Source organism: Lagopus muta, chromosome 2 (assembly GCF_023343835.1).
Source record: "Lagopus muta isolate bLagMut1 chromosome 2, bLagMut1 primary, whole genome shotgun sequence".
NCBI classification, from domain to species: Eukaryota; Metazoa; Chordata; class Aves; order Galliformes; family Phasianidae; genus Lagopus; species Lagopus muta.
In genome coordinates this window covers 37,972,826-38,110,814 of record NC_064434.1, presented here as the reverse complement: position 1 = coordinate 38,110,814, position 137,989 = coordinate 37,972,826, and the positions used below count along the sequence as shown (strand labels likewise).

General features: G+C 38.5%; 3 protein-coding genes across 10 annotated transcripts; all 3 read right to left on the bottom strand.

Moving 5' to 3' along the window:
- Positions 1 to 43,899: 43,899 nt before the first annotated feature.
- On the bottom strand, positions 43,900 to 45,368 carry LOC125688689 (uncharacterized). Its single transcript, XM_048934998.1, has 3 exons — positions 45,282 to 45,368; positions 45,108 to 45,168; positions 43,900 to 44,938 (listed from the first exon to the last, which is right to left on the bottom strand). Exons 1-3 carry the CDS (start codon positions 45,366 to 45,368, stop codon positions 44,319 to 44,321), a joined length of 768 nt encoding a protein of 255 aa, XP_048790955.1. The 3' UTR covers positions 43,900 to 44,318.
- Positions 45,369 to 48,246: 2,878 nt separating this feature from the next.
- On the bottom strand, positions 48,247 to 76,644 carry FHL5 (four and a half LIM domains 5). 8 transcript variants are annotated; one of them, XM_048935143.1, is made up of 8 exons: positions 75,978 to 76,644; positions 75,708 to 75,739; positions 60,237 to 60,299; positions 59,064 to 59,234; positions 56,640 to 56,814; positions 54,380 to 54,549; positions 50,998 to 51,184; positions 48,247 to 49,823 (listed from the first exon to the last, which is right to left on the bottom strand). In XM_048935143.1, exons 4-8 carry the CDS (start codon positions 59,220 to 59,222, stop codon positions 49,675 to 49,677), a joined length of 840 nt encoding a protein of 279 aa, XP_048791100.1. In that variant the 5' UTR covers positions 59,223 to 59,234; positions 60,237 to 60,299; positions 75,708 to 75,739; positions 75,978 to 76,644; the 3' UTR covers positions 48,247 to 49,674. The 8 variants fall into 8 exon arrangements, with proteins under 8 accessions (XP_048791100.1, XP_048791099.1, XP_048791102.1 ...); XM_048935142.1 differs by lacking the exon at positions 60,237 to 60,299 and adding an exon at positions 59,321 to 59,432; XM_048935145.1 differs by lacking the exon at positions 60,237 to 60,299 and having other exon boundaries at positions 59,064 to 59,223.
- Positions 76,645 to 77,639: 995 nt separating this feature from the next.
- UFL1 (UFM1 specific ligase 1) lies at positions 77,640 to 101,415 on the bottom strand. Its single transcript, XM_048935129.1, has 19 exons — positions 101,301 to 101,415; positions 100,469 to 100,614; positions 98,991 to 99,019; positions 98,252 to 98,349; positions 97,320 to 97,434; positions 96,441 to 96,571; positions 95,776 to 95,834; positions 93,502 to 93,648; positions 92,185 to 92,360; positions 91,372 to 91,551; positions 90,892 to 91,012; positions 88,500 to 88,622; positions 85,880 to 86,000; positions 84,764 to 84,927; positions 83,540 to 83,670; positions 83,328 to 83,408; positions 82,443 to 82,528; positions 81,806 to 81,986; positions 77,640 to 81,130 (listed from the first exon to the last, which is right to left on the bottom strand). The coding sequence occupies exons 1-19, from the start codon at positions 101,375 to 101,377 to the stop codon at positions 80,930 to 80,932; spliced, it is 2,367 nt and encodes a 788-aa protein (XP_048791086.1). The 5' UTR covers positions 101,378 to 101,415; the 3' UTR covers positions 77,640 to 80,929.
- Positions 101,416 to 137,989: the final 36,574 nt, after the last annotated feature.

Here is a 137,989-nt window from a genome sequence, read left to right as displayed (position 1 = left end):
CAGATGAGGTCTATTTACAGACATGCCCATCAGTGGCTGTATCCTCACATTAGTGAAAAAAATGCCCTGGAATCTGATTCCCTTTCTCTCCTCCTCACCATTTCTCCTCCCCAGGGCTATATGGAAACTTTCTAGCTCTGTTTGAAGTTCACAGTTGGCTTTTGTGTATCTGCTTACATTACATCTATCAAGTAATGGGATGGCTTTTAAAAATTAATGTGCTGTTTAGAATTAGATTCTGTTCTTAAACTACATGGTTGCAAGCTCATTCTAAGCAGGGGTTTGGAATAAGTTGCAAGAAGTCTAGTTAATTGGTTACCGAAAGCATTACTTTCAGTCTTGGGCCAATTAATATTTTACTACGTCGCCATAGGTCAGTTACATTACAGTTACTGTGGGAAATGCCAGCATTTTGAGAATGTTTTGATTCAGAAGACAAGTTAGTGCTTTCAGAAATTCTCTCAGCAGGCAAAGAATCACTTCCCTCAGAAAAACAGACTTCAGTTTTGGTATTTTTTCAACAAAATTCTGTTGTCTCTGTTCCAGAGACCTCAGACAACCTCCAGAGAATCAGTCTGGAGTGTGGAGATGTCTCATTATGAAAAGAGGTGTCAGAAAGCTTAAAATCTTACATTTCCAGCTCTTAATGCTTTTAGGGACTCAGCTGCAAAGATCAAGACAAGCATTCAAAGTGCAAGTTAAACCTGGGCTCCGGAAGCATGAAGTCTTTTATCTTGGTATCAAGGAACCTGAAGGACCGAATGTCTTTAGTCTCACAGAGCCTTGCACTGGGACCTAAAACTGCGCAACCTCAACCACCTTAGGTCAGCCAGTTCTGGTCATGGTGAGGGGACTGCAGGTTTCAAGCTTGCATCTACACTGCTAAGTAGGCCAAGGGTGTAGTTATAGCAGGGCTGAATGAAGGAACGGGAACACCTTTCCTGTAAGGAAAGGCTGAGAGAGCTGGCACTGGAGAAGAGAATGCTTAGAGGGGAGAGTCTAATTGTAGAAATACTTTAAGGGAAGATGGAAAGAGGACAGAAACAAGCTCTTTTCAGTGGTGCCAAGTGCCAGGACAAGAGGCTGTGGGCACAAACCAGAAGAGGACGTTCTGTCTGAACATCAGGAAGCACTTCATAGTGAAAGTGGCAGAGCTGAGACATTGCCTTGAGAAGCTGTAGTGTCTCCCTCCTTGGAGACCCTAGATTCATAGAATGACTTGGGTTGGGAGGGACCATGAAGGTCCAATCCCCCCGTGACTGTCAGGGACACCTCGCCCAGGGATCCACCCAACTTGGCCATGGGTCAGGGGCATCCACAGCTTTTCTGGGCAGCCTATTCCAGTGCCTTATTACCCTCTGACTAAAAGATCCCTGTTGTCTAATCTAAATCTGTCCTCTTTAGTTTAAATCTTCTGCGTCTTGTCCTATCAATAGACTGCCTGATAGAGTTCTTTCCCAGCTTTCTTATAAGCCCCTTTCATGTCTTTTCTTCAAAAGCCACCTGGATGTGATCCTGGTCAAGCAGCTCTAGGTGGCCATGTGTGAGCAGGGTTGGACCAGTTGGTCCCTTCCCACCTCAGCTGTTTTGTGATTGTGCACTGCTGCACAGTCCTTGCTGTTAAATATTTAACAAGCTTTGTATTTATTTATTGACTTTCTTCACTGGCCCTTTTTTCTGTAAGTCTTTTCCAGGCCATGTCTCAGATACTAGAACAGTACAAGGGTCCATGTCATTTAGCTATTTGGATATAAAGATCATATTTTAAAGGCAGAACTTAATTGGATGAATGTGTACTGAGCTGTACTGCTTGGTTTGAGAAATATATCCTTGCTTTATTTCATTTGCTCATTTAACTCAATCAGTATAATTCTGAATTGGTTTTCAAAGATAGGTACAGCCACAGCATAAAGGAAAGGCTCGGTTTCTACACGTTTTTTTTTAACTCTATTTTAAATATGTATCATGATGACAATGGGATGATTATGGCCCTTTGTACTGGCTTTCCTCCCTGTTGAAGTTGCAGAGGACCACTTTGTCATTTGTAATGCTGACAAATACATATCTTGGCCCAAATATGGTGGTACCTTATCCGATGGTGTAGTTTGCAATATTCAAGTTGTTTTGGAGGGGGGGGTAAAGCTGTCTTTGAGTGCTTAGGCACAAAGACTTTTGATTCTTCAGTGACCTGGGAAATTGTCAGTCTGGATGGGGACAAGAAGCATGCTTGCAACATAAATCCTGGTAAATATTTTAGACAAGCAAGTTTAATGGCTCTTGTAGAGTATCAAATCCTTTTATCTGTTATGCATTTATGATCCGTATGTCATTTGTCCTATCCAGAGCTCATTAGTATTACTTAGTAAGCAATTCTTTGAGAAAACAAATTTTGACTTCTCTTTTTCCAATGAATTTATCCAAGAGAGGTATTTTAATTTAATCTGTTTCCAGGAAAGGGTATTTTATCACAATGTCCATGTGAGATGTGCCACAAGGTACCCTAGTTTGCTCATAGCACTTTAGAAAACTTTGGTTTACTTGCTTTAAAACAAGTATGTGTATCTGTGAGTACATATAGTAAAATCTCACTTCATATGACTTTTCTGACCCTTTCATTAAATTCCACTTATGAAATTTCTACAAATGCAGAACAAGTACAATTATGGCTGAGAGAGGAATATATTTAAAACTTTGAAAGAATAACTATTATCTAAATATTTTTGGCAGAATATGCGATTGCCCAGACTGTCATGCTAGTCCCTAATATTCTCCAGTGTCTGAGGACTTAGTTCAAATGGCTTTGCCAGGATTTGGGATTATTCTTTTTCAGAGGAAGGCTGAAAATAACAAATGTGTGAGTTCTTTACCTGGCTGATCTTTTCTTACCACTGGGACCAGTATTGAACAAGGAATGTGGTAGGTTCTTGCTAGCTGTCCATTCACATCTGACCCACTGAAAGAGTTGCATGGCTGTACAGACTGAAACCTCCTCCAGCTGAAGATATAGAGACATACATTGCTATGAAATAGCCTCATATGAAGTTCATACAGAAGATGTTTTATTTTGGGAATGATGTCTAATTATTTCAGTATCCATATGTTACACTCTCAGATTCTTTAGGAAACAAGGCATTCTATCTCCAGGATGGATTATGAGCTGAGAAACTTCCACAGTTGTGCAGCCTGCAGGAGGTATATATCCAGTTCTACCATGCCAAAACTTTCGTTCAGCAAAGCAGTGAACTGAGCTTACTTTCTTTTTTTTTTTTTTCTTCTAGTAGATACAGGCTGGCAGGTTTTGAAGGAAACAGGCTGGATGTTTCTTAATGTTCTTGATGTCACTGTCATGGATCAATGTGATTTTGTGTGGGTTTTTATGTCTTATAGTGAATTGCACATTGCTTTAACAGGTTTGTGTTTCAAATGTAATAGAGGGACCATTATGATTTCCTGAAAATAACTATGCTACAAAATCACTTTGTGTCTCCTTTCTGTAATTTTAATGTGAGAAACAAAAGGAACAGAAAAATGATGCCTATTACTCTGCTTAACCACTTGGTACATGTCTTTTCACGGCATTTGCTTTGAATTCTGTCAGGAGTAAGTTGTAACTATTGTCAGTTTTTGAAAAGCAATGTAAGACTATTGGAGTGATATCATGCATCTGATGTTGAATTTTTCCTCTAAATTCTGAGAACTATTAGGTAGTTACTGTGTTAGAGATTCATTTTACTAAACTTTCAGCACCAAGAAGATGGGCATCCAATCTGAGCTATTCCCATATGCTCTCTAGGTGTCTTTAGGCGGTGAATCATCCCTTCCACACAAGAAACATATCTGGGTAGAATGAATCATTCTCCAGAAATCTCTGCTTGCTTCCAGTGACTCTAGAGGAGGGTAAAGTTAGGGTGTGGGCCAGTTGCTTCTCTAAAGAGTGGTCAGATGAAGCTCATTTTTTCTCTGCTTGTGTGATGTGACTTTTTTATTGCCATGGCCATGGCTGTTTTAAAAAGGGAGAAGCACAGAATTACATCATGATTATTCCGTGATACTTACTATACGATTTTTCTGAATCAAATCCTGTATGGGCAGACAATTTAGGTGTTGCCCATTGCGTACTGAATATGTCAGTAAGATATACTCAGAAGTATATGGAGATTAATTTAGTTCAAATGTTGGCTGGCAAAGTTTTTGTTGTCTCCTCTTTCTTCTATCCTGCTTCTTCTGGTTAAGAGTATAAGCAATAGAATGAATGAGTTCTTTGCTCCTATCCTGTAGGGCGTTACTTAAGGCTCACAGATGACTCTTAAGTTAGTCTATTGCTAATTTACAGCATATTTGCATCATTACCATAAGATACTGACTTTCAAATAAAATTTAAAAAAAAGCCCTTGCCCCCTTCCCCCCTTCCCTCTTCCCTCCTTCGCTCCTTCCCTCCTTCCCTCCTTCCCTCCTTCCCTCCTTCCCTCCTTCCCTCCTTCCCTCCTTCCCTCCTTCCCTCCTTCCCTCCTTTCTTTCAGGCAGATATTGCCACATGATTATTATTAGTATTGCTGTTATCAAATTCTGAATCTAGTACTTGTACAATTACTGCTATTTAGATACTATTAGTCTGTTATATACAACTCCCTGGCATGATACTGGTACGGAGTATTATTCTGAGTGATCCTTTAAATAATTAGTATTATAAAATATTGCATGGCAAAAAGTTATTCTGAAGGCTTCTTTCTTTAGCTGCAAGCTGTATCTAACAGCATTTCTTGCCTTTACCTATCCTCTCCAAGGATATTTTTAATATTTTCAGAAAATCAGACTTCTAGTTCCTTCTACAGAGAATCGTCCTCACAGTCCACTCAAAAGAGACTGTGACATCTGCAGTTGGACACCGTCTGGGCCAGGTACAACATTGCTTGTAATGCACTGTGGCACATGATAATACTTACCATGACGTGCTGAGGGACTGTGGTGATCCCTCCAAGTTTCTGGTGCTATGCTAAATAGGCAGACATTTTGTCAAATGTGATAGCATGCGGTGTTCCCAACACGCCTCTGGGCTAGGCAAGAGGAATTTCTAATGGCTCTTCCCAATCTCTAATCTCTAATTCTCTTCCCATTCTCTAATCTCTAAGCTGCCACCAACACTGGTGCTTTTTGGTGTCCTACTCCTCTGCAAGGGCATGGAACTGCTGCAGCTTTCTTTGTTGCTTACTGGCCAAAATGGGACAGACTGATTTGTTCAACATCTATTTCATTATCCTGGTCAACCTAAGTGGTACAGGGAACCTAACAGTAGACAGGAAATATTTTACCTTTCCTTCATTTTACTTCTAAGTATGAAGAATAAAAGCACCTCGTTAGCTAATTCCAGGTCCATTTAACCTCACTGAATACACTGGGTAATGGCATATACTTCCCTTGATTATTGTTTTCTCATTAAAATGGAAGCTTAAAAGAGTTTGGTAATTTTTAAATGTATTGGCACGGATATGTTTGAATATGTTTTCAAAGTGGATTTCTGAGGTTTTCAGATGAAAGGTGATTCTTCAAAACTTAACATCAATCCATTTTTGAAATTCATGTCATGTTTTGCTTCTACTATGCTAAGTAGAAAGTACAGCAGTAAATTTCAGATGCACTCATTTTCTGCAAATGCAGTAGATCCATTTTTAGCATTCAGAAATGTCATTGCCTTTGAAAAATCCTGAAAGTTGGAGAACAGAATTAAAACTATGGTTAGTATTATTGGTTTAAATCCAAAGGGATCATTCAGATTAGAGATGTTGCAGCCCAAGACTTGGAGAACCTTCAGCAACCACTAATGTTCTCAGAAATTGTTAATAAAATCCCACTACTCTTACTTACTTATTTACTTATCCTGAACTCCATCAGAAGAGGGGTGGCCATCAGGGAAAGGGAGGTGATTGTCCCTCTTAACTCTGCTCTTGTGAGGCTCCATATGGAGTACTGTGTCCGGGTCTGGAGCCCCCAGTACAAGAAAGACAAAGAGCTGTTGGAGAGGGTCCAGAGAGCCACAAAGATGATCAGGGGGCTGGAGCACCTCTCCTATGAAGACAGGCTGAGGGAGCTGGGCTTGTTCAGCCTGGAGAAAAGAAGACTGTGGGGTGACCTCATTGCAGCCTTTCAGTACTTAAAGGTACAAATAGGAGGGGAATAAACTCTTTGAAAGGGAGATAACAGCAGGACAAGGGGAATGGTTTGAAGTTGAGGGAGAGAAGATTTAGGTTGGATGTCAGGGGGAAGTTCATTACAGAGAGAGTGGTGAGGTGGTGGAACAGGCTGCCCAGAGAGGTTGTGGATGCCCCATCCCTAGAGGTGTTCAAGGCCAGGTTGGATGGGGTCCCGGGTAGCCTAGTCTAGTATTAAATGTGGAGGCTGGTGGCCCTGCATGTGGCAGGGAGGTTGGAGATTCATGATCCCTGAGGTCCCTTCCTATCCAGGCCATTCTGTGATTCTGTGATATTTAGAAAACTCCAGAAGGAGGAGTTTCCTTATGGTTTTTCTTAGAACATGGTGTGGTTAACAGAATCAACTCAAGTTGTCAGCACACTGTAGTGTGTTTCTCCTAAATAACATAGTTATCACAGACCTTTCCTAGTGAATGCAAGGGACCACAGATCCTCTACCATACTCTAAGCTCTCTCTTATGTTGCTGTGCTTGCTGCCTCCTTTGCAGGTTAGAGGTGCAGAGCTTTCTGAGCACTTCTCCTTAAGCAGTACATCATCATTTTACAGCTTACCTTTTGAATCCTTGTGGAAAAGTACGAACGACGATGGGAAGGCTGTACTAAAATGTTTAGATGTGTTGTAATATGACTCCTTGCCTTTAGTTAGCATCATCTGTTCAAGCTGAGGACAGAACTGAGCCGTATTGTACCAGGACTTTGCTAGGCCATGCTTGAGATGCAAATAAAGGAACTTTATAGAATTTTGAGAAGAGAGTGGAGACGGCCATGCAGAGTTTAGTCCTTAGGCTTCGTACAGGAAAAGGCTTCCGTTCTTTCAAAATGTCCCAGGGGGCCTCTAACACACAGCCAAATTTATCCTACTGTGAACACTCACTGGCAGCTTAATGAATCAAAGCACAAGCTGCGATTATAGAGGAATGTAGGACAACGATTCAGATATCTTCAGAAGATGGGTGAAAACAAGTTTGCTTAAGCATTTTTTCTTCATAAAATCTGATATGCAGGGCCATTCTGATGTGGGATTTCATGTGCTTATGAAGCCAGTTGAAAAACAAGGTGTAATATTTTGAGGTGAAGCAGGGGTTTTAGAATATCAATCAATGTTTTAAATACATTTTAGAAAATATTCAGTCAGTTATGCATGAGGATACTGGAATGTGCTGCAACCTTTACTCTAGACAGCCTTTCTTCATATAGAGTGAAAATGAGTGTTTGAAGAAAAAATGTTCAAAACTGCCTGTAATATGCCACATATGTTATCTAATTAGAGAACCAGATATTAAGGAAAGTCCCTAGTTACTTCTTCTGCGTGTTCAGTAGACTATAGCACTGTATGATGCTCTTCTCAGTGATACCTTAAGTTATTTTGCTCAGCAGTTAAACAGTGGACTTAGAGTTTATACTTCACTGACAAACAGTGACTTAACACCACTGCAGATAACAGGCACTGTTTTTTCAGAAGAGGTATTATGTAGGGCTCTGGGGAGATTTTCTTATCTCTCTGAGTACTGTTACATGGGAAACAAATTTGATTCTATATTAAACCTGAAGTGAATACATTACTGTCAAAGTAGTTATTACTGGTTAACCTTGGTGCATTTCTGAGCAGAAATTGGGCCTATAGATTCTATCTGGGTGGGTGCTAAAAATGAACAGATGGATGTTTTTTGCCATACTTTATCTAAAGCATTGAATGAGATGGTAATTACATATTTGACTGTGACAATTTCTGTAACTGGAAGTCTCTGAAACTGAACATGTTGTATCAGTGAATTCCTCTTCCTAACTTCTAAGCTATTCTGATTTGTCTCTTAATGACTGAAATTTTCTGCTTTACATGCAATTCTAAATGTACTTGTTATTAATGCCACTGCCTCAGCTATATTTGGAAAGGTTTAGTTTTTCCTCACATTGAAAGCACAGGCAGAGTTGGGCATTGTGCTAGAGTAATGTATCTCTTTCAGATTAAGCTTTGGGTGAAGACTGGACTGTTTTCTGCATCCTAATTGAATCAAAAGTGGCTGCAAGGTCCTGGAAATCAGATGTGGTTATTTATTTATTTATTTATTTGTTGTTGTTTTTTTTAATAGAACTTGTGAATGCAGCACTTTCCAATGCAGGAATAAGAAAAGCAAATTCTTCATTGATACAGAAACATTAAGCAATTTTTAAAGTGGATGGAACTATCTTCTGCTAAGATTTTATGCATAAAAGATTTCCCAGGGCCTCATTTACTTACGTTGTTATGGAGTTGTCTTTTAATAGAAGAAATCAGCGAACAGATTAAAATATATGAATTCTCAGTCTGCTGTAGTTTTCCTTAAAATTGAGTTAATCATTAAGTCTGGATGACATCTATTTTTAAATAAATGCTATTTATGTAATCTTTTCTGATTATGTTCATGAGATAACCTTCAACGGTTGCTTTCCTGTATTGGCAGTGCTGTCTTTGTGTATGGTGTGTGTCAAAGTGTCAGACAGATGATATGGATGATGCAAGCTGGTCAAAAACCTTGAAGCTGCAAAATTAGCTGACCTCTTGATATTTTTGTCTTCCATGTATCGCATTTTTAAAGAGGTTACTGGTCTTTTAGAATTGGCAATGACAGAGGGTGACACTATCACCAAAATAGAGGCGGTGAAACATATCTGCTTATTTTAGCTATCTGATGGTGTGTTTTTTCACTTGAGGTCCATCTGCTGCCACTGGCTCAGAAATCTGATTTAGATTCATCACAATGCCCTTCCCTCCCAGAAACTGCATGCATGCAGTACTGAATCACAATCTTAAATCTAAGTGGGTGGAAAGCGCATTTCATTACACCAGAGCTTAAATTCTTCAATTTCCTTTGTCTTCTGGAAAGCTTGAATGCCTTGCTATTCTAGCAGTGGTATTCGATATAAACCTTTAAAAAGCCATTCTTTCCTCGAAGAGGACACTACAGGTTGCCTGGCTCTCACTCTGGTCAGATCTTGCCTTAGACTTGTTCATTTATCTTGCTTCAGTATGGTGCAGAACTTGGCAGAAGAAAATTCTATCTTTCTGTTTCAGTTGCTTTTCATGTCTCACCAACGTATGTTGTTCTACCCGCACATCTCTCACAGCTTGTCTGTATCACCTCTCTAACACTTCTTGATTTAACTCTGCCTACTATTGCAAGCATAGGTTGCAAAATCTTTGATGCACTGTTCAGGGGGATGATATTCATGCTACAAGGCAAAATGGCTCTGTCCCACCTTGGAGCTTTCATTAAACCTTTCAGGAACTCAACATAATCATCTTGAGTTTGGCATTGATCACCTCAGGGTAAACAAAAGTGTAATGGTTGAACAAAGTTCCTGTAGTTGAGCAGGGGCCACAAGTACAATTCACATATCAGTCTGCCATAGCCTTACCAGATAGGTGCCTCATCATGCAAACAAGGCCTTGGGATTTGGAGGACAGGGAACTCAGAACTGCCCTGGACCATGAAAACACCATGGAACAAGCATTCTGGCATAGGACACTATGTAGAGCCAGTATTTTGTCAGTGACCTTTATGTCTTTATCATAGAGGGGCTAGGCAGATCTCCTGTCCTGTCTCCTGTCTCCTGTCTATCTGTTATCACAAATAGACATACCTCTAGGCAGAACTTTTTCGCTCCCTGTCTTCCACATGTGGGAACAAAAATGCCCCTTCAGGATCTACAGTTTGGGCCTCAGCAGAAGTCTGTGTGAGATGGCAAGTGAAAGCAAGCTTCTGTATGCCATCTCCTTGCTGAGCAACTTTTACAAATTTCAAGTCTGGATGAGAAGAAGGAGGTGTCCATAGATGCTGCAAGTGACTGAAACCTGTCTCTCTAGTAAGAGTTTCAAAGGGATCTTGTAGCTGAGAGAAGTAGATTTTCTGCCAGAGACTTCTTGTAGGAATTTTGTTGAAAGAGTAGGTGCATCCTCAAAGTGGTAAATGTAATCATAGCCCTTGAGATAGGAGGTATTGATTTTTTTACAATTTACATCTATTTTGTTGCTCTGTCCTGGTGTGTTCTACCTGGATATATCCTAGACATGACCTCATGCTGTCCAGACATTTTATGAGCAGAAAAATCATGTTCCTGATGGGTTTCCTGTAGGTAACTGGTATAGTAATGGAAAATAAATGTGCGTTATTCTGTAGCTCTCCTCAAATAGCATGGGGCTGGGACCAAGTCCATGTGAAAATGTGTAATTCATTGGAGCCATTTGGGTGCTGAAGCCCTCATTTTGTTTGAAGTGTTGAGTCTAAATGCCAACCAGAACATATTCCAGCTGATCCAGAGCTGCACATGGTCTGGTTGGTAGCTGCCTCCTGCCAGCCCAACTGAGTTTTCCCTGCCCTCTTTTCAGCGGGGTCCTTTCTTCTGATTTTCCCTCTAATAATTCATAATGCTTTATAACATTTATGAGTCTAATTTGAGTGCTGCTTCCTAAAAAGCTTTCAAATAGTGAATATAACCTGACAAAATGCGTAACACAAATTTTCTGAAAGAAACTGCTGACGCTGACTAAAGCCAGCCTAATCCTTCCTGTGTTGGTATTATTAACAATGTTTACTGCAGGCAAATGGTGCTTGCCCAATTACTTTCAGGTAAAACAGCAATGTAGAAACCAAGACAGTAACAAAAGATTGACAATTTAAAGACAGTTTCCTGACACAAACTTTAAAAACAGTAGGAAGATACCTGTGTGATTGGAAATAAAAATAAAAATGGTTTCTTCACAGAAGTCCACCATAGAGACGAACCATCTTGAGTCTTAGTCAGTAAGAGTTTGAAAGTAATTTTGAAAAACTTCTGAACATATATTTCTGTTTTTCTGGTTGTTCTGAAAAGTAAGAAATTCTGACTGTGGCAAAAGGACACAGATGTAGTTATTCATGCTCCCCCTGTTCTCTCCTGAAAGTCATGTGCTTCTACGTCTTACAATGTACCTCTAACACAACCTTTCACACTGTTTTCTGCTCCTCCCCTTTCTTCAAAATGAGAGCGGGTGAAATAAGAGATGCTGAATGGGAAATTGAAGGATAAAATGTGGATCACTTTCTGTTGTAAGCCTAGTTCTGGCTGCTTCACCCCTGTCCAATCAACAAATGATTGCTTTTTAAGTATGATTATTATTTTAAAGCCTTTTCCATCTAAAATTGGCAGGAGTGGAGCTGTAGCTAGAGGAACACATTTCTGGAAAATTTTCAATATAATTAGGCAATGTCTATTTGCAGACAAGGGGCTGTAAAGACCTAGGTCTTCCATTTATTTTTATGCTCTGTGATGTCTTCTGTAAAAATCTTATCTCAGAATCAGCTTAACCTAGATATGTCAGTTCACTGGAGATGCTTGCTAGTGTGGATTTTGGCAGTCCAGAATGTCTCAGCAGGTTCTAACAACTTTGCCAAAAAGTTGTGTGGAGAAAATTAATCTCTAGCAGAGTGAAGTTGCTTCAGAAAGTAAACCAGTGGCTTAGATGTTTTACCATAGTGAAGCATCTTCAGCAATTACAAATAGCCTGCCTTGCTCCCTATCTCATGCCTCTCTGACTGTGCACTTGACCCAAAATTATTTCCAATGCCTGGAAAGCCTTTCCACTGTAGAATCATAGAATTTCAGAATGTCCCATGTTGAAAGGTACCCACATGGGTTGTGTAGTCCAACTCCAGGCTCCATCATGCCTCTTGCATGGTGTGTGTGGGTGGCAGAAGGTAAAAACTATGAAGATTTTTCTTTGTTAGCTCTGCTTCAATGCTTCATCATACCTTTAATGACTAAGCCAGGACAGCCTCTTGTTTCCTAATATCTAGTCAACCTGAGTGCTTCTTCCTTCTCCTTGGGAAAATGGCACCATCAAGAACACTATGCTGAATCAAGGTGTGTGGGGTAAGTTGAGAGATACACAAAAGGAAGGAAGACAGAAGCAATACACCGAATGGACTGAGCTAGAAAACTCTGGCTGCAGGGGTCTGATGTAAACACACAGGCAGAAGTGTGTAGCAAAGCTGACCACATGCCAGCTGCTGGGGTATGACTGCAATTTTGTTGGTGCCACATGCAGCTTGGCAAGGTTTGGCAAGCTCTTACCAAGCAGAGCAAGCAGACTTGTGTTGCGGTGCAAACTGTCATGGATAGGGAGCTATCAGCCTCTTATGAATAATGGGAGGATAAGTAAAGCTGATCCATAAAGCCTGGTTCCCTGTTTTGCTTCTTTGCATCCATGCCACCTATGTACTGCCTTCTCAGAATTACTTAAGCAGTGGATTTATGTTGTGAATTAATTTTGCCTCGGCTGTAGGCTTCACCTGGGTGTCAGGGGAGAGAATGTTCAGCATGGGAGAGGTTGGGACTAAAGATTTGACTTGGGGTTTCTCCACATTCTTTTCTCCTCCGAGCGATGAATGACACGACTTGTGAAGATGGTTAAGGTAGGGTTTGCAGAAAGATTGTGAAATAGGATAGCCAGCTTTTACCATGCTGTTAACCTGCTACAGTAAAAACAGCAAGAGGAAATCTAGCTCCCATTTGGCTTCACTGGGCTTAGGGAGAAAGGTTGAGTGAGTCAGTAGTAAATAAACAGGGTATGTGGCAAGACAACAGGTGGCTGTATCAGCCAGAAAATACATGACCTTCTGTTATTCCTCTGAGCTCCTGCTTGATAGAAAGCTCTAATCATTTTTGGGTAAACAGAGCTATAAGCTACAGATAGACAAAAAGGCATAAGAAGGAAATTATTCAGTGGGCAGAGAAAGCAAACCTGCTCTCTTCAGCTTTTTTCCATCTGTTAGTCCCCATTGAGGAATTGAAAAGGCAGTCACTGGGGAGTCCTGATCCAATGGCAATCCAAAGTGATTATTTGATTTGCTTTCTCACAGTTGCAGTGCTGAATCTCTGTGTTCCGGCAGAAACCAGCCTTATTATTTCAGAGTATTTTAGCTTTCACAGCTATCGGCTTTCTCCTAAGGCTTTAGTTTTCAAAATATATTAAAATATCTATCTGTAATCTAGCATGGTGCAAATCTAAAGATTATCCAAGTGTTAAGGTAATGTTAAGCTGTGCTACTAAAGGGGAAGGGTCTGGCAGTTTTCAGTTTGTGCTACGTTTTTGGAACATGGATTTGCAGAAATAATAACAGTGTTTAAAGGAGCCAACAAGGGGCTACAATGAGAAGAATGCCTCTCATGGCTGTGAACATGCTGTCCATGTAATGTGTGTGATTAATTCAGAACCATGTGAGGCATTTTTTTTCCCCTTATTGTATTTGCTACTGTTTGCAAATGCTCTTTGTGTCAGAGAAATCCACATGTTTACTTTTTCTGAGGCCCTCGTTTCTGTGGACCTCTAATAATGAATTGAAGCAGACCAGCTTTGTCTAACAGATGTTAATTTGGGCTAAATCTGATCATTTCTTACTCTTCAATTTCAGCATAAACTCTTTCAAGTTTAGCATAAGCACACCGCATATATCATGACAGAAACAAATATTGACTTCCAAAGAATTCATGCTGAAGGTCCTGGATGTCTTAGGGAACCACCACATACAGATTGATGCAAAAATTTTAAGCCTCACTGTTTTCTGAAGGCTTTTCAACGTATGTGTAGGAGCCACAGCACCTACATGATCCTGCCTCTCCCTGTCCTCCCATAACCTGAACCTGAAGTCAATCTGCGGATTCTGCAGTGTATGGGATTGCTTTGAACAGATGATCATGTTGTTAAGACAATGTCTCACCAGGACAATTCTGGACGACAAAAGGCAGTTGTTACAATATAGATCTTTTGAAGATGAGTAAAGAGGAGAATAGAAATTTGATAAATAGATTTAACAACAAACAAATAAATAAATAAATACATACATGAGGGGAGAAAGCTGAGGAAATGAATTTTGCAAATATCTGCAGTGGAAGATTTTCAGGCCAGCAGATCCTTCCTCTTGGAATCCAGAGACTCTGCCAAACAAGCTGTAAAAAGAAAGGGGGAATAGTTGCCCTGAAAGATGTTTAGCTATTACAACAGCATGCACAGTGTAAATATTTGATTTGCACAAAATACAACTTATGGACCAAAGTTTCTTATACTTCTGTGTTTTCCTCATGGTTAAAGTATTAAAATGAGTGCTTTGGATGACTATATTATTTTCGTGATACGAGGAGAAAGCTGTTTGAAAAAAATATAAATATTTCAGGCATTTCTTCTGAAAGTGACAACTTGTCTGTTTTTTGAATATACAATAGTATATTGTGAAAGAAGTCGGTGGATTAGAAGCAAGGGGTCAGAAATGTTTTTCTTTTCACTTTTGCAACAGAAAAATATTAAGAATTCACCAAACATATCTGAATTCTAAAGCTCTGCAATGTATAACAATCATCTAAGTAAGACACGGTGAAAATCCATGACTAATATCATAGTTCTAAGGAATAGACCAAGAAAAATGATGTATTGCACTTCTATTAAGATTTGGGATAAAAGAAATGGAGCAAACAGAATGCCTCCTGACTATGCTAGCCATCACGCCTTCTTTAATCCTGATGTCTGAAGGGAACCTTATGCTGTTTGGTGGTCTTTATACGCATAAACACTTCCCATATGCCAAGTTTTATTGGCCAAACTCTTGGGCGGAGGTGGTGATCTGAAAGCTGCAATATGACAGGCAGCTGATTTGAGATGTCTCCTCGAAGTGACAAATATCACCTCATGAAGGACAGGCAGCACTGAGTTTTGCTGTTCCCTGACCAAGGACAAAATAACCTGTCACTTTTGGACTTTGCTGTAGAAGTGAAGATTTTTGGTAGTGATGGAACTGCTTTTCTTACCAATGCCAGATGCGAGGTGATGTGGCCAGTGCTACAAAGAACTGCCAGCTCTGCCTGTGCCTAAAACGAAACTGAGATGCCAAAATTAGAAGCTTAGTCACACAGCCTGCCAATTTAATTGGTGAAGAAAGGCGGACGCCTCCAGAGAATGAATGGCATAAATCTTAGTGCAAACACAGCCTAAAATTAGTTATGAGGAATCCACACCTGAGACTGCAGTGTGAGAACAGCTTTTCTTAAGTAGACAAAGGAAATTTAGTGAAGAATTTCAAATACATGACAAGGAAGTTCTTTATGTTCTTGTGACAAGACAATGGCATGGTTAACAAAAAATAACAATTTTCTTCCTTGGGTAAAAAAGTAGGTAAAAAAACAGTTAAATACTTTTTATAAAACAGCAAATAATAATATAGAATGATACACTCACATAAAGTAAATGCAAATAAATAAACACACAAACCAGATGAAAGAAACAATAATTTATCTTGTATTCAAGAAGGAGTGAAGTATGAAATGAGTGTTCACTGGAGAACAAGGATATACATACACCTGTCATCAGTGTGTGGGGTGAATGTATGTATTTGAATTTACAAGCAGTTCTCACTACTCCCTCACAGGATTATGAAGCTCTGAGATAAATTTAAATAGGGAAACATAGCCAAAGGAAGGCAGAATATAATTGAACGTGTGTACTGAAGAACATCATATTTCAGGTACCATTTTCCTGAAGAGTGGCTTTTTGTGGTCATAGTCCTTTGAGCTTCAGGGTAAGGTTTAAATGTATTTTTTTAAGTAAAGTACTCAGACTGAGCATAATTACTGAATATACTCGAGTGTCTCTATGAGCTGCTAACGGCAATTGCAAACAGGCCATGCACATAAAAGAACATAGCAATGATTGCAAGGAGCCTCAAGAAACAGTAGAATTCTGTGGTTTGAAGTATGACATTTCTGTGTTCTTTCAACATTTCTATCTGATTTCCACTGCTGCCAGCCTTGGATTTATTTTGTACTGTGCCTATTAAAAAGCTGATGTCAATCTATTACCTCTATGCAGCTTTCAAAAGTAACATCTTAAATTAGGATAGGAAGTAGGGTAGGCGCAAATTACAATTACAGTGCCCCACTGATACAGAGAATCCTTTTTTCTATTTTTGCCTGACAGAAGTGCACCACTTCAGTGTTTTTATTTTCAGTGGGATTGTCAAGTCTGTGTCTAACAATACTATTGCAATCTTCTTAAATCTTGGGTCGATTTCATAGCATCCAGGAAGTTAACAGAGAAGATGAAACATTTAACATGCTCTTAATGACACATTTGACATTGATTATGCATTCTTATGTCCAAATCCATGTCTTCAGTATTTAAAGAAGCTATTTTAGTGATATATATGTGCACATCATACACTTTTATTTTACTTATTGAAATACTGTAAATGTCTCTTACATGTTTTAAAATAATTTACCATTATAATACCTGAATGAATTGAACATGCCTAGATGGAGCTGTTCTGTTTGTGTGTTTTCCTCCTGAGCTGCAATGGGGTTGCAAGAGGTCTTTAAATTCCAGGACAACTGGGAGTATCTTAGAGAGTTGGGAAGAGAAATGTCAACTTTCTTTTCTCCAAAACTCAGCTTTTACAGCATTTTCCTGCCATATTGGTCATGAAAATGGAAACAGATACTAACTAGGAGCTAAGGAACTGCAATTGGACTTTATTTCCACATGAGAAAGAAGAGGGTAAGACAGAATGAATACCATTCCTCTGAAAAACCACTTCCAGAAAAAGCACTTTCAGAAGTTATAAAATGAGTCCACCTTAAAGCCAAGAGGAATTCTGCTGAGGGTGCAGTGGGGGAAGTCCAGCTATGTGTATCTAAAGGAGGTGGCAATGTTGGTCAACCCTCTCTAAAGCCCTGCTGAAAGACTCACAGTACAGAGCCAGTCCAATGCCCAAATGGCATTTTGAAACTCTGTTGGGCTTTCGCCTGCCTCCACTGTTCCAGACCTAAATCTAATAGTGTTGACCTCAAAAGCTTTCTTGGAGCTTTCTTGTGCTCACACAGAAACCAGCTTGTGCAATCCTTGCCTGCTGACCACCATGGGGAACGACTTCCCTCATCTCAAGCTGAGGAGATTGCTAGTTGTTAATACAGCACCTCTCTCTTTAAGAATAAAGATACATTGACCACAAATTTCATCCATTTTTACTTTGAATGATGCATTCTAAAGAGTACTTCTACTCCTCAAGTGTCGAAAATGAAGGGGAGAAGAGCTGCCATCTTGCCATCACTGTAAAGATCAAATGTCAAGTTCAGAAAGCCATCACAGATGCTAGAAGGAACATAAAGGATGGAGGGTATGGTGTGAGTATAATGGCTTTTAGGCTGAATTGTTTCATGCTGGCTAGAACAGAAATTAGTAACAGTACAGGAAAACATCTCCTATTCCAGGTATTTTTCTGCTATCCCTGGTAACCATGCTACACATTTTCCTTCAGAAATACAAGACAATAAGCTGATTTGTCTTAAGGCTTTTGAGATGGGAGATACACTGGAAAATGGTAAGGCCCATGTTCTCACAGAGAAATGTCATAATGAGGCCTGGATACTAATCTGAAAATGAAAAACATTGGGATTGCCAAATCCAGAGGAAAACAAGCTATGCCACGTGGTAAATGAGAGATGAAGCAGAATGCTTTGATTGATGTTATACAACTCCGGCAATTTCATTCAGTGTATTATTTTTAGTCATAGCAGTATAAAATGTGTGCGTATGATCTGCAGGGAGATGTATTTTAAATTACTGTAGGTGGAAGAACCTGGAGCATAGTTCCCAGAGCTATCTCAGTTCACCTTTGGATTACATCTCTGAAACTGCAAAGAACTAAATACAACCCTGCAAACTTGCAGAAACAACAATTAAAGTTGTGACTGCTTCCATACAGAGCAGACAACAATAGGACGAGCTGGATAGCTCTGAATTGACAAAAGGGACAAGACAGACATCTGCCCTGGTGCCTAGGAGGAGTCAGGCATTTAACAACAGAAAAGCTCCATAGGTGTCTATCTCTATGGTACTGGAAGTCTCTAAACCAGATCTTTATACATGTGTTTCTTTGATATGAGGTGTGATGGGGATAATAACACCTCCCCACCTCAGAGGAGAGCCCATAGACCCACCTTTTTAAGACTGAGCTGGGTAAAAAGCAGAGCGTGATGCTGCAATACAGTGTCAGCTGTTACTTATGTCTGACTGCAGGACTGTCTCAAGGTGTTTTCTTTAATAAGATCTGTGAACAATCACTAGCATTTAATTGGAACTGAAATAAAGTTTTTCACAATAAAAAAACTGGCACTGTCCTATGTACTTTACATAAAGATATCCACATCTCCTGGCAAACACAATTACCTTATGAAAGGTATGAATTACCTTACACACAATTTACCCTTATGAAAGCATTTTTTAACATGGAAACAAGTGCTGTGCAGTTTTGTGCCCCAGAAGGATGCACTATTCTTCTTCTCACTAGATGGAGGTCCAGTGCCATGAAAACTGTAGCATTCTGGATTCTTCACATCAGTGATGAGGTTGGGATCATTGCCATGACAATGGCTGCAAAGCCTTGAGTAAATCTATGTCCTGAGTAGAGGACACAGATAAAGGAATGCATATTTATAAATCAGTTAAAGCCCATAATACCCTCTAGTAATAAAACATCTAGAAAAGGGAATGGAAAAAATGTCATAAAATTAAAGATATTTATATTAAATATAGACACAGATGTTTAGATGCAATCTAAAATCCAGTTGTGCTGAATGAATTTCTTTTGGCAAAAACAGAGCTGTTTAATAGATCACATCTGCCTGGTTGATGCTGCATTAATCCTGACAATAAATTGCTGTAACTATCTTTTCTAATTACAGAGAGGAAGAACTGCCACTCATTTTGCTTTTCAAATTTTTTTGGTAATTATCCTGCAGTGCCAGTGCATTTAATATTCAACCCAGTACCAGAACTAAAGGAAGTAAGGCCTGTCTTTAGGGGTGCCATCTAATTGCATAAAAGAGTCCTCCAGTCCATTCATCCTACAATCTTCCAGTGGCTTCACCTTCCACTTCCCAGAAAGTCTGTAGCCTGTTTGTCCTCCTTAAAACATTCCCCATTATTTTTGTGCTGGACTTCTCTGAGAGTCCTTTCTCAGACAGGAAATATGAAAGAGAAAGATGAACCTGTAAGAAAATAAATACATAAATAAACAAAGAATCAGAGAAACTGGAACTGAGTTACAGTTGTTATATTTTAGGTTTGCAGGCCAATTTGCTCTAGAAGTCTGCATTCAGAAGTCTTACTGATCGGTTATTTTTTAGCAATTTAACATTTTCTACCTGTTTTAGAACTACAAAGCTTTTGAAATTATTTCTAATTTTTAAATACACACATTATTTCTAGCTTATGTATATATATATACATATATATATATTTACTTTTATCTGATTTTGATTTTATTGTAAAACACTAAGACCTTCTTATGTTACTTTCACATGAAGAACAGTGGCCACTAAATACACAATTCAGTGAGTTTACAAGTCTGAAATAAAGTGAATAAGTATAGGTATAAATTGCATCCTCTGTAAACACCCTGTTAGCGTGCTTGAATTAGAAAACCAACAGGTATCTATATAGACAATTATTACCTGTATATTGCCCCTGCATGCTCAGAATAGGAGAAACATTAATCAAACACATAACACAAAACTAATTAAAAACATATAAAATATGTATTTCACAATAAAAGCACCTAAAGAAGATTTGAAGCCTGGAATCTGAAAATTTACTGCAGAAATTGCTAAATGCATTTTTAGTCATCTCTCTTGCTGAAGGGGAGTTACCACCTACATAAACTAGGGTTCTCCATAGTTCACAAAGGTAAGAATGCACAACTGGCATATCCTGAGGTGCTGAGCTACTGAGGCAATATTGGTTGAGTGGCTACTGGCACTAAAACAAGGTGGACAGGCAGCCCCTCATCTCTGTCCAGGAAGGTTCAGCCCCAATGAGTCTTGTTGGGCTTGCAGTGGGCTCAGCACTCACTGTACAATCAGGGCCTGTGTTGTGAGCTGTGAAAAACTGGAAATTTGTGAACGTATCACATTGATGATTTTGGGAGCAGTTAGTGCATTTAGTAATAAAAAAATGAGCATAGATGTTTTTAACCTGAATTTGTTTAGGCCTGCATTCCTAAAACAAGAAAAGAGAAGGCACTGTGAAGACCTCATTGTGGCTTTCCAATACTTGAAGGGAGCATATAAACAGGAGGGGGAACAGCTGTTTACAAGGATGGATAGTGATAGGACAAGGGGGAATGGTTTTAAGCTGAGACAGGGGGGATTTAGGTTAGATATTAGGAGGAAGTTTTTCACCCAGAGGGTGCTGATGCACTGGAACAGGTTGCCCAAGGAGGTTGTGGATGCCCCATCCCTGGAGGCATTCAAGGCCAGGCTGGATGTGGCTCTGGGCAGCCTGGTCTGGTGGTTGGCAACCCTGCAAGTGGTAGGGGGGTTGAAACTGGATGATCATTGTCCTTTTCAACCCAGGCCATTCTGTGATTCTATGATTCTACGAAGATTGTTACATAATTTTTCCTGTTGATCCTTTCGCTAATTCTTTTCTCCCAGTTATTTTTGATGCTGACTAAATTTAACCAGATTTGAAAAAAGGTCAGAGTACTCAAGGATATTTATGTTCCTACCAGTCTAACAGAAATAAATATCAGGATAAAGGAGAAATTTATGACCCTTTTGAGGTAGGCACAACTCAGTCATTATAATTCTCTTTCATAGCAACCTCCTTGTTAATAAGGCACAAAACAGGTTGGCCTGTCTGCACAGACCCAGCTTCAGATGAGTCATAGTCACTGATTTCTCTCTCCCAGTGGGTGTATTGTAAGTACATGTGGACTAGCTAGGTTGAGAAGCAGGACAGAGAGAAGAGCCACAGTATAAATTCATGTTTCCAGATCTCTCCTATTTCTCTGCTCATAAAGCATTTTGTTATTGTTTCAGCCAATTACTCCCATGGTTACTTATAAATTTGCTCTCCTGCTCGTTACTTAATAGATATTTTCCAAGCTTTATAAGCTGGTGAGGGGTCTGGAGCACAAGTCTTATGAGGAGCTGCTGAAGGAACTGGGAACTGAGAAGAGGAGGTTCAGAGTAGGCTTCTGTCACTCTCTACAACTCCATGCCAGGAAGCTGTGGCGAGGTGGGGGTTGGCCTTTTCTCCTACAGCACTAGAGGGAATGGCCTCATATTACACAAGGGGAGGTTTAGGTTAGGTATTAGGAAAAAATTGTTCTCTGAAAGAGCGGTCAGGTGCTAGAACAGGCTGCCTGGGGGGTGGTAGAGTCACCATCTGTGAAGGTGTTCAATAAACATTCAGATGTGGTACTTACGGAAATGGTTTAGTAAGGAAATATTGGAGGTAGGTGCACTGTTGGATTAGATGATCTTGGAGGTATTTTCCAACCTTGGTGATTCTATAATTCCGTGATTCTATAATGTAAGCTTAGTCACAGAAATGCAGATCACTCAGGAGCTGTTTGACTTTGAAAGCAGGCTTAGTTTCTTTTGGGCAATAATGCAGTTATTATTCTTAGTGCTATATGCTTTATCTTTGTCATAATATATACTGCACAAATGCATTTAAATGAGAAAACTTCCTCGGTTTTTCTGAGACAGTCAAGGTATCTCCATTCTTATGACCCGTTTACAGCTGCCAAATTTTCTTGAAACTAGTCGGAATATTCCAGATTTGTACTTCAGCCAATTAATACTAATTATAAAAGTATCTATGTTTAATAAATATTAATCCTAACTTGCCATTTTTTTCTTATTAGAGAATGAAGAATGAACAACTAGGAACAGCAAAGTCTTTATTGTTTTTTACTGCCTAACAAACCTCTTGAGAAGAAAATCTGAGACCTATTAGGTAGGGTACAACACTATTAAGATTGATATTGAAAGACTCACCTTAAACACAAAGAAACCTTTTCTGCACAGTAGATGAAGTGCTGATAGCTCCAAAAAAAAGATTACAGGATTATTCATTCTAAGTTTTAGAAATCCATTTAAAATACATATATGGGCTGAACTGCCTGAAAATTGTTAAAACTCAGATAAAGCATATGATTAAAAAATGGCAATTATTTCATCAAAGCCAATTTGAGATAAATATATCTACCTCCACAATAATGTTCTCTATAAAAAAGCGTAAAAAGCCTCAGAAGGTTTTGTATACAAGAAGGAGCCATGGTAAAGTACCCATGTGGATCTTAAAACAGTATTTTCTGAGCTCCAAAGTCCATCAGAACAAAGAAAAAACAATCTCATATTACTGGAAAGTTGCTGGGCTTAATTTCTGGTTTATGTGGCTCAGTTCAGCAGAGTATTACCAATCTAGGGGGAATCTCCAGAACACTGAGTAGAATCTAGTGCTAACATGTATACGGGAGAAAACTGTCACACAGAGAGGAAATTCTGGGGGGTCTGTCCCTAGACCTGTGCAGTTTTGGAGTTTGGGGTACTGGAGTATTCCTTGGCTAAATTATCTTAATCAAACATAATACAGAAAAAAAAAAAAAAAAAAGAGAGAAAGAAAAATATCATTGGGAATTTATTATATGGAAACTGTTATGCACTTAGAATCATAGAATCATAGAATGGTTTGGGTTGGAAGGGACCTTTAAGATCACCTAGTTCCAACTCCTTGCTATAGGCAAGGACATCTCCCTCTAGACCAGGATGCTCAAAGTCCCATCCAGCCTGGCCTTGAATGCTTCTAGGGAGGAGGCATCCACAGCCTCACTGGGCAACCTGTTCCAGTGTCTCACCATCCTTACAGTAAAAACTTTCTTCCTAATATCCAGTCTAAATCTTCTGTCTTCCAATTTAAAACCATTTTAACCACTTGAAGCAGTAGTCTGTATCCTATGCTCTTTGAAACATCTTCCAAGGAAGTAGGTGTCTAAGCTGGAAAACAAGAAAATTCAGAGCTTATGTCTCCCTTATGCCCCTTACAATGCAGTGAAAGTTACAGTTAGAAAAAAAAAAAAGAAAAAAGAAACACTTCACAAAAAAAGGAAGAAGTGCCATGATTTTCATTCAAAGAATGTCTTCATTATACATTCTGTCATGCTGCTTCCTACTCTTCTTCAGTTCATTTTAGGCCAGAAAGCTTTAATTTTCTGTGTTGACACAGAAAGGGAGCTAGCCTGTCAGTGAATGTGCAGTGGGAATCTCCAGGGAATGAAATGCAATTATGTTGAGTAATATTGTTTTACTTTATTTGTAATAAATATAAAGGCTTATAATGCCACAGGACTGCAGTATAGTTGCACAAAGATTGAGTACAAACGATAAAAGAAACAGAAAATATAGCTTGGATATGTAGTGTTCTTCTCCTTTTCCCCAGTTGCTATAGTAATGTTTGGCACCTTTGTTAGGTATTCCAGCAAGCTTTCCTACTATGTCCCTGGGAGATTTGTCAGTTCAGGAAGACTGAGAACAATAAGCCTGCCTGGATCTGGAGACAGACCTCTTTAGCTGTGAGGATTAGATGCAATGCCTAGCACACACGTGGGTAACCGCACTACAGGGGTACAGAGCCTTTTGAGCAGGGGGCTCCCAGAATACATTCAGTGAGGCCACTCAACCTGGGAATTGAGCTGCTCTTCAGCACTACAAAACTGGCTGACCCTACAGAAAGTGCCATCCTGATAAGTGTTGTTCATCTTTAAGTATAGACTAAACCAGCTCAAAGAATTGTACAGTTTTAGAGGAGTTGTTCTGATACTCAGAGAACCACAAAAAAATATGTAAGTACCAAATGGCTGCCTTTTGCTAAACTACCACTACTCTTCATTTTTCTGCCTGGCTTGTGAAGCCTATATTTTCTTAATAACAAGGTCTTTGGATGGCTCAGTGGAAATTTATTTACATATAAGATAAGGCATCTCCCAGTTTTTTCTCTGCTGTAGAATAGCATCCTCCAGCCTAAACCAAATATCAGGAAACTTTGAAAGATGAGTACTAACAAGAGCTACAGTAGCAACAAAAGGATGCTAAGGCATTTTTCTTGACATTATTGTTTTAATCTTATGACAGGTGTTAACAATTTTGGACTCTGGCATTGTCTGTACTTCCTAAATATATATATACATATATTTAATATACCTTAGAAAAGAGGATCAGAAAAGGGATATCGAAACTCCCCTGTCAGAGTCAACTGCAGTTTGCCTTTTCCCTCCAGAAATTTCATTCTCTTTTGGTATTTTTTGTGGATGTAGACAGACCTGCTCAAAGTCCAATGAATCTCCTGGGCATTCTGCACTTGTAATAATTACTCTTCAACACTGCACATGCAAATTTGTGAATTCACAAATAATATGTTGCAAATAAGTAGATATTTTTTGTTCTTGAGAGTAGGAAAGTAACAAGTTTGGTAAAACTTGGATTGCTTTGGTTTTCTCCATGAAGGGCCTAACCAAAGGTTTAGGGAGCAATCAACTGAGATCAGAGATATTTCCTTACCTTCCTTCCCATGTGCAATCAACAGTAGCTCTGTGCAGAGGGAACTATTTTTAAGAATGTAAGTTAAAAACGAGCTGATTATAAACTTTGTCAGGAACCATGGCAACACCTAGGATAATAGGAATACAGAAGTAACTCTAACATTGATCTGTCCACTTGGATCTTTCTGTCCTGGATCTGTTTTATGTTGTGCTAGCTTTTTTTCCTCAAAGGACTAATGCAAGTGAGAGGTAATGAAATTTACTGTAAATGGTCTTTTTATTTTATTTCTTTTTCTTGCAGTGATTTCAGGTTGTTATGTTCTGTGATATAGCTGGTGTAGGGCTGAGATAAACATCCAGTATCTAAAGCTGAGACACATTTGTGGGGTTTTCAGTTAATTACAAACATGTAAAATGTTGTATATTCCCTACCTGCACTTCTTCCCTCCCCTGGACAGACAGAAAGATATCTGCTTTTCATGGTTTCACCTGAACAAGCAACTGTTTAAAACTGGCACTACTTACAATCTTGAGCTTCATTTTATCTTTAATCTGACCATTTTTTGAAGCTTTTCTTTGTGATTTGCTCTTTGAAATAACACAGGTAACTTCTTTCTTTCATAAGAACTTTCTTTTTTTAAAAACAATTGTGAATTACCTGCACACCTGCAGTCCACATTGCCTGTTACCCAAACCTGCTCTCATCCCAGCAGTCAGCAGAGTGAGATGTAACCCAAGATAGAACACTTGCCTGTTGAATTAGTCTCCAGAAAATATGCCATACATGCTAAGACAGTAAATAAAATGCACTGCTTTAGAAACAATTTTATTAATTTTTTTTTAAATTTTATTAAAACAGATTTCCTACTTGACTGCTTCCCTCGTGCTGCTATATGATAGATGGAGGCAAGTTATTTTGATGATCTGGCTGTAAATAAGCCTTTCTGAAAACTCAATCAGGATGTGGCTCACTGCAGAGCCAGCAGTAGGGAGGCAGTAAGAACAAAAGGCTCAAGCAGGAAGGAGAAAGTCGACATAAACTGCTCAGCATATCTTTCATGCTCTTTAAACATAGGCTCTGATGCTCTCTGTATGTAGCAACTGATCTGTAACATAAACTACTTATTTTAATATTCACAACTTGTTTGACATCTTTAGCTATAGGTAGATCTCTTAATCTGAAAAGGAGGAAAAAAGAAGAATGCTTGGTATACTCTTAAGAAGTGAAAGATCTGCTACAGAAGAGCTCTGTGGTTAGAGTGATTTGAAGTGACATTCACAGAATCACAGAATTGTAGGGGTTGGAAGGGACCTCCAGAGATCATCGAGTCCAACCCCCCTGCCAAAGCAGGTTCCCTACAGCAGGTTGCACAGGTAGGCATCCAGGCAGGTCTTGAACATCTCCAGAGAAGGAGACTCCACCACCTCCCTGGGCAGCCTGTTCCAGTGCTCCGTCACCTCACTGTAAAGAAGTTCTTGCGCATGTTTGTGCGGAACTTCCTATGCTCCAGTTTCTGGCCATTTCCCCTTGTCCTGTCTCCACTCACCACTGAAAAGAGTCCGGCCTTGCCATTCTGCCCCCCACACCTTAGATATTTATAGACCTGGATCAGGTCCCCTCTCAGTCTCCTTTTCTCAAGGCTGAACAGACCCAGTTCACTCAGCCTTTCCTCATAGGGGAGATGCTCCAGGCCCTTCACCATCTTCGTGGCCCTCCGCTGGACTCTTTCCAAGAGATCCCTGTCTTTTTTGTACTGGGGAGCCCAGAACTGGACGCAGTACTCCAGATGAGGTCTTACCAGGGCAGAGTAGAGGGGGAGGATCACCTCCTTTGACCTGCTGGCCACGCTCTTTTTAATGCACCCCAGTAAGCCATTGGCCTTTTTGGTCACAAGGGCACACTGCTGGCTCATGGCCAACCTGTCATCCACCAGGACACCCAGGTCCCTTTCCTCAGAGCTCCCCTCCAGCAGGTCATCCCCCAACCTGTACTGGTGCATGGAATTATTCCTCCCCAGATGCAAGACTCTACACTTGCTTTTGTTAAACCTCATCCGGTTTTTTTCTGCCCAGCTCTCCAGCCTATCCAGGTCTTGCTGAATGGCAGCACAGCCCTCAGGCGTGTCAGCCAATCCTCCCAACTTCGTATCATCGGCAAACTTGCTGAGGGTGGCCATTATCCCCTCATCAAGGTCATTGATGAAGATGTTGAACAAGACCGGACCCAGCACAGACCCCTGAGGAACACCGCTAGTTACAGGCCTCCAACCGGACTTTGCACCACCAACAGCGATCCTCTGTGCTCTGCCAGTCAGCCAGTTCTCAACCCACCTCACTGTCCACTCATCTATCCCACACTTCCTCAGCTTTGTTATAAGGACGTCATGGGGGAGAGTATATTCCAATTCCAAGTCTTTGCTATTCCAAGTCTTTGCTATGATCCATCTGTGTACCAGTGGAAAGGTAACTGGAAATCATGATAGAATTAGATGTTTGAATCCTATCTTCCACAAAGCAGTAACTTGTAAATAATACGACAACAGAAAAACACACCTGGCAGAGGTCATGCACTTATCACTTGTCTTCACTTCCCAAGGAAAGAAAAAGCCAAAGTGTGGGGAGGTGGAATTCCAAAATTAGACTGAGCTGCTAAACATCCAGTCACAGCATTGAACTCTCAAACCAAGGGACCAGAAAACAGCTTTTGCAAGCTATCATATGGATAAGATTTCTGCTGGCTGCACATTCAGTTTGGTGAAGGACTGAATGTTTCATGTGAGTTGAAATATGCTAGCTCTCAAGTTTGTTAACACTTGCTTAGAAATTGGGTGGTGTATGGCTTTGAGAGCACTGCAAAAAGCTGCAGGAGAAATGAGAGATGGTCAATTGTGGGAGGTTATAGGAAGCTTACGAACAACTGGTAGCAATTAAGTAGAGAGTGAGAAAAGATGTAGGGGCAGGGATAAAGATCTGTTATGGAAGATCTGTTGTCCTGGATTGAGGTTGAACATATTTAGTTGAACGCATTTAGTCTAGTCTACTGCATTTGGTATAACTGAACCGAACTATCCTTTGATTTATCTGAACTTTTGAGGAAGCTGATAAGATCTGAAAGAGTGTTCATTTGTTCAGCGGAGCCAAATTAGTTACAAAATGAGTTGTTTGACAGAAATGAGATTTTATATTCTACTGAGGCTTTTTTGTAGGAAGGCTGTGACAGCAAAAGCCTCATTTCATTGCCCAAGATAAAAGCATGTGGATAGTTTGGAAACAAAAGTACAGAAATTATATTATCCAACTTTACAGTTTCAGTCCAGTTAAGAAACCAGGAAAACACTTACTGGCAGGAACAAATGTTCTCATACGCAAACAGACATGAAGAATTATTTTTCATTTTAGTTCAGTTGTGTTTAAAATACATTTTTTTCTATTGCACTTTGTTGCTTCTTTATTTAGAATCCTTTTTATAAAACTTCTGTGCTTAAATTAGGAGAAATGTAATTGTAGGTTAAAAGGTACAGCTCCCTGAGTAAGTGGCTACAAAATGGTTTTCATTAGTTCAAATATAAAATAAACATCAGTTGGCTCTGTAGCTCTTAAACTCGGTCATGCCAGTCTTGCACGCTTTCTCATTGGGTATTTTAAGCTTTTTAAAAATTTTCAGGCATCATTTTCAACTGTTGCTATTTTCCTAGTGTTACCATTACCTGCTTTTTTATTTTGCTTTATGTTGTTTCACCGCATTCCAGAATAGCCTGTGTTATATCAGACTTCGAATGGGAAAGAGACCATGGGTTTTATGATAAACACACCACTGCATTTCCAGAATGTTTTGTTTTTTCTCCACTTAATTTTTCTTCTTCCTGAGGAGAATGCTAGATCTCTAAATGAGTTGGTTCCATTGGTTCTAAACCGAGTTTTTTCTCTACATTAGCAAGAAACAGGTAGATTCCAGTAAAAAACATCTTCCATTGTCTGCTTTGAAGCTTTTCTTCTTTTATTCCCAGACATCTGGGCTGCTGGCTCAATGAGAGAGACACTGTCTTACTGTCCCGGTAATCTCAAGAGATTTTAAAAGTTTTTTGTTGATGTCCAGCCTTTTCTTTAGCGAATGCTCAGAAAACCCATATTTCCAATAAATTCCTTTATCTTGGCTAAGTTTATACACTTGTTAGTGTATCATCCATCAGGCCTTGGGTGTTTATTTCTGTGCAATTTTATATGGGATGCAGTGAAGGCTCCAAGCTGTGATTTGAGCACTATGATCCAACCAAACAAGGGGATTTTTCGTTCACTTTAGTAAATGCATGGAGTTGTTTACTCAATACCACATAAACTGCATCCAAGCAAACCTTAATTAGGTGCTCTGCCAGGAAAAACCTATGAGAAGAGAGGAATAGAGAACAGCTGGTTCTGTCAGCTGTTACAGCTTGCAAACCTACAAAGATAAGAGAAGTGTGACTAGCTTATTTCCACCAAGAGAACAAATATGTGAGCAAGTGTGGATCTTTCACTCAGGTTATTTTGTCTAGTAAGGGAAGATAAGCTTATTCCGTAGTAAATCAACCTTAAACACATGTGCTGGGTCAAAATCACTTGCAATTTCAATATGTCAACAAACTTCTGACTGCAGAATTTCTCTTATGTTAAGGACATCTATGCTTTCAAAAATCTTCTTAATACAAATATACTTACAAAATTGTTTTGTGCCATTGTTGTTGTTCATACAGTCATAAAGTACGTTGTATTCTGGGGGTGGTCAATCCTCAATCCTTCTACTTTACATGTTTCTACTGCATTTTTTGTCTTGGTATCTTTGAAAGAGCTTTGTATGTTGCAGAACTTCTTTTCCTGTCCTCAATAGCAGCTGCTGCTTTAGCTGTTTTTCTCCTATGGGTAAGCATTGTTGCTGCTCTCCGCTGTCACCTGGTGCTTGATATGAGATACTCTATCAGTTTTGTGATGTTTTGGAACTTGTCATAAGCCAAAGTATCACTGGGTGACAGCCAGCTGGGCTCTGTCACAAAGGAAATGTGTTGCTTGGGAAATACTCCAGCTTCCTGTTGTATCTCAATTTACCATTCTCTCGTACATGAATATTCTTTATTCAGTTGCTGAATGGAAGATACTGTGTGCTGAGCTTGCGTAAGCTGATTCTTACAGCACAGTTAACTTATTTATATTTATTTATTTTTTATTACTGCAGAATTAAATTGATGAGAGCAGTATCTGTTGTTCAGCAATGAGAAAAAAAGTGATTAAAATGATGCTAGTGTTTGTGCAGTAGTTTAAATACACTACCTGTGTGCTGGGCTGCTATGAATCAGTCTCTGAGGGTGGCATAGCAAAGCAAGCACCTGATATTGACAGACTATTGCTGAGATTACCCTGAGGATGACATCCAAGAGCATGCCACTGTGTTCCAAAATAGATGTATTCTGTAACTTTTCCCATCCTTCTGTTAACACCCTTGCACTTCTATCCCAGCTTGCTTGTCACAAGCAGCTACTTGTTTGAACCTGGTAAATACTTATTTTCTTCCATGTTTGTACAATGAATTGCCCTACAGTGAGGTTTTATGTGATACTTCAGTGTGGAAAACTTATTAGGGTGTGCAGAACAATGCTTCCCTGGGCCAGTAGACATTTGCTGGGTCCGTAATATCAATAAGGAAAACGTTCTTGTATGCCACAAAGTAGTCCAGTATGACTACAAAGCAAATGAAGAACTTAGCGTTGAGTCTCTGCCCATTGATCAGCCTTCAAAACCCAAATAACTGCCTCCTTTGTCTTCCTGTAGCAGTAATTTAAGGAGGTTAAATAACATTGACTGCAATGAAGCATGATTAACACTCAAAAATATAAAAGCGATAAGTTCATAAGAATGTGAGCTTGCACTTAGTTATCATGTCTCACAGGTATTAGGTGGTTTGGAGAAAATTATTAAGAAGGTGCAAAGCAGAGTTCTTTCAGCTTTTCTTAAAACCTCAATCTGTTATTTAATTTAGTGGCCAAATGTTGTACTTGCATGTAATGGCAGCAAAGCAGTTGCTGAGATGTTCTATTTCTGGCCATATGTATTTACCATGCCAAACATAATTTATATCCTTGCATTTTGCATATTTAAGAGAAAATTAAGTTGACAAAGCCTATGAAAAAAAATTTCAGTCAAATTGTGTTGTTGATAGAATAGCTCTTGAGGAGACAGAATGTTCCCAGAAGATGCTAAAACAAACATGCAAACATAACTCTAAATTAGGACCAAGGCAAGAGTTCAAGTGCTTTATTTTCCTTCAGAGACAGGCAGCTTAACTATTTGCTTGAAAGATACAGATCAAATAAATCTGGAAGGTTACATTGCCTTGCTGAATCATTGTCAGAAAGGGTACACTAAATATGTTGGAATACAAACAACTGAACACACTCGAGGTACTGTTCAGGGTTACTTGAAAATGAAAGAGAAGCTAACCCTTGTAGGTAGGCAGAAACAAACTACAGAAGTTTCAGCATGGAAGAAAGAAGTGTCAATATTATCTGACAACACTTGGTATAGCTTCTGCTTTATTGATGTTAAGCCATTTTTTATTAGTAACATTTTAAGTGATGTTGGCCAAGTTAGCTTTGCTGCAGCAGCTCTTGGAAATGCAGTTTCTGTACATTATACATCTGCATCTATGTATGCATGTAAGCATTTTGGAGAGGAGTTCAGCACAGAAGCAGTTTTTATGGCTTGATTTAGAAATTAGGGATCTGCACAATGGGGTTAAAACTGCTGCACAAACATACATCTGAACTGAATGGTACCTTACAAGCTTTGCACGTATATACTGGAAAAAAAAGGTTAAATAAAATTGGAAGTACTGCATCAGCATGCAGTGTCTAATGCCAATTATTAAAAAATAAACAAATAAAATTATGAGACAGCTGCTAGCATGATCACACTTGCTGTATATGACCAAAAGCATACGCCTGATGATTAATCCAGGTCAGAGTCAGGCTGTCTGGCAGAAAGCAGAGGGCAGTTGGGCTGACCTCAAGGATGCTATTGCCCAAAAACTGTGTTTTGTGCATATATTGTTGAGGGTCACATACTCCTTCCTTCCTTTCTAAATGCTACCTGTGAGAGAATCAGCCTCAAACTGACCTTACTTAATATCTATGGTGGGAAACTGCTACCTCTGAGATGTATTTAGAACAAGCTACAGGAGGAAATGATTAATCCTGCCCCTTAGCAGGCTGCTGTAAAACATCGACTGATTTGATTTGTCAATGCTTTCCTGTCTAAACCTGTGCTTGGGACACAGGTTCTGGAGAATACTGCTGTTTGAGAGGAAGATGGCTATGATCAGCGCTGGTATTTCCTCCAGCAAAATCACCAGTGCTCCCAGACCACAATGCTGTCTCTAAGAATAAATCTCTCTGTGCTGCCTGCAGCTTAGCTGCAGTAACCACAGGCAGAAAGGTGGATGTTCAGAGAGAGTGCTGATAGTGTCTTCAAACTACAAACCTTGTCCATCAAAGCTCTCCTTCCAGACAAAAACTGGATACATAGGAAGCAAATTAAACATACCCCTGTACTTTGAAGTGAAAATAAATATTACCAGGATATTAGAATTAATTTGTTTAATTCTTGTTGAAATCTGGGGGAGAGCTCTTTAAGGAAAACAATCCTAGTTCTTGTGCTTTCTTTTTAGGAATATGTACAGTAGCCACTGTTTATTCTTTAGAGTAAAGATTTACTAACAAGTTCTAACATTACTGAAGAGTTAGAATGGTACACTGGTGCCACCGGTGCAGTGACGGTGTTTGGTTTGGTCTGGCTGACCAAAATAAGAAATTCTTCCATTCCCTTTCACCTACTATTCTGGTAAATCCTGAATCAACAAATGGGGTAGAAAAGAATAGCTTAAATGGGCATCTAGCCTAACAGCTTCTTTTTTCCCCAAATTTCAGTAGCTATTAAAATTATATAAACTCTTGAAGAAGCCATCTAAAACCTGGCATGTAGATCATGGTTGTCCAACTTTCTGCCTTGCCTGCTTCATGGTGAGTGAGGAGGAATTACCTTGGGCCTTAATATACAGTGAATGTATACAAATAACAAAAGTTGTTTTGTTTTTCTAATATATTTTCATTAAAACATTTTTTAAAAAGAGGGCAACAATAGCATAAAATTAGTGGGATATATGACCTTGTTTTTGTGAAACTGATGCACTGATGTCTGGTTTGATGGAAATGGTTGCAATTCTTTGTGAGTTCTCAAAGTGCACAGCAGAGATTTTAAAAAACAAACTAAGAACAGATTGCAAATTATTTTATACTTTTTGTGAGCTTTTTGAGATATTGAAAATTACAGAATTTGATTGCACTGTACAAGTACTCTGGACATATCTTCTGCTGGGATGGACACTCCTGTTGTAATGTCATTTCATACTTGAACTGCTATGCTACTTAGGTGGCTATTGCCACTTTTCAAAAAGGAGAAAGAAAAAGCAAACCTAAGTTGAGGCACCTGTTGAGTGGCATTTCATGGGAAGACTTGAGGATGTAGCTGTAGCTGAGGGTCACTGACTGCTTCTGCTGTGGGTGGTTTCTTCCCCTTTCCTTCTTCCTCTCTTTTTTCTCAATGTATTTTCTGCTTTGAGATGGATTTGTGGGAGTTTTGATAGAAAGTAGGGATAAGTTTCATATATTTATATTTTAATAAAAGAATGTGTAATTTAGATGAAATTATGGTTTCATGGTGTTAATGATTTTTTCCAGTTCACTTCTTGAGCTTGGTTTGCAAGTCTCTGTCTCCTTCCTATTTCTGAAATGTTCTTGTCCATCCTTTCTCCCTTAGCCTATTTATTCCATTATGCCATATTTCTCCTGATGTGGGGGGAGGGAGCTGTTTCCAGCATTCTCCTTTCCAATGACTATGCTCCTGCACGATGCAGCCCTTTCCAGATCTTGGGCTTCCTTTCTACTCTCAGCCAAGCATAGCAAGGTTCAGCACTCTGAATTGGCAGAAATCTTTTGTTCCACCACACAACTGGTGCTTCTCAGTGTGCAAAGGTCTACTCAGTGCCACAGCAAGTGCGAGTCAGTGGCACCAACTGCTGTCTCTGTATGCTACTGACTTGATCCATAGCTGACGAATTGCAGCATGCATCTGATTCACTTAGTTGTTTATTTCAGATGTGTTAAGTGCATTCAGTGTGATAAGCCAGTCGTGAAAATCCGCCCCTAAAATCCTGCTTACAAACTCTGTTTAGAAAAGATGAATACTATTTTTTTTTCTCCAAAAGCTTTTGAGATATACTAGGAAACATTCCTCTGAGGAGGAGGATTAGAAAAAGTCTTTTGCAACAAGTTGGAATGTGTTAGCAATATCATAATTTCCAAGGAAAATAAATCTTTTTTATGAAGCTTGTTGGTTTATCTGTGGGATGATACACAGCCAATATATAATTGCAAACTCTACTGACACTTCTAAATTATCAGCTAAATGTTTGTGCTGCACTGAAGAGTAAAACCCAAGAGTAAACCACTAAATTCAAATTCCTCACAAGTTTTGTGCAATAATATAACTTCTAGCCAACAGCTTTATACTAAATATACTAATTTAACCCTTTGTATTCTTTTTAGCTAGGCTTTGTGAAAAGAAACTTACGCTCCAAGCATGTGGTGAATGGAGAAGCCTTCCAGTGGAGTTCTCTTTGTCCTAGTGCAGCTTTTTGTACACAACTCAGTGGGTGGCTAAGAAGTATGTGTTTATTAGAAGATAATGTGAAACAACTGTGTTTAAGTTGGGAAGTTCCATAACTATAATTGAAAATTTTTGAAATGACTGGAGTCAAGATGTTACACATAAGTGCTAATTACAATGGTGTCATGAATATTATCAAGGAGAATATGACAGCATTATCATTGGTTAAAAGAAATTTGAACCTTTTCAGTTATTTGAGTTAGGGTTCATCTGCTACCATATTTTATGCCTTTCTTTTTCATGCTGGAGACATGAAGTTCACACTTCAGTTTTTAGTAGAAGATTCAAACTCTTCAGCTTTATTAGAACCATCTGACTGTCTGAACTGCAACTCAGCAATAACTCATATTAATTTCCACTTTTGATTTGGTATTGTCCACAGTTTGTTGGGGGTATATTGTCTCCCACAGCCTTGATCATTAACAAAGATAAGCTGTCTCGTATGTTGAGCTTCTCATCAACAAAAACCTCCTCCTCAGGGCTGCTCTCTATCTCTTCTCTGCCCAGTCTGTATCTGTGCTTGGGATTGCCCTGAGCAAGGTGCAACACCTTACACTTGCCTTTGTTGAACTTCATGAGGTTTGTATGATCCTATCTCTCCAGCCTGTCAAGGCTCCTCTTGGATGGCATCCCTTTCCTGCAACTTGTCAACTGCACCATGCAGCTTGGTGTATCATTGTTAGTAAAGTCTGCAACATCTCTCTTATGATGGTTCTAATAAAGCATTCTCCCTCTCATTCTAGATGCTAAACTGCTTTGTGATATTTACTCCTAATGGTGTATGAAAACAAATAAACAAATGCAGACCAGTTGCCCAGTACTCACACACCTGGAGCAGAAGTTCTCTGGACCTTCACTAGTCCCCAAGACATGACCACAAACCTGAAGCTTTTGAGGACAGCCTCAAAATGTAATTTTTCCTTTGCAGCCGAACACACAAGCAGTGCTTAGATGCATTGAAAAACTGTCAATAGGAGTTTGATCTTGAAGAGGAGATGGGTTTCTCATCCATATTGGCAACACCTTACCTTCAGGAAGGAAGTAAAAGCACCTTACCTCCAAAGCAGGAGCTCCTAGCTCAGGATGGTTTTCTACTCTATTCTGGCATTAGAGATAGTAAATATTACTTATCACTAATTTTAATTACTAATTCATACTGGTATCTATGATGAATTACTGGCTTGCAGGACATCTGATAGAGAAATAAGAGAAACATGCTAATATTACTCTTTATGCAATGTCATGTTGTAAACCTAAATAGCTGTAAATGTCCTGAAATTCAGTGATGTTGGGGTGAAATGCTTCTCTGTCAAGCTGTCTGTCAATACGTAGGAACACTAAACAACTCTGTTTAAGAAGAGCTTGCTTTCAGCTCCAGAAATGTTGAGATAGCGAAAGTGTGTCATACTTAATACTTACAATTTAGAAGGAAGTAGCATGTGTTTATGATTAATTTAATGCTAAAATTAATCAGAGTTGGATGGATATAAATAACAGGCTCTATGAAGAGGCCTTTGTGGGAGTATCATGGCCAACCAGTGTGGCCTGTAAACGACAGAATCCTGGGGTTTGAGAAAACTAAACCAACTCTAATAGACCATTCTTTCAACAGCTTTCTTTAGCAAGTTTTCAGTTTATAAAGGATGATGGCAAATGACTTGTGTTTCTGCTTCTTCATGCTAAAAGGTGAGTTTCTGGTCATTTCCAATGACTGATGCAAAGAATGTAAAACTCACTTGCTCTGGCTTTCTGTTAAATCCATCAGAGCATCCACCTCTCTTTCGTGATCTGCCAAAACAGGTTTTTGAGTTCACTGGAGAATGAACTTCTGAAGGCTTGTTTGGCACAAGCCTGACGCATAGGACAGCTGGGAGCTGCTTTGTGAGCTAAGTGTTACCATGTCAGGACAGGTGTGTGCACTGCTGCTAGGTGGCTGCTGCACACTGTATGAGTGGCTCTTCTATAACTTCTGTGACTTCTGTAGCATGTATTTATTCATGGATTCATTTGAACGCAGTAGAAGAGTGACTGTAACCTGATGGATTAGAAGTAGCCTTGTTTAGTTGTCTTGTTAGCATTTGGGCTTCTGTATGTACTATGTAATTGCAGAAAAGCTGTGCAAGCGACCTTCATCCTTACTTATATGTAGTGAGATCTGACTGAGATCTTCTGTACATGAACAAAGAAGGCAGTTCTCTTAAACTGTATGGGTGCTAACAATCTCTCCTGACTTTTCATGATACGAGGGTTACTGAGAACTGTGTTTGTAACTGTGAGCTATTAGATGAGGTAGCCAACACCTCTAAGATTTTGTCCTATTTTATCCTATTTCTGTTGTGTACAGGAATTAAAAAAAAAACATGAAGGACTTGCTTTTCTTAGATTCACAGAGGGAAGAAAGAAAGTACCTTTGTTTATGAATGAGCTTATAAGACAAGAAATAAATGCATACACACACTTATTCTCTCCAGTTAACAAGATAAGGAAATATATGTGGTAGCACATATATTTCTATCAAGTGTTTACATCAAATTAAAATAATTTAAGCTAGACTGGATTATAATAACAGTCTTCTACATAGACTCTATTATAAGTTGTCTAAGTGATGTAAATGCTAGGCATGCTAAAAATACATCAGTGATTTTTAAGGAAAAAATGAATTGAAAATTGTTACTGCACTTAATTGACTTTCCACTCAGTTACTATATACAATACAGCAGACAATAAAATGAAATAGAAATAGCAAAGGTAGTTAAAAGGGTAAAGTACTTTCTTTCTAGATATTTTTTTCTAATTCTTTTTGCCAGAGATTACTCCCTTTGATACCTGACACATGAAAATTATTTAGATTTTATGTATTTCCATAACTAAAATATAACATAATTTTAATATAAGAAAGTTTTGCTTTTAGTACCAATTGATCCATTACTGTTATTTTCCCATATTTCATTTTCTCTCTTTCACTTTTCTCTTACCATGCTTGTCACACTTAGAATGCTGTGCGCATGTTTAATATTCAATATTCAGAGGAATTATACATATACTTTTGATTTAGTACTTATAAAGATTATTCTGATCAATAAAGCTGGAGCCAGCTACAACAGACCTTTTTTTTTTCCTGTCTCATTGTGTTAGTTCTTAATGGATTTATTTTTCTATTACTATGCCTTTCTTTAGTTGCTTATACCATATCCTTGCCTTTCAGAAGTTTTCATCAGCTGTTATTGGTTATATTCACATTAGTACCCTCTAGGAATGTTGTTGAGGATGCTCTATTTCTATTTTATCCTATCTTACAGTAGAGTAAAAGTAATGCTTTTCATCCTAGCAGCTCCTCCTGAAATAGGAAGATAGAGTTATTTGCGACTGTTTCTGTTGTATATAATTTTAAAATTCCCCTCTGGCCACATAGAACAAGAAGCATGAAGGTTTTCCGGTCACCTGATTACATGTATGAATCACCACCTCCAGAGTGCCCAAGGCACAAAAAGCTCTCTTAGTTATTTTGACCAGAAGTAGACCTTGACAATTCCACTCCCACTAAGGAACCTACTGCCCCTTGGAGTTCCATAGCCCCTGGATCTCTGGGGGTCCAGCAGCGTCTCTGCAGACTCACTTCTCTGCTGCTCCTCAGGAGAGATCTGATTTCCATCAAGGACAGCCTTAGAAATCACAGTGTTATTGATGAAATCAGTGCATAAACTAAATGTCTTGCTTTCTGTTCTTACTTTTCTGTGAAAACAAATTGCTCAGGGTACTGCAGCCAACACATAGATTAACAGCTCTGCCTTTGTGCAACCATGTTGGAAGTGGTTGTAAAGTTACAGGATGTCTGTAGTGCAGTCTTGAGCGAGGAGAGGCCAACAACGCTCCTGTCCTATCAATGAATACAGAAGCAGCATTGGACAACAAAACCACGACAAGCATTCCCTTTGGAAATGCTGTGTCTTAACAAATCAGTGACAGATCTGTACAAATTATTAACACTCAGAAGACTCACTTGAGAAAATTTAAATTGATAACCAAACCTGGATAGAGCAGATGCTACTTCTAGATATTCCTGGTGAGCATGCTCACTGCTGAGCTCTCATCTAGAAGAGTGGTGATGCATAAACTTCCTTCTCTCCAGACTGCATAGACTTTACATACTCTGTAAGTGCTTCAGTAACTTGAAAGAGCTTTCACAGCTTTGGATCTCAGTGGGAGACATCTCTGGCTTTCCGGTCCTCCAACTATCTGGAAGTGAATGGTGTGATTTAGCCTATAACCTTTCTCAGCAATATTCTCTTTTGGATAATTTACACACTTCCCTACTCAGCCCAATGGCTTCTCTGAATCATGATCTGCAACCTCTCCGTGCCTTCCAATATCCTGATATCTCATACAGTGAGGCCCTTTATCATTTTGGCTGCTTCTTTATAAACCTAGATTGGGTGGCTGGAGACAATTACCAGTGTGACAGAATCACAGAACTGTGGGGTTTGGAAGGGACCTTTGGAGATCATAGAGCCCAACCCCCTGCTAAAGCAAGTTCTTTACAGTAGGAAAGCATACAGGCGGGTCTTGAATAACTCCAGAGAAAGAGAATCCACAACTCTCTGGGCAGCCTGTTCCAGTGCTCTTACTCTCCAAATATGTTCTTTTTCATGTTCAGATGGAACTGTGTTCCAATTTGTGCTCACTGTTCCTTGTCCCTGCCACGAGGAAATGCAACTGCTTCTGGACCAGAAATGCAACTGGATGTTTCAGCATCTGAGCAAAAGGAAAGAGAAACAGGAATCATGTTTAGCCTCAATTTCTCTCTAATAGTTCTGGCAGTGTTATGTTGCTGTTGTAGGCTGTGTTGCAGCTGAATTTCTGTCCTTGACAGCTTCTGCCATCCCAGGCAACTTTAGGTTAAGTAATGAAAATCAGTAAGATGCATGTAAAAAATCAAAATCATAAAGTTTAATTCTGCTAGGATACCTTCTCAGCAGCAAGCAGCTCTACAGTTTGCATTCTAGTGGAAAGAATTGTTCCTAAACTAGCTCTGAGGAAAGTGGTGGGGGTCACTTAGAGTGAGTGAGTCTGCTGGGTGCCATGCACCTCCCGAGTTTGTCTCCGACCGCAGCTCGTAACAAATCTGCAAAGCAGTTAACGCTGCATTTGCAGGGTGAGGCGTTTTAAAGCGCAGCCAGCTCGCAGCCTGCATCTACCCGGCCTCAAGAATGAAGGAATCTCGTTTAGGCGCTGGACAGCGTTGGGTGAGCGAGGCCGGCTGCTGTGGCCGGATAATAGACGAATGGCTGCAGGACAGGAGCAGTGCCATCTAGTGGGGGCTGGCTGGACGGGCACGTGGTCTCCTGTCCTTGCTGGACAGAAATCCTACTAAATCCCTGTTTAGATAAACCTTGGGGGTTTAGGTTGTTATATATATATATATGTATAACGAGAATAAAAGAGACTAATCCGGGGTAATTTCATTTGGGTTTTTAGTAGCTCATCTCTGACCTCAGTGTGGAAATACCAGAGCTAGATCTGTTTCTGCCACTATCCAGTGTATGCTGGCACACATGTAGCCTTTATATGAAATGGCAGCTGAGGAGTTTTCCTAGGGAAGCTGTATCTCATCACCTGTGTGGAGTGGATTGTGCACTGAGCCCTGTCCTGTGTTTGGGCTTCTCGACACTGCCTGCTCAGTAGCTCTATGCTGAAAGCCTTTCCAGAGACAGAACAAGGGGGCCTTCATCTATAGCTGGCCTTGTCAGATTGGTAGTTATTTCCTTTTTACAGCTGAGGAACTGAAATGTGTACCCATCCTAAAACACTTGCAGGTGTATTTCATCAAGCACTGTTTTATAGCCATGGATTTTTTGTTTGTTTGTTTTTGTTTTTTAAAGAAATAAAGAGCTTGTTCTAAAAAAATCTAAAAAGTCATCCATAGAAATTATGGGAATGCACCTGAGGAATCTCAGGATGTGAAAGGTTGAGTGAGCATTAACAAGTGACTTGAGCAGGAGTCAAAGTTCTTGAGTGACATGGTTGAACCTCAAAAAGCTTGCTCAGATTCTTGGTTTTACCAGGCAGCTTTATGCTTGAGTCACTTCCTTAAATATCTGAGACTGTACTCCTTTGCTTGCAGGGCAAGTGATCTTACTTTAACAGCAAGCTCTCTCTACCTGGGCATAGTTTATAGGCAGGGACTGAGTGTTTCTTTATTGTTCCAGTGCAATGGGTCCTCAAAACCTCACATAGACTATGGCATGAAAGGGTTTCACGTTGCCCTTATTTCAGGAATGTGATGATAATGCAGCCTCTCTCATGCAAAAAGTAGTACAGATAGTGCTAAAAAAATCTGCAGTGAATAAGTTGAGCACCTACAGTCTTGAATATCTTACTAGAGAGGACAGTAAAAGACTTGCAGCAGAGGCACAAAATGATAAAATGAGTACATGTTATCCAGGACAGAGGAAGGGTTTATTAGCTTGGATGCAATCCCTTACAGTGGTTATCCAGACACTGGATTGGGCTGTACTGAGCAAATCTGTCATCTTATGTGACATATTTTCTTGTCATTGTGGGTATTTGTATGGCAGTGCCATAGAAATTTTCCTGGCTGGCCTTGTTGTCAAGAAGCTTCAATAAGCACTCAGGTGAAAAATGCAGGCTGTGCGAAGGAACATGTAACATGGAGTGGGACTTACCCTGAACCAAAGGTACTCCAGATGTTCCAGCAGTTCATTAAGACATTCTTTGTTTGTTTGTTTACTTAGTTTTGTGGGTTTTTTTGTTTTGTATGACTCTTGCAAATAGAAATTCCCTTTAATCGAGAACTTTGTTGGCTGATACCCCCTTCTCTACTGAATATTAGGGGTAATGAAGGCCAGTTACATTTGTCAGTAGGTCCAAAGGAGCAGAAATGTAAATCTATAGAGATACTGAAATGGAAAATACAGGACAAATGTTCTCTCTAACAAAAAAAAAAAAAAAAGCTTGCTAGTTCAGGCAAAGCCAATATCCTTAGACCTTCCACTGTAGCCATGTGCTACCAATTGGATAACATTCCTGTGGTACAAAAACTGCACCCAGATCTGTCCTGCAAAGGTCCTCTTGTACCTCTAAGTACTTGTATTTGGTACATCTAAATATAACGAACTGAAGTTTCTGTTTAGAAATAGTAGACTGTAACCTTGATAAGAGCTCTGTACTGTGGCTAATTTGTCAGGTTTCCCATTACTCTGTCTTTCTGAGTTTTGGCAATTTGGGGTGAAAAAGCATGCAGGCAAACACACAAATTATATCTATGATGTATCATTAACAAGAATGTAGAGAATTTATTGCAGCATTCCTACTTAATTTGTAAACAAGTTTATTCTGGGTATGGTTTTGAATCCTGTCCAAAACTTTTGTTTACAGAAATGATCTCCCAGATTCCACTTAGGCAGACAGATATCATCACTATCCTTTGGCTATTAATATCTGTCATTGTATAAATGTACTATTACCTTTACTTGTCTTTCTAAAATACAATATGCTGCTGAAGATTCATTCTGTTAAATCAAGTGTCATTCACAAAACCTTTGACTAGATTCTTGTCACAGGATGCTTTTTTTTAATCAGTGTTCCACACCATATCATCATGTAGTTCACTAGGAGTTAAAGAATTGATGCTCCAATTCCGTGGACTGTTGATATTTTCAGACACTCAGTTCTCAGAAGAGAAGAACTACATCTCCTGGAAGACTTTCACTATTCTGTTTTCAGAGGGAAAGATAAAACTTTTTTTAAGTCACGAGATTGCCCCTTTTTCTTTTACTGCTCATCTCTGTGGTGTGTATTCCCTAGCTGTCTCGCCTTCAGCATTAGAGTAAGGCCATCAGTTTTGAACACTCTCTCATTTATTTGGTTTATTAGCTTCAATCACAATTAACTGTATTACTGCTATTATAACTAGTAAATTAGCTTTCCTCCTCAGATTATTGCCACTGCCACTGTTTTATTATTGTTATTCCTTTCCCTCTTTGTTCCCTTTGTTCCCTTTCCATACCCCCTCCCTCAACCCTGCCCTCACTCCCCTTTTCCTTTCTTTGGGATGGTGGGCCTGTGGGACTGCTGTCCTCCTGTCACAGACACACACAGATCTAGAGATAATTCCATGACATCATCTAAGTTGGTTAAGAGCATCTAGAGGTTATTCTGCAGAGAAGCATTCCTGGGTGAAAAAACTTACGTGACCTGGGCAAGAAAAGCATCTATTCACAAAACAGCGTAGGAGACAATGTGTTAACAAAATAATTAAACATAGCAAAGAGGAAAATGGACCTGGGACACAGATGGGCAGAGGCTGGTGTGCATTTTGAGTTCCTGGAACCTTTGAGTCAAACTATTCACTGCAGTATGTGCATAGTCACATATTTACTGCATTCATCCTGGCTTGTATCAGAAATAGCATTGCTAGCAGGAGCAGGGAGGAAATGGACCCTCTGTACTCAGCACTGCTGAGGCTGCACCTCAGTTACTGTGTTCAGTTTTGGGCCTCTTACTGCAAGAAAGACATTGAGGCCCTGAACCATGTCCAGAGAAGGGCAACAAAGCTGGTGAGGGATCTGGAGCACAGGACTTATGAGGAGTGGCTGAGGGAGCTGAGATTGTTTAGTCTGCAGAAGAGGAGGCTCAGGAAAGACCTTATCACTCTCTACAACCACCTGAAGGGCTTGTAGTGAGCTGGCAGTCGGCCTTTTTGCTCGTGTAACTGGTAACTGGATTAGAAGGAAGAGATTGTCATATTGCTGGAAGGCCTATCCGACTGAGGTAAGACCTCTGGAGAAGATTTGCCTATCCTTCTCTTTGACAGCCAGTTCCTCCCAAAGGACCCCATACCAGTTCTGCAAGGTGTTGCCGCCACTTCCTCACGTTGCAAGGCTCTGTCACTCTGCAACCAGTGAACTGGACACCTGCATGTTTGTGCAAAGCCCCTCCTGGGGAACACAAAATTTTTCTAACAGTCTTTGTACAGGTAACAACCATGGCAGGATCTCTACAAGCTACTGACACCGTACAAATCATATGTCTGGTAGGGTGAGTTAGGATGAGTGCCCTTGACTTAAACCACATCCAGCGATCAGACTCACCATGTGTATTGGCAGAGGCTCAACAACATGCTGTACAGACTGCAGCCAGCAAGGCGCGCACACCAACACCGTTTGCTCACCCTGTGCGCTCTGTGGGTGGCAGCCAGCTGCTGCCCTCCCGGAGGCTACTTATGGCCAGGTAGCCTGCTCCACAGTGGGCAGTGCCAGCTGCACCCTTGCGAGCTTGGCAGCCTGACCACAAGCTGGCAGCCCCCTGACACAGGCAAAGCACTTTTGCTGGCTGGCTTCAAGAAGCCCCCAGAGGAGCATTTCATCGGCCCTTTTTGCTTCAGATCCCTTCCCCAGCGCAGTCTTACATGCTCTGAAGCTGTTCATTGCAGAAAGAGCTTGCTCTTATTCCTAAAAGAAATAAGGATAACAATTCTCTGAAGGGTAGAGAGACTTTTATTAAATTATGTTTTTAAAAATCTGAAAGCCCTCAAACTGAAATGGTATGATGCAAACGATGATCTTAGGGCTGAGATTCAGTTCTCTCTTGGTATGTTAACAATAAACCCATAACAGTGACAGCAGTGTTTAGGTGCTGGCAGGTTTCAGTACTGCTGTCTCCTTTTCTGCAGGCTTGAAGCTGGTCCTAGTGTTGGTCCTGCAGCTTCTCCAGCTTCCATCTAGACTCTGGGAAGTGCTGGGGAGGCAATACAATACTCAGAAGACCACTTGGTCTTGCTCTTCCACCAGCATTTCCCCTCCTCTGTTTGAAGGATGTCCTCATGCTCGTTTGTCCCTTTCACTGGTGGCAGCGTGCAGGAAGAGCTGTCAGGTGGTTGCTCTTCAGTTCCGCTGCCTGACTTGTAGCAATCGTTGTTAGTCTTGGATCATTTTAGGTACACCAGGAGCTGCCGTTACAGCCTTTCCATAGCGAGCAAGTCCGATTTCTCTGTGCTCCTCTTGTCGCTGAAGCCAGAGTTGAAGGGCTGGTGGGTTTCAGTTTTGCCATCTGCTGTTCTCTCTGGGCTCAGAGCTGGTCCCCGGGATGGTCTTGCTGCTGCTGCTGCTTTCCTGTGCACTTTGGGAAGTGCTGGGGAGAGCATACGCCAAAAACGCCTCTTGGTCTCGTAGTCCCGCCAGCGTTTTCTCTCCTCTGTTTGAACGAGGCCCACCTGGAAGACCTTCCCTTTCACTGGTGGCTTTGTGAAGTTGGAGATCTCAGGTGGCAGGTCTTCAACTCCACCGCCCAGCCTAGGACGCTGACGGAGCGTCCTGGGGGTCCCGCGTGCCACCAGAATCTGCGGGCGCTGGTCCTGTCTGGGAAGCCTGCCGGGTTTCCCCGCAGAGCTCGTGGTACCAGTGGCAGAGTCCGTGTGCAGAGAGGGGCACCGACTGCGCAGCAAGAAAGGCCGGATCTTTCCTGGCTGGATGAGATGGGGCAGGATGGGACTGCCCTGCCGTGGCGATGCTTGCTGCTGGGAGCAACGTGGCCTGCGCAGGGGGCTCCTGTGCCTGCCTGCCTGCCTCTCAGCACCTGTAAAACAGGGAGCGGGCGTGAGCCACAGTAGGGTAGGGGGGCACCAGGGGTCTTCCAGGCCCACCCGGCCTGGCTGCCACGTGACAGAGGCTGGTACGAGGCTTGGCTTCTCCCGGGGGGCTGGCCCTGCCTGGGAACGTGCCAGGCTGACCCTCAGGGGACTCACCTGACTTCAATGCCACCACTTGCAGACACCATGTCCACCATTGCTGGCGCCGGTCAGAACCCTACGGGCACATGAACGTGGCACAGTGAAAGGACTTGCGGGGCAGCCCTCACCCCCACCCCAAAGCCCTCAGTCACCTAGCCTCAAGTGACTGCCATCCTCAAATTTCCCTACCTGTCGGCGCCAGGAAACGGTGAGCAGAGACACCCCAGCCACCAGGAGCAGGAGGCTGGGGATAAGGAGAACGCTGTCGACAACCATCGCTCAAAGCAGGTCACGACCGCACTGGCAGAAGCCAAGTGCTGGCCGCTGGATCACATGGGCAGAGCCATGAGATCATAATCCAGCGGGTGGGGATAACTCTGTGAGGTCACAGCCCACATGGAAGTAGAGTAGCCCCCAGCATGGGGATGGGGGGAGTTATGGACATAACTTGAGTATAATAAAAAATACATAAAATTGGAGCTTTGACAACAAGTGAACACGTGTCCCAGTTTGGGGAGCATCCTTGAGATGCGCTGCTGCCATCCTTGCTTCAAACACCTGAGTTAGGCTCAAGTTAGAATGGGAAAGCGGTTTGAGATGGCTTTTAGTTCTCACCATCCCAGTTCTTTTTTAATGGGTAATTAAATGAATCCTCTTCAAACTGAAACTGCTTTGTGCAGAGTTGTACCTGGTGTGTGACCTCCCCCTCCTTATCTGAGTTGTTCCATCATATCGTTCACCCCACCACTGTGAGCAGCGTAAGCAAGAGAGCAGATGGGGGGCGGGGGCATGGCAGTCAAGGTCAGTGCCCCCACAACTTCAGGATTCTCATAAGGTAGCATTCCAGGCACTGGTGTAATTGCTTTTGTCTGAGCAATGCAGATCTGGGCTCCTCAGGACAGCCTCCAGCACTACAGACAGAGACAGTGAAGGCATTTAGTAACTCCGCCTTCTCTGTATCTTCTGTTACCAGGGCACCCACCTCATTCATCAGTGGGCCTACCCTGCCCCTGCTGTTAGTTTTGTCTGCAGTGTACTCGAAGAAGCCCTTTCTGTTGCCCTTGCCCGCTCTTGCCAGGTTAACCTCTAAGGAGGCCTTAGCTTTCCTAGTTGCCTCCCTTCGTCCTCTGACAACAGTCTTATATTCCTCCCAGGTGGCCAGCCCTCCTTCCGTGATCTGTAGACTCTCCTCTTGGACTCGAGTTAGCCCAGCAGTTCCCTCTTTAACCACGCAGGTTTCCTGACTCCCTTGCTTGACCTGCTACCTGTTTGGGATGCTCTGATCATGAGCTTGGAAGCTGCAGCCCTCGAATGCTAACCAACTATCTCGGGCCCCTTTACCTTCAAGTACCCTGTCCCATGGGATTTCCCCTAGCAATTGCTAGAAAAGGACCAAGTTGGCCCTACTGAAGTCCAGGGCGGTGAATCTGCTTAGTTTTCTATTCCTGCCACATGAGATCCTCAACTCCATCATCTCCTGGTCACTGCAACCAAGGCTGCCCTCAACCTTCACCACTTCAACTGTGCCCTCCTTGTTAGTGAGAGCAAGATCCAGCAGCGCTCCTCTCCTACTTGGCTCATCTACCGTTTGCATCAGGAAGTTATCATCAGTGCACTGGAGGAACCTCTTGGGTGGCTTGTGGATGGCTGGCTGAGTAGACCTTCTGGCAAAGATTAGGGTAGTTAAAATCCCCCCTGATAACCAGGGCTTGTAATTGCGAGGCTGATACCAGCTGCCTGTAGGAGGCCTTGTCAGCTTCCTAGTTCTGATCCAGCGGCCTGTAATAGACACCCACAACAGTGCCACCCATGCCAGTCTGCCCCTTAATTCCCACCCACAGTCTCTCAGCCCGCTCCTCATCCAGCCCTGGACAGTACTCCATGCATTCCAGTTGCTCCTCCTATTATCTGTAGATTCTTATGTTCCACTTATTGCATTCTTGCTGCAATAAATCAAATGTTAGTTACAATTAATCATGCTGACCATCTGGTTCACTTTGCCAGTGGTTTGGTATCCCAGGCAATCATGCATGCTCTTTAAAATACTGATAAAAGCATAGCTTTTCCCCACTTTGGTACCTGGATGTCCTGGAAGAGTCGCCATTACAAAGCATCAGCCTTGTAACTCCCACTTTCTGGTCATGAAATATGTGCTTTATTCTGTTTTCATGAATCAGTGTAGTCTCTTGTCTTTGAGCCGCTTTCTTGTCTCCTGCATTATCTACACAGATACATGAAGTTTATTCTTGTAGCCTTTTCTGGCCTTTATTCCAATTGGATTTCATTTATCATGAGCATAGGTTACCCAGATTGTGCAGAATATTATTGCATTTATGTTCAGATCACAGTAACTGGTGACAGAATGACTAGGAAATATCAATCTAATGTAACTTTTATTCCAACTATTTATAGTAATCACATTAATTTCTTATTACTGCTCCGAAGTGAAAATGCTCAGTTTCAGGATTGACTGTGGTATATTTATTGCAGGAGAAATAAATAATTCATCTGGTATTTCTAAAAATATAATTAGTTGGTGAGTCAGAGCAGAATTTGATTTTCCTAAATGTTAGGGATAGAAGATTGGGATTATCGTGATCACTTTGTCTGATCTGTGCCTACACTGTGCCTTAAGGCTCTGCCTGATAATTCTTGTGTCATTTTGTGATTAAGCTAGAATGTTACTTGACAAGACTGAATAAAGGGCCTGAACCACATTCTTGCAGTTTGTTGAATGTTATTTCACACAACAAAAGTAATAGATAAGCCCCACACACTACATTTGGTGATTAATCATTTTCATTTAAAAATTTAAGGCCATTAACATTTATTAATGGGCTAATTTCTATTAATTCAGTGCACATTTTTAGAGCATTGTAAATAACTGTGGACCTCCATAAATATGTGCGCGCATGTGGTTCTCTCTCTGTCCCTCTCCACTCCTCCTTTATATTTATTTAAGGCAGTGAAACCTATTTCTATTCATGGGAATCCAAATATTACCAAGAACCTGTATCAGCCATGTGCAGTGTAGAAACACAGAAGGAAGAAGCTACGTTTAAGTGAAAAGACAGAAACTAAACCAATTCCACACTCCAATAAAAGCAGTCAGGAAAGATGAAACTGAAAAAAAAATAATAATGAATACCACATATAGCAGAAGATTAATACTTTATTGATTGGGAAACAGATTGCTATGGACCTGTTTATTTTATGCCACTGCTATACAACTCTTCCCTACCTATGCTTACAAGTACTTTCTTCTACTTTTTCTACCTGAAGCAGCATCTACATAATTCAGTATGAATAAAGCACTCTCAAGTCAGCCAAATAACTGTAAGCATTCAACATCAGAGTCGAGAGAATGATTTTCAGACAGAGAATAATGAGATGAGGAATAAAGCACTTCTAATAGGCTCAGAACCATGGTACCATACACCACAGCCTGGGAGAGGTACTGCAGCATGAGTCAGGCCATTGTAACATACAGTGTGCATATAGCTTGAGCTGAGGAAAGAGAAACTAATGCTTTGTACTACATGTGAGCACTGCCTACCTTGAGATGGCAATGTTACAAATTCTTGACATAATATTGGCAAATGCATGTTGGCACATGGCAGAATGAATGGGTATTGGCTCTGAACAGCTGATAGCCTGCTACAGACAGCAGACATTTACAAGAAAAGGAGTAGACTGTGAATAAAAGACTGCAGTGCAGAAATGGTAAAGCCATTATCAGTATTTTAATTGCTGGCAAATGACTGTTGAAGGGAGGAAAAATGTAAGTTTAAAGGTACAACAGTGTGTTGGCTCTTGCCTCAAATAAGAGAAACTATATTTTAAGAGTGCACTTGAAGACCTAGAGAAGGTAATGGAGACAGAGTTTTAAATCATTTATGATACTGGAAACTATACATTACCACTATCCAACCTCAGGCAATTGGTACCTCTTACAGTAGGTTAAAAAAAAAAATAAAAAAAGGGTTGGTTTGTGTTCTAAAACATTTATGCCTGAAAAATAAAGTGCAATTGTGGGAAAGGACCTATCGTTTAGTTTTTTGGATGAATAAAGTTATTGGAGATTCTATTTTTCTGATGAGAACTCTCAACAATATCAATAAAGAGAGGAAAAAGACCTTTTATCCCTTTCTCTGGCCCTGGAACGGATTTCCCTGACTTGGTGTCTCTTTGTGTACACATACCTTCTCCTCACTTGCAATGCTAATGCCTCATAAGTAGACATATGTTACATAGACTTTCTATACATCTCCTTGGTTCATGGGAAATGAAAGGTAAAGTTTCTAACAGCAGAGTGCAGTGTGTTACAAAGAGAAACTTACTGCAGTTCCATTTAAAATATATACTAATCTTTTCTGCACTGTTTTCTGAGGCAGCGTGTGGCTGATTATTTATTTGTTTTTATAACAAGCAGTTCAGAACTGTGATGGAATTAAACTGCTGTTGGAAAGTCATTTGAATTACTAAATAAGCAATACACCTTTTAGATGATTTTCTTACTGCAGAGTAACAAAATACATGGTTATACAGTGAGAATAATGCATCTTCATAGCTCTCCACAGAACTACAAAGAACCACACTCATGGCAAAGGACCACATCCTGCTTGGTGAGGAATCCTTGGCCCACCAGTGAGGCTGAGCATCTTGCACACTTAAAGCATTCTTCATGCCACTGACGCTCTTCAAATGAGACAAATTTGGCACCTCCAAGAGCTGAAAGAGATTATGAGAGGAAGTAAATTCAGCATTTCTGGACATAGTTCAGAAACGTAACTAATTGTTTCCTGAAATGTGATCATGTTGTTGTTCATATAAATGAACAAAAATCCAGTCTGAAGTGCTGTTTGTTAGCTGAACTGGAAAAAAAAAAAGAACCAACTAAAACGCTGTAAGGTAGTGATACAAAACATAAAAGATAATGACAATTAATTTATGTAAAGCTACATGTTACTTGCTTGGTTTCATACCCTGTTATGCATTCTAAACAGAATGGGTTTACCAGAATGTCCCTTCAGTTTACAAACCTTCCCAAAAACTGTCATGAAAATTATCTGCAATGCAAAGATGTACACATTCCTATATGACACTGAAATTTAGCCTTTGCCACTAAGTATCTTAATATCTTTAAGAAATTATCAGATCACTAAATTCCTACGACGAGTATTTGAAATGAAATAAAACAATTGTGCTTTTTTTTTCTTCTCTTTTTTCCCCCAGAGGGAGGAGAGCAAAATCATCTCCATTTGGTTGGACATTCATGATTTTCTTTATGCATTTACATATGCAACATGCACCTGTATCAGTCAGGCAGTACTTTTCAAGATTTGACTTCCCACATAATGGAATCATAATGCAGAACAGCAGCCAATGGTCTCAGATAATTTCAGCTACCATGGACTACTGACCCGTATGTCTAATTACAAATCATTTAGGGACACAGGGATGCATGCAATAAATTTTTGTTGCTTGGCAAGCTCTCCAACATAACAGCTGTGCCTTATCAGCTGGCAGTTAATTCACGTTCAATTTTATTACATTTATATTTAAAAACAAAGCTAAACCAATTACAGCCATAAGGGAATTGTGTGTATGCATTGTCTCAGGAGGAATCTTTTTTGAAATCAAAAGAATGCATTATTGGGGATGATTTTGAGTGCAGAAAAGGGTAAATTGAAGAATGTTTGGCATATGAAAGAACTCAGTAGTCAGAGAACACATGATCAGTATCTCTGAGTAAGACATTACATTACATGGGGTGAGGCCTCTGTAGTACCTAACTCCCTCAGTCTTTAATTATGACGTGCTATTTTTTAATGCTGTTCTTTAAACTAAACATCTGATTTCAGAGGAAACTATGACTCCACAGTATCTAAAAGATAGCACTCACCTGTAATAGGTTTCTTGCAAGCAGCACACTTCTTAGCATAAAACTTGCTGAAACAGTCTACACAGTATGGATACTCATCTCTGGAAACAAACCTTTGCCCAGACAGCTGAATTTTACAACCAGCACACACAAAACACTCTTTATGCCAAGGCTGGTCGTGGTAGGCCACTCCCCCAGAAGTTATTACCTAACAAAGTAATGAAAGAAAGGATCATGAAGGATTATCAAGTATTTCATAAGTCCTTCCACTTGTTTTTTTCTAATAATATGCATAAGAGAGACAGTGCAGTCATCTCAATTTGACTCACTGCAGCTGATCTGAACATACCAGTGTACACACCTTATAATTTATAATACAACAGGTTGTCTAGTGATGGAACTCTGGGTAAAGTCTGAGCATCAGGCGTACTCTTCCTACTCATACAATTCTCAGTGATGGAGAGTAGCTGATAGAACTGATATTGAGACAAGGGTTAATCTCCAACTGGACTTGACATTTTCCTGTCTTGAAACTCAGAGAGTATTTTATGCAGGAGGAAAGAGACAGTAAAGAAGCAGAAATGAGACTAAAAGGAGGTCTACACTGTCAGAAGAAAAAAGACTAGCATCTGTCAGTGTCATCAAGTTTATAATTCCTTGCAACTCGCTCAAAGCTCTCTATTGGTTATATCTGAAGGGGGAAATTTTCAGCTGCTCTCTGGCTTTTATAAGTGTGATCAAGAGTAGGTTTCACTGAAGTTGTCAGAGATTGTATAAAGGAATTTTTCTAGAAATAAAATGAGATGTAAGGTGGTATTTCTACTGCTAAGACACATGTATGAGAGTGAATGAATGAGTGTAGTTGGAACAGGAGGAGAAAGAGTTGTAAACAATGAAATAAAAATAAAGGCATCACAAAATCTCTCTGGAAAAGCACAATTTCAAGAAAACAAAGAATAATACTGGGTGATGTCAGGCAATAAAAAATGTAAGTGGTTACTAATATTAGTGTTCTAGTATTGGGCTACTTCTAACTCATATTTGCCTTTCTGTAAAAATCTCAAAATCTCAAATCATCTTTTTCTGGCACAAAATTCAGGATTTCAGTTTGGCAATTCAATCTCTTTGATCTCAGTTCTTGTTTATGGGACAGATGCAATTTCATACAGTAAAGTTATTTTAGCTAGCATGCATGTAGTCTGTTTGCATTCCTAGATTTTTTAAGAAGCAAATCCTGATTTCTTTCATGCAAATATTGCTAACCTCAATTTCTCTAATAAGCTTGGATAAGAATTACTATATTTGTCATGTGATCATTTAATGCAAATTAATGCCTAAATACAGTAGCATAGGAATATTTAGACACGCTTTCTAAAGTTTAACTAACAAAGGGAAAAAAACAGCAAACAAACAACAAAAAGCAAACAATAAACAAACAAGAGGCAGCAAGTTAAAAATTTAAGCAAGTTTGCTTAAATTAAAAACTTTTGTTAGAGGAAGATGTTTACAGCTTAACATTATAAAAATTTGGAAATAAGCAATTTAATGAAGAGAAATCTTTTTTTTTCTTTTTTTTTTTTTTTCCGACCATGGACACTAAAGAATAAACAAAATTCTGTCATAATAAGCAGCTTAAATCAATTCCCTAGAGAATAGAATCAGATTAGTGGGTGTTTTCATCAACTTGAGACAATTTTAAAACACAAGAAATTGAAGGAGAGATGAATTGATATATTTGGAAGAAGAAAGAGAAACTTTGTGTTCTAAAATATTGGGAAACTTGACTTGTGTTACCATAACTAAATAGTATTTAAACTGATTATTGCTTGATACATTTCAAGAGACAAAGAGGTAGGACTGAATGCTTTTCTCAGCTTAGGTGGCTCATTATGCATGCAAATATATCTGACAAATATAAAGAGAGGCATGTTCATTAAGGCAAGATCAGACGTTATTGGGTAAGAAAGGTGTTATATAACTTTCTGTAAAACATCAACCTTTGTTAAAAATCACAACCTTTAACAAAATAATCCCAATATATTTGTTTTGGTGAATATATTGCAAATCTAAACAAGTTTATATCAACCTGTTTATTATTATCAATTATGCACAAGGGGACAGCAAACACTGTCGCAGCCAGCTTTCAGCATCCAATATCAATGCCAGAAGGAGGACTCAACTTGTCCTATCAGCTCACCAAACATGTTGCATGATGCTGCTCTGTCCCCCATGAGCAATATTGCTTCACTAAGGAGCATAGGTATCTTTCTTTGAGATCTGAAGTTAGATGGTGTGACACCCTTGTCGTATTCTGTTTCTCCAGTGTTAATATACCAATATTTATGTATCTTGATATAAGTTTGCTCTCAGGAAAAGAGTTAATGGCTTCTACAGAGGCAGCCATTGCCTAGAAATACAGTAGCACAGAACCAAAAAGCCACTAACTACAGATATATCATTTTTGCTACTAATGCACATCTCTTTTCTGTTAATTACCTAAACTATTGTAAGGACTTGTCTTACAGAGCTACGCAGACACACCACAGTTTCTGATGTATTTATCCCCGTAAATACACCCAACATTTCCATGAATAAGGAAAGCTAACTGGTATTTCCATTCTATTGTTAAAGAACTGAAACAGAAAAGGAATTATTAAAGCTTTCATACTTCATCCATACAACTCAGGAATCAGACAGGGGAGCTTCAGTTCATTATATTCTCCTAGATTCTCTCCTAAATGCCTTGAGAGCTCTATTGATGAAAAAGACTACAGGCTTCTAATTGGAGCATCAACGTTAAATACTTTAAAACAAGTGGTATGAATACCCACTAGACAGACAATACAGCCCCCAGGTGCTCCTGAAAAGGAGCTAAAAGCAATTACAAGCAGTTGTAGTTGATAAGAGGTTCTGTTGATTTCAAGATCATTTTCCCTGCTTTTTCTGTTTGGCTGAGTGTAAAGCACTAAAAATATACAATGTTGACAAAACGGTAAGTAAACGGGTAGAAAGCTATGTTCTTACTCTGTTAAAGCTTGTTAAGCATGCAGTCTGAACTTTCAGTTAGCTGTGCAACTTGTCTTCAAGAACTCCCACAGATAACTCCCGGCCCCCTTTTTTTTTCTTATCTTCAGCCCTTTTACAGAATATTTGAAAAGAGCTAATGTAAGAATTTACACGTTCTGATGATATTTTCTTTTTTACCCATTGTGTGATGCTGGTCTAGATTTCAGACCTCCAGATGAGAATGAAACTATGAATTTGCAGAGGTTGTTTTAAACCTGCACATTATAGATTGAGGAAAGAGTCTTTGTTGGTGTACTTCTGCTGTTGGACAATCTGGTCTTGACCAAAAATAACATGGTAGCACACTGCAATGCTTTCATTTTTCTATTGCAGTTACCTTTTTGCAAGAGTAGCAATGGTGAGCAAATTGTTTCTCAAAACAGGGTACGCAGTAATTCTCATTGTCTTTGGTGATCAGTGGTTTTGTTCCCAGTGGTTGCTGGCAATACTGACAAACAAAACAGGATTCATGCCAGGAACTGCCCTTAAATTCCATTTTACGGGAACCTGCAAAAATCAACACAAATTATGCTCCCAGGTACAGTCTTGCCACAAAGGTTTCAAATGTGTCATTTTTCATTTTCTGTCATAGTATTTTGTTATCCCCCATGTTTTCAAGTACGTAGCTAATCTCAAGAACACATTCAGTACTCTATGATCACGAGGCAAAGGACATGCTAACTGGCCTAAAATGTGATTTTTATTCTCTATTCATTTGACTCTTTTAGAGTTACTCCTCGGTTATACACTCCAGTTGATCAGAGCTTCTCTCAGACCACTCAGTGATGATATGATGTTTAGGTACACAGCACTTCTGTAAATTAAATGTGAATTTGCTTGGATCTTTAGTATAAATATTAATGTATTTTATCTTCCTTAAACTAAGTTTCTTTCACTTATAATTGCACTATTTATCTTATCCAGCCTGAGCTGGAATTTTTAAAGTATCTCTATGATAAACTACCATGTCTCTTCTTAAAAGTCATCATTTTCATCCTAGTTCAGTGGCTCTTTTTTTAAAAATCATATTCAGCCAGTTGCTTTGATTCAGTGCAAGGACAGATGCAATCCCAAAAGAAAGTCTCTCCATTAAATGTCTACTAGAGAAGCTGTTAAATTGTGTGCAGGTGCACTGTATTCCTTAACACATATTTGTTAAGCCTAAGATAAACATATATGTGTGAGACTGATTCTCCACTACGGCTTCCACCCCTGCCAGTGGCATCAGCCTGAGCAGAGGGATGCCAGGTGCTTTTACCATCCTTTCCACAGGAAGAAAAGAATTACTGCTATAAATGATTATTCCTGGATAACTTGTTTCCTAGATGTAGGTTTAAAGGAAAGAGAACCTACTGTTTGAATTTCAGCATAAAGAGTTTGCAGCTGCCTCCTAGCAAACTGAAGGCTAAATGTACTGTCTTTGCCTACAGAGTATTTTCAACACAGACCTAGCAAGCCAAAGAGTCAGTGGCTAAGGAAGAAACTGGTTAGCATCTCTTCAGCTTTTTGTTTGCCCTCTGATTCTTGTACTGAACACTTGCTGAGAGGATTTAGTCTCCTAGACTCTGGAACAAAACCTGCAAGGAGGATATACACCAGAGGACAATAATGTAAAAAAAAACACAGCAACAAACCAAACAAAAACGCTCTATACTCTGATGTTATTCCGGTCACATCTAACAAGGTGTGTCTCTATTAGACAACATTCTTCTAAAAATATACCACATTTAAGCAGTACATCACCCTACACTGAACACAACTATATTACTACAACATTTATTTCCACTAATATAAGTTTTACCTGTGATGAAGAAGAAAAAATAATACAAGTGTAAAAGTACATAGTTGTATCAATGCTACAGGCTGAACCAGGATATCAGTAACCTAGTATTTATATAAAGACAATAATTCTTCATGGCCCAAACTAGTAATCGTAGGACCACAGCATACAGTTTGCTGCTTGTATTTGGAGCTAAGTGAATCATCTGTAAAAAGGCTTAAGGATTTAGGGTAGTCCGCTGCTCCAATAGTTTGGGACCCACTCTCCTTGGCAAGCTACTGCATTTTGGCACTTACAATGCCAAACCTGCTGTAAACAAATCTGTATGTGTTCTGTAGTAAAAATACTGCTAATTATTTCAACACAGAACTCAATGTTTTGACAACTGAAGTAAAAAGTGTTTCTGTGTAAAAGAAGTGGTTTATAAAGAGTGTGAGATAGTTCTGGTTCTCAAGGCCCTGCCAATGTGACAGACAAAATGCAGATCTTTTGTCTAGCTCAGCACACCTGCTGATGATAGCTGTTTGTCCACCTATACTCACAGTGGGATGCACTTCCTACGGGCTGCAGGCAGAATCAAGGGCACAGCATGAGTACGTTTTATTCTGTTTGGAACTCTAGTATCCTTTATAAGGATTCATAAGTCCTGCCAGTGCTAGACCAGAGGGCCTGCCTTGCCTATCTTTGCTGCCTGCAGGGTACTGCAGGAGGGAGTGGCAGTCCTGCAAGCTGCACAGTTGTAGCTAGGCTATTTGAGGATGTGATTTTAATTGAAAATGCAGTTCCATATTCCACAGGAGGATCCCTGTTGTCTTACCAGGCATAATGGTCTTCTGGCAGTGGAAACACTTTGATGAATACTCATTGGAGTAGCATTCAGTACAGAGCAAGAGCTCATCCTTGGCAGCAAATGGTTTCTCTACCAGAGAGCGGCTGCATTTGGTGCACTTGAAGCACCTCTCATGCCAGTGGCGGCCTTTGTAAGCCAGATCCTTGGAAAAAGTAAGTGCATGTTAATAAAGGCATTTCTTTACAGTGTTCTTTTCCCTCATCTCCTCCCAGAACTGAAGAGAAAAATGCAGAGCACTGCAATGGCAACTTGAAGAGTTGCATCCAGCAGGTGTGCTCAAAGGCAGTGTGTCAGGGTATTTTGCAACTCTTGCTAGGCCATTAGGAGTTGCTTTGGCACAGGCAATTGAGGCAATTGTCCCTCGGCATGCAACATCAGAGAGATGTTTATATTGGAAGACCCAGCATCTATTTTTACTGTTGGCCTTCAAGGAGAAGCAGGTAATTAACATTTTAAATGTGCAGAGGCCTCCTGTCAAGAAGCATATTCTCTACGGACTTTTAAGAAGAACTTCATGTATTTTTTAACATTACTACTTTTCCATCCAGCTGACTCTACATAACACTAAAGAAAGATCATATTATTGCAGAGAACAAGCAATTAAAATCTCATTAATTGAGAACAAAATGGTTCTTGGGACGTGTATTAAAAAATCATTGCTTTTGTTTACACCTAATATAACTCCCTCTAAAAGAACTGGCAGAAATATATTTGTTTAAGACTCAGCAGGCTTAAGAGATGAAACAGCTAGCAGTATACATATGAGGCCTCCACTAATAATTAAACAACAATAAAAAAAAGAAAGCATCAATTTTTTTTTTTTCCCAAGGTTAGAAAATACAAGGGAAAAATGTATCACCAGAAAAGTAATAATCCTTAAAAAATTAACCAGGCCTTTCCAGATCTTCTTTATAGGTAAGAAGCACCAAAAGGCACAAAGCCAATCTCATTTTTCTACTTTGTCAGTTCCCCACCACTTAAAATGCTAACATGAGAAATGAAATACATACCAGGGTTCATTTGGGCATTGCTGAGTGTTGAGAACTTTCATTTCCTTTAGTTAGCACTCTGAACCTTTTAGAAAATGGTCTCTCACACAAAAGCCAAGAAATGGATAAGAAGGAGAGGAAGAGAGCCAAGCTCTAGCAGCTTCACAGAGGTTGGACAACCTGCTGTAGACCTCTGTGGGTCACTTCTTTAGCTGTGACACTCCTGTCTTATCCCTGCTTTTTTGTCTCTATTTTTCCTTCCACTCCGTCTGAAGATAAGATTTTTTTAGTGACCTTTCATATTGTTAGTCCTGCCACTTAGAAAGTTTAAATCGTAAAAGTGGGGTTAGTGAGCTCAGAGTACGTGTTCTCCAGGTGATAGTGACTGGAGCATGCAAGTTTGCAACTGAAAAACACTAGTGAGCATCTGAGAACAGTTAACATCCATATCAGTGTTTTTCTTTGACTACTCCTTCATGGAACTGAGCTGTGCTCATACAATATACTTTGAAAACCAAAATTATATTGGCTGGAGAGAGATCTCCTGAGAGATTTACTTTAATAACTTTATGATCTAGCACTCACTGTGGCACCAAGGGACATGGTCTACTGGTGGGGTTCAGTAGGTTCTTTTATTTCAAAAGAACATAAGCAAAATGAGCATGGGAGAAGGTGATCAGTACAAACTGAACTCAGAAAAACAAGAGGTTTTTGACAGCTTTCATCTTCTTTTAAAATTGTAAGTGTAAAGGGCTGTAAATTGAGCTAAAGGGTGCTGGAAAACCTGTCAAAGATCACAGAGGAATTCATGTTATTATTACTTATTCTTAAAAAGAGTAGAAGAAAATGGATAGCCAAGCCCAGAAACACTGCTGGTCACATTTCATCTGAGAGACAAACAAGGTGAGCATGAAAGTTAAAATGAAAATATACCTAATTTCCAAAAGTAGTACAAAAAATATGAATTATAAATCATCTTGATGTCTGTATGTCAGCATTTGCAGTCGAAGTAATTTGCAGAATAGCTGAAGACAATTTTTCCAATGGCAATCTCTCAGAAATTCCAAATGTTCCCTCATCCAAATACACTGAACTATATCAGCACCCCAAATTCCCTCAAGCACTGGTCAGCTTCTGCTGCTGACGAACTAGCGAAGGTGGAGGATGGAATCCAGATATGGTCCATGCATATACCACATAGAAGATACTTGAGGTGCATGTACAAGCAGATTTTCTCATCTGGATTTCCCAGTTCTGGAAAAATAGCTCTGCTGTACACAGATGCACAACCACTATGCTCAGGTTCCTTCACCAGCTCAGGACTACACAGAAGTCTGATATAGAATCAATCATTAAAGAAATGGGGATAACTTAACAAAGAACAAGAAAGTTAAATCCTTACCTTGGAATCGCATTCAATAGGTTGCTTGCACTCCTCACAGGGGTTGGCAAATAGGCTGTCGTAGCATCTAACACAATAAGCATTTTCTTCCCTTAATGCGTATTTCCTTCCACGGAGAGACTGCAGGCAGTAATGGCACTCTGAGTGATTGCTGGTCATTCTGGTGGAGTTCTCCAGGTGGTTTGGAAAGATGGAAAAATCATGTAATTGAACGGATAACAGTTTTCTTGCCCAGATAATAATAAATTGTGCATTACCTATGAAAGTTAGGATGGGTGTTTTTTAGTCCTTTGCTCTGGATTTCTAGTGCTGAGTTGTTCCATAATAGAACAGTGGTCTTTAATGATTTGTAATGATGTATTGTGTCACCTAAATAATGCAGAGCAAGAAAGTTGCTTTCGCTTACTTGAATGTTATTTACGTTGACAGGACAGGTACCTGAAAAAGAACGTGCCTTCACAGTTGTTCTGTATATGCAACTACTGCCTTTATAAGCACTAAGTACTGGATTGTGAAGTACAGTGTATCCAGAAATTAGGGAATGGAAGGATAAATAAGATAAATAATTTTTAAGTAAGTTCAAAAATTAATCCAACTCTGGGGCTAAAAGGCCATATAGAAGAGGCAAGCTCGTTGTGGTGTTTTCTGGGCTCTTTTTTGCCTTTCTTTTCGTTCTGTTCATCCCTTTATTTTGAAAACAGCCACATCTCTACAAGCAGAAGGAAACAGTGAACTACAAGCTTTACAGCCTCTTTTTTTTTTTTTTTTTTTTTGCGTGATCCAGCTGTCCTGCTAACATTTGTTGGCAATGTATGTAGAGCAGTGTAAACACCCCCAGGTAACAAAGAGCAAAATATAAATAAACAAACTAAAATCCAAATAAAATTGTAACTTCAAGAAAATTCCTCTTGTTTTTATTGGAAAAGATTACTTTTTCTTACATGTTTATGTATTGCCAGGTTCACAGTTGGAAGAGCCAAAATACTGTGAGATAGATAATATTTATGTGCCAGATAAGTGAAGGAAATATCACAAATCTACTGAGAGCCAATTGTATGAGTTTCTCATCCTTCATTTTTCCAGGCTAAAGAGGCTTGGATAAGCATCCTAACTTCAGCAGCTTATACATCTGCAGTGTTGACTGTTTTGAGGATTGTAGAGATGAAGGCTTACTTATTTCAGTTATTTTGTTGCTGGTTGGATCATCAGCACTTTGCTAAAATTGGGTCTAGATTCCTGGGAATGAAGGAAGAAGAAACCACAAAGTTCTCGGTGAAGCAAACCTAGAAACATCTGCCAGACTCACTGGATTGCAATTTTCATTAAAGTCATTAGCAAGTGTCACTGCAATCAGAGCAATCAGCCAGCAATCTTAAATTTTCAAGGAACTGAGAACAATTGGGGAAGGTTTCCTAACAAATCAGTGACTTCGGGCAGCGGAAGTCTTTGCACACTGAATAATGGTGCAAGTTTATCTTAACCAGCTGCAAAGGAAGAGAAGCATATTAACTAAAACCAGGAGCACTTAGCACCACAGAGCTTATATCTAGTCCATTTAGGGTAAGTTGCTCATTGGTTTTATACATTCACTGGATGTTTTATACCCATGGTTCAGCTTTGAAAAAGCATTTAACTTCTACATTTCTGCTTAGCTGTTTTCCAAAATGATAATTTGAACCATGAGGCGTTCAGTTACTGGAGGTCTCTACTGGTACTAATGCACAAGTCAAGGAATTTATTAACCTATTTCTGGAGGGGCTGCAGTAAAACTATGAAAAAGTGTCAGGGAGGAAAGCTATAATGCAAAAGTAATGACTTGTTCATTTGGCACAAGCTATGAAAAACTTGTTGTTCCTGTAAGCTGAAAATCTTTGGAGCTGAATTGATTTATTGTTTTTTTGACTGCCCTAAATCTTAGAGTTAACCTAGACACGGTACGGCAAGGAAGTCAAATTATCTGCAACTCAAATCAGTGCTTGCTTAGATATGTGCTTGCTTAAAAATATTACAGATATATTTTCTGTGATATCCTTGGGATGATAGTATAAGAGAACTTGGATATGGAGTCACATTTCCTTAAGATCAAACAGAGCTTTGAGTGTGCAAAGAATTAACCAACTTATAAGAGAACACAACATGCATCAGCTCAACTATAAAAACCAGGCACTATATAGTAATTCAGTGCATGACCACTTAGCTGTCACTAGAATCATGGTTACGTTTTGCTCATTTCTATATTGGAGAATTCTTCTAAATTGGTGTTTACAGAGGCAGTAGAGAAGAAATGCCTGTGGCTAGCTGGGCTCTGCGTTGAAAGTTGGAGGACAGGCTTGAATGTGGATTTCAGAATAACTTTCACTCCTTTTTCTTATGGGAATTAATGTTGTGATCTGCCCCTGAGGATTACCCTCACTATGCTACCTTTCCACCTTCCTCTCTGCCGAATCAGTACCTCAGCTTCCTAACAGAGTTCCATCTCAGTCTAGAAGTGATAACAGCAAAATCCTAACAGAGCATGTAAGAAGAACTTATCTGTTGCTTACAGTCTTCATTTTTCTTTTTTTCCCACAAAGCTTATCAACAAGTAATTTCATATATTTACAGATACATCTCTGTTTTTTCATTCTGATGAATGGCAATAGGATTTCACATTATTAAAAAGTATGCAAGCCGAACAATTTTTGTTCAAAAAGTTGTTCTCTTGATTTTTTTTTCCCCAGGCCAATCTATTCCAGGAAGCGTGATTATGTCCTTGTACAAGATACAATTTTCTAATACCTAAGCATTTCTGAATCTGTAATGTAGCTATCCTCCATAAAGCCTATACGGATATGGGAACAAAGTCCTAATAATGTTGCTTTATGTATCATAGTGGTTACCGGAGAATGTTAAAAGAGTATCCCCAAGACCATAACCAAGAACTGAGGTATGATCAGGCTGCTCCTCTGGTAAAGCACTCAAGTCCAGAAAAGATTTCTTCAGAAAAATTCTTCAGAGTTTGATCATGATGAAATAGGACCATGTTTGGATATGAAGCAGAGATGGTATGAGAAAGAGTGATTATTTTTGCAAATCCTTTGGCAAAGTTCTGGGTAATCTCTGCTCGCTACTTTTACCCTTGGACAATGAAAAAAAAAAATCTCATCTCCCCCAGCTTCTCTTATCCTTGCTCCAATAAATAAATAATGTTACAAGCACCACGTAGTTAAGTAGAATGTTTTTCTTGTGCTTTGATCCTAATCTCTAGAGAAATATGTTTACTTTAAGTTTGCTGGAAGCTAGACTTCTTGTTTTGAAGGTCAGCTAAGAAATCTCTGGAGGTCTGGTGCTATTCACTCTCATGGAATGAAAAGCTGACTCCAGCATTCCAGCAGCCCTCTCGTGTCCCAGGCACAGAGAAGGACTGTGATTTCTTCATTCCTTGGGAAAAGATGATTTTGTTATCTAGATTGGAGCAAAGCTAAAGTACAGCTGATTCTTATATAGACAGTTGGCACAGATATGTGATATCAGTGCAACATACTGTTGGGAACCTGCTGTAGCAGGGGAGTTGGACTAGATGGTGTCCAGAGGCCCCTTCCAACCCCTACTGTTCTGTGATTCTGTGATTTGTAGCATTAGGGTAGTCCTAGAGACATAGAGGATGTTGCCAATGATGTAAAGATCTTGCAGCTGATGTCCCTGGGGTCAGATCTGAGAATGCAGCAGTCTGATGGTATAAATTATAGAGCAGATGAAAATAAAACAACAGAGCTGGCTTGTCTGCCCACTGTTACAACAGATGAAGACAGAATTTAGCTACAGAAAATGAGGAGAGGAACCTTCTGTAGACTCAGATTGTTTTCTATAAGATAAGAGATACTGTAAGTCTTCTAGCAAAGAAAACCATATTAAAATTGTTTCCAAGTCCATGAAAACCAGTTAAATGTAGGATCATTATGAAAGGAATAATGGTTTTCTCGTTGAAGCTAAAAACCACAGCCATAATGCTAATATATGTCTTAATAATTTATCTTAATATTCTCCATAAATACATATTAATACACTTTAGATTATCAAAACAAACAAACAAAAAGAACAGAAATGTTCATCATACACTTTGGTACATCTATTCATACATATGAAGATATTTTTTGAGGAAATCCTATTTCCTGATCTAAATAAGCCTGCTGTTCAGCTGCATAATTTTTTCCTTAAGAGAATACAACGGCTATGAGACAGTCATAAAGAAGGAAAAATGATGGCAAAATAAATCACTGTCACAACACTGAAGGATAAGAAAAACAAATCAATCCCTTATGAGGGTTACACCCTGAGTTGCAAGTCAACTCAGGCACTGTTTTATTTTCAGCTAAGTACATATTTTCATCTTGAAACATGTTTTTGCTTATTAGCATGTATTTTCTGATTTCATTTTCCTCATTTTTTTTTTTTGAAAGCTGCTGTATAATTCATCACATACATTTGCAAAACATATTAGTGACTCAAGGCTACAACTACATTATAAAGCCAACAACATCATTATAAGGAAAAGTTTCTAACAAGACCATCATTTTATAAATGAGAGTTTCTAACAGTGTTCTCCCAGACCTATTAAAAGTCCCGATCCCTCAAAAAACAATAAAGTAAAGAAAAAATACCCCAAAATCCATAACCAACCTACACTCTCTAAAGGACAAATAAATGGGTGCTGTATGTCCAAAGCTTCAGCAATACCCTATCTTTCTCTCCTCCACAAGAGTATCTGTAATTTTCACAGTTTGTCCCAGAAGTTATGCTGGAGTGTTTAGCATGCCAGAATATTTGCTCTTCTAAAAATGGGTATAGAAGCAATAGAAACCAGGGGCACACAGCATAAATCATGTCAAAACATGTAGGTACAAGAAAGCAGAAGCACAGGCATTAGCTATGCATGCTGTTTTGTCCCTGTGGCACAGCACAGTAACACAAACTCAGGTCCTGGAAGTACTGAAGTGAATGCAGAGCAATCACTGATGAAGTTCTGCTGCCAGTGGCCAAGACAGGCATGCTGACCAGGGCTGTGCTGTAGCAGTGTGAGCACAGTGCTTCATGGGCCACTAGTGACACCGATTTGGTGGAATATCTCAACCAATCGGCCTATTGAGAGGCTATCTAGTAGCAACACCACACTGCATTATACTGTGTTTATGTGCCTTATGACCACGAGTGATAAGGGCAAAAGTTCTGCCGTTAGAGAGGGACTGAGCATCACAAGTATCCTCCAATTTTCTCCTTAATTGGTATCACTGTTGGCTTTGTTTACACCACACAAACTCAAACACTGGTGTTAGTTATATAAATTTGTCCTTTATCCCACTGTAACACAATTTACAACTTTCTCAAACTTCAAACAAGCAGACTAGAGCAGTGGAAATGCTTGGACTATGGGTGTGCCGTTGCACAGACATACAGAAATTTTGTTGCAGAAGACACATGACTAGCTTATGTCTCTCAGGCTCTCCTTGCTGGCTATGAAATGGCCTTGCCCCTGTGCTTCTACAACAAGGAAGGTATTTTTGCTCAAATTCAGCCACAGAACTTTCAACAACAGCACTCAACTTGTCCAATGAAGGAGACAAAAAAATAGCCAGCTGGCCACAGAATTAAACCTAGATGCTTGCTGGATTGCTATTATTATTATTTTAACTAATCATAGAATGGCTTAGGTTGGAAAGGACTTAAAGATCACCCAGCCCCGGGGCATGGGCTGGGCTGTCCCACACCAGCTGCCCAGGGCCCCATCCAACCTGGCCTTGAACACCTCCAGGGATGGGGTACCACAGCTTCTCTGGGCAGCTATGCCAGGGCCTCACCACCCTTTGAGTAAATAATTTATTCCTAACATCTAACGAATCAGCATATGAGAGTCTGAAAGTGCAATAATACCAACATTAGATGCAGTCATTCCAGTCAGAATGGCACTGTTCTGAACACAGCAAGCTCAGCTGATTTTCACTATTGCTGTTCAGTAATGCTGCTCTGTGTTTAAGGAGAGACAAGCCATCTGTGGAGTGCTCAGTACTGATTCCAGTCTCTGGCTGTTACTAAGGAACGTAAATCCAGATTCCTGGGCACTGTCAATATCAACAGCAGATATTCAAGTAAGGAAGTAAGGTTAATGCTAAGGCTTAGATAATCGCTTTTATTTTTCTGAAATAATTCTAACATATACTTTTTTACAGGTATTTAGAGTCTGGTACAGCCAGAATGTTCTCCTATGTTCACTGTGAATCTCGGCCCTTTATGGCTACTGTCAGATTTACAGAACCAAATGAAACCACAAAATATTTCAGTCACGTATTGGTGTGCCTTTTTGTGTAAAATCCTGGCAGAATTCTCAGGCACACTGTACATATTTAGCCACCAAAACAGGTCTGAGGACTGCGTATGGCACAAAAGGGCATTTGAAAAGAATTATACCCAAATTAGCTTGTGAATGATATGCTTAATAGACATTTATACTGTTTTGAATTAATTGACTTGAGTTTCACAGCTTCCAAGAGCAGTCATGAACCGAAGATGTATGAAAAATCACTAGTGAATCTTAAGTAGAATATTAAAGGAGCAAGTTTAAAATAAAGTGGGATACACCAGGGGCTGACACTGGGACAAATGCTGCTTAACATCTATATTAACAACCTAGATGATGGGACTGGGAGTGTATGTGATGGGAGTGTATCTGCAGCAAATTTACAGATGACAGGAAACTGGGAGGAGTAGCTGATAAACTAAATGGTTCTGCTGCCTTAGAGAGGAACCTGGACAAGGGTGGAGAAATGGGGTGACAAGAAGCTCATGAAATTCAACATATATCTCCCCTGCATCTGGGGAGGTATAACTCCATGCACTAGGATGTGCTGGGGCACCCAGCTGGGAAGCTGCTCTGCAGAAAAAGATCTGGGGGTCCTGGCTGACAACAGGTTGAACCTGAGCAGGCAATGTGCCCTTGCAGGTAAGAACAACAGCAGTTTCTTGTGAAACATTAAGAATAGTATTGCCAACGGGCCACGGGAAGGGATCCTTAATGTCTACTCAGCAGTGGTAAGACCAAATCTGGAAAACAGCTTCCAGTTCAGGACACCAAGAGAGACATGGACATGCTGGAAAGAGTCCAGTGAAAGGCCAAGAAGATAATTGAAGAACTGGGACATTACTGTGATGAGGACAGGCTGAGAGCTACGACTGTTCAGACTGGAGAAGAGGAAGCTCAGGAGGGATCTTACCAATCCTTATTAATATCTGAAGGGAGGGTGCAAAGAGTCAGGATCTTTCCAGGATGCCCAGTGACAGCACAAGAGGTTCCCTCTGAACACCAGGAGCACTTCAGAGCTCTGCAGGTGACAGAGCACTGGTACAGGATGCCCAGGGAGGCTGTGGATTCTCCCTCATTGGAAATGTCAACATGAAACATGACATGGTCCTGGGCCACCCGCTCTATAGGACCCTGCTCTAAGGATGGGGCTGAACAAGATGGACTCCACAGATCTCCTCCCACCTCAAACATTCTGTGATGGAAAACAGGTTTATCATTGCTAAATTCACAGAATTTCACAGAATTGTAGGGGTTGGAAGAGACCTCTAGAGATCATCAAGTCCCACCACTCTGCCAAAGCAGCCTCTCTACAGCAGGCAAAATGATAAAACAGCAGGCAAAACAGTCCTCAAAACTTCAGTATTCCCTTCCAACTGTTTGGGAAGGAGCAAGGTCATTGCCATAAAAGGAATGAAGGTCTCCTGTAGATGACTTGTTGTGATTACATGTATAATCCAGACATGCATGTAGTCTAAACACAAGAGAAATGCAATTGCTTTCAGCTGGAATGCTTGAATTTGAATGTATGTTTAAAGCTTTGCTGCCCATATCTTTGAAGAGCAGATTTTGTAAGGTATTTCAAAGATAGGCAAGTAGGATTTAAAAAGTAGAGAAGCAACTATATTCTTAATTACCATTAATGTTAATGTTTCTTAATATTTCAAATCTGATAAACAGAGTCTCTAAATCCATCCCAATTAAAATGCATTCAGTGGAATTGCGTACATTTGGTTAGAGAGGAAATGGCAAAGGAAACTAGTGATTTTAAACAATTTCTGTCCAAACAAACAAACAAAAAAAACAGTAAGCATTTTTAGTAGATTCAGCGTTTCTGCTGGAAAATATCACTTCCAGCATTCTCAAGTCCCAGCCATGTGTGAAATTAGGAAAGACTGACACTACTTTGTACTGTCACTGTAAAATATGATCAGCACATCCTTTGTCAAGAAGCATGATATTTAGCTCTAAGCATGGCCCAAATCCTTAGCCCTTTTTGTTGTTTGTTACTGACTTGTCTGTGGTATCTTGTTTGCAATAATGAAGATTTTGTTAATTGGAGTGTTGCAGGCTGGTGCAAGACAAAACTCCTTTTCTTCACTGGTTATTTTAAATTGCAGCTGTTAATGCAGACCTGGCTACAGAAAAGATGTAGAGGTCTGGATGTCTTCAGTCATCCTGACTGTGTCAACAACTTGGCTCAGAAGGAAATGTAGGCAGAGAAGCATTGCTCAGCCCCTTTCCCGTATGGAACAATGAAAAATAGGGGTTGTTTAGAGTACCGAAATCTACACTAGTTCTTAGCAGAATTTAGCAGGGGAATCATAGAATCATAGAATGGCCTGGGTTGAAAAGGACCACAATGATCATCCAGTTTCAACCCCCCTGCTACGTGCAGGGTCGCCAAACACAAGACCAGGCTGCCCAGAGCCACATCCAGCCTTGAATGCCTCCAGGGATGGGGCATCCACAACCTCCTTGGGCAACCTGTTCCAGTGCGTCACCACCCTCTGTGTGAAAAACTTCCTCCTAATACCTAACCTAAACCTCCCCTGTCTTAGTTTGAAACCATTCCCCCTTGTTGTAAATAGCCATTCCCCCTCATGTTTATACACTCCCTTCAAATACTTGAGGCCGCAATGAGGTTTCCCTGGAGCCTTCTCTTCTCTAAGCTAAAAGGAAGCAGATCTAAAAATAATTTTGCAATGTGAAATCACTATAAGCACACACATACCTTTTGTCAGTTCAGCAGGCAAAATCATCCTAAGAAAGATGCAAGAAACCCTGTGCAAGATGGCAACAATCTGCTCATCAGGAATGTATCCTAATCCCTTTTAGAGGATTAAATTCATGCTCTGAAACTTGAGCATTTATAAGCTTCCAAAACTAATATAAATTAAGAAGTCATTGCACTGGGGTATTTTTGAGGGGAAAAAAGGATTTTTGCATTCAGCTCGGCTGAAAATGCTCTAATAGTTTTATTTCAAGTTTTGATGTATTTTAACAGCAAATTTTTGTGAATAAACAAAACATAATGGAAAATATCTGTTTTAGAAAAGTAGGACTCAACAAAGTGAAATTTGAGTAAAAGATATTGGTGAAAAACACCTCAAATTCTCAGCAGAAAATCTTTCACCGAAAGCATGTGTTTTATTTTTGATTGAAAATGAAAGTTTCATTGGGATAATAAATGTTATAGCTAGCTAGCTACGTGTTATCAGTTTGAGGTAAGAAATTTGGTAGCAAAAGAAGGATCTTTGTGCTGGGTAATATTCAATTAAAATGGTGGGAACATAGAAAAAAACATATTGTACTTACATGGAAATAGCAATGAATGAAAATACTACGTATTTTTGAAAAAGGATTAATAATTTGGGTGAAGTGGTCAGGGGAAGAACTGAGGTCACAGCCAGTCTCTAGCAGCAAATATAAATTCTTCCACCCACCCTTCCTGGCTTCCTCCAGCCCCCCTTCCTGCCTTCCTCTCACCTACTGTCTCCTGATTGCAGAAATGACTTTAAAAGCACTTGAGTAAAAAGGAAAGTTAAAAATGAAGAGCCATGCTCAAGTCCTGATCAGAGATTGTGTTGCTTAGTTCATCTGCAGTGTACAAATGAGAGCAGTGCTTCTTACTGTTCCGTGCTAAAACTGCCAATGTTGGAAGTGCGTGCCAAGAGCAGAGGAGCCGACGGGAGGCCTGATGGTGGCTGCAGCTCACAGGGAGTGGAGGGGCAGCTCTGGGCTCTGCTCCCTGTGGCAGGGACAGGGCCTGAGGGAACGGCATGGAGATGTGGGAGAGGGGCAGTGGGGGTTAGATGATGGCTCTGCATCAGAAGGTGGTGCACGTGGAACAGGCTGCTCGTGGCGGTGTCATGGCCCAAACCTGCTGGAGTTCAAGGGGTGTTTGGACAGCACCGTTAGACATAGGGTTTGAATTTGGAATGGTACTGTGTGCAACCTGAGGTTGGACTCAAAGATCCTTGTGAGTCCCTTCGACTTGGGATATTCAGTGAATCTCTAAGTTAGTTCCTCTTTATACAATGCAGTAAAGCCAAATGCCTGCCCAGAGAACAGCAGCCTCTAAACAACATTGTTGTTTAGGCATTGTTGTCTTTCCTTTGGGACTTACGTGCGGAAAGCAATAACTGTAGACAGCGATGCCTGTCCTACTCCAGCAGTGAGGTGCTTGCAGACCATGAAATGAAACAGCCTGGTTACTAACAAAAGGTAACAGAGGTTCAGTAGGCAGCGTTGATGCTGCCTGCAACCTTCAAGATCTGAAAAACAGATCGGTCGCACCTTTCATAGAATCATAGAATCATAGAATCACTAAGGTTGGAAAAGACCTAAAAGATCACCCAGTCCAACCGTTTCCTTTGCAGATACATCAACTGCAGGGAATGGAGCTCCTCTACCTCTTGTTTACTTCAGGGACAGAAGGAGGATGGAGAGTAATTTATGAGGACGGAAACATCACAAGCATTAAAATCCTCATAAAAAAGTAACAACAACCCACCACTCACTAACACTTTAACTAACTGGGTTTCTTAAAAGTCTGTGACCTAGTTTAGAACTGCTTTAAGAAATACAATGAGTAAAGGACGAGCACAAGATAAGCTTTAAAGCAACCTAAAATTGGAAAATATTTTCATTACTTGGTTTAAAAAAAAAAAAAAAGGACCTCATCCCTCCAAATCCAAACATAGAACCCCCAAATGGTAAGACAGCAGCTGCTGGAGCAGCACAGCCTTCTATTTTTCTGTCTCAGTTGTACCTGACCTAGTTTTCTAAGAAAAAAATAAATGGATCTTCTTGGCTTTTGTAGTAACATTATGATATCAAAATGAACCAAGTCTAGGTTTCTGATTTTAGCTGTGTTAAAAGAGGCCATTAGCTAGGTGGCATTACAGCTTAGGAAGAACAAAGACTACTACTACTAAGGTAAGGAGCACTGGTAGATAAGATTCCTACCTCCGTTACCATTATTCCTGGGTATTTACACTTCCAGGCCCAATGAACAGCCTGAAGACACAGATGACATGATTCTACAGATAAGCTCGGAGCTGCTGACCATAGGTCAGTTTGTGAGGCCACCGTTGTACGCAGCCTAAGAAATGGTGACAACAGCAAGCATAGCATGTGCAACTTCCATTCATGTTACATAGGTGGCGCTAGGAGTGACCACTGTTAAGGCAGTCTCTTCTCTGCAGAGAAGAGCTCTATGGCGTGCCTCCACAGACCTTCCCAAGGGAAAGCTGTGCAGTCCCAAGGGGCAGGATCAGGCAGAGGAGTGTGCTGAGTGCAGCCACCAACAGCCTCATCTCACAGCAAAGGGTGCCTGTGCGCTCTTCACTACTGACAACTAACACAGAAGCATTGCTATGAGCACCAGCAGCAATAATTCTCTACATTTCTATTTCTTTGGAATGAAAGAATGTTAATGCAGTCTGATTAAAATACATATGCATACATTACTTTGCCTGCTAGGTGGATAGGTGATAAAAGGTCTGTTCTGCTGGGGAGCATCTGAAGATGTGTACACTTCTGTTGCTTTTATAGCAATGAATTGGTTATAGAATGTAACAGAGGGTGAGAAAGAGTGCCAGAAAAACACTGTGGATGTTCTTAAGTCTCTTTCTCCAAGTTGTTAAATGGAAGTGGGCTTTGTCTTGAAACAGGACCCTAGGAACAGCTGTATATGTATATAAATTACCATAGCGGAACAATTCCACTCGATTCGTAGATGTCAAATTGGTTTAATATTTTTCTAGATTAAATTTTTAACTCTGTATGCTAGGGTTGGTGTTCTCACATCTACTGGTGAGTGCTAGGCACAATTCACTTACAAGGTTTCAACATTTGCATCAAGGTGGCCAAGACAAAGTACTACGTTGTGGCTGTGTGTACATTTCACTAACAATGTGGGATTATGGCACAGTACTTTGCTCCTTTTCTTATGATTAATTTTTGCCCTGCCCAGTATTTGTTTTAAACATACTGTAGGACTGGAAAACCTTACCAGTTTATATCTACCACGGGCATCAAGTGCAGGCTGCAGCTATTTGGACTCGAGAAACAAAAAATAAAATATTTGCTTCTTTGACATATTCTCTGTTGATAGTAAGACAGCACACTTAATTTCAACACAGCAAAAGGGTAAACGACTCTGTGGGTAAAAGCTCAGTTCCAGAAAACAGCTCACTATGGCCTTTCAAGGAAGCATGCATCTCTGGTTTCTTGTTCTTCCTTTACAGAGAGGAAAAATAAAGGAGTGTTACTAGGACTGAGCAGAGATTATCTTTTGTTGTTGTTGTTGTTACTGTTGTTTTAAATAGGTGTTGTTGAGCATTAGACATTAACCAGAATAAAAATGGTAATTGAAGACTTTCTGAAGATTTGAGCTGTTGAGTAGATAACATTGTGCCAAACAAGATAGAATTGGTGCCATGACTCTGTCTTAACTTCAGCTCTCATACCCTGGGAGCAGCAACAGACCGCTCAAAGCTCTGGGTTTTGTTCACACCCTGCCCATGACCTACCGTGAGCTCTTTCCCAGGTACTTGAAATATTTGTGCCTCTTTCTTTACCTGCTCTGTTTTCTTAGTAGATAAGGTCTTCAGAGCAGTTATGTGACTGGGTATCCTAACATTTCTCTTAAGGCCTCCGATCTCTGTGCCAGACGTTAGACATATTTCTTTCTATTTTAACGTAGTCTATCTTCCTAAAAGTGGCAATGATTTAAAATTAGACCCTGAAATGAATAGATCTTGGTATTCTGTCTTTCTTTATTATGAAGTGAGGTTATTGACCTTTCAGTTACTGCTCTGCTGGGATTTTTGTAATGTTCTGGCATGTGAAAAGATTTTTTATTTCATTTATTTGGCACTATGACTTTCATATTTTTTTTCTATGGTTATAAATACATTCTATCCAAATTCTGAATCCACTAAGGGATTGCCCTATATTGACTGAAGGAAAATTAAAGCTAAAAATTATCAGAACACCTCAGACAGTCAGCATTTGACTCAAATCATTAGGAATAAAAGCTCACTTAATTCTCTGAATGCTGGAGGAAATTTGTTAAAAATGAAGAAATTCCTCTCTAACATTTCGGAACATTTTAAGAACATGCAATTTAACTCAAGGATGCTGTGGAACAATGAGTCCACAGAAGATATTTATGTGACAACATGAAGCCTGATACTCAGCAGTAGCAAAGCAACTATCCTAGCAAAGTAGGAACAGAAATCACCAGTTTCAATAGGGTATGATGCTCAGAATCTGTAACCAACCAGTGATGGGGAATAAGACAGCTCTAAGAGAGCAGAGTGGTGAAAAGCAGCAGAAATCTTTAAGGAACAAATATAAATTCAATTGCTTTTCTTTAACTTACAGTAAACTTAGTAAATGTTTTCAGTAAAAAGTGAAAACCAGTGAATAGATGCATCAAAAAATTCTGTTGCTGCATTTAAAAAGAACAGCTTTAGCTTTTAATTTGAAATGTTTCTTAATGCTCTTCATTTCCAAACACAAAATTAAACAAAGACAGTTTTCCTCTAATCTTCTCCCTTTTTCTGCATGCAAATGGCATCCTCAATCCAGACATTTACACAGCTCTAATTGTGCAACAATTTCATGTGTTATAACACATAACTGAATTATGGTGTGGCTGAAATAGAAATTGCAGAGGTCACTTGTGAAAGATTCATCTCCTCATATATGCACGTATAACCTCACACTGCTGTGGGCTTCTGACCAATAGAACAATAACTTAATTCTCTGACATTTTTCAATCTTTTCAAAGACTTCAGAATGCTTTTCTAATGATAAAAATGTAACCCTAAAACACAGCTGTGAGACTTGCTCAAGGTCAGAGAGCAGACCTGCAGGTATGGGAAGGCGTGCAGCCAGTCTTCATGGCTTTGCCACGAGGCAAATCTGGTTGTCAGGGTGTAGTCATGGCACTGGCCTGGGATGCTGAAAACACTATATGAAAGTTGCCAGGTGGTCAGCCTCCCATGCCAGCTATGACTTAAGGGATCTGAAAAGGCTGCCTTATCTGGAATATGTTGCAAGGATTTACCAGTCCTAATATATGGACTTAGAACAAATTCAAACTTGAAGGCAAACATGGCTGAGAGGGAAAGTAACCTGATGTTATGGAAGAAGTGAAGTAAAATAAAAAAAACAAACCCTCTTAATATGAGTATCAGGAGAACAGGGATATTACAAAACCTAACCTAAGTCCATAGAGGCTAACTCACAAGTCACTTTTTATAGTTAAGGGAGTGAGAAAAATTCCTCTCCAGGGTGATTCTGAGCAGAAACTTAATTTAGTCATTATCATGGAGGCAACCAAGGGAGGTAAGTTAGTCTTTGTAGTAATTTGTTCCTCACTGCATCTCTGTTACAGAATTTTATGTCACGGGATTTTTTATGTCATGGGATTTTATGAAATTATTTTTAGATATCAGTTCATTGTTTTTGGAGTAATGTCTACGTATTTCTACAAATCTATCCTTACTTCATTCCTCTTACACTTTACTGGAAAATATAAATGTATAAAATGAGAAGCTCACAGCCTCTTAACTAAAACTAGGAGATTCCCAGAAGATCCCCACTGCAGGACCACAAATGGAATACCAGCAGCATTTCCTTATTCCAATTCCCCAACTTTGTCTCTAGAGATTTTAATAGAAGAGCTGAGCTGGAAATCATAAACATCATAAACATCCTAGAATTAGACATACGGCATCATCTTACTGTTAGCTGGCAGGAAAACATGAAGAAAAACTTAGGTCAGTTTTACTCCTTAGGCAATATAAAAGTCTGACAGAGTCCAGAGATTGTTTAGCTGAGAGGAGTACTGCTCATCTGAGCAGGGTCAGGGTTTTACCTTCTGATTCTAGCCCAGACATTAGGAAGTGTGCTGGTGAAGATTTTCACACTTCTGTCTATTCATGGTAAGGCAATATGGAAAGTTTTGAACATTTTTGAGAAGTAAAACTCAGGCATGGTACAAAAGATATGTAGAAAGCTGGGCTTATTGGCTTATGGCAGAACTTACTTCTTTCCAAGTCAACAAAACACGCTTAGCAAAATGTGATTGCCTGCAAATAACCTGGAGATACCACTGGTCACAATAGATCAGAATCTTTTTCAAGCAGCTTTTGCTTTCATTCGGCTCTAATGTTGCAAGAAGGTTAGTATGTCACCTCAAGTTTCTACCAAGTACACAAGTGTGAATCAAAGTGACTTTTGTGATACTGCAATCAAATGCATAGCAAGTCCATCAACAATCTGTTGTAACATCAATACATCAAATCTGTCCTGTTCTGTTAAAACACTTTAGAAATGCCAGCTGTTTATGGAAGAAAAATATTAAACACAACAAAAGCATCTGAAACTTATTTTCTAAATATGAGAGAGTTTGTGTCCAGCTCTAAGTGTAAAAACAGATCTTCTGACAAAAATATTTTCAACATTCCACTACCAAAATGGAAATAATATCTGATAGTTTCCTCCAAATTTAATCTTTATTAAAAAGATTGCTATTGTGAAATCAAGTATCCGTACAATTAATACATGTAGTCTTTAAATAATCCTCATTACCCATATTCCTTTTTTAATTCTGTGATACATGCACACATTTCCAGCAAAATTTCAGTAGGCAGCAATATAGCCTTTCAATTCTCTTCCTCTTTAAATTCCAAACCAAGATTATATCATAAAAATGTGACACAAAAAAGAAAATGTCTTACTGATACAGAATTTACAGAATTTTGAGATGCTACATGATTTCCACAACAAGATAAAATATTGATAGAAACACCAGCCTGGAAACTGGTTTTACTTCAAAGAAATACCAAGAACGCTCCATGTTAGGCAATGATGTTATTTGTGACTTACCAGGCACTACTTTAAACATTTGCAATTTGATTTTAAAAGGTACTACTTTGCAACTTCTCTTGTGATAGCAAATAGCTATGAACGTTTGCTAAAAGATAAAAATGATTCAAATGCCACAGGAAACAGTATATTCAATTTTCTTGGCTTGTTCTTTGGAGTAAACAGAATTAACTCCCATCTCACGACAAAGGAAACAACAAACAACATCTCCCACATTAATGAGCGAGCCAGTTCATAAAACAAAAACTATTTCATCTGAAAAAGCGTGCTTTCTCTTCTGAGTCATAAAGTCAAACATTTCTTATATATGCATAGCTCTGCATATAATTTAAAGAAGCAGTAGCCATTCAAATTTGCAGCTCTATCACATAAAGGGAGTAAGGAAATTAAGCTTCAATACTCACATTTGGTTTTATTCTGCTTCTCCTGGTAACTTCTGCAGCGAAATAGAGGAAGAAATAATTACACGGCTTCACAGAAACAAGCATTCATCAAATCCAAAAGAAACAGAACACTTTGCCAGAGCTATTTGAGGGTCCCATCAGAATTTGGCTGGATAGAAGAAGGCTGAGGGTCAGTTTGTTTCCCTGAGACCTCATGACATGCAAATAGCTCGCTGCCTCACCACTGAATCATTTTTTGACATAGTGCATTCACAAATCGCAAACACATACCGTGTAGGAGGATCTTAAAGGAACGTACTTCAGCCAGTTGTCAAGAAGAAAAAGGTATGTCTGCTAAAAACTCAAGAATCAAAAACCTTAAACCGTTCTGTAGACAGAAAAAATAAAACAACGGATCACCATTCGTCCCCAGCTACACTGTGGCCCACAAAGAAGGCATCCAAAGGACTTCACTTGGGCTTGTAATTCAGAGAAGGGAAAAAGTCGTGATTACTAACCTATGACTGTTGCGCACAGGAAATGGGGGTGGGTGGGCAGGAGTAAGACTTCTCCAATTAAAGGAAAGACTTCTGGGGACTGGGCTGAATTCCTCTGACACTACTAAAGCAATTTCTGGGCTGGAACAACTTGCCTCCCTTCCACTACACAGGAAGTGGCTTGTAAGGCATTACCATCTGTAGCGTTAACAGCCCCATCCACGTTCTGCCTCAACATCCCTCAGTTCTGGCCTACTTCAAATCAGAGTCATCTCTTGCTGTTCAGACAGAGGGACCAGATAGCTTTTGCAGGCATTCCACCACATACATGAAGTACACAGAGCATATATTTTGCAAAAGACTCTCTAACCAATTTTAGCTAAGAGAAAGAATATTGCACCCATTTAAAGGAGTAGGCTGAAATTAAGCAGTGAAAAAAAAAACCAAACAAGGATGGCCTCTCGTCCTATGAACTGCTTTAACGTCCAGGCTGATTGTTCCACCACCAACAGCCAATGCATGTAAATCATTTAGCCTACAACGTCAAGTGGGTGGGAACTGCTTTGTACCACAGGCAGAAGACAGGAAACATTTCAAACATACGAGGATTTTGGCAAATCTGGACAATGTGTTCTGGTGGTTACCTGTGTCTGGGCAGTATCTTGCAATTAAGACTGATCATTTGATTGCTATTGCCAAGAATTCATCATCTCTATTCCAGCAGCTGACTGGTTTATTAAACCTCTGCACACACTTTGTTTTCTACCCAAACTAGATTGAACTCTTTTCTCGTATCTCTGTACAAACTATAAGCTTTGTTTATGCCAAATGCTTTAAATGCTGATTTTTCAAGCTTGCTATTTTCATGGACTGGGAAAGGAGAAGACAAGTTAGGTCCAAACATGAGTCCAGAAAGTGAATCATCGTTTTGCCTTTACTTCCAGAAAGAAAAAAAAAGCTGAAAGCACAATTCTTGATCAAATACCTTGTGAAGCCCACAGTCAGAGCAAGCAAATATTATCCAAACTGATCTGTCAAAAAAAAATTAATGACACTCAGAAATAGCTTCAACACAGTATGTTCTTTCCAAAAAAATGAAAAGCACAGGAACATCCTTTAGCCATTACCTGCCTTTAACTTCAAAGATGATCCTTTCCATACTTTTCTAGCTGCAGAAAACAGTATGTTAGTAGAAGACGTGCCAGGAGAAGTGTTTTAAAGTATTTTTGCCAAAAGATGCACACTGGATACAACACAAATTCTGCTGCTTCATTTCATAATTAGATGATGTCTCTCATCTCCTCCTGAACTTCCAGAAATAGAAAGCAGCTTTCTTAGTCTGAGCCCAGATGTGACCTGTCTTGACCTAGCTTCCTTTTCACACTGATTTGGAAGTTCACAAAACAAATGGTGTTTCTCTTTAAACTTCTCAAATTCTCTTCCCATCTCACTTCACTTTTTTTTTTTTTAATTTTCTATTTATTTATTTATTTTAAATAAGGTCTCCTTCCTTGCTTAAATATTTAACATTCCTATTAAAAACATGACCAATTTGTTGCTTTCCTCAGAAAACATCTTTGCCATTTACTGAACATGTTGCTACCTGGGTCAGCAGAGAAAGAATCCTGTGCACCAGTATCCTGTTTACCCAAAAGCTTCAGACCATTACTATCTGCTATTTGTTAAGTAAAGCCATGATTCAGAACGTTTGAGTAGCACGTATCTGGGGGCTCCAAAAGCACTCGGGAAAAATCAAGAAGTGCCTCATTCTTCTGTTCCTCCCTAGGCACTCACTTTTGGCCACTGCTGGAGAAGTGATCCTGGGGTACACATTCAATCTGCCTTTCGTGTTTTCTGTACGAGTACTAAACTTCCCATTCCCCCCCCCCGCCCCAGAAAATAAAATCAAGGAGCAACCATTTCTTAAGGAGCCTACTCAAGAACCTACAGAGCCTGTAGCTTCATCTAAGCAAGCTGTTAAGAAAGATTCTTTCAGACATCAAATCCCAATGCTATCACTTGAAAACTTGAGGACTTCTGTTTGTCTGTTTTTGTTATTTAAGAAGTTGCAGAACAGAATTGGAAAGAAGGCTGTAAGATCCAGTAGAGCAACAGTTTGCTTATTTCCAGCAGGCCTGGAAACAAACAGCTACAAAAGTCAGATTTTGCCACTTAAAACCGGGGGAAAAAAAAAAGGATGCTGAAATTTTTTACTACTTACAGTTAAAAAAATCAATTCTAATTTGCTGACTGTAGAGGTAGATGAGATTGAGAAGCCTGTTTATATATATTCACATCAGCTTTTAGAAGCTTTATAATGGTGCTGCTTAAAGACTGTAGGTGTAGGACACAAGATTACGCTTACTACTTAAAGCCAAATTAACAGCACTGATTTACATACTGCATGTTACCTTTCATTTTCCTAGTTATGCCAATAATTGATTCTGTTTTGTAAATGGAACCTCTGATTTCTAAGACGAGAAATCTCTTACTCTCCAAAACATTTCTCATGGGTAATAATCAGAAAATTGTGAATATTCCTTTTCTTTCTCTCTCAAGATACTCCCATCTGATGAACTGAAGACTGATTTTTCACATTTGAGAGTGAAAAAAATATCTGGGAAAGTTTTCCTACCTTTATCTACTAGAATTCTTAGTAGCCAGAAGATATCTCTGAATTCTAGTGTATCTTTCTTATCTAATTAGAATGATACATATATTTTTATCATTCTTATAATAATGGCTACCATATAGCAACTGTGATGCATGATATAGTAGATTGTGTAAGTTACTCTTATAATATGTAACAGTATCAATCAAAAATATAGGAACGCTCAAAACAACATGTTAAATCAAAAAGTGCATAAAACCTTTTGGAAGCTGTACATTGCAAGTCTAACAATCACTGCTTAAGTCAATATTGCATTTTAAATACCTCATCATTTAATTTTATTAAAATAATTTCACATTTGCATACAGAATATCACATAGCATATTATTTACAAAATAGATTCATGTCTTACAAAATTGTTTATGTTCACTGTAGAGCACAGTGATTATTCTGGCCAAATAACAGCAAACCAAGCCTATTCTCCATATGCAAATTCTTTCTTAAACAAAGGTAAATACAGTATTTTTCATCTTACTCTTCAGTGTTCACAAAGGTATCCTCCAGTCAAAGAGAAAAACTATCTTTGATTCTGCCTTAGCTCTATTCTTTCCGGCACAGTTTTTGCCTTACAATGTGTAAAAGACCAGAATTATGAAGGAATATTGTTAAACATTAGGTACTTCTACGTATGGTTAAAATCCATCACAGTTAATCCATTACTGAGTTTTCATACTGGGCCTCACCAACTTTTTTTTTTTTTTTTTTCTTTTTTTTCCAAGCTAGCAGATACTTTTGATCAACCACATAGAACAGACTAAATGCTGGGAAACAAATATTTTAAAAAATAATAACAATAAAAAATATATTTAAACAAAGCAGAACTTGCATAGAACCTATTTGCTTCCTTTCAGCATCAAAGAATTTTGGCAAAAATGGGTGAATGGCATTTTCAGATTTCTTGTCTTGCATGAAATCAATGGGCATTACTGAAGTAATGCAAGGTCAAGAAGGACCTGATACAACTAAAACATTTCTGGTTTGAAAACTACCTTCTCTTAAATACAAGTCAGAAGTGCATTTGACATACAATAATTATGTCAATAACAGTGGCAGAACTCAAAAGATTTTATTTTACATATTTTTTACCTTCCTCAAGACAAAGCCCTTGTGGAAACAAGGCAAGTAAAAAACTTGAGGGAAACATTCAACATTTAGCTATTTCAGATTAGAAAAACAGTCTATAGAATTTATGTAGAAAGATCTTAAATGTTAATATTTAAATTCTTTTCCAAAAACTTGGGGTAAACAGAACATCAGAAGTTCCCTCAAAGCAGCTGACAGAATGCAAGCTGGTGCTTGGTACAGCTAAGGGAACTGGACAGAGCATTCAACAAGACTGCTGAATGAACACATAGAATGTTAATTATGGCAAGTGAAATAGTATTTACCCATCCTCAAATTACCCATGCAAAAGGATTACACCTCCTCTGTCTCAATTAAATTAGTTTTAAATGAGCTGCCATTACTGCCATTAATAGAATACACATAAATAGCATGGGTGTGCTGATTTTTGAAAGATTTCAGTATATTTAGAGACTCACATAAATATTGGATCACTTCTTTCAAGTTTAGGAATATGACCCTGTACCTGATGGTTTCACTCTTTAGTAGAAAACATCCACTAATTCTATCAAAATGTAAAAATGGGCTTCCGTTGGTATACTATTTATAAGAATTATTATTTCAAACCTAGTCTTTGAAATTAAGATACATTCTTATGCACACTTAAATGCAACCCTTACACCATGACAAATCCAAATCAGAAGAGCAAACCTATAAACAAGTGCATGTAACAGAATACAGTGTTATCCCAAGAGAAAGCATTTCTTGAGTCTGCAAGTGAAGTTGCAAATTAAAACAAAACCACCAATTTTATACCCAAAGCATCCTCCTCATCCAATGTATTAATATCTTATATGCATATACATCTTATGTGTATGATGGAGTAGTAGATAAACAAAACTCCATTTGTCACCATTACATGATGATGTGCTCCTTGGCTGTCATTTAATAGAAGCCAAATATTAATTAAAGCTTTTCAAGCATTTTCAAGCTGCATGATGGACACACTCATTTTATTCCTCTGTTACAGAAGATTTTCTAGGTCTGAGAACAAGATCTTTGACAGAGGTAGTGATTTCCTGGAGCTCCTTCCGAATGGTATCTGCTCCTTCTTCCTCTGTTTTATTGTCATCCTCCTGTTCTGCCTTCTTAGACTGACTGATCAACTGTTTCACTACTAATCCCTGGTATTTGATTAACAGAGAATGCTGATCCTGAGGGGAAAAAACAAAACAGAACAAAAAGTCAATGTAATGGAAAAGATAACACAGACCTTTAATTGACTGAAGAGTAAATGTTAAAAAAAACAAACATCTTCCCATTCTTGTCTGAAGAGGAAAGTGATAGGCAAATATATTTCCATCGAAGTGTTTTGCAACCTAAATTCTGAGAAACAGTCAGAGAGGGGGAAAAATGAAAAGTGCACCCATGCAGCAGGAACAGGACAATTAACTGAAACAATAAAGCAATGTAGTCAGTAAAAATAATCAGTTTTGGCAGATTGGATACAGAATTTGAACATTTCAATTTTTGGAGAGGTACCTCTTTTCTCAAACTGAATTAGAAAAGTTCAAAGCAATCACACTCTAGCTAGGAGAAAAGAGAGAGTTGCAAGAATTGTCAGTGATTTTTAACACCCCACAGTATGCAGCTAGCTGCAGGTAAAGGCAAAAGCTTCAGTACTGATGTACTAATGACAGATGGACTTCATTAAAAATATTGAAAATAGACTTAAAATACATTATAGATCAGGCAAACGACATTCTGCACATACGGCAGTGATCGGACATGAAACACCAGGATGCCCATCTCATACAGCAGCATTACTATAATTCCATTTGGTCATAGGAAAAAAAGTGCTTTCATGCAATAAGGCCAGAAAGGAATACCTCTGGGATCTTGCTGCTTAAGAAATTAATGATCTGTGGTACAGATCTTCCCGGTGCATGAAGCATACAGTGGGTTGAAAACTGAAATAACAGTACTGATGTCAGGTGCAGAACAAGAGCTGGATCTTCTGTTACTTTTAGCTGTTCAATCAGAGCTTGTCTATGTTGAAACAGGACTTGCCTAAGGAACAAGAATAGATTACAGTAAAATCTGTTTCCCATTCTGTCATAATTCATAATAGACTCTAAAACATATCTGACATTAAGAATGCTATTTTCTTCTCTGACTGACTGATTCTTGATGTGATATTTGTGATATTCCTTATTAAAAGGGAAAACAAAAAAAACACAAAAACCAAAAATGGAAGCACTGGTGGAGCTCAGATACTGAAAACCACCCTAGCAAACTTAGATGTAATCAGTCAGTCAAATTAGCTAAATACAAACCCTTCTGTCTGCCTTCTCCCACAAAATTAGGACTGCCCACCTTTGTATTTTTCAGATAAACAGTTTGGAAAGAACAACTGACTCGTACTTGCACAATCGATGTGACTGCTAGCAAATGATCAACTGACATTTGTGCAGCAACAGAGCTAATTTTCACATAGCGTACACAGAATAAACACAATTAAGGTACCTTTCCTTCTTTTTGTCTCCTTTTTTCACCATAATATCACAAATATCTGCTGCAGTATCAAGGTATGAGAGGAAATCTTCTAAACTCTATTGAAAAATAACAGATGTAAGAATCTGTGTTAACAGGCTACAAAATGAGGTAATTACTGTTCACAGCTAATCATCCCAAATACAACTGGAGTGAACTACAGAAAAAAACCCAACAATTTTAACGAACGTTTTTTTCATCTTCCAACAGTTCATATATTTAAACATGCAAACTATAGTATAAGACATCAGGTCTGAAAGTGAAATACTAAAAAGAAACAAATTTTGCAACTCCTTACAGATTTTTCTTCTGAAGAAACACACAGTAAGGCATCTTACATATAAGAAGTAATAAATCACATTCATTTATACTTCACTGCCATTATCTGTTGTATATATATGTATATATACATATATATATATTTTAAATACTAAAGAATACTTGGTTGAAGAATACAGGAGAAAACAATCTTTCAATTACAAGAAGCAACAACCACTATACCGCAGATTATCTCTCAGATTCTGTTTTTCTCATTTACAAACAAAAGATGCACTAGATTCCATCTGGAAGCAAACAGCTAGCTAACTACCAGTTTTAATGTTAGATCAAATATCACCTGTTAAAATTCAAATATAGAGAAGTACTTTTGCTTAGACAAATTCAAAAGATGTCTTCAGTTCTCACTGCAGCAGCAGTTATGTACTGCACAGAATCACAGAATGGCCAGGGTTGGAAGGGACCTCAAGGATCATGAATCTCCAACCCCCTGCCACATGCAGGGCAATACCATACCATGCATTACAGCTGTTTATTAGCACATCACCAGAACCTGAACTCAAAGATTCTGGAACGCTTTACCTTGCCATTCAGAGAAGCATGCAGTTTAGTTAAAGGACCTTTGGTATCTTCTGGCAATTTACCTAAAATCTTGGTCCTCACCTGTATGAGAGAGGAATGGAAATAATTAGTAATACTGATTACTATTTTAGCTGCGGATGTATCGAGACAAGATAATTAAATAAATCACTCAACTACTTGAAACTGCTGAAAAGGAACTGATAGCTCTGTACCTCACTTGTAATGGAAGAATAATTTTCCGTTGTCATCATTGAATCAGATGCTAGGAAGTTGAAAATAAGATTTGTAATGTCGGTACAGACAGTCTTCAACAGGTGCTTAGCAAGGTTAGTCTGAGTCTCATCTGTTAAAAAAAATAGAATAAAAATAAAAAGACAGAAAAATACCTTACTACAGCTATTTGCTTCATATGAACAGTTATCACAACACTTTCCAAAACATGGACTCTACCAACTACAAACATTAGCACTAGAAATTCATTTGAATGCATGAAGCAAACAGCTCTCATCTGCAGTTTCTTATGGAATATTATTCAGCATAAATGTGAGCTTTCAAATCTGTAAGTGCATTTTAATGCACTGTGCTTCAAAGGTGTATGAGTCCCTGTGCAATCCTCCTGAACTACTAATACAGCATTGATTCTACCCATCAACTGGTAAGAAGTACATAAAGGCAATGGGACAAGCAGTTAAACTAAGCAGGCACAGGAGGTAAGACTGAAATAGAATTTTTCAAAGAAGAACTAGCGTACAAGAACAGAAGTTAATGGGAAATAATTCCATTTATTTCAAACCACAGGAATGTATCTAGATTTTGTGTGTTGGTATTTCCTTTTGCTGTAAACTTGCTACAGAGAAAGTTCTCAAAGAAAACTGAATATAGCACAGAATCTTGGAAATGTCTATAGTATTTTCCCAATATTACTTTCCTGTAACAAAATACAGGTAGCTAAAAATGAGATTACAAAGTAACCTACTGAAAAATCAATCTACACCTTTTTGAAAAACCATCTTCAAGGAGCAGTTTCTTTCAATGCCAAACCAAGAGAAGTGTGGGGGTTTTCAGAATCAGCAAGTATTCAATGCTTTCATTAATTACACGGGTGACAGAATGAACTAAGTTTACTATACATTTTAAAGAAATAATAAGAACTGTGAAGGAAGTGACATTTCAAAAGAAACATTTCAGAAGAAGAGACAAGAAGGACAAGAACACACAATAATTTGGACAGAATGAAGACTGTGGATATGAAGAGAATGTATTTCAGAAAGTGTACAAAGTGCACATCAGCGCGAGGTCAGTTTTAAACACTGTAAATACATCCTAAAGTTTTCTCATCTTCTTGAAACTGTTGTTCTCCTCTGACTCTGCATGTAGATTCTGAAATAAATTCCGGACTCTTCAGTAAGTATTTATAAAGTATGTGTTTATTATACCTGTGAAATACTTGGTTCCCTTTTCAAATAATCGAATGTTGTTGTACATGTTTGAGAACTCCTCCTGCAAGTCCTTCATAGTCTGTCTTCTGCTTGCTCCGGAGGAAGATGTTGAAGATGTGAAAACGGAACGCACGACTTCCTGGTAACTTTTTGTTAGAGGTCTTAGAACAGGAGAGAAAAAAAATTAAGCATAAAAACACTGAAGGTTTTCCAAACATACCAGCAGAGAAATCTATCTCCTAAACCAGTAAATGAGTGGGACGTGAAAGCCAAAGTTACAAAATAAATAAAAAGCAAGTAACTGAAAAGAGAGAGAAAAAAAAGCATTAGGAAATTCAAATATATTTCTGTAATTGCAGAAGTACTACCAGTTACAGTATGCATGGTATGTAAGTGCTTAACAAAGCTTTATTGTCATAACAGCTCTTAAATGGGGAAGAGATGTAAGACAGGAAAAGATTTACTGCAGCAATGCTATTCTCAAATTCTTTAAAGAGTCAGTACGCAGATTTTAGATCTATGAGAGCCATAAGATTGCAAGCTTAAGATGCATTAAGATAGCATCTACCCTTCTTAAGGCACAGTTACTGCTGCACTCCAAGTTTAATCAAGGTAAAGCTGTTATGGTCCTCTCATGTTCTTTTTGCCTAGAACACATACATTCATATCTCTCTCTTGCATGGTGTATCTTTTTAAAAGAAATTATTCATCTCTTACTACATCAGTTTGCTGACCTGAGTAGCTAACTATATACCACAGGCGCCAGTGGTAACACAAGGAACACGGAACATGAATATAGCAAGGTAGGCATGTACAGAAGACAGGAATGATGAAATCTCAACACAGATCAATGTAAGGGTGGAGAAATATACTTCTGAATCTAAAATCACTTGCTGACAACTACAGCTAGGCAGAGGCATTATTTCCCATTAATGTATCAGTACAGCTTTCTAATAAAGAAGGAATTATGTAAGATGGAGCTGTATAGAAAGAAGATATTGTAATTCACTTCCATCAGTAAAATTATTTTTCCCTAAACAAGAAAACAGAATTGAGAGATTCTTCCGAAATGAACCACAGACTTTCTAACTCTATTTGAATGATGGAAATTACCTCATTAGATGTTCAGCAAGTTCTGTAATGAGCTCTTCAGGGCAGTCCTGCAAATGGGTCTTTAAAACATCCTGCATTTCCTCTTGCGACATGAAATGGAACTCCAGCTGCTTATTCTTACCTGCAGTGGCCATAAACAACACTCACTGACCAAAGTTTATACTTAACATTGCTGTAGCTACCGTGTGACACGAGACATGGAAATGCTTCTGTATGGGAACTGGTGAATCACAGCCTGAACCTCTGATTGACCACCTGAGGTGAGCAATGATTCAGCCCTGGGAGCACAGGTGAAGACAATTCTCCTGGGCTACCTGAAGGCGTGGAGCCTGGCTCCACCTCTCCTAGTCACCTCTCCACCTCTCCATTTAAGTGCTGACTACCAATAGGCGAGATCTCTTTTGGAGATTGCTCCTCTTGGAGTCTTCTCAGCCAGTCCAGGACTAGGGTAAGCTTTCCATCCATTCTTCTTTATTATAATAACCTGTTTAGCTTAACTTTCCTGTATATTTCTTAATTATAACATCTGTATATTAATTGATTACACAGCTTCCAACTTCAAACATCCACAGAGTCATTACCAAAAGAAAGCATGACTACAGACAACAGTTACAGTCTGCATGTACAAAAAACTGGTGAAATTTTCTGTTACAAACAACTGAAGAAATATACTAAAATAGACTTTTGGTGAGAGATTTCAAAACTGTCTGGTCCGTATTTGTTTGGAAGGATGACAATACCAATGCCAAAAAGATAATTTTAAATATCAAAATTAAATAGAACATAATTATTTGAGAAATTTCACAAGGTTTATTTTTTCCTTAACCCCATTCAGTAACATAAATGATCAGTAACAGGACCCTCAGCTAAAGATTACAGTACATAAAACTTTAGACAGATTAAAGTAAGAAAATTAAACCAGACAACAAGTAGTAAGATCACCTTATAAGCTGCTTGTAAATGCACATTAAATACTACATCTGTACTTTGGTTTTGGCAAAATATTAAGATCATCAGCAAGCAGCAGAAGTTAGTTTTTACATCTGAAAATGAGACCAGGACGGTGACAGCGAATCAGAAAGAGACAGGCATTCCATGTACCAGCTGCAGCATAAAGAAGGGTTATTTTGTACCTAAGGAAACTGAATGAATGGAAATCATAACTTTCTCAGTCATGCTGCAGCAGTAATTATCATCATACAATACTTAGTGAAAGAGATGGAAAGGGAACTTAAATCAGGATTTGAAGGATGTTACTTGTATTTGAATGGTTACATCTGCACTTATCCTGGATTTTAGTTTGAATATGACAACTGAGTATTTTTTTCCCATCAAAGAACTGATGCAAAAGTGAAGTCCACCAAACACAATCTGTTTACTATAATTCTGCAAAACTAGCAGAAACAATTGTTAAACATGAGAAGTTACACCAGAAAGGGGCAATTTAACACAGTTTACTCAGTACCTGAGCAATCCTGAAAAATAACTTCATCTGTGTGTAAATCACAGAAAACTGTGAGAGGAGTATGACCCAAAACTAAGGCGCTCTATATCAAAGCTTCAAACATTCTGTTTAGAAATATCTTGCAGTCAGTATTCAATGTCTAAACACTACATATAAAATGGAAACACACGGTTCTGTATTTGAATTAAAGATGTAATAAAAATTATCACTGTTTCATTTTCAGCCACTGTTAAATATAAGTCTAATAGCATATGCATCAACTTCTGAGGAAGCCATCCATGCTCTTCCTAAGTCAGCTGGAAGAAATGGTCAAGAATAGAGAGTGATGCAGACTCATCCAATAAAACACATCTAAAACCAGTCAGGCAGATGGGCCTTTAAAGTACCTTCTTTCTCACACTAAAGTGACTAGCTCAAACACAAAGATCTCAGTAAAAAGCAAGATGGATCTTATTTTAAAATACTAATGGAGCTGGATACAAACTACTCTATTTATCGTACACTATTCAACGAAAGTTAAGAAACCAACTAAAATAACCACATCAGTTGAGGTTGGAAGGAACTTCTACAGGGTCATCTAGTTCAACCTCCCTGCTCAAGCAAGGACACCTAGAGCTGCTTTCCTAGTAACTTGTCCAAGCAGCTTCTAAGCATCTCCAAGGACAGAGGCTTCACCATCTCTCTGGGCAATTTGCGCCAATGCTTCATCACCCACACAGAAAGAAGCAATTCCTGATATTCAGAAGGTACATCTTGTGTTCTAGTTTGTGCTCTTTGCCTCTTGTCTGGCACCAAGTGCCACTGAGAAAAGCCTAGCTCCAAACCCGTTGCACCCTCCTTTCATATACTTGCATACATTGATTTCATCCTAAAATCCAGTGTGTTTCTTAAATAAAATCAGAGTTTTAAAGTATCTGCTCTAAATTCCTTGACTTAGGCTACTTTCTTAAAGGCTACTTTATATAATTCCACGATTATGATACGAGCATTTCATTTAAATAACAGTATTACATCCATTGGTACAATTCTAATGGGACAGTACTCTCGTATTCCTTTTTAACTGGAACTTACCAATACAATAGAGAAATCAGAGGTGTTGAAAAGCAATTGATGATAATAAACATGTAGCCATCAATAGAAAGTACCCAAACATACCTGTGCTGGTGGTTTGTGACTCTTCATCACTGTCAGCATCCTTCCTTCCTTTCTTCTTTGTTTTCTTAATCTTGATTTCTCTTGCATTACCACCTCCTCCTCCTCTCGTGCTTCCACTGCCCTCTGGTGGAGAATTACTTGCTTATTTCATAATAAAGTTACAGCACTTAAAAGTTAGCAATATTATGGTAATTTATCTGCAGTACTTGTTAATTAAAAAATATATATCAACCAGTACACTAGTGTCATAACAGTTCCATTCTTAAGATTAAAAAAAAAGCATACCAAGTGAAATCCTCATTTAAACTACAGTCATAAACAATCACAAATGCCAGCCATGTCAAATTAAAATTATCACTAAAATAACCAAAGCTGCAATATCTTTTTGCAAATGAAAGCAAATGCAATAATAATTTCCATTATGGAATAGGAGATTTTCTTTTGGCTGAAGATAGTATTTTAGTAAGCATTTAGCATTTTGTTCAGTGATGCCAAATAACAAAGCTACTCTAAAACATTCCAGATGATGTGACTTTGTTAACTGTCAGAGAAATAATCCTCCATGGTAAATATTTATCCAAAATATTCTTGCAAGTGTGCATTCAATTAACTAGAGAGCTAACTCTTGTTCAGCTATTCCTCAATGACAGTAAAGCAATGAGATGATTCTGTCCTGACAAATATAACAAACTACTTAGCTCATAGGTACCACAATCCATGTATTCGCACTGCAGACAGCATCTCAGTGTGCAATACAGTCCTTCTGCATAATGTAAGCTGCTTATCTGTTTGCTTTACTTTTCTTTTTTTTTTTTTTTTTTTTGGAGTTAGAAGAAATCTAAACTCCAGAAAAATCAGTTCTGTACGTTCCCTAAGTCTTGAGAGACTAAAAATCAGTTCTATACAGTCCCTAAGTCTTGAGAGACTAATTATTTTTGCATATACATATAAGGTCCCAACAGTACTATCATTTAAGAAAAGGAAAAACAAAGGCAAGATGATACTACTTAGAAACCCGTGTGGACACAATTATTTTGCTGGAACAACAAACTTGTTCAGCTGCAGATAACAAAACGCGGTGAAATCTTCTGAGTTTTGATCTCTCAAAACATAAAAAAGAATGGATATTTTTCACAAGTCTATTTGAAATGTGACTACACTGTGAGCAGATACAAACTGTCAAGTATGCAATATATTAGCTACTTTGCCAAAAAAGCTCCTTTTGTCTTGTATTTCATTTTAATAGCACTACAGAAAAAGCAACAATCTGCAGTCAAGATCTTATCCAGAAAGCAAACAAGCAAGACTTCAGCTAGAAAAGAGGGTATGGTGTATGACTTCAGTCCATGGGAAGGATCATTTCTGCAGTCTCTTGTATGTAAAAGACTGTTATAAAAGACAACTGACCATTTATTTTGCAACCCCCACATTTTCATTACTACAATACATGGCAGGATCTGTATTGTGTAAATGGAATTAACAATATGCCAGGTCAGGTTACCCTTATGCAGTTGGCAGGTCACACACAGGCTTCCAGATAGGCAATGTGGCATTTGTAACGTTTTGCCATTATGAAATAAAACTTAAATGAACTTAAACCATGATTTTGATTGTAAAATAGCTAAGTCACTACAAAAAAAACCCCACTTTTTACTTAGTGCTTACTGACAGTGCAGCATATGTTCAATCTGTACACGTGAATGCACCTACAGATCCAGTGTACATGCTGAGTAGAGTCTTTAATCCTTAGAAGACTGGAAACTGAAGACATTCTGCTTACCACAGTTCAAATAAAGTTCAAGCTTTTCTGCTTCAGCTACTGGCCTAGAAAAATCTGCTGTCTCTTGTGGCAAAAATAAGTTTAGTTTCCATGCCAACTCAGTCATGGCCTTTTTAAGAGCCGAATCTTATGTTTTAATTTTCAGATGATATATATATAATTAAAAGAGATGCATCAGTGCTCTAATACTGTTACCTTCAGTAGCACATAAAACTGTGCATGTGCGTTCAACACAGACTGCTGAGCCGTGCTGTAGCAACATAGTTTTTGGAACTGAAAATAGTGTGTTCTAAAAATGTTTTAAACATAGAAAGATTTCAAAGGCTTAAAATGACTTTCTAATCTGTCTCAAATTAAAATCTACATGGATTCCTTGTTTCTACAGTCAGATGCCTTGTGCTGGACGAACTCAGGATATCTTTATGGGACTTCATCTGTACTTTGAAATCTCATACATTCTCATGTACATAGCTCTACACCTATAGTATAATCATAAGAAGTAGCTGGATCGTTTCCTAAGTATCTTCAGCAGTGGACTATAGGAAATTATTGGACTACAAAATAGAATAATTTTAAATATTTCTGAAGCTAAGATTTTTTTTTATGCCTTACCTGTTGCTTTCTTTCTTCTTTCATCTTTTTTGTCCTTTTTATTAGCATACGAATTTTCTAAAACGTAAGACTGCTTTAAATCTTCTTCAGTAATTAAATGAACAGGGCTGTTTTTCATTTCCTATAACAAAGAACATGCAATTAATAGAAAAAAGGTAAAGAGAAGGACGAAGATGGATAGAAGAACATTTAAGCCATTTAGCCACTTCGAAGTATACTAATCTAAGACAACGTTTTCCGTGAGTAACACACAAGGATGCACTTATTCTTCTTTTAAAAGTTCAGGATCAGATCACATTGTTAGTGTGCAAAACTGAATATACACTGCATTACACTAATACAATCTCTTTCCTCATTTTTGCTTGTTTTCATAAACTGCATTTGAGGCAAGAAGCAAAGAGATGGTAACAGCAACTAGAAAGCCAAATAAACTACAATCTGAAACTCAATGTACCATCTTGACCACTTGAATAACCATACCTTTTCGGCTTTCTGTTTCATCATATCAGAGAACAGATCAGTACAGCTGCTTAGAAATTTCTCACTGACCACGATGGTGTCACTGAAGACTAAACTTGAAGAATTTTTGTTCAAAGATCTCATCACTTGCTGAAGCAAAATCCCAACATCTTCTACTGACAATGAACTTGGCAGAAGAGTCTAAGGTAAAGAAGTTTATAGACAATAATGTATTATAGAATGGACATATTTGCATGTGGATAAATAGGATCCACAGATACCCCATTTCATAGCTGTTAACTACTTAGAATATATTGCACTTATACAATAAAAGTAGTAATTTAAGAGTAAACACTATTTTAGATCTTCTTCCCTAGTGAACACTGCACAAGAGCATCAGTGCTACATCTGGGAAACAGCACAACTTCAAAACGTGTCTCAGCAGATACTGAACAACATCAGATCCAAAACAACACCTGACCTCCTCATGAGAGACGCAGTAATGCTCTAAGGCCTAAGAATTTACTAGAAGAAAATGGCTAATAACTCTCTACTTACAGAAAGTAACTTTCTGTTACAGAAAGTAAGCACTTTCTGTTACTTACATACTAAGAAAACATATTGCTCTCTAACTGAATACTGACATGTCTATCGTTGTTATTGTTCAGATCAACTTAAAGGCCAAAAAAGTTACTTCACTTGTTATATCTTAGTCTGCATATTCTTCTCCTGTAACATGAGATGTACATCACACACATACAGTTTCAATAATATAACATCTGACACGCACATCTGCCAAAATAAATAAATCCAACAACAGAAAGAATCACTTACTGCTACGTCTATCCAACTTCCAGAGCTGATAACTTCATCTACAGAAGCTTCAACTCGGTCCACAATCTCTTGACCAACACAAGCTGCTCTCAGAAATAAGAGTTTTGTGGACTTGTATCTTTTTTTGATGTAGCCTGCTGGGTCAGGGATGCCAAGTCTGTACAATGCATCAAATTCTAAAAAACAGTTAGAAGCCCATTAAAATTAAGTACTGTTACATACTCATTGGATCCTAAGAAGTAATCTGCTTGAAAAGCTGGAAAAGAAGAATTACGTTCCTACACAGAAACTCCTAGGTGCAACTTCAAGCCAATGCTCACCTAAAACTTACTTCAGCACAAGTTACAGGTAAATACAATCAATATATATATATGAAGATTAAGTCATGGACGTTACCATGTGAAGTTTTGGAAAAAATGCTTAATTCAGATTCCCACATTATAAAATCTATCTTTGCAATGACATCTTCCCAAAGTACTCTAACATAAACAGAATATTTACAATACATAAAATGGCAATTTTCTGTTTTCTCCAATACAGTTGTAGAATCATTCAATGCCTCACAAGCAAGGCATTCAAAGCATTCGGTAGTTTAAACTTAAGATATTCTGAAAACATTCAAGCACTGTATTAGTCAAGCAGTATTACAGAAATGCCTCACAGTACTACAGTAAACTTTGACAAGACTCTTCAAAATGCAAGACTAACTGCTATTTAGGGACTTGCCTTTTGGGACCATAAGGGTACATTCTCTGTTTATTTAGCTCCACATTTTCCCACATCTCCTGTTTTAAATCATCATTAGTCATCACTCAGCTTCAACTTAGATATACATATTAGGACTCTAATTAGGACACTAATTGCTATCCACTCTCATTTTGCAAATCTTGTGGAAAAGGTTCTTTCTTTTTGTGCACTACACTCTTGGCTATGTGAACAGTTAACAGTCAAAGCTTGGTTGCAGTCTGGACACCTGACCCAAAATTCCCAACTGCGTGGGTCAAATACAACCATGTGGAAAGTCCAAAATGAGCAGTCTAGGAAAAGTTTTCAGAACAGTAATAAAAGCAGCATTTTTAACATGCTTTGTAAGAAATACTGTTACTGTTTCACAACATGGTTTTGTATGCTGAAATATGGTTGTGCTGAAGTAACAATGGTAAGACAGTCTCTAAAGAGGAGAATCAACTACTTTATTTATTTCTACTTATTCTTGCGAGGCTTTACTCTATTATAGGTTCTGTCTAGCATAAGATTAATGACCTAAACTAGCTTTTAAGAAAGACACGTAATCTAAGAGAAAAAAATATTAATTACCTAAGTAACCATTTTGTTTGAAAAAGGAATCCACCCAGTTGCTCTGTGTTCTGGCATAGATGTCAGGAACAAACACAGCTTTATCTTGCCTCCCACCAACCACAGTGCCTTTTAGACGGCCGGTGTTAACCAGTTCTTCTAGCACAGCTGAAAGAAGGAAAAAACGAAACAGTATTTCTCATCTTGATGTACCCATTTATTAGAAAATAGCAATTATTTTTCCCATTCTATTTTCCCCTTCATTAGTTGTTTTTCTTTTTAGCATTACTTGAAAGAAACCAAAAGATCAAGCTACAAGCGCTTGTTCTGCTGAAACATTTCTGAATCGTATCAATTATTTTTAATGCTTCTGAGAACGTTCTTGACAAAAGCTCAGGAAATCGTACAAAGTTCTCAAAGAGCGAGCCACTATGGAAGGATCAAAACCCTTTTTATACAACACATCTGGACAGTTTCAGTTTTCAATTTAGAAAATGCAGTCATAAAAGGCGCTTGCTCTGAGCAGACAATACAATATATTTTATTAAAAGTGTTCTTTTTGCATTCACCATTTGCATGTAACCCAAGAAGGAAATAAAGAGAGGTCTGAACACACTAAAATGATACAAGAAACTGTTACCTAACCTGCACAAATGCTAGCACCTTGCCTACTGGTCGCCATCTTCAGAGTTTGCAATGCTCACACTGTTGCCAGGAACAAAACCACTTAAAAAGCACAAACATTGCCGACAACAAATGCACTGGTAACTGTTAGAACCAAAGACCTAAGCCTCTCTTGATTCTAGCTAAGGTATTTTCAGTTCATTAAAGGTAGGTACGAATGTCTGATTTGCCTCTTACGCTCTGCTTTTGCTTTTTCGTTAAGTCACTAGGTATACTGAAAAATATACCTCAACTGTCAAGCTCTGCAGCATTTTTTTTTCCTCTGGAAGAGGCACAAAAGTATAAGTAACATCATTAAAAAGATATCTTCAATATTTATGGAATTGAAATAGCATCACTGAAAAATGCATCAAATGAGTTCTGGCAGTAATAAGGTTTTTAAAACTTATGAAACAGCAGATGGAATGAAATACAGTAAGAAGAACTAAAGATAATGTTGAACTAACTTATTAGCAGCAGCAACAAAAATAAGAAAAAGCAGTGCTAGAAATGCACTTAGCCATTGCGCTGACTGTTGGTGATCAGAAAGCACTAGAACTTCATATTAACATTATACATGAGGAGTATATGATCATGTAATTGCAGGCAGGACAGGTTTAAAAAAGACTAATTGCATAATGAAATTTGTTATTTTGCAGCATTATTATGAATAAACCTAGAAATCTATGTTTTTAGTAATTTTCCTCTTAACCTACAAAGAGTTGGATAACAAAGTACTAGTTTTTCCTAGGAAAACCTTAAACTGATTATATGAAAGCAGAGTATTTATACAATTTGATTCAAATGCTAAGATTTTCATTTATAATGAATATGCTTGTCACAAAACAAGAAAGTAAGCAGAGAGATTAATGGAGCTTGAGTATGCAGTGGCCTGAAGGAAAAGGGACCCAATCAAACAGAAGAGAGATATTAACTTCCATGAGAGGAGAAGAAAAACCATTAAAAGATACTCAACAGCAGCAATATGTGGTCAGCCAGCACACAAGACTAATGATGCTTTAAGTAGAATTTTGAACAGATGAGAAGAAAATCCTGGTAGTCAAAGAAAAGCTGAAATATCAGAAGCGATGTTAGAAAAAGTTGAAATATTAGCAGTTGGATAGGAAATCTTCACAAATTTCCATTTAAAGAGTTGCAGAAAACAAAAGTAAACAGTTTAACAGTATGCTTTATCTCTCAGCATACAAAGACATTGAACTGTGACCATAACAAAAGCTCTGCCTCTAATATCACAGAGCAAAGTCAATAAATAAAATCCAGAGCAGTTAATGCTGTTTGGCTACATAAAATCTGTCCCCTTTTGTGTGCTTCACTGATAAAACTGCCAGTACCTAAAGGCAAATAACATAACAGATGACAAAATGCACTTCTTGCATCACCCTACACCCAAGGGCATTTCAATACTATATGCTCTCATTGCCTTAGATACAGAGAACATCCCTTTAGTTATGGATAGCACAAAACGTTTAACACTTTTTATACTACAGAGAAACATATTGCTTTATTCTGGAATTGGTAGCATATACTAAAATGTTCCCTTGAAAGTGTATTTCTATTAATAAAGAATCTATGAATGAACAGAAGCACAAAAAAGTCTGAATGAAAACTCACAGTAAAGTAAATGTTCTTGAAATCCATACCGTGTGATCAAGTTACTTACAGGTGTAGGCCTTGTAAAAAGACAAAAAGAAAACAATGCATTTACTGAAACAGACCTGGAGAATCTAGAAGCAAGATGTTATTCCAAATGGCCAAAACTATACAGTATCAATCCACTACACTGGAATTTAACAGTGTAAGCCTTCCTTAAAAGGCTTCTATTTTAAATTATGATGGAATTATAAAATATAACAGAGCTATGAGAATTATATGGAAGCGTTTTTTGTTTGTGCAAGTTGAAGATTATTAATATAATAAGAAAAAAACCCACTCTTAAAGCATTTGTACTGGATATATGTCAGTACGTAACTGACTGGGGAGGAGCACAATGACAGCAAGGATAGATACTCTCTGAACACATTATGAAAAAGCTACTCATCAACAACTTCAGCCAAAACGTAAAAATGTTTCAGTCACACCTTCCTTGCTCTCCTGGCCCCCATTTAAAATAAAAACAAAATCTAACGTAACTGAACGTGTCACTTGAGAAACCGAACTGCATTTAAAATAAATGTAGCCACCCATCTCTCTTTTCTTTTTACGCCACAAGTGAACGTGGTCCGTAAAGAACCAGGAACAAGATATTTTAATACATGGTTGCAGGTGCTGCCATTTACCGAGTAATCGCACTGAAGAGACCACGAATGCGTGCCCGGTGCCGGGAAACAAAGGCCTCTGTAAAAATCACCCCACGGTTTTCCTGGTCCAGCCTTCCATGAATAATTCTACCCAAACGCTTGGATAAAGCCTGTAATCAGAAGTGGGGAAGACTACTAAAATTGGGTATTATTATTATTTTTTTTTGTACAAACCTGAACAAACCAATTCATTATCCATTTTCTCTGATAGTTAAGAATTAAATTAGCAACAACAAACGCAAAAGAAAGAGATGGTCATATATGTGAAAAGTGAATGAATGTTCCAAGAGATAAGGAAAAGCAATATATTAATTCCCATACTTTAGAAATATTTCTGTAGAAGCTGATAATGGAACAAAGATTCTGTTTATAAATTAAGAGAGTCAACATGATTTTACCTCATAAGACTGCTCACCCATCACGTCTCAGAATTACCCTTGGAAAAAATATCTTCCAAAAAAAAAAAAAATCCCATCTCAATTTAAAGTCATGAATTTTAAGACAATTCACCCCAATACTTTTAAGCACTCAAACAGTCACTAACAGAAGTTAGTTCTGTATTTCTATCATGAATCTTGACTTCAGCTTTAAAAAACATTTATTTACCGTTCTTGAATAACCTTAAAAGTTTCTATTGTTGTATTTCTGCTTCTCAGACAGTTAATGAAACTGATGAAGTTACCTTTCTATCTTCTCTCAAATAAATCCAACAGAAATCTGCCAACAACTGTCACACTGCAACCTTTATATATTAATTGTTTTCTGCCTGGAATTATAACCAGCCCAGCTATTGCAAAGATGACAAAAGAAGGTGAACACAACTGATTCTACACTAACCAGGTTGGCAGGTTACATCACCTGTGTCAGGAAGTCTCCTGGAAGGTCATATGCCTTGCAGAGTTCTGATATTGTCACCTGGCCAGTTTCCTGTAGTTTATCATTTATTTCTTCTGCTAATTGATCTAGGTAATTCCTTATTTGAAAACAAGGGGAAGAAAACAAAAGACAACATGTTACAGACATCCTCTACTGAATTATGAATTGACCTGACACTATATGTAACTCTTTCTGCTATAAATTTTCCAAAATAAACTAAGTTATTGTAATTGAATAAAGGAGAACAATGCCAGTGAAAGTGTGTTTTAAAAACCTGGTAACCTTGCAGCTAGTATTTAAATTTGTTATTTATCTGCTTGTATGAATCCATCAGGAAAGCAGGAACAGGAAAATATCTTATTAGAAGGAGTCTTAGAAAAGGACTTCAGTGAGCAAAGTAGGTGTCAGTACTTCAAGGGAGCCAGGAGCTATGCATTCCTTGCCACGAATAAATCCTGCAATACAATCAATAAAAGAGACATCCCCGAAACAGCATTACTGCAGTGTTTGCTGGTGTGCTGAAAGCCATGAAATAACTTGCTCACACATCTTAGACTTCTGAGGTAAACAAAGAAGTAGGTGAAAATGAGGGGGTTTGTCAACAGCTGAGGCCAACAGTGAAGCCACAGAGAAAATGCAATCTGGCTCCTGTATACAAAGACATGAGGAAATAAGAAGTAAAGCCCTCAAGACAGAGACATTCAAAATGCCTTTGCTTCATGGCTTCAGTGATGATTTCAGACATGCCTCACTAGCCACTTGGAAAAGAAGCAGTGGTCACCAAGCAGCTGTAGTAGCAATCAAGAAAAATGTATTTCACCTCAAAAGCACCAAAGACTGATCATCACTGTTAGCTTGCATTTTCAAAAACAGAAGAGAAGTGAGTTATGCACGTTGCTCCTGAAAGTACTCACTCATTTATAAGCTGTCCTAACACAAGCTGAACAGCTTTGTCTGATTTAACGATATCATTAGCTCTATTTTCAATGTGCAGAAGGTCCACATTTATTATCTAAAAATAAAAAGTAAAAACTGAAATTAATTCTCAAACATCGAGCTACTAACTGAAAAAAAGATTTTTTTCCCCTAATAATGCACACATCTACAGTAAATTTGTAATTTGGAACAAAAGTGAGAAAAAAATAATAAACTTTGCAACTGTGACAATGTTAAAAGAAAGCTGCATAGTAAATAAAAGGGCACAAAACTATGGATAGATAATACTAAGCTGTGTTTCAGAAAGGTTTTCTGATTCTAAGTAATTCTGCTCTAGCCAGAAGGGAAAATTAGTCACAGAGGAAGACTACTGGAGGATAAAGGTTAGTGGAGACAAGAGATTAATGAAGGAAGAGGGAAAATCCAAAGAGGCGTGCAAAGTTAATTATGCATGCTCCTGCTGCTTTAGATTTAAATGGGAAACATATCTTTTCTGTTTGTGTCCTCAGTTTAAAAAGGAAGAGTCCATAAGGAAATCTGCATGTTTAGGGCTGATTTCATAGATCATGGAATATCATTAAGCACATAGGAACTCTAAATAATGCAGCAAACGGATGCATAAAATAATCGGCATAAAATAATGGACAAAATCCACATTTATAATATATATGGTAAAGAAAAGGAGGAAGAATATACTTTTTATTATTAAAAAGTTACCTGTTGTAAGTCAACAATGTTTATTCGACCTTCAAAAAAAGAAAAGTACAAACATACTTTTAGTGCATAAACCATGCTCGAAAAGGATTAGAACACAGTGTAGTTCATTATATACAAAATACTTCACTACTTCTACATAGACCAACTCGACCAATTTCAGCTTTAATTATGGACAAATGAAAGAAATCACAAGGGGAGAGACGTGCTTCTTCCACTCTGCTCTCATGGGACTCTGCCTGGAGTACTCTGTCCAGTTCTGGGGCCTCCAACACAAGAAGGACATGAAGCTGCTGGAGCAGATCCAGAGGAGGAAGAGGGCTGGAGCACCTTCCCCTTAGAGGACAGGCTAAGAGAGCTGAGGCTCTTCAGCCTGGAGAAGAGAAGGCTCTGAGAAAACCTTATAGTGGCCTTCCAGTGCCTGGAGAGGTTATACAGGAAAGCTGGGGAGGGGCATTTTATAAGGGAATGTAGTGACAGAAAGAGGGAAAATGGCTTTTAACTGAGTAAGGGTAAATTTAGACTAGATATTAGGAAGAAATTCTTCACTGGGATGGTGGTGAGACACTGGAGCAGGCTGCCCAGAGAAGCTGTGGATGCCCCCTCCCTAGAGGCACTGAAGGCCAGGTTGTATGGGGCTGTAAGCAGCCTGTTCTAGAGGAAGGTGTTCCTGCCTATAGGAGGAGGTTGGAACTAGATGTTCTTAAAGGTCCTTTCCAACCCAAACCATGATTCCATGGGTCTACGATTCCATGATCTTATTCTACACTATAGCTTTGCTAGTAAACTGGTAGAGAAACTCCAAAAACAAAAAAAACCACTCCCTCAGGAACTTTAAAATCAAACTATCATAAAGATATGATACATAGTGGTGTCACAAACTGAAACTTACTTGTAATAGCAACAAAACAACGGATATTCTATAAGAACATTGCAAACTTTATCTTTTAAAACATACAATATTGTGAAATTCACCCACATACATAACTGAAGTACAATACAGTCTCCTCATTACAATCAGTGACAAAAAGAAGTTTGAAGCACTACTGAACTCCCTGCACATGCACGTCAGGTCAGACAAAGCAGATGGCTTCACATACAGGTAAAATAAGACCTACCAATGATAATTTTAAAATGTCATTATTATTAATACTAATAACAATGTGAAGAGAGAATGGTTTTGAAATTCTGAGTCCATGCCAAACACCCAGCTGAGTATTTAAATACACTTAAAATGGATTTAAAATTAGACCACTTCCACCTCAGAAATTCCACAACGGCTTAAGAGGATAATTAAGTAAAAGCCTAATACAGACTTGAAGTGAAAAAAAAAACAATCAAATTCCTGGATAGATGAAGCATCAAGGAGCGTGCCCACCTTTTTGGGAACACGATGGGTACTGAACAAAACTTTCAGATCTATCTCTGATCTTCAGAATTAATCTTCAGGTTCAGAGGAAGAAAGCACACATGACACTTACCACCACAAACGCTGAGCTCATCCCAGATCTCCTTACTGATCTGTGCTGGAGTGACATATTCTTTCCCATCCAACGTATGCACCACTTCCAGCTGCTTTTCCGCAATTAGTTTAGTGACAATTTCTATACAGTTCCGCTCCGACAATCTGAGAACAACACAAAGAACAACCAGTTAATTCTAAGCACCTGCTAACTTCAACTCACGTTTTGACAATTCTACGCACAGGGAAGAAAATGACTGTTTTGCGTTTCTGTGTATTACATACATTCCTGATCAGAAAAATTATGTCACAAGCACACTTTTCTCATCCCCCACAAACGAGGCACTCAGCTTTTCTCAGGAGAGTCATCGCTGAGATGTGATTTCCATTCCCGTCCCGATCAGCTGCCAGCTCCTCCCGCAGTAAGGATGCGCCTTCCTGTGCAGGGAGGCTCGGCTGTGCTTACAGAATTCGGGTCAGACACTTAACAAGCTACCTCAACGCATTATTTTTTAATATATTTTATTTCATAACGCGCACAGGCTCTTGCAACAACCCTGAATACTCAACAGTGCAGGGGAAGAAGAGCTGCGACGCTGTCTGCCAGCTCAGACGTAAGCCATAAGGCACCTGCGCTATGTCCTGAACACAGAACCGTGTGTGACCCCAGAGGTGCCGTTCTGGGCTCACGGGCGCTAGCAGAGCATCTCGGGGGCAGGGCCTGCCGAACACCCCCACACACCACACGCACATCGCTCTGTGCTCGGCTCCACTCAAGAGGCGGGCAGGGACGGCTGCCGGCGCAACGGTGGGCTCCAAAGCCCGACGCGATTCCGGCGCACCCTGCTCACCTGTGGGCCGCCTCGGCAAACTGAGCACGCTGGAAATCGGCCGCCAGACGCCTGATTTCCTCCCAGTCGGCCGCCATGGCCGCCCTCCCGTTCCACGTCAGCCCCGCCGGGCGGCTACGGGTAGCCAGAGCGAACACACCTCCGCGGCGCGCCCGTCGCACACAGCGCCCCCTGCCGGCCCGGCTGTCTCCGACCCGCGGGTCAGCCCAGCTGCTTTCGAGGAGCGGATCCGAGGTTGGCGGGCTGCTCGTAGAAACCCCGTCCAAACTACAAGCCTGAGTAAGCTGAAAAGTCCTGCGTGGAGCCACGAGACGATGATTCTCGCGGATCCCTTTCAACTCGCTGTTGAAGGAGCAAGGAAATAGAATCCTCGCAGCTGTTCCTGTCGGGAAAAGGAACAGGGAACTTAGCTGGGTTCCTTCTTCCTAACCATAAATGTATGCAGAGTGCTTTGATTTTAAGGATAGTCCACAGCCTTTGGAGAATCCTCCCCCCCCCCCCCCCCCCCCCTCCCCCTCCACAGTCTGACACTTTCTTTGAGCTGGCCGCATTGAACATTGCAGATAAAACCCCAGGTCAGGTATAATAAGCATTAATTATATGATTAAGCATTCATGTTGTGCCTGGTGCAACTTGAATTCAAGCAACAGCTGCAAAACCTGGGGGAAAAAAAATCATCTGTAAATAGAGACTGTGAGCGTGTGTAGATTTGTTGTTGTCGTTATTTTCAAGAGCCATATTATTTTAGCAGCGAGCAAAGAAGGGGCATGTGGATTGTAAACGCAGAGCAGTTACAAATGTATCAGTAATTCTAAATTGCAGGTTCTGAGTCCTCAAAGAGATTTCATAGACAACCCTTTTCTTTCCAGATGTGTGTACATTTGCACAGTGTGTGCCTTAAGTTTTTCTATGCTCAACTATTACTCAAGTAACATACAGATTGTTCTTTACTTCATAAATCAGTGTTTTATTTAGTCAGCTTGTATATTAAATTTTCTGATGTTAAAAACAGAGTAAATGGTTAAATTTGTTACGTATCCACAAACCTCTTGCAGCTAACTAAACTCTAATGCTACTTATACCAGAGGCCTGAAATTCATGCGATAGGTAAGTCCATTGAAAATAAAGTTGGTGCACATGTTCATATGCACTGTTCAGAACTTTCTTTCCAGGGAGCTTGAAATTACTACCAGTCCACCGAAGGAGCGTGAAGTAAAGAATGAGATTTTCAGTTCTGAGTTTTTTCCTGCTTGCCAATGCAACACGTTACCCTTCAAAAGACCAAAATGTTAAGAACTGGATGGGGTCACTCCAGTCTGCCAAGTGTTACAGAAAGTTATAACGGTTTTTCATTCTAGTCAGCTGGAGATATCATCTCCTAGCTAAAAGACCAGAAAAGATTTGTGCATTCATTACAACATTTAGAGCAGAAGACAAACATAGCGCTCAAATGCACAAAATCCTGTCTTTGCCTAGTTCTAGACTTGCCTAGTTCTGCTGCTTTGGAATTGCTTCTGAAAAGTCCAGGTACATGTTTTTCCATACTCCAAACCCTGGCTCCTAAGATCAAATGGGAGTATCCTTTAATTTTCTTTTAATTTTTTTTTAAAATCAACTTTCAACACTAGAAGCTTTCTTTTATAAAGGCAGGAAATCTGAAAAATCTGTTTGTAACTTCCCATTCAGATCTCTGTGTTCACGTGTACTTTATTGTTCATCTACTGATTTGTAGCGTTGTACTGGAATATACATTAATTAATACAAAATATTTGAAAGAAAGCATTAATGTAAGGCTTATTTGGAGTAATTAGTGATCTCTAAAAATGCCCTTGGTGTAATCTCCTTTGTTGAAGAGCAGACTCTTCAAATATTAAAGATTCTGAAATTTGGATAAGCGACCACAAATGTGTTTCTTGTGCTTTGCAGAATATATTTTCTATGAAGGAATTGGAAACAGTGATACATAACAGCTAAATCATACAGTCTTACTTGTTGGCCCACCAATTTCAGTCTACAAGGCCAAAGTTTTCTGGAATTTTTAGTAATTTTTCAGGAAAGGAGAGTGTAAAAATGTAGTTAATGTAGTTAGGCCTGCCATAGTAAGGCTGTCATGAAAAAGTATTGTTATTAAAGCCATTGGAATCTGGATAGCTAGGAATAATAGCTATAGAATAATAGGAATAAATGACTTGTATGTCATTTGATATGGCTGCTGAAGATAAATTAGCAAATTAATCTATTGATAAAGGAAAATCCACAGGACAGGAGGACAATGCTATAATGTTAAATTACTGTGCATGGATTATGATGCCATTTGCAAAAAATACTGATAATATAGCAAGGTGCTTTTTGCTCCATAATGAATTTTTATCACTATAAAGAAAATATGTAGAAAGAATGAGTAGTGCAAAGTAGAAAAGAACAAAGTTCCTAAGAAGGGTGGTTCATTAGAAACCTTTTTACTTAGTATAAAAATGAATCAGGGGAACTGCAATGTGAATAGTATATTTTCTTTTCACTCAGAAAGAGTAGCATAACAATTTGTTAATCTGGGAATGCAATTGATCCGATCTTGACAGAGAAATATAGCATAAAGTTGTGATTATTTGGTTGGCTAGTCTGCATGCAGAGTAAGTTTTTTTGTATGGAGTATTTTGCTGAGGTAACCTGCAATGGTGAGAGATAATGTAACCACTACAGTGATTAAAAGAAAAAAAAAAAGTTGAAATGATGCAAGTGGAAATTAATAGGTACTTGTCCAACAGACTGTGGAAAACAGCTTCATGCTCACAGTCCCCCTTTAATGAAGAGTTTTAAGGAACATTGTTTTGTTTTTCACTGTGCTCTTTTGTCTGGTACAGTGGTTGTGCTGTACACTAATTGGAGAGTGCTTAGTCCAACCTCAGACAACTTTTCCTATATAATTACTTTAGTTGTGAAACTCCATACTCCAAACTCCAACTCAGTTAATTAGTGCGATCATCTTCCTAATTGTAAATAGAATAAATTTGGTATTCCCTTGATTCTTTCTTTGCACTGAGTGTTCGTAACAATAACAAAGCCATCTTTGAGTAAAATATATATAAATGTACAGAGCATGAAACAGCACATACATGTGGATCATTTCACTACTGAAAAGGAATATTAAATTCACAAGTGGCTGTCTTGTTCATACACTTTATTTAAGTGGTTTGGACATACTCAGAAAATCAGAGTCATGTAGATACCATTTTTATTGTTTTAAATAACTTTTTTGTGTTGCTGCTCTATGTATAGAGCTAATGAAATTATCTGTACTTGAAATTATAAAGTTTATATTGCTGTTTGTCAAGGTTGTTTTCTATATTTGGTTTAGAAACTAAATATACTGAAGTGTTTGAGTGACCAAATTCCATTACTGTGTTAGACAAAAGCCTCTGGTGTTTTTTTTGAGGAATGGTTAAACATAACACGCAGAATTCAGAGTAACCATTTGTTTCAACTGATATTTGGGAATACTTAGGGGAAGAGATGTTCGCAGGTTTTCAGCAACATGTCCAATTAGAAATCAAATGTACTGTTGCAAATGTACTGTTGTATTTGAATCAATGCTGCTGTAAATACCTGTATTCTACCACTCAACTAAGTATTTTTATTAATGCGAAATAGAAGACCAATCTGTCATTTATAGCATATATAGTGAACTACTACATATAGTGAACTACTGCAAACTCAAGTATATCTTACTCTGATATACTGAGCTGTCATAGAACAGAGCACCGAAGTAGTATATAAAATTTTTATTCATAGTAAAGCACTTGTAAAATATTGCAAACAACATAAAATACATGTTGTTGCATAAATATACAAGTATTCATGCTGTCAAAGGCAACAAAGAATCTTCTTCCACAGCTAGATATTTTTACAGTATTTCATGATGCTTCTTCTGTTTGAAGCATAAGTTACAGCTGAGATGTCATCGATCCTATGTGAAAGCAGCCATAAACTGAGGTTTGGATAATTTTTAATAGGCACTGAATTATCATCAGAGGTGCAAGCTCAGGGCATATTGTAGGTTAAGGTATTAAAGGTGCCTGAAGTCACCATTAAATGGAAGAGTGTATTATACCACAGAGTACTCTCTTTTTCACATGTGAGAGAATTTTAATGGGAGGAAAAGAGACAGGTTTCAAGACTGCCTGCCTTTCTGTCACTTCTTCACTTTCAAAATTACCCCTTTGACCCATGTGGTTTCCATCACTTTACAAGGGAGCAGGCTCTTGACTCACATTTTCTTTCCCAACCTCTTGTGGTTGCTTTTCATCCCTGAATGAAAAAGAGGACTTTGGATCATTGGTTTTCTTTCTCTCATATCAGAGATGACCATATTACATTTTTCGGTTCGAAGTTAAAATAGTCATTGGGCTGTTACTGCATGTTCTCTTCCCTCTGGAAATTTGTTTTAGATTCAGTCTATGTAGATGATAAGAAATTTTCTAATTCCCATACTGAATTAATTCAAAAACATTAGTGTTTATGTCACCATAGCACTTTGGCTGAATTATTTTACCATACATAAACAGGTTTATTAATCAATAGGAGAATCAGTGTGGAATAAAAATGCGTATTATTTGTGAAAATGATCAATGTGATATAAGGGTGCATAGGGAAAGATATCTCTGGCAATGATGGAAGTGTTAATGACACAGAGAAAGGCACTAGTTAGATTTTATCAGAATCACTTACAGTCAATTCTGTGTGATCAGATTAAAAACAAAGAAATTGGAAGATTTGTAGGGACAGCTTATGAAGGCAGGGGAGTAGGAGGTCTGTTTTATAATAAGGGTGTATCTTCTTCATTTTAAAAAGAGCTGAAATATGGTTGGTCCTTTAATAGAAGAATACACAATTGATGCATATGGAAAACCTTTAATTAAATTATATACAAAATTGGCATGAAACCCAATAACAGTGATGTTCCAGAACTACCTCAAGATGTATTTTATGAGGAAAATAACTGAGGATGTTTTTTTAACTGAAAGAGAGAATTTGGTATTTGCTTGTATTCAATGTCTGGATCACTTGTAGGAGATCTTTCTCCTATTTACAGTTAAGTGTTGTTGTTTTGTTGTGGGTTTTTTTTTTGTTTGTTTTTTTTCCCCTAGCAAAAATAAATTACATATGTTTTAGTATTCTACTCTGCCCTGGTGAGGTCACATCTGGAAAACTGTGTCCATTTCTGGGCTCCGCAGTTCAAAAAAGATAGGGATCTCCTAGAAAGAGTCCAGCAGAGAAAGGTGGAGGTCATAAAGCACTTGGGGCATCTTCTTTATGAGGAAAGTCTGAAAGTCTGGGACTGCTCAGCCTGGAGAAGATTGAGAGGGGATCTGATCAGTATTTATAAATATCTAAAGGGTTGGGAGGCAATTGGATGAAGCCAGACTCTTCAGTGGTGTGTAGTGATGGAACAAGAAGCAATACTGAAAATCTGGAATATAAGAAGATCCACTCAAATATGCCAAAGAACTTTACAGTGAAGATGACAGAGCACTGGAGCAGGCTGCCCAAAGAGTCTGTGGAGTCTCCTTTGGAGATGTTCAAGACCCATCTGGCCACATGGTTGTGTGATCTAGTGTAGGGAGCCTGCTGTAGCAGGATTTAGATGCAGTGGTCTCTAGAGGTCCCTTCCAACCCCCGCGATTCTATGGTTCTGTGGTTCTGTGATTTTTTCGCTTGGAGAAGTCTCTGGGGAGACCTTAGTATGGTCTTCTGGGACTTGAGGGGAGCCTACAAGCAAGAGGGAGAGCAACTTTTAGCGCAGTCTAATAGTGATAGGACAAGGGGGAATGGATGTAAACTAAAAGGGGAAATAAGATTAGATGTTAGAAAGAAATTTTTTACTCAAGAGGATGTCCGATCTTTGGAGGCACTCAAGGACAGGTTGAGTGGGGTTCTGGGCAGCTTGATCAAGTGTCTGTCAACACCGCCTACAGCAGGGTTTGGAACTGGATTATCTTTAAGGTCCCTTCCAACCTGAGCGATTCAATGATTTTATTATTATTTGAGACATTTGGTAACTCTATTTTCCATAGTAAATCATTCTGATGATATAAATAGGTTGCATAGCTTTTTATATTTAAATTAAATTCTGTGCATGGAGACACAATCAAAAAGCGTGCTAATACCCATGAATGAATGTGTTTCAAAAATTTCCAACTGTGAAAGAAAGTAAACTCAGAGCTGGAACAACTGTATCTTGTGTTGCCAGTGGAACTGGCTAGGAGCTTGCAGTGATCAGTTATCACATTGCAACTAATGTGTGGTAATTTGAAAAGTTGCATTAGCCCAAATGATTCTGGCTGCATTTTTCCATCCATTTTCTCACTGCTATTAGCAAAATTTTTTTTACATTAGTAAGTTAAATAAGATAGGATTGCTTTTATTTATAAACAGAATAATAGAATTATTTTTAAAATTTCATTTTAACAGCTTTCTAGAAAAATAGTTAAATGGACATAAAGAAGTAAAAGAATTTGTGGGAAAAGAACTTAAGGAGTTAATGTGAATTCTGTATGAGTATTTTTGCTTCAACTCAGTGCTATGACAGCCTACAGCCTCTGAAGTTTAGGCATGCTCAAACAGAGTAATTTTATTCTATATTGGCTTGACATATGAATCCATTTAATTCTGTATCGTTTTTCTAAAGGGTGACTTCATGCTGTTCACACTGAAAACAATACAGATGTGCTTGGATAATAAAAAAAACTCCACTGTTTTTCAGATATATCTTTATGAATATCAATACATCCTTCTGTTAGAAACAGAATATGAAAGATAGTAAAAGTAAATTCAAACAAAATATTTGAAAAGCCCATTAGTATAATTCTTCAATATTGTGCTTTTTTTTACTGAAGGCTCATATGTATTGTATAGCAGTCTATAATGTCTTCAGATATCAGTAACTACTAACTATGTAATAACTGTGCTGCTTTCTGTAAGATTTTCACCCAGAACATATCTGTCATTATGGAATTTGTTTTTCCAGGCATTTCTGGACATATATTCCTAAATAAAATGCCTATACAGACGTCTGATATAACAGCTTTCCGATAGACATTTTATAAAATGTTATCCTATCTGACAAATAATCTTGGAAGTTGTCTAAGTTTAAATGCTGAGTTTTGTAGTCAGTGAAATGAATCAAACATCTGCAGAGAAGGATTCATTTTGTCTAAAACAGTAGTTTTTGGATGAGATGAATTACTCTCTAGAGATGCTTCATTCATTCCTTTGATATATATAGAGCTTAAGGTTACTCATTTTGAAGTAGTCAACTTCCAGGTGGCTGGTGTTGACAATATTAATCTTCCCTTTCATAATTGGAAAGTTCACAGCTGAGAACGTGCTAACAAGCTCTCAGGCTTTCCATCAAAGCTGCACTAACACTGAATGTTTAGGTTTAACTTATCAAGGGTGGATGTTTCTGCTGATCTTTTGGTATTGTCTCCAAAGCAATATCACAGGAGATGATTCAAGTTTCAACATTCCTCAGCTGTGAAATTCTATTTCAAGGCTGCTTAGAACACCTACAATGTCTTCCGGAACAAAAAATAAAAAATAAAAAATTGTTTTATGTTGGAATATTATCAGGTGCTCACCAAGATTATCTTATCAGTTAAAATTGAGAAATGTTGGTTTAATTTGTGACTTGTATCTCTGTTCTTTTGAAATTCCTTATAATTTTAATTGAGGTTGCTGTGAGGTTAGCATGGACAGAAAGAGTATATGGTGGTAATGGTTTCCCATTAAGAGAGCTAGAGCCAGGAGATATGTGAGAGATTTTTTATTTTTTTACAGGGGAAGTCTTAGACAACAGCATGAGATGTTTTTGCCTGGTTTCTGTTTGCTGTTTCACTGGCACCACAGGAGGGCAGCAACCTGGAGAGCTGTGTACAGGTGCTGCAAAAGGAGTTTCAGTTAACTTCCTTGACAAGTAGGCAGGTGATACTGTCCCTAAATGTTCAGCCAAATCTGAGATTATGCTCTGAAATTAAGAGTTTTAACTTAGTGGCTGTGTTTTCCTCCTTTTAATTAAAAGAATATTTTTGGAGATCTTCATTTGCCTTCTAAGTTTACAGTCTCACTGGTTCACTCCTTATGTTTTCTTACGAAACGTAATTTTTTTTTCATCATTGCAGGTTGATGTTCTTCCTAGAGCAGAAGTTTAAATAGGATTCCTTGTATTTGAACTCGTGACCATGTCAATGGTTTTGGACTGCTTTGGCCCAGTTTTGTGAGTAATGCGGCAGAGGGACGCATGGACCCAGGGGAAGGGGGGAAAAAGGGAAAAGGTAGAGATGGACCTAAAAACAAAACATCAGCGAGCTAAGGGCAAAAACTCATTTACTGAATATGATAGCGGAATGCAGGATAATACAATATAATACAATATAATTGGAATTGAAGCTAATTAATCAAATAAAGTGAGAGTGTGTCCAAAACTGAAGCCTTTACTCTAAAGCTGAAGGTGAGAGGGCTGGGGAGCACACACTGCAGAGATGAGCAGTAAGAAAAGTTAAAATCTCATGATAACAAAAACCACAAAGCCATGACATGCCATCACATTTTATTTTATGTCACTGAGAAGAATCTGGCTCCCCTTTCTTCATTCTTTCCCTTCAGGTATTTTTAAACATTGATTAGATCCTTCCTGAGCCTTTTTATTCTCCAGGCTCTCCCACCTCTGCAGAGACTTCAGACTGTTCTACACCTCTGTGGTATGTCAGTTGATCCAGCATGTCTATGGCTCTCTTTTACTGGGGAGCTTAAAACTGGACACAGCATTCCAAGCATGGCCTGACCAGGGCTGAGAAGAGAGAACCTTCATTCCCCTGCTTCCAGTAATTCTTCCTCAGTGCAGGCCATGATTGTCTTGATGGTTTTTTTTTTGCTGCGAAGGAGTGTTGCAGGATTCTGGTCAATCCATTGTTTACCAGGACTTTGAAACCCTTCTCTGGCAGAGCTGCTGGGATTACTCCTCACCAGAAGCAGGACACTGCGTTTTCACTTTCTGAGCTTCATGAATCTACCAGTTCCACTTTCTAGCCCGTTGAGGTTGCCATCCAGAGGGTATCAGTCCTTGCAGTTTTGTGTCATCTGCAAGCTTGCTGAGGGTGCATTCTGTCCCATCACCTAGATCTCAGCTGTGACTTCTTTAAATCTGTTTTCTTTTCATTATATGACAGTTTATTTAATGAATATGGAGACCCAGGTGTTTTTTAAGATGACCAGCACTCTGGCTTCATATAGTTGAAATGCCTCATGGCATGAAGTATGAAATGCCCTAAGTGTAAGTGCATGAATGCATTAAATATGCTCTCATAAAACTCTGATTATTCTGCAATGGGCTGTGAGATGTGCAGGTTATGTATATGTGCAGGCAGCTTGAAGGCAGCTGAAACAATCACTTTTTAATAGACTGGAGATCATAATGCACAGAAATGAAAGGCATGGTTTATAACCATCTAGCCAATGGCAGAGTCCCACTATTTTACCCCTAGATCTTGCAAAGAAGAAAGCTTTAACTTAAATGTCAAGGAATTTTGCTAGGTGCAGCTCAGTGCTGATAATAGAGCTTTTCTTTCACAAACCTTTGAGAAACTCATATATATGTATATATAAATGTGTTACATAATGTACAAAATAAACTCACAGCATAGAAGTCTGAGAGGAAAAGTGCTATCATTTGTAAATTTCTAAGTTGCATTTGCAGTTAATTTTGAAATTAAAAGACTAACACATAAACATGTGTTCACTTTTTCGGATGAGGTAACATCTTGAATCTAAATTACATTGCTTATTTATTTAGAATGGAAGATCCCTGAGGAAAGGAATATATTCCCTTCCTTTTCTCTTTCTCCCCTCCCCTCCCCTCCCCTCCTTCCTCTTCCTCTTTTTTCTTTATTTCATTTGTCTTATGCTTTCCAGGACCAATCAGCTGCCTTAGCTGAGTGACTTCAGAGGTGGATACCTCTGCTCTGTCATTGTATAAGAGGAATCAGAAAGGAAATCTGAGACAAATGGGCAATGTCAGACATTAAGATAATGGAAAGATTTACATCTGCAGAGAACATGTATTTTCTTAAATCTTTAATACTTGAGACCTGTCAGATAGTAAACCAAGTTCCTTTGCCTCAGAAATGAGAATTCCTAATTCCTGCAATGGTGTATTTTGCCCCTGCTTCCCATTGTGTGTGAATTGATTTGCACTGTACAGTCTCTGCAGTTACCCAGATGCATGAGAGATGCTCTTCATGTAAACACACTGTGTCCCTGTTATTGCTGCACTGTGTCATCTGTCTCCTGCTGCAGCAGGAGTAAAGCTGTGTGTGTTGAACAGGCACAGCTGGCCTACAGCAGAAAGTTGGTCATCCTTTTTTATATATTTCAGTTCTTGACAGCGTGCTCATCAGAAATATTGTCCTGATCATCTCAGTTTCCCTTACAGCAAACCCAAAAGGCATAGACAGTGTTCTGCTGTTATTCAATTCTCTGCTGAGAAAGGAATCAAAATAAAAGTGTATACAAAGAAAGAATAAGTGTGTTAAAATATTGTGCCCTTTGGATGTAGCTGGTGTCTGACTCAAAGAGTTTTCAAATGATTTATTAAAGCCATGCTTAGAAAAAACTCTTTTTGTAGACAATTTAAATTTGCACATGCATACCCACATTAAGCACACTTTTTGTATTTAGGGTCCCTGGGGATTTGTAAACTCAGACTAGAATTTGCCTCTGCTTTTCTAGCCATATATGCCTTTCCTTGGGATGCTGAGGGTTCTTCACTCACACAATGTGTTAATTATCTTTCCAAAGGGAATACGTCAATGCTTTCTCTTGTATGTCTGCAATTCCACTAAAATTGCTTTCTAGTCCCATGAAAAATGTTCTCTGCCTCACCCTACTAAATGAGGATGAGATGTCTTCCAACCTCATTGAATCAATGGTAAGTTCCAAAGGCCAGGCTGAAAATGCCTGGCCATGCACCCAGACAAGCACACCTGAGTAGCTGTTGGTTTAGCTGGTTTCACCTGCTGCTGTAAAATACAAGAACAGCAAGTGCTTTTATTCATTCAGGGAATTACACATTTAAACCATTAGCCCAGGAAATAATGCATTTCAATAATTACAGGGAATCTGATTTTCTGAAGAACAACACTATATTGTCATGTGAAATACAGTGGTGTTGAAATTGCTAGAAGAAGGCAAGGGTTAGTGGGAATATGGATCCAATACTCTCTTCTCTGGTTCTGAAAGAAAATGAATGTACAGTCTTTTAGGAAATGATCTTAAAAGTTTCTTCTGTTTTCCCTAAGCTAAAAAACTTGTAAAACTTGAATGCATTCCAATTAAAAACATAAAAATATGGTCTGCATGTTGTGAAAAGGATTTACCACTGCTTATGACAGCTGACATTTGATTCTCAGTGGCAGCAACCTTTTGGATTTTATGTGTAAATCCTATCACTGGATAAATCTCATCATATTTGTACTTCCCTGGTTTTAGTTTAAAGTTTGGAGTAAAGGATTGAATACAGAGCATCTGTTTTAAACAACACTCGAGCATCTGTTAGGGCTGACAACAGCAGGACTAGGGGAAATGGTTTTAAGTTGAAGGAGGGAAGATTTAGGTTGGATGTTAGGGGGAAGTTCTTTACTAGGAGAGTGGTTAGGCCCTGGAACGGGCTGCCCAGGGAGGTTGTGGATGCCCCGTCCTTGGACGTGTTTAAGGCCAGGTTGGACGGGGTCCTGGGCAACCTGATCTGAATGTGTATGTTTGGTGGCCCTGCTAGGCAGGGGGGTTGGAACTACATGATCCTTGGGGTCCCTTCCAACCCGGGTGATTCTGTGATTCTGTGATTCTGTGATTCTGTGATTCTGTGATCTGTTACAAGCAGTATTGTAACATAAATGGAAATCTGTGATTCTGTGGAATCAGAATCCACAGAATCAGAAATCAGAATCAGAATGTGGAATTCTGTGATTCTGTGATAAATGGAAATCTTGGGAAAATGCTAAATAGGAAATATCAGTCTAGGGGACTGGTAAGAGGAAGAACAGGAGAATGAGTTTAGAGTGTCACTTTCAAAACTGTTACATTAGCTCCATTGCCTTTCATGTTTCCCTGATTTTGTGTCACTGCTAAATCAAACAGCTTAGTGTAAATTACATGGATGAATTACACAGGCCATTTAAGGTGTGCTACTCTGAACTTAGTGACCACACTACATATCGGATACTCAAGCTTGCTGCTGGTCTGTGAGTCTTTGACATCCTTCCGGAGAGTTTCTGTGTAGCCAACGGGATGCTGAGAGAGCTAGAGAGAGGGTTATGAAGATGGGCAGAATGAACGGTCTTTAGGTTTCAGATGTAAGGGAAATAACTTCTGAAGGAAGTACTTTCTGTGGTATCATCTGATCTAATAGCCATTCTATTTAAATAAAATGATTTTGCTTATGTCCTCTGACAATTATTTCTACAGTCCTTCTAAAATTACATGCTTTGTGATCCTGGAAAATAGGATATATGTGGATGCTTTTCAGAAACACATGTATCTCCTAAAATTGGTTTTCGCTATAGATTGCTTTCAGGATAAATTAATCTCATCAATTCCTTTTGTCTGTACAATTCATGAGCCTTTTGTCTTCGCATTCTTTGCTGAAGTAGTTAGAGGTGTCCCTAGGATATTGGTAACTCCTTCCTATCTCAGTTAATAATTCTTCACCTGATTCTGCCAGGAGGCTTGGGAAGTGTTACTAGTGTGTTTTTTTTCCCCACACCTTTCGGGATATTTCAGAGAGTGAAATGTCCACTTGAACTAGGACTACATCAAACAAAGGATGTGTAAGAAGCTATATGGTCAGCCCATGCTTTGTGACTGCATATTTTGATGCTGTTCTTTGTAGAAAAGGAGTTTGATCTCAGTATTCTTCTCAGTTCCATGGGTTCATAATAACTATACAGAGAACTGATAAAAAGATGCACCAGATATCCCCTTGCTCTACAGGATGTAAATAAAATAGTGATGCATATACTGTAGCAAGTGAACAGAAACATGTGATTGGAAGAGATGGGCAGTATTTATCATATTTCCTTTAAAATTCATTTGATCTAGAAGACTGCTTTCCTTTGCAGAAGAAAAAGCTGGCCTGAATGCTTTCCTTTGCAGAAGAAAAAGCTGGCCTGAATATTATGGCAGATAAAAAAAAAAAAAAAAAAAAAAAAAAAAAAAGTTAATCCACTGCCCCATTTGGCAAAATTTCAGTACATTGCCTGTGAATCATTTTCATACTGTTTGCACCAGTGTATCAGCAGTGTTCACGAAGTGAATTTTCCTGTGCAGTACAAACTGATGCATACTGATTCTGTGACTTGGAATAGAGTTGGAAAATGTGCAATCCATCGACTGATTAAACCATGACTAGGCTAGATGTCTATATACTAATTAGCATCTCCAAGCACCACAATAATACATGAGAAAAGAAAGAAAGTATATTCTTTAACCGCTGCAAACTTAAATTTATTTCTAGTCACTTTATCTCCTCTCCATTCTCTGATACCATTTATAATGTGCAAAACTGTTACATTATAACTCGTTGCCATGTTCTGTAAAGTTCCTAGTGTGCATTTATACACTTGGTAAGGAAGAAAATCATACAGTTAGCTGCTCACCATCAGGTAGTGATGAGAAGAGAGATTCAGGTAAGTGATATTGCTGCGTAGATACTTCTCTTGCACAAAGTGAGATTTGACTGCCTGAAATAACAGTGGCCATACCCTTTTTTCAGGAACATGAGTATACATATACTTACATATATCAGCCAGTATGATTTATTATATTCAGTAATCCTTAGGAGTCTCATTTTTCAAGGGAGTGGGAGGAATAATGATAAAGGAATGGCTGTGACATCACATCTTCATCTGATTCCCACAAGGAATGTACCAGACATATTGCTAATAGCTTGCTAACATAAACACTTACTCTCCTTGTCTCCCATTCTACTGCCCTTCAAAGATATTGAATGGGATTGAGTGGGTTTCATGACAGTATGGATGTTAGAATCTTACTCTCTCGCCCATCGCAACTTCATTATTGGTTTAAGTTACAATTATTTACAAAGTTTCTAGTAGGAAACCGACAGAATAGTCTGCTTTGACTTGTTCTCACCATCTCCATTCAACATTCACATTGTTTTGTGGGAGATATCAGGGCATTAAATTACATTTAACAAATAGTGTTTCTTACCCATAGGACAAGCATCATATTCAGAAAGAGTTCTATTCCTACTTTCACCCCGTCTTAAGTTAGTGCTTTCTGAGGACACAAAACTACTCAAGACCAGGGCACAAATCCAAGCACAGCAGTACTGCTAATACACTTTCTAGCATCATTTTGTCAGGTGCCAGATTCTAAGACTTCCTGGTCATGGTCTGGAGAGCAGTAAAGGCAAAGTATTGTTTTCCTTAAGCATTTTGAATTAGCACATCCTGTTGGAAAGAAAATTTAGCTGCACAGTTGCAAGTTGTGCTGAGGCAAATGCCTCTAGGGCAGTTTTCTGTCTCTAGTATAGGCAACAGAGGTTTGAATCCACATATTAGAAGAGAATTGACCACAGTCCATGCAGTAAACCCTCAATTTTACATAAAGGGGTCAAAGCAATTCAAGCTGTGAATCTTCACAGAAAAAAGATTTTCTGCATATGCATGGTTCTGTAAAATGACTCCTTTAGATGCACTCTCGACAGAATAGATATAAGTGAAGCTTAAATACCCTTATTGAAAACAGTGTGGAGAAGCAGAAATGTGGTAGTGAAGGGGAGAAAGAAACAAGACTTATCAACAGTACTCCTGTCCGTTGTCCCAGTTCAGCTTGCTAAAACATGTCGAAAAAGTATTACCTTGTAATGAGAGTTTATTATTCCTAATTGAAATCTATAATCCCATTACATATGCATCCAGACACATTTAATCAAACCATATCCTGTTGTGTAAATTGAGATCCAAGTTCATAGCTCATTTATAAGCAAATTACACACAGTGTGAGAGTCCAGGCACTGAATTTGCTATCTTGTAGCAAATGCTGCCAAGCCCCTTCAGGTTAGCCGAGAAACTGTGCTGCTGCTGTTTGCAATTTCTAAAGCATAGCAGGATAGCTCATTTTCCAGGCTGCCTTGGATTTCCAGTTAGATTACCTCATGGGGATATTTTGTTTCTGCAATATTCAGTTGGTGTAGAGAAGCTTAAATATACTTTCCTTAAAACTTTCTTGAGAACTGGCAGGCTTTTTCATCGAAACTGAAGGCAAGGCTGCTCAAGTAGAACATCTCTTAGTTTGCTGACCATTATTTTGCAGACCTGAAAATTGAACTGGAAATAAGTATATTTTTAAAGTATTCTGATAAATGTACAGAACAGCGACTCTTTCTTTCCTATGCCAAGTTCAATTCTTCAGTGTAAGATCTGACTTTTTCCATTACAGATTTCTTAAGGAAGACACTTAAAAATTTGGCTTTAAGTTTAACTATTGCTTGCATGTTTGGTCTTTCACCTTTTCCTGACACATAATCCCTTAAGTACCGGCACTTTCATCTTCCTTCTTAAAATAAGCACACAAATAAGATACTGTTTCTTAATAGTCTAGTATCCACGTTTCCATAATGTCCTGATGTTGAACTCTAGGTGGCAGCATATGTGAATGAATATTAGATGTTTCTGATATACTGTTGATTTCAAATTACTCAACTGATAGTCATGTCTTCCCTAGTAGTCTTCCCTAGTAGTTCTTTATTTTTCTACTTCTTACTCCTTATTTTCACTCTACAGGACTGAGCAATATGCTTAATGTATAAATATTGAAAGAATTCAGGTTTCCAATGTTAACAGCTCTTTTCAGATGATTCAGGGTACTCACTGTTCTATACTATAACTTGGAGCACAGATGAGGAAGAACTAGAGAGCTCTGAGCACCCTTGTCTGGAACAGAATAGACAATGGTTGGATAGAAAATGTGCATTTTTACTGCTGTCACAGAAAGCAACTTGTGTCTTGGCTCCTGTATAGCTGCTTATGCTACAATGGATGATCCCTTGTCTGGGCTATAAAAGACTGGGGGTATATCAATCGTTTCTACCACAAAAACTGGTACTCAAGGGCTTTTATATCTAGCCCTGTTTAAATGTGATCAAAGTGGAAAGAATTGACTGAGGACTATTTTTTGCATAGCATCAGCCGCATCCTTATGTCAAGTCAGTCAGGTAGACCTGAATCTCTTTTACAAAAGAGTCTTAGTGGATAGTCTTAGTATTAAGCTGTTTGGCAAAGGGGAACACAGGGATCTCATTCCATGCTTATTCTTTACCCCTAGCTGCAAAGATTTCTCTGTAATGGGAAGAAAGTCTTCATTTCTTTTCATTTCTCAACATGTATCCACAATCAGATGAACAACTTGAGAGCAGCCCTGTGGAGAAGGACTTGAGAGTTCTGGTGGATGAAAAGCTTGACATGAGCTGGCACTCTGTGCTGGCAGCCTGGAAGGCAAACAGTATCCTGGATTGGATCAAAAGAGGAGCAATGAGTAGTGCAAGGGAGGGATTATCCCCCTCTGTTCCGCCCTTGGAGTACTGCGTCAAGACCTGGGGCCTGCAGAGAGACATGAAACTGCTAGAGTGGTGCCATGAGAATAACCAGATAGCTAGAGCCCCTGTCCTATGAAGAAAACCTGAGGGGACTGGGCTTGTTCAGCCTGGAAAAGAGATGTCTCTGTGGAGACCTCATTGAGGCCTTCCAGTATTTGAGTGGAGCTTATAAACAGGAAGGAGACCAACTTTTTACAATAGTGATAGGATAAGGGGGAATGGCTGTAAACTAAAAGGGTTGATTTAGGTTAGACTTTTTGGAGGAAATTCTTTACTAAAAGAGTGTTGAGGCACTCACACAGATTGCTCAGAGAAGTTGTGGATTCTCCATCCCTGAAGGCATTCAAAGACAGGTTGGAATGGGGCCATGGGAAGCCTGATCTACTGAGTAGAAACTGTGTCCACAGCATAGGCAATGGAAATAGACAACCCAACTCAAGCCATTCTGTGATTTTATGATTCTATGACCATTGGGAAGATGATGTATGGGTAGAAGTAGGTCAAAGCAATTGAAATATATTGGTGCATTGAGGGCTCTGGAAATTAATTAGATAATTCATACAATTAGAGTACTAAAACTATAATTGGAATAACAGTACAGTCTTAACTTCATTTATGTGCATGTTCCCTTTTTCCCATGATGAGTTTGGGTCATCTCTTTTAATCTGGCAGCTACAGCTCTGATTACAGCCCTGTTACCATCAGGCAAATACACGCGCAAGCCTATGCTCTGATGCAGTATAAACATGGCCACTCTCACTGCCTACCTGAGTCTCTTTTGGGCTGTTGTTTCTTCTGATACAGTGTAGTGATTAAATTGCTTCCTCAGAACATTTGTAGTGATATTGCCTTAGGTCTGGAGGATTGGATCTCTGGGTACAATCTGGTGTTATACTACACAGCAGTAACATTATGCTGCTGACACTTAAGAAAGAAAAGGAAAAAACGTGTACAAAAGACACCCATTCATACCTCTATCCACACAGGTATGCACACATATATAGCCACATAAAATAAAATAGAGATTAAATTTACTCATTTTATGTTCCAGAAAGGGCTGTGAGAAGGGAGTAAGCTTGATATGTGAACAAAGCCTGTCAGACTTTGATTATCCTTAGCTAACACTCCTCCTCACCTATCTCCAAATCTGTGTAAATAGAAAGTTATTCTCTGTAATCTGTAAAATATGAAATACAGCCTATGCTAAAATTCACATTTTTCTTTAAAAATTACATTAGCCTCGGGAGATGCCTCTACTTCTCAGTAATACCAACTAGACAAAGTCTTGAAAATTGGTGCTGATTTTTTTTTCCAGCTGTTAACATCTGTTTAGAGATTCCAGTGTGATAATACTGCTTTAGTGACTAGCCCATGACTTGGTACCTTCAGATGTACAGATTCAAGTTTTCAGTGTTCCTATGCAGAAAAAAACCCCAGCATATACCTGCATTTACTTCAGTCTTTCACTCTGGGCAATATGCAAGCAATCTGAGAAATTTTTCGGTATAATCTAGCTGAATGCTGCAGAACTGTGTTTTCTTGTTCTGTAGTGTTTTTATTGTTGTCATTAGCGAAATGCCCAGTTGGTATAGAATATGTGGAACTTTTAGAATTTATTTTCTATATGGAGCACAGTTGCTATATATTATAATTTTACTTAAATACATAAAATATTGAATATGAAGGTGTTAGATATTTCACATATGTATATATATATTTGAATGTTAATAAAAAAAGTTTAAATGGGGAGGTTAACAGTCATTTCTTGGGAAGTAATGGGATCATGTGTTATATTTAAGCATTACTTTAAGCTCTAAATGTTAGAAAGCACAAAGTAGAAGATTTCATCTGAGGCCTGATCAGTACAATGCAAACTGTAGAGTGAATTCTGATTTAATAAATGGATGCTCAAGGAAGCAGTAAGCAACATAGGCATAAACTGGGTCAGCTTCATGGAGAGAACCTACTCCTAAGAAGCAGATTAAATGTAAACTGTCAGTGCAATACTATTTAAGTGTAATTCCCATAATCATCATTATTTATATCAGAGCCTTACAGAGGCTCCTTATTTCGCTTGTACTGGTCTGATAATACCTGAAGAGGAAGGTGAGATAGGTTACAATCAAGTCCTAATAAGGGTACACTAACCTCTTTGGTAATATTTGTATACGGATCTCTGGTGCTCTGAATGAACTAAAGTGAAAAATAAAATCTGAATTCCCTCAAGCTATGAAAATTCAATTTTTGCCCTTTTGAGGAAAGCCTAAAACATAGCTACTCCTTTCCTAAGGAAAGAGATTTTTATTCAATTTTTGCCCTTTTGAGGAAAGCTTAAGACATAGCAACTTCTTTCCTAAGGAAAGAGATTTTTATACAAAAGATCTCTTAAACAGACACGTAGGCTACTACTGTTCAGTCATCCTCAGATTGTTTATGAAAGATCATCCATGCAGCCAGAAGCAACACAAAATTATATTTATGTTCTCTCAACTATAAGCTGTGTTGTATGTGCTAGATTTGTAAACCTGAAGCTGTTAGTTTGATACTCTGATGTAGCACATAGTGCACACAAAAACACAGAAACTGTGATAACAGGAAAGAGTGACATTTTGCAATGAATTAACTATGTCTAATTATTATTCTATAGAATTTATTTGTGTTTCCTTGAAAGCCAATAACTTTCAATTACTTTTAGCCATCATAAGTATTTCTAATGCATAACTCTAGTTTAAACTGTAGGAGCAGGGCAACATTTCAAATATTTCACGGAAATACAGAGTCCCAGAATTGAGGGGGTTGGAACGGACCTCAGGAGATCATCAAGTTCAACCCCCCTGCTAAAGCAGGTACTCTACAGTAGGTCACACAGGTCAGCTTTCAGGTGGTTCTTGATTATTTTAACATTAATCTTTATTTTTAAGATGCTTCCAAAGTGTCATTCTGGGATTTGTCTTTCTCACAACACTGACCACAGTCCTAACACTAAATCTTACACTCTGACTGAGTGTCACAAAAAGCCCAATGGACTTAATCCATACTGAAAAGTAGCTGAAAGATACTTTTTCTTCTACAACTCCCAGTTCTCTTTGGCAGCCTTTTTCCGGATTCAATCCCCCTGAAACTCTGGACTTCTTTTCCTCAAATGACCTAAGCTCAACCATGCACCCCAAGCCTGGACTGGGCCATAGGAGAGGAGGCCCTCTTGCTTCAATAAATGAGATGAAATTCTCTAGCTGTAGCATCAATTCTTACGTATTTGTCAGCTGCAGTCCAGATGCAGCCATATTTAACTCAGGACCTTCTCTTTATCCCTAAATCAGTCCCTAAAATGAACTTAAGAGAAAAATGTGCTAATGAAGTGAAAAGTTCCTGAGGAAAGACTTACTACACCACTCAGTTCCTTTAACAGATATCTAATGATTGAGAGAAAGAGCCTAGAACTACAACTACAGTGGTGTAGGAGAGGGGTCATTTGGAAAAACTCTATGTACCCATCTGTTAACTTGCTCACTACCTAGGCAGCATGTGTTGAGTCCTACTATGCAGCTCTTCCAGGTGTGAACTGTGTGTTCAGTTTCTTTCTACAGACCATCACAGACAGACCTACAGGTATGTCTGTAGGTCTTTGAACTTTCCTTTAACACAATACTTTCATTTTCATGTGTGAGGGGTTTTTTTGTGGGATTTTTTTTTTTTTTTTGTGGCTTTTTTTTTTTTTTCCTCTTGCATTATGACAGCATTGTGTGACACTGATAAAATGGAATGGTAAAGAAACATTTTAAAGATTACAATAGATTTCTATTTGAGGTGGCATCTTTTCCACACTATGGGCCTCAGACAGTAAGAAAGTTGTGCATGGGGGGGTCTAAGTTTTCTAAAAGCCCTTAACAGTTCTAGCCAGATTCTTGGACTGATCCATTGTGAGACTAGCATGGTGCAGCACTCAGCTGTAAAGATTATGTTTGGGTTGTGGAAAGCCATGCTTCTGATATAGTAGCAGTGCTACGTGCTACCTTGATGTATGAGTACAAAAGTATGCAAAGTATTTTTTTTCTCATAATAAGACACCTGTTCTTTGTTTTTTCTTCCTTTTACTGTTTGCTTATGAGTAGTTTTCCACTGATAAATTATTGGTTAGTAGCTCCTTTCATATAACTCACAGGTAGTTACATTCTCTAAGAAAGGTTGGACCTGTAGGGCTGTTGATACAGAACCAAATTAAGTATTCCTAGATCTGAATCTGTATTTTCAATTTGACTTGAGGGGATGAGTTTTGATGGAGTAGAGAATAACAGAAACATTAAATTTCCTTCCGAATAGTGTAGAAATGATATTATGCAAGTTAGTTCGCTCTGAATAAAAACATTTGTGATTAAAAAAAAATAATCACATTTCATTTTTATTCTTTTGCTACATAGCTAGCTAGAAAGTCATATTTTGTTTAAATTGGTTTAGTATTTTTAAGTTTATGAGAGAATAATGTGCTGGACTGTGGTTGTTGGCACTGTTGAATAGCATATTTGAAGAAAATTTCTCTTTCAATCATTAGATAAAATCTGTGTCAGGAATAAAACTCTGATAAAACAATTTACTGAAGGGAGGGTATAGATTTGTTTGTGTTTGAATCTTCAGTAACATCAGTGGAAGTTTTGTTCAAAACTCTTGCAAGAATAAAAATTATATTAAATGTTATTATATTAAATGTTATGTTAAAAATTAAAACAAGGAATATTTTCCTTTTTTCCTCCCTCACTTCCCCTTTTTTCCTTATACCTTCAGGTTCCTTCAAAATACAGTTTTTCTGCCTGGAAGGGAAGTAGTCTGCTCCCATAGTCTCAAGAAAGTCATCATTTCAGCAAGTGAGGTTAGTCTCAAATGATAAATTAATTGTCATTTCACCCATCTCTTGTATGACTTGTTCAGATGCCTGCATGTTTTCTTGCATTCTATTCCTCCCAGGTGGTGGTAAATTCCTGCCAGAGGTTATTACTTTGAGCAAGCAGGTAGGTCTTCTGAATTGCAGAGGTTTTTGCAGATACTACACATTGCGTGTAATTTCTCAGCTACTATATGACAGAGTTGGTTTTCCTTTTTAGGAATTCCAGGAAAATGCAGTAAAATATTTCAACATGTACCTGAAATCTATCTCAGGTTGAGAAAAAAAAAGCCTGAGTTTTTGTAATTGGAAACTAGGAATGCTGTATATCTTTCCTCTGCATTAAATTTCCAAATCATCTTGCATAAGGATTCCCAAATGAAAATCAAATATAACCTGATCAGAAGTACCTATACGAATCCATGAGTCTCAATGTCTTTTATCTGTTAAATGGTCTAAGCAGTTGAGAAACAATTAGGAGAATCAGAAGTTTTCAGCAAGAGATCATTTGCTGTGGTACTTTAAATATTAGTTGTGATATCATCATAAAATAGATATATCATGATGAATACCTGTTAGTGTTGAAACACTGTTCAAAGAAGTAAGCTACAACTGCGTATTGTCTCATCCTATAAAACATTTCAACATTTTAATGAAAGTTCCATATCTCTGTGGCACATTCATTTACTCAGTATCAAAGTATGAATTCCATGCAGTGCCCAGAGACAAAAACTTAAGCTGCTTTTGATTAGCAATGGCTGCACTCAAGAAAGCTTCTTTATTTTAATTTGTTGGAGAATATTTTTGATATGCTTTTTAGCATAGATTACTATTATAATTTTAATTATAGTGGCAAACATGAAATTCAGCCTACTCTGGATTCCATTTTGATCCTCAGCTTTTCCAAAAGATCAGTACACACTTACAGATTTGGATTACCTTTATTCTGTCACTTCAGTGAATATAAAAGCGTTAGTAATCAAAATTGATGTAACTGCATCATTTCTAACATAATATGTAAACAATTATAGCATGAACTATGTCCATATAGAATATGTACTCATATTAATTTCTCACTGAAGTATTAACTAGATCTTATTTGTAGAATTAGTCCCCACGGTTTAAGTTTGCAGAGAACATGTGTAGAAGATTTTTTGTCTCAACGCTGTGCAGTAAATTCCTATTTTCTCCTACTCAAGAAGTATGTACTGCATGTTTCTGTTATGCATATGAGCATACATACATTTGTGTAATGATATTTTTTTTTTACTATTTACAGAGTTTTGCAGAAAAAAAATTTATGAATTACTTCTGTTACTGAAATTAACTGTAGAATCATAAACAAGACCTTGCGTAAGCATGTAGGAGCATTGTCAGCTAGTGATGTTAGGTTCTGCACATAACTATACTGGTTTAAGTTACTGCACTAAATATGAAAGAAAGACTGCACATGGCCATTTAAACTTAAACCTACCAAGGATCTTTACAATTTTCTGTTTTTTAAATCTTTAACTGCAAATAATCTTACATTTTACAAACTCCTTCAAGTTTCTTAGCATCTCTTTGATTAATATCCTGGGAGACAACCACGAGGCATACCACGTGCAGACAGAAAATCCCATGGTGTCTTGTTCCATAATTTGTTACATCTGTGGATGCAACCCTATGCTGTCTGTTTTGTGGCCGTATCACACTGCCAACCTCTGCCTCCATCACTGTCAACTTTCACTCATGAGATTTCCATATCATTTATCTAACACAGACTTATACACCAGAATGAGAATTTTTTTATCTGTTTTTAATTGGATTTCCCCAGGTATATTACGTTGCATCATTTTTCTGAAGAGAAATCTCATTTTCACTCCTCATGGCTCAGATTTCTAATCTCTCTGGGTCTCTTTGTGTCATATCATCTAACTCAGGTTTTCACAGCTCCATTCAAGACCGTTTTCAAATTACCATCCTGTTCACTTTATCTACCTGATCATCCCTGAAGAGCTAACTGAAACCAGCACTAACTGATCTCCAAAGCCGATCAGGACGTTTCCTCATACATCTGTTTAGGATCTGTTAACCTACATGATAGCCATTTATATGCTACCCAGTTTGAATGATTTCTCAAAGCCATTTCAGTTATATTTTTTTTTTCCTCGTATTCTTTCTCATTTCAAGTGTGAATAAAACCATTCTTCTTGCTGAAATCAGAAGCGTGCCTCTAGAACAGTCTTCCAGTATGGGTTTTTTTTTTAAATGTATGCTCTGGGTTCCATAGCTGCTTTACAATTATGTATTGGAATGATACTAAAATGAATGAAATAATAGAAGCCAACAGTGGAAGTTAGCAATCAGGAATTTATTATCTTCGTTGTTACTTTATAACCACAAGTGGTGATGAAATTCCTTTTTTTTTGAAACATGAAAGTGTCCAGTATGCTACGTGCTTACAGTTATTTTTGGATGATTAAAATATAAATAGAGGTGAAATAATATGATTTGCATAATAACATGAATGACTGATTGCTGTTTCTTGCACATCTGTGAATGGTAATGTTTTTTAATTTATTATTAAAAGGCATTTTTTCTTGGCATTTAAGTGAGACAAAGGTAGAATGCAAAATGATTCTTGTGCTCTTCGGCTAGGACACTTCTGATACAATGAACTTATTAGGAGAAAGAAAAGTGTGGAAGATTTATTTGATTGAATTATTTAAATCTTTTATCTGATTAATATTAATTGCTCATATTATTTAATTGGATACATAGAAAGAAGTGAATAAGATCAGGTGAGATTTGAATAATAAAAGATATATCCTGTAAATTCCAATTTTAATTAGTCTGTTAGTTTACCAAGCTTTTTATTTTGGCATATTGCTTACAGCAGAAGTGGAGAGCCATAACTGCTTCATCTGTCTTATTCATCAGCTGCACAAACCCAACAACAGGCCACCAGGAAGGAGCAGCTGAGAGTTTCCAGGGAGAGGGGAATTCTCTATAAGTATGTGTGGGAATAGGGCCAAACTCAAAGTGAAGTAGGCAGGAGGGCAAAGCCCTGGATGAATGTATATCTACATAGCAATGTGGTATTTCTGAAAGACTAAGATGTGTCCCTCTGCATAACAGAGATGTGTTCTTTGCACTTGCATAATACCAACCCAACAATTCTTTTCAGGTTCATACCATGAGTAGAGGAGCAAACAGGTCTGTTTTTGATGCCAATTGGTTTATGAACACTAAGGAATCTGTCCTTTCTAAACTAAATTTTCTAAGAAGTCCTCCTACAGTCAGCTGCCTGCACCAAATATAGGTCTCAACCCTGTAGGATATGAAAGGGCTTACATTTTTCATAAGGTGTTGTTCAGATACATGAAGCTTTTGTGTTATGAGGTAGCTGGAAAGTGCTGGTTATTTTTGTGATTTATATTCTCTCATTTCTGAGCTCAATGTGTGAAACACTAATGCGTTAACAGTATTTATAGATGGTAATAAAGAAGATTAATTCACTTGTAACGACAACTGATGAGTTGTTTTTCCTTAGTGCTTCATTTTTTATAGGCAGTTTTAAGTACCTAACACTTTATATTCCCTGGAGAAAACACAGGGACTTTATTTCCTAATTATATTATTCAACATGGACATTGAGCTGGAGTCGTACTGGTGAGGATGGGGCTTGGGAAGAGTTAGAGTATGTTTCTATTTCGAAATGATAAATGTAAACACTGAAATTCCTCTGCCAGACCTTGTGTGTGGCTCCTGCTCCTCTGATATTTTAAACTTATAATGAGGAAAAGCTGCTTTCCTGGTATTCAAAAATGCAATCAGTTTGAACACAGCTTGTTAAATATTAAAAATTACTATTTCTACTACATCTATATGTAAATTAAAAAAGGTCACTTCAAAGAATAAAATACTGAGTGTGCCTTTGAATGTTAAATATTTGCAAGAAAAGAGAGCTTTCTTGTATGTTGAAAAATTCTTGCAGATTCCCATAATTTCATGAATATTACCACAGTTACTCTCTTAACTCAAAATTCTTCTGTTTACTTTCTTTAGTTTCATCAATCAAGGAAAGAAAAGTAAATATCCTAACACCTACTTTCTCTATCAAGGCTTGTTTCACTTCTTTCCTGAATCCTGGCCAGGCTGTTCATACAATAGTTACCTGACTAAATCATTCTATGCCAGAATATCTGTATCACTGCTCATATGTTAAAACTTTTGAGGATCTGAAAGGTGCAGCTGACAACAGGAATGCACATGGTGGCTAAACAAAGGACAAAACGGGAGTCCTGCTTCCACTATCTAGGAGCTTATGGACAGAATTATTGGAGACTGCTCCTTCTTTGTACCTATTTTGTGCTGGAAGCTTCCTGAGCTGCAAATTCCATTCACATATTCTTTAGTTCTGGTATGCTGTAAAAGAAACTCTTTTGCTGGGAGCCCTTGCAGAAAATGACTTGTTCAGCTATGAGGGATGATTTGATAGCTAAAAGATATGGCTGGATTCATGTCTTTGCATGCCTTAGGGTAATTCTAATCAGGAGCACAAGACCAATAAAAAAAATGTTCACTCCTGCCTCACTTGCACTACCTTTATATTTCCCATTGCTAAAAGAATGCATGCCAAATGTCTGCTTAGTGTTCAGTGTACTCCACACAGATGTACATGGCAGTGAGGACTAAAGTTGCTGATGTCTACTACTTTTCTTTATCTGTCCTGAAAAACTTGGAAAAGCCTGCAATTCAATTAAGGTTGCTAATTCATTTAGAGCTAACTCTAGATCTGAAGGGTCTTGGCTATCTTGTGTCAGCACAAAGCTATTCCAGTTCAGATGGAAGAAAGAGTCTCCTTGAGACTGCAAATTTATAAGGGTAGAGATGCAGGTTCTGAAAACTTGAATTACACTTCTGTCTCATAGTACAGAGTTTTCTGTTAGGTGTTTGTCTCTGAAAACCTGTCAGAAACAGAAAATGATAGGCAGGAAGGTTTGAATGTAATTTACATTGCTTATGCAAGTCCTAATAACTACTGTAAACTATCAGAACTCCTAAACAACATAAAAACCAAGTGAACAAAGTGGAAAGTCAGACATGGGAGAGGTGAATGATAGGAGAAAATGATCTCAGTTATGAGATTAAATACATACTGCACTTGTCAAAAGATCATTTCTCCTGGGAGAAGATATCAGACAGAAAGTTTACTTCTGAAAGAAGGAAAAGAAGAAAGAAATATCATTAGCAGTGCACATGATCTGTGGACTGCCAGAGGCAAAAAGCAGTTTTTTTAAGAAATGACATATGATGTGACAATTTTATGACAAAAAATGAGGTGAAGAGGAACAGAACAAAAAATACATATTTATCTTTTTTCTAAAATGTATATGTCATGATCTGTTTCTGCCATCACTGCTAGTACATTTGGTGGTCATTGTTGAACAAAGATTATTACTGTGATTTCACTTACAGAACAAACAATATCATTGTCAAGCAAATCTAAGGAGAATGGGGAAGGCTTTATCATTCCCTCTGCTCTGCACATCCTCAAACAAGGAAGTGACTGACGTTATAAGTATTGAAAGGAAACGCAACATTTTTTAGCTTTTGAACACGACAGGTTTCCAGGGCTGTGAGCCATTAGCTTGAAAATAGGATCTCAGTTCCTCAGAGAAGGGGCATCAGTGGCTCATCCCAACAGAGGAGATGACTTGCTGCATCACTGTTTTCAAAGTCTGGTGAACAATTTAAAGATGGATGTTACTGTCTCACAGATGTATTCCCAAATGAGCAGCATCAGTTTGAGAAAGGATACAGACAGGCTGAAACAGGGATTTACATGTATGACTGCTTGTCGCATTCAGTGAAAAACAGTTTGCCAGTGGAAACTTCACATTCCTCCTAACTGTGAATACAATTATTTTCTGATCTCAAATTAGATTCTGCTGTTGGAAAAAAAAGCAATCCTGTTCCTGGGCAATTCTTGGCTACTCAGTACTTTGACTCTTGTCACTTCCTTGTTGTACTATTGTGATTTTAAAATACTAATCATTGATGCTTACTGTTTATTTTCTTCACGTATCTGAGTTATACCTTGTTTTGTTGGGTTGAGATAGAGATTGAGAAAATAGCGAAGATGCTGTGCACTTATTTATAGAGCTCTGATGTATACTGCAGTTATTAGTTAACATTACAAATAATACAAGTTCAAATCGTTGGCAGTTTCAAACAATCATGCAAGTTTCAAAAACTCATAATAATTAATTACCTCATACATAACAACCTTACAGTTTTTGCTCTAATCATAAATAATTGCGTTTTCATGTCTTCTGCTAGTTTTGCAATTTAGAGTTTTATGAATCAATATATAATATGAGTATCTCAAATGCAGAGACAACAAGAGAAGTTATAAGTCTTCTAAATCATTGATGTTCAACCTTTTGGCTGGTCTGGGCTACACTGAGTGGAGATGAATTGTCTTGGGTCTTACATGTGTGGGTTGCTCCAAAAGTAATGCCTTCTGTTTATTTCCATGGAAACAACAGTTACAATGAGCACAGTAACACTGATAAACAAATTTTCAGCTGCAAAGCATAGTTTTTCAATATAGACACCAGCATTAGCTATGCATTTTCACCAGTGATGAACAAGAGCCTGCATGCTGTGCTTGTAGACATCTGCACCAGCATAGGTGACCCACCGTTGTTGTCACCACTGCTAAAACACAACAATCACCAACTCACTGTGCTCGTATCTACTGTTTGGTCTCCATAAACATTCAGCAAATGTTGATTAATGTCAATGGGTACATTTTTTTTCCACTTGGAGGAATTCAATTCCACAACTTTGCTTCATACACACTTCCATATCAGACACCATTGTGTCAGATTGCCCCTCTGCTACCATCTGTCACATGGCAACAAAATGTAATGGAATATTGGCAGGAAGGTTCAACCTCTACAGCCATACCACCAAAATCCACCTCAGAGATTCACTGTTCCAAATTATTTCATGGCATTTCCAGGAAAGTTAAAGAGATTTTCCCCCTATCAGCCTCTATTCAGCTGCTGTTGCAGAGTCATACAAAATACATGAAATTATTAAATTAATGCTCCATAAGGAGAACCAAGCTGATAGAACACTGGCAACACTGATGCTCAATGAAGAAATCTTAAACATTTTCTCTTAATCAATGAAAAAAAAATTAGAGAACTTTACATGAATTAAGAAATGTGGTAAAGTCTTACAGAAAAAAAACCATCCAGCTGCAGAAGAAAATTGTTGAAAGGGAAACCGAGAAGTCAGCATGTAGCTGGATTGCTAGTTACAATAGCAACTCTCCCCAAGTCTTAATAAATGGTATTCCATCAGGAAAAAAAAAAAGTTGTTTAACATGTGATATAAGAAAAATGGTAGCAATAGCCAGTTTTGTGAGATCCATGCTGAGGAAAAGACTGTGATTAACAACAGAACACCACAGTCCTAAGAAAGAAATCACAGCTTCAGATTGAACTACAAAATATTTATACAAAAAATGCAATGGATGCAAGAACTGAGTTTGTATACAGAATTCCTCGTGACTAAGATTTGTAAAAAGTCGAGATAGTATCTTTAAAATTTCTTGAGAGGAAAAACAAAAAAGAAAAGAAATAAATAAGACACTGTTTTGAGAAGTTTGGGCTGAATACAGGAAAGAGCAATTTGATGAGTTCTGTGACTCAAAACAAAGATTTTAAATCAAATGGTGTTCAAAAAGAATTTTTCCTTTCCCACATGACTTTGGAGTAAGGAATCTATAATTAAAGGCCAAATATTTTGTGCAGTGTGTGAATCCAGCTTACTGCGGAGATTTATGAGAGGAGAAGCTTTATCTCTATAAAGATGTCTCATATTGAATTTCATGGAGTGCACTGAAGTAAAATAACCATCAGTGTGGAACAAGTGCATCAAGCTAGAAAAAGAAATAAGACAAAGAAGGAATAGTAGAGAAAATAACCCTCATATATTAATGTGTTGGAAAAAGCAGCAAAACCTCAGGAAGAAGGGACTGGCCTTTTGGCTATCATTGGGGGAGAGGTAAACAAATCCAAGTCAACTCCTCACTTGCAGGTAGCCCCAGTACACCAAATGAAAAAGCAGAGCTTTACAATACTGAGAAATATATCTATGTCTAGCAGATCTCCAGGTTCTTAGCACACAGGCTTTGCTGCCAGCAATTCCACTGATATATTTAAGGCCAGCCCAGTGATCAGTTAGACTCTGGCTGGATTGTTCAGCCAGCTGGAGCATCATCTCAGCCACAACAATAAGTTGTGATGTGTACTTAGAAAAATGTAATGAAGTGGTGTTGCTATTTATAAAGCACTGTTCTATGGGCAAAGAAAGATACAAATAAGAAATTCTATAATTAAAAAAAAATAAAATCTGCTGGAGTTTAGGAAAACCTTTTACTCAGATTTCTTCAGAATTGAAAATTCTGATATCTCAAAACAAAAAATTCTTTGAAATGTGTGTGCCAGCTACCTCAGCTTATATTGAAACTTCTCATTCATTCCTCTCACAGTGAGATGCAGGAGAGAACTGGAAAGGTAGAAGTGCAGGAAATTTTGTGCTGAGATAAAGACAGTATACTAGAGAAAGCAAAAGCTTTGCTAGCAAGCAAAGCAAAACAAAAAATTCATTTGCTACTTCCCATTGCAGGCAAGTGTTCAGCCACGTCCAGTAAAGAAGGGTTCATCACATGTAACTGCTTCTTTGGAAGATAAATGCCATCTCTCTGAATGTTCCCCTCTCACCATTCTTTACCCAGCTTTTATTGCTGAGCATGACACCGTAATTTATGGGATATCCTTTTGATCAGTCTGAGTCAGCTGTCTTGGCTTTGTCCCTTTCCTATTTCTTGCGCCTCCAAGCTCCTTGCTGGCAGGGCTGTCTGAGAAACAGAAAGCCCTTGATGTGCAAGCAGAACAGAGCTACTCTTCAACAGTTGAAACATTGCTATCTTATCAAGAGTTTTCATCCAAATCCAAAGCATACTACCATGCAAGCCCCTATGAAGAAAAGTAATTCTACCTCACCTGAATGAAAGAGGAACTGGATCTGAACCCAGATTACTTATCTTCCAAATGAAATTTCTTACTATACTATGTTCATTCTTAAACAGGTCTCAGTATCCCCTCTTTGCTTTATATATCCAGTCAAATATTCACTGGGTAAGAGGGAGGAATATTTCTCTGGTGGGAAGTTCTCATTTTGTAACAATTTCTATGATTGTGCTTTTAAAATTGCTATTTTCAGAGACGGCTATTTTAGAGAAAGCTTTTTTCTACTCTTCTACTTGATGATGATCTCCACTGATGAAGACTTTCTGGGGGCAGTCAGTTGGATGAATCTTAATTCACTGATAATACAGACTGCTAATTTTTAAATCAGAATTTTAGCACTCAGTTCTTAACTATTCTATTATACTTTGTAGTTGTCTTTCTCAACCAAGCTTGTAATATCAGCCAAAATTTAATCTTGACCTATTTTTCTAGCTACACCAAGTGACACCAATTGTATGCTTACACTTTCTTAGCTGCATCTTGTTTCAACCTTTTCCTAAGAACAGAAGAGGTGATTAAAATGAGTTACTTTATGATGTCATACACAGATCATGATGCATTGGAGGATAAAGTTCCTACGAACAGAAACTGTAATGAGAGACATGACTTTTTTTTATGTTCTCCTGCATGTTTTCCAATATGAAAGCAAAGAAAAAAAAAAAAAAAGACAAAAAACAAATAAGCAAAAACCATAAAAAAGAAAATATGCTATTTTATAATTAAGAGATAGCTAATATTCTTTTTCCAGGGATCATCTCATTTTTTAGATGGATCTCTGATGTTGAAAATACAAATACATAATAGATGTATGAAATAGCATAAAAAGCCTTCTAATCTCTAATATTCATATTGCATTGATAAGACAATACGCTTTCTTGTCTTTTTTTCTTAGCCAGGGAAAAACATAAAGGAATACCTCAGTGACCCTTGATGACATACACTCAATTTTACTATGTTTTGATACATAATAGTTCTTTGCTGATGTGATTCAGCATGGCTCAAATGAACTGACTGCTCAGATAAATTATCTACTTTAAATCAGTCAATAACCTAGCCTGAAATAGATCATTGCAGTTTCGGTTATCAAGCATCAGAATACTCCATCCCTGTTGCTCTACTCTGTGCCATCTGACTTTATTTAACTTTCCAGCTAATGACTTCAGTTTTTTCTTCCTTTGCCTTTCAGAGGCAGTGCCTCAAGCAGAGACTCTACACAATTATTTCCTCTAAGAACAGAAGGAAACAAGCTCTTTCATCTTTCATAGCTATTTTCTATTTATAGAATCATAGAATCATAGAATCACCAAGGTTAGAAAACATCTTGAAGATCATCCAGTCCAACTGTTGATCTACCACTAATATTTCCCCACTAAACCATGTCCCTTAGTACAATATCTAAACATTTCTTGAGCGCCTTTAGGTACAGTGACTCAGATACCTCCCTGGGCAGTCTGTTGCAGTGCCCTGACTCACAGCTGGCCAGGCAATTTTTATTTTGTTTATTTTATTCAGAGACACCAACATCTTATATAAAACCATGTTTTTATACTTCTTCTTTCTTAAATCCTTTAGGAATACTTAAATACCCCTGTTAGCCAAACTTGAAGTGTTATCTTCAGTTCCGTATTAACCTGAATCTCTTTCTGTCACTGAAGAGTTTTATAACATCTGCAGATTAGTTGCTTAGAATTCTGCTGTAATCTATGTTGACCAGATGGATTATAACTCTCATGATGTCGTGTAGTAGTCTTTTGATTGAAACATGTGAAGATCCATTGGCATCAGTACATTGTGAAAGCTGAAATTCTGACACTGAGCACTGCTTATGAAGAAGTAGATTATGATACAGCTCCTGTGAGACCGTGTGGGATGGCAAATAATCCAATTTGATGTCCAACTAACTCGTAACAAAATATTTAGCTATTTCTGAATCAGTTTTTCTGAACTTTTGATGAGCAAAAACCTCAGTATTTTGGCATTGATTTGGAATGAAAATATGCTTTTCTAAGGGATTAGAAATTCAAATTTTTGCTTATAGTATTCTGGCAGTATAACATGATTCTCCAAGGATTATAAAATAATCGTGAAAGGGCAACCTGGCTCACAGAATTCTTTAGATCATCTTATTTCCTCCTCCATTAACTCAGCATTCTTTATCTTCCTGCTACTATTTAAGTGCGGATTTTTGCAGGTGTCAATAGTTATGCCTTTATCCTTTTCCTGTACCCCTTCAACAAACAAAAATTTGGTCTGTGTACTCTGAAAGTAACAGCCACATTCAAAACACTGTTACAGGAAATTACCAGTATGGATGGAGAATATGTATTTTTTCCTATTTGAAAGATATGAAGGACCAAACAATTAAAAGCTTCTATTTTTCTTTTGCTTGCTAACCAATAACTCTTAGTGGGATACTGAACTTCTGCAGTAACTCCTAATCAAAATGATAAATGAGCTACTGCAAATAAATAAATAAATAAATAAATTAGAACTGCATAATCACAGAGAAAGGGCCCAAAAAGGTCTGCTGTAGGATAATCACTGTCAAATAATGATAACTATTGCTGTCAGCAAATAACACTAACAGCTCCTGTTTAATGGATGCTAACATGAAGAAGAGTGCTGCTCTGCAGAGATAAAAATGCTCAACACTTGCACTTGTACAGTGTATAGTTCTGTTTTTCCAACTGGACTGCAATTTGAAGTTTTGGCTGTCAGGCCAGATCTTAGCTTAAAGGGATTAAGGTTTCTGACCTTTCTATGTAGTTTTCTATGGTTTGGTTTAAGAAAGGAGGAAAAAATCTCTAGAATCATAACTATTGTTGTTTCACTCAAAAGTTTTAGGTATAACATAGAAGAAACTTTGTATGGAATTTAGGAAAAAAATTACCTTTAATCCCAGTAAATAATTAGGAATCTATTGATTCCATCATTTAATGCCTGTAATTTTAAATGTTTTTATCCAGATTCTGTTCAAAAAAATGTTATTCGTCAGCTTCTCTTGGCCACCCCTTTCATCCCTTTGTAGGTAACTGTAACTAAATTCAACAAACAATTTCAAGTCTGAAATATAGTAATTAACTACCAATGTCATGCAGAGAAACAAGCAGAATGTGCACCAAAGTAGTTCTTCACTGAAAAAAAGATGATGAAGGATATTTGTCGAAGACACCAAAGGATATGCATGAGGAAGGAATTAACCACATAAAGCTTTTTTTAAAATTCACACTTTCATTACATGTTGTCTTATTGTAAGAACTGGGTACAGAGCCATGAAATACTACTGTGTGCATGTGTACTGAGATCAGGCCTCACGCTGGTCCTATAAAGAGATTTAAAGATGGACTCTGGTTTCTGGGACAGCACTTAGAAACTTGTCGTATAAAGTTATCTTAGTTTGCTTTGCACAGTTCTCCAAAGCCAAGGAGTGGGGCAGGAAGTGTTGCGCTGCATGTCTTGTCAGTGGCAGGGCATAACCTGGGGAAGGAGAGAGGGAAGCAGGTTGTGACAGCAAGTGCACTCCACTGCAAGGTCTCACAGTTTTCTCATGAGTGTCAAAAAGGCTGATTAAACTCGATAACTTTTAACCTCATCCAGCTAATGATTTTCATGTTAATTTTACTGTAAAGAAGGAGGTAAATCACTGCTTGGCACTGGCTCTCCTTTCACACCAGCTGCCCAAGAGGATGGCAGCTGCTTATCTGCTATGGTCTCAGGATCTTGGGGTTAAAGCATTTCTGAGGCTCATTGTAAAAGCATCACTGTAAAAGAAAAACCCTCTGAGGTGCTTTATTCTCTTGTCTTCACGGACAGCACATCTCTATAACAGTGAGCTACAGGTATATCATTCCTGTATCAAGCAACACAGATGGGAATAGGATCAAAATTAGAGTCCCTTTTCTAAAGAAACAGCCATCTGCAGATCCTATCCACAAGGAATGAGAGAAATGCACAAAATCCTCTATGTCAATTTCTTCCACTCTCCTGTTTGTGTCTTCCTGTATGGAAATCAACACATATTCTGTTTCCCTCTCTGTTATTATATGTAAAGCAATCAGGACTCCATCTAGTAAAAAACTCATTTTAGTTTGGGTTAATAGCACTCAGTAAATCAGATCCTTGATTCTGCTTTTGCCTTTTACCCTGGCAAAGGGCAACAAGAACATAATTGAATCTTTTTATTTGCTTCCATTAGAAGGGAAGCCTTTGAAATATCAATAAATGCGGTATGTTGTTATTGTTTTTAAATAGAATTGCACTTATTTTCACATTTTTTACCTGTGTAGCTGACCTAGATTTTTGGCAAATTATTGTTGTTGTTGTTATTGTTACTTTTTTCCCACTTCAGGTTTACATTAAGGAAGTAATAGAGCTCAGATTTTCTTTATAGTCTGGATAGTAAATGTTTTAGCTCATTTTTCTAATTTCCTGTCCTTTTTGGCATTTTCAGTAAGAAGAGAGAAGGTATTTGCAGAGTTAGCCAATTTTTTTTTTTTTTTTTCCTCTTTCCTGCTAAGTCCACACACATAAAAGAGTGTGAAAATTCTCTACACATAGTGAGATGGTGGATGCACTCCTAAGTATTTAATAGTCTAAGTTATATAAAGCAGCCTTGTGTTTTGTTTTGTTTTTTTTGTTTGTTTGTTTGTTGGTTTTATTTTTAATGTTAATGCTTTGATGGGAAATGCAAGGTTCTGCATCTAGAGTGAAAAAGCTACACACTCCAAGGCACTCTGGGTCTGACCTGCTGGAAAGCTGCTCTCCAGAGAAGATCACAGGATCACAGAATTGTAGGGGTTGGAAGGGACCTCTAGAGATCATCGAGTCCAACCCCCCTGCCAAAGCAGGTTCCCTACAGCAGGTTGCACAGGTAGGCATCCAGGCAGGTCTTGAACATCTCCAGAGAAGGAGACTCCACCACCTCCCTGGGCAGCCTGTTCCAGTGCTCCGTCACCTCACTGTAAAGAAGTTCTTGCGCACATTTGTGCGGAACTTCCTATGCTGCAGTTTCCAGCCGTTTCCCCTTGTCCTGTCTCCACTCACCACTGAAAACAGTCTGGCCTCGCCATTCTGCCCCCCACACCTCAGATATTTATAGACCTGGATCAGGTCCCCTCTCAGTCTCCTTTTCTCAAGGCTGAACAGACCCAGTTCACTCAGCCTTTCTTCATAGGAGAGATGCTCCAGGCCCTTCACCATCTTCGTGGCCCTCCGCTAGACTCTTTCCAAGAGATCCCTGTTAAGATGTTAGGGATCCTTCTGAACAACAAGTTGAACAAAGCATAGAGACCCAACAGCTTCTGCACTGCCAGAAGGTAGAAGTAGGTGACCCTTCTCATCTACTCAGCACTGCTGAAATACCTGTGAGGTGCTGATCCAACTGGTCTTGTCTTCCCAGTATAAGTGAACAAGAGAGAATCCAGCAAAGGGCCAGAAAGAGGACTAAGAGATTGGAGAACATCGCCTGTGAGGAAAAGCTGAGAGAGGAAAAACTGTTCATCCTGGAGGAGACTCAGGAGAGATCTGATCAAGGTGTATAAAGCACTGATGGAAGCAGATAAAGACAGACTGTTATTATAATGCCCATAGGCAAAGCAAGAGGCAATGGGCACAACCTGAAATATAGGAAATTCAATTTATATGTAAGAAAAATCTTTTTCACTGTAACTGTAAATGTGACTGGCAATCAAAGTGTGCCACTTTTTTCAGTGGACCTTTTAACTGTGCAGATAAAGCACAAAGGAACAAGCATAGCTATTTCAGGGATTTCTTAGGGGAAGACTTCAGTTGTATGACCAGGAACAAGGCTATGATAATTACAGAAAAAGAACAAAACACTCTTCAATAAAAAACCTATGATGGAGAACAATTATTCTGCAAGCATGGTCAGTGGACATGAACACTTTTTAGCGTAACTGCTTGTGTACCTGAATAGTGTCTTTGCATGTTGTATATTCTTTTCCTCTGCTGCATTTAGCTGTGCTTGAGCATGCTTTCAGGAACTGTTTATATCAGTATTTAAACTGGCCATGGAGAGGATGCCAGAGCC

What these genes read in the sequence shown, in the direction of transcription:
- LOC125688689 (XM_048934998.1), bottom strand. Translation starts at nt 45,368, where the DNA reads ATGGTTGTCGACAGCGTTCTCCTTATCCCCAGCCTCCTGCTCCTGGTG. An exon ending in CCGTTTCCTGGCGCCGACAG is followed by an intron (nt 45,169 to 45,281) that starts GTAGGGAAATTT and finishes ATGTGCCCGTAG; the next exon opens with GGTTCTGACCGGCGCCAGCA. An exon ending in AGTGGTGGCATTGAAGTCAG is followed by an intron (nt 44,939 to 45,107) that starts GTGAGTCCCCTG and finishes CCTGTTTTACAG; the next exon opens with GTGCTGAGAGGCAGGCAGGC.
- UFL1 (XM_048935129.1), bottom strand. Translation starts at nt 101,377, where the DNA reads ATGGCGGCCGACTGGGAGGAAATCAGGCGTCTGGCGGCCGATTTCCAG. An exon ending in GTCACAAACCACCAGCACAG is followed by an intron (nt 86,001 to 88,499) that starts GTATGTTTGGGT and finishes TGGCCACTGCAG; the next exon opens with GTAAGAATAAGCAGCTGGAG. An exon ending in ATTCTTCCATTACAAGTGAG is followed by an intron (nt 83,409 to 83,539) that starts GTACAGAGCTAT and finishes TCTCTCATACAG; the next exon opens with GTGAGGACCAAGATTTTAGG.
- FHL5 (XM_048935139.1), bottom strand. Translation starts at nt 75,791, where the DNA reads ATGCTTGTTTCTGTGAAGCCGTGTAATTATTTCTTCCTCTATTTCGCT. An exon ending in CTATTGAATGCGATTCCAAG is followed by an intron (nt 56,815 to 59,063) that starts GTAAGGATTTAA and finishes ACTTTTTCCAAG; the next exon opens with GATCTGGCTTACAAAGGCCG. An exon ending in CCAGAAGACCATTATGCCTG is followed by an intron (nt 54,550 to 56,639) that starts GTAAGACAACAG and finishes TGATTTTTGCAG; the next exon opens with GTTCCCGTAAAATGGAATTT.